Source organism: Lissotriton helveticus, chromosome 1_1 (genome assembly GCF_964261635.1).
Source record: "Lissotriton helveticus chromosome 1_1, aLisHel1.1, whole genome shotgun sequence".
NCBI classification, from domain to species: Eukaryota; Metazoa; Chordata; class Amphibia; order Caudata; family Salamandridae; genus Lissotriton; species Lissotriton helveticus.
In genome coordinates, this window is record NC_136057.1 from 1037387211 (window position 1) to 1037531389 (window position 144179).

General features: G+C 45.1%; 2 protein-coding genes across 4 annotated transcripts; one reads left to right on the top strand and one right to left on the bottom strand.

Annotated features, from left to right (window-relative positions):
• Window positions 1-6545: 6545 nt before the first annotated feature.
• LOC144820230 (ADP-ribosylation factor 4-like) lies at window positions 6546-45288 on the bottom strand. The gene is made up of 6 exons (XM_078677833.1): window positions 45055-45288; window positions 41947-42027; window positions 18341-18450; window positions 16340-16411; window positions 12880-13005; window positions 6546-10000 (listed from the first exon to the last, which is right to left on the bottom strand). Exons 1-6 carry the CDS (start codon window positions 45119-45121, stop codon window positions 9914-9916), a joined length of 543 nt encoding a protein of 180 aa, XP_078533959.1. The 5' UTR covers window positions 45122-45288; the 3' UTR covers window positions 6546-9913.
• Window positions 45289-45722: 434 nt separating this feature from the next.
• GCC1 (GRIP and coiled-coil domain containing 1) lies at window positions 45723-113969 on the top strand. 3 transcript variants are annotated; one of them, XM_078677840.1, is made up of 4 exons: window positions 45723-45871; window positions 94265-95329; window positions 106863-108963; window positions 112588-113969. In XM_078677840.1, exons 2-3 carry the CDS (start codon window positions 94304-94306, stop codon window positions 108162-108164), a joined length of 2328 nt encoding a protein of 775 aa, XP_078533966.1. In that variant the 5' UTR covers window positions 45723-45871; window positions 94265-94303; the 3' UTR covers window positions 108165-108963; window positions 112588-113969. The 3 variants fall into 3 exon arrangements, with proteins under 3 accessions (XP_078533966.1, XP_078533962.1, XP_078533964.1); XM_078677836.1 differs by lacking the exon at window positions 45723-45871 and adding an exon at window positions 45989-46118; XM_078677838.1 differs by lacking the exon at window positions 45723-45871 and adding an exon at window positions 46056-46191.
• Window positions 113970-144179: the final 30210 nt, after the last annotated feature.

Here is a 144179-nt window from a genome sequence, read left to right on the forward strand (position 1 = left end):
TTCATTCATCGTCCCTATTTATCGGAATAATTGTGCAAATTATATCCAAGCTTCCTTTGTGTATGAGGAGTCAACAACAGAAACAAGCACTGGCGTTGCCAATAGGTTTCGCATTTGGAAAGTTGGAGCTATTGGTTTTGTAGATGACATTTTATATTTATATATTGTTATTGACAATGCCAATAACAATATATAAATATAAAATGTAATTTACAAAACCAATAGCTCCAACTTTCCAAATGCGAAACCTATTGGCAACGCCAGTGCTTGTTTAAAACGAGTCACGCGCCATTGAGTCACAGTTTGTATTCATGCGGTAACATCAAATATTGCATTTATGCAGTAACATCAAACATTGTATTTATGCGGTGACATCAAACAGCTCCCCTCGCACAGGGGCGGTCACTGCCTTCGTGGCTGGGGACAAGCAGATGGTCTGCCTGTTACCTGAATGCCTGTCTTTGACGCCTCGTGTTTAGCCTGTATCTGATACACATTGCTGGCGATGACAGCTATATTCCTTTAATTACGTCTACACCCCCCTTTTACCCTAATGATTCTCCATATCGACCAGTGCCGCTTTGGCTGGTCAGTCAATATCTCTTTGCAACAAATATCTGCGCGTGCTTTTTCTCGCAAGAAGACTGGTGCACGCATGCAACAAACGAGTTTGTAATAAGACATCGGTCAGCTCTGTTAGTCCCGTCATGTGTGTTTTGGACAGAGGGACATAACTTGACTTCGCGCTGTCTTCCAGCCTGGACATTACAATACATGGGAAGGCAGGGATGGACTTTCCCTAGAAGTGGGTGCCTCCCCCGGAGTCACGTGCTCCCGTTTAGTTTTGAAAGGCTCCCTGACTCAGTACTTCTACCCAGATGTCAAGCATATGTTTTGTTTTGTGCGCGTTGGCTTTTTTTGTGATTGGTGATGGGGATGGTGGGAGGGGTTGTTGAAGGGATCTAGGAGAAAGGGAGAGACAATTGCGGTGCTGTGCACGGATGAAACATCTTTTGTTAATAACACCAGCGCCAAAATCCGTTCCTAATTCTCCGTGTTCACTGCTAAGCCCTTGCTTTTTTTTCTCTCTCCCTGTCTAGAGGTCTAGAATCCGAGCATGCCGTGTTTATGAAAAAGTGCAGCATAGGTTAAAACAGTGCCATTAAGATTTAATGGTGGAGCAGAGGAAGCGTGCTACTTAAATTAGTGCATCAGTGGGACGTTTCTTAGTGAATTAATTTAATGATTGACTCAGATTTTATAAACGGAGGTTTCTTTTTTCCCCCAAGTGATACATGTGAAGCGTCTGCTGGAGGATTTTCACATGCACAAATCTGACTTAATTAGGATCGTTTTCGCTAATTCCTTTAATGCTTCAGGGTGACTGCCCAATGACGTCAGCGTCAGTCATGCATGTGACAATAGGGTGATGTAAAATAAGCGTTCCACATGGGACACAGTCCCAGAAATATGTGAAATACGATGACATGGGGGTTCCCCGTACTGGAGCACCAGAGCTGTTTTCATTCAGACATGCATCTTCTCGCCCGCCCTGCATAACGATAAAAAATATTCCAAGAATACAAACCTGTCACGTCCACTAACGAATGACAATCAGGCTCCAAGCAAGTAATCTGCATAAACCTCTATTAAAATGAATTGCAATCAATGCGAGTTTGGGTGTGTAATACCTCTCAAAGCTCTTGAACAATGGCATTTAGATGCCAGATTTACGTTGGTGGCGACCTCGACTGCAGAAGCTGTACGTTCGAGAAGTGTGAAGACCGCAGCGAGCAATGGCGCTATCTTTATTATTGTCGGTTTGGGGGTCTCACCGTAGCGTGCTAGTAACCAGGGTTGTGTGAGTTGTTACGCCGCGCTACTACCCCTAGAGGGAGGCCAGTGGTGGGGGAGTTTTATCGGCTTCGAAACCCGCAATGTGACCACTGGCCCTTGGAGAACTGAAAGAGACATCAGACCCCGCTCGTACCAAATGCAGTCTGCAGATAATGATACAGCTGATGAAAGGTGGCAGCAGGGGCCACGGGCAGTCTAGGACACGAGATGGAACAATGAAGAGGCAGAATTTTGGGGGTAGAAAGACACTAAACCACTGGATAAGAAGAATGCGAGCGAGGGGAGAACACGAAAGACAATTAGAGAGAGAGGAAGGACAGTGGTGGGAAAATAGAGAGAGAGAAGTAGAGAGAAAGACACATTGCGACAAGGGAAGAATAAGATTGAGAAACAGATCGAGCTAGACAGTCGCACTGAGAGTAGAGAGAGAAAGAAAGAGTGAAAAAAGCGGGAGAGCAAATGGAAGAGACACAGGACAGAAAAAGCGAGGCATAGAGAGAAAGAGACGACGAGGGAGGGAGAAGCGGAGTGCGAGCGAGGGGAGGAGAAGTGTGGCAGGCAGATGCGCGGAGGGAAGCCGGATGGGGGCGGGAGAGCCTGGTGGGGGGGGGGGGCCGGGAATGCGAGCGAGGGGAGGAGAAGTGTGTGGTGGGAAAATAGAGAGAGAGAGAAGTAGAGAGAAAGACACATTGCGACAAGGGAAGAATAAGATCGAGAAACAGATCGAGCTAGACAGTCGCGCTGAGAGTAGAGAGAGAAAGAAAGAAAGAGTGAAAAAAAGCGGGCGAGCAAATGGAAGAGACAGGACAGAAAAAGCGAGGCATAGAGAGAAAGAGACGACGAGGGAGGGAGAAGCAGAGTGCGAGCGAGGGGAGGAGAAGTGTGGCAGGCAGATGCGCGGAGGGAAACCGGATGGGGGCGTGAGAGCCTGGTGGGGGGGCGGGAATGCGAGTGAGGGGAGGAGAAGTGTGGCAGGGAGATGCGCGTGCTTGTGTGGTCACGTGACCCGCTTTTGTGGTCACGTGACTCACATGCACTTTGAGAAAACCGCAGTGGTTTGACGAGTCGATCAAGCCCTTGAATTTTCGCCTATTACATTCGCAAGCGAATGATAATAGGCGAAACCTAAAAAAAGTCTCCTCAGAACTACTGGCCTAGAAACTTACTTGGCCCAAGTTTCCTCACCATAGAGGATGAGCCAAAATTACAAACAAACTCCGCTTTTATACTGGTGCAAAGCAAACATAAAAGCAGAGGCTCCAGTCACATAAGGAGCTTCAGCAGTATCCCTTCAGAGCCACAAGCTAACAGACGTAGACAGGAAAAGACAAGATCTAGTAGATAAGGCTTTATGTTGAGGAGAAGGAGGCACGTCTTTGAAGAGTTATAACATCAATGGCTGAGCTAGTTTAATTTAACCACACTGGCAGAGGGACAGGGATATTTATCTCTATATTTCCCATACCATTTTTAGATCACATAAAGTAGTAACTGTCAAGATGCTTCGACACCTGCAACTTGTCCCCGGTCACTAGTTTGCACTCCAACAAAACACATTTAGGTAAATACCTCTTCAAGAGCAGTCTCTTCCTCTTGTGACACTTCATTAGAGCATCAAGGCACCGGAACTCCTCGGCTGGCTTGGAGCATGCATCAGCTTGGAAAGTAAGCATGACTTAGTCAAGCTTTCCTATCTGTATAATTCTGGAACAACAATAGCTTCTTTCTTAGAGGTCCTCTTGGTGCTAGTTAGAGGAGAACTCCGAGTGATGCTCAGTTCCTTAACATCGTTGCACTTCTGGCAAATGTCAAAACACCGACATTTGGTGCTTACGTGCATAAACCCAATTTTGCCCATTGCACTATAGGAACAAAAACAAAAATATAACGGAAATGTATGCAAGAAGCTAGCGTAACTCAGAAGTAATAGATTTGTGGCACAAAGACGTGGTACATATGGAGATGCCAAGTAAAGTAATATGCTATTTATAACCAATCGTGTGTGGGGGAGACAATTAATGAGCGACCAAGATTCAAGTGTTAGGATACACCTCTGCCCCCTCAATAGAATAAAAAACATGGAACACTCGGCATGCATGGTTTACGCCATGCTTTTTTATTCATGTACAAGTTATAGCACAAGTATTACCACATTCAGAGTATGAGGAGATACATTACTAAAGCTAGATGCAATAACTAAACTGTTGCCCTGGTTATTTTTCCTGTCAACGGATTCTAGAACGAAATCTGACTAAAAAAATAATAAGTTAAGTGTTTTTATTATTACACCTGTTCCAAAGAATGTGCTATTTGGGCACCTTTATTTTAAACGCATGTCACATATATGACATGCAGATTCAAAGAGTGTGATATGCTATTACTGGTGTGAGGAGGGCCATGGCTCAGGAGAGGTGGAGCTCGAGTAGATCAGGTTATTTGTCCCCCTACCTCAGCCATGGTACTGAGTAACATATTACACCAATTGCATCTGCATGCATGGTTTATGCCATAATTAGCAGTCAAACTACTTATTCAACTAGATCCAGGATAGAAGGACTTAAATCCATGTACTGACGTAAATTTACACTGAACGGGCTCTTGGACATAAGCAGAATTGTAACATGCTTTCAGCTAGCCATAAAGCACTGTTTTCCCAGTTGGGCTGTACTGTATAATAAATGCGAGAATGTGCATTCATCAGTACATTTACGCCATTCTTATTTTCGCTGGTATGGCTATATAACATAAAAAAACCAACCAGGATAGATAAGCAGGTATGGCTATATCTGTGGAGAAGTGTGGCTCACTGGTTAGAGGAGGTAGACCCTGAAGCAGAGTCAGACCTGGGACCAGGGTTCAATTCCCGACGAGGCAGGGTCTTGAGCCCAAATATCCACGGACTCGATAATTCTCGTTTCGGTGCCTACTCAAATCACGGGTTCACACTCTGCAACTCTGGGCAATAGCTTGCTTAATCTCCACTACGGCCCCCCGCGGCGGGATGCCTGGCTTTCACCTTGGGGATGCCCAGTACGGGTATCTCACAGGGAAAAGCCAGGACGGGTTCCCAAGGCAAGCGCCGAGATGCCTACGGGTAATCGAGCGCTATATAAGAACGCATAATAATAATAAATTGAACGTGATCGCTATAGAAATTGGGAAGGAATTACTAGTCTTATTCCAATGGCATCTTGCACTGTACCATAGATACATTTCAACGTAACACTGCAAGTGTCGTGTCCTCCTTCCTGCAAACTGGGGCATGGCTGTTTTAACACATGTTCCCAGAAGGAACGGAAAAAAATGGTTACGACAGACTGCTCTGCTGTTTGTGCACAGTGCACATTTATTCTAACAAATTAATTCGGGTGGTAGATGGGCTTCGTCTGGTCCGTGGCAGCAACTCTGCCTTTCAGCATGAAGGACGCCAGGTCTTTAAATGGAGATGTGTTGGCACTTCTCGGTAGGGTACTATAGAATAGTGAGCGCCTGCACTTCTCGAATACCATTTCAAGCACGGACAGAAGAGTGCTGCAGTACCAGCTCCACAGGCACAGAAGGAAGCAGCACCCTTGCAGCTATAAGCAACAATGTTGCTTTTGTTGTGCACCAGCTTTATTCAGTCTAAAAACAAAAAAAAAGGCACTGCAATAGGAAAGGCGGACCACTCTCCAAAAATTATAAATCAGAACGCGCCTGGTTAAAAAGGCAATTTTTTTTTTTACCAATCAGTAGAAACTTTATAAGCTGGTCATGCAAGATTGCTTACTGAGATGGTCGGCTCTATAGCCAAGTAGGACCATGTTGATCGGGAGAATTCAGCTAGTGATAGTTTTTCACCAACATTCTGTTGTATTCTGATACTGCAGTATAGAGTGTATTCATTTAAATAAAAAAAAAATCCCAGCATACAACGGTCTTGTAAAAAAGGCAAGGTTTAACTTGAATTATCCAACTTGTGCAGACCCGGAAGTTATTGGAATTAGGAAACTAGTGTACCTTTAATTTCAACTTGTGACAACAGGGCCATGAATGTGATTTTTTTTTTTTTTAAATAGCCCTAGCTGCGCACAAATAGGACTACAGATAACCTTGGATTTCCGTGACATCAAAGGCACTTGGCCTGCGGATTCATGCCTCTGAATGGTCTCAGAACTCCTCTGACTTGCAATGTCAATGTACTATTGGGGGTATCTTTCCATATATACTGTGACGTGGCGAGATTAGTAGTTTAACAAAATGTAACTCGTGATTTACTCATTGCATAGGGGTTGGCCTAACGGCTAGGGCGCTCGACCTCGGACCTGGGGATCTGGGTTCGAGTCTCGGTAACGACGCCAAAAACCTCCTGTGATTCTGGGCAAATCACTTAATCTCCCCGTGCCTAAAATGAAAGTGTGTCCTCATGTAACGTAACTGGTGCTATGTAAAGCGCTCTGATACCTCATTCGGTTCTAGTTCGCGCTATATAAAACTCTAAAAAAAAAAAATGTAACTTCATGAAAGGGTAACATATCTTATCACCAAATAAAAAGTTGCAAAGCAAGAGTCTATCAACTCCCATTCCAAATGTACGTGCTATCTATGTTCTTGGACTAAACAAAAGTGCACAGAGTCAATCTGCTTTTTTCTGAGCGGACTTAAACCCATTAGTACACAGAAATGACAAGCAACACAGGACAAAAAGAAAAAATTGAAAGGCTTTTTTTATTTAAACATCCCAAGCAGCAGCGGTTTACGGAACAGAAGAAAAAAGGTAATCAAATGCAGCAAAGGGTTCACGACAACAGCATTTCATAACCAGCTTCCTCCATGCTGCAGCCATCCTCCACGTAAGCATGGAAGCCACTAGTATAGCAGAGTATGCCACAGGACCCCAGTGCACAGACTCAAACTCCACACAACCTCACATGCCGGTTCTAACAGAAGGACTCAGATCAGCCAAAAGCAAAATTGACCCCGAGCCACCCACCAGCCAGCACCTGCTGGGATGTTCTTAAAGTCGGTCTTATACAAAGGAATATGTCCAATAAAGCTGTGATGCAAATACTATACTCAACCAGCCCAGGGAATTTCACTTTTACAATACAATTATTTCGGCATCCAAATAGAGTGGAGTTTATTTGAACACTTAGGCAAATCACTGAACATGTGACTCAGTTTGTAAAGATATCGCAAGAGATTTGATCCTTTGACAAACACAAAGACATACAGGGCAAAAGGCTACATGACTGGATTGGAATGTGTTTAAAAACTGCATCTGCAGCAAATACCAGGGTTTCTGAAGTTCACACAGGTAGCAGCCACAGCTGCAGCGGGAATGTGCTGACCTCATCCATATCTACTACTCTCCATTTTAAAGTCTCTATAATGGCAAGAGCTCCTAATGCAAATGTACTTGTAATTAAATACCATCTTTGAGTCGAGTGCATGTAACGAGAGGGCAAGGAGTACGAAGAAACCAAACAGCATGGTACAATGTAACCCAATATCATCAAGTGAGGTGCACACTCTCAGGAAGTCAAACTAAAAATAAAAAAACCCTATCGCCCAGCCAAATATGGGGGCACAGGCTCACAGGATGATTTAACAGCTTGCACTACTTTGTAAGTCTTCCAAAGCAGTTTATCACGCATCCACAGAGTATCCAATCCCTACAACCCTTGGATCTTACAACTAGAATTTCATTATACAGTTAAAATACCATTCCAGATAAAGGAGAAAAAAAACTTGTCTCGCTCTGCAAATGGTTACTCACATTTAGAGGAAAAACGCAGAGGACACAGTTTCATTTTGCTGAAGGTTCTGCTTTATATTTTGCTTGGCCGAAAATTAGGGGATCATAAGAAAGAATCCATTTAAAAGTAAAACATTCCTACCCAACGAAAATCTTTACTCCGTCTAAGGCAACGAAAAAAATAGTAAAGCTGAACAGTGGCAAGGAGAAAATGGAGGTAGAAAAAGTCACATATCGTATTGAATGTAAATGGATTCTTGGGAGAAAAAAAAACACCAAGGGGAAAAATTGTGATCAACTGCACACAGACACCTTTTTCTTGTTTTTTTTTTTTTTAGAACTTGGCTCTACCCTAACAGGCTCGGAGGTAAGAGACAGGAGATCCAGAACTTCCATTACCACAGGGTGTTGACTATATGTCCAAGGGCTGCTGAATCTGTCAGATTTTCATCTTATATGGATAACCATAAAATCAAAGCCGTCATGCATGTTACTTTCTGCCCACTTGACACCGCTGTTTTATATTTCACAACCAATTACATTTTGAAGAAGTTATATGGCAGGCGGAGGGAAGAAATCTGTCTCTTTAATACATTTCCCAGGACATTATCCTTTGCAAGTTTAGTAATCAGTGCGTCTAATCCGGGCTGACTAGTTATCTGCATTAAAAAACTCAAATTTAATCTGTTGGGTTGAAAGCACTGCAGGCAACGATTTCCTCAGCAAATAAGCAAAACTGGTCACAACAAAGATCTAATTGGAAAAAAATGTGTTCTTGAAGGAATTAAACTTGGTCTAGCAGGACAAACTGGATGGCACAATACACAAGTTAAAACGTCCCAAGATTCTGAAAAGGGGCTTGCAGAATTCTAAACTTCAGAAGGGGCAGGATTGATTATTTTTATGGCCTAGTTGCAGATCAGAATTAGTTCAGGCTTTGTCCTCCATTTTGAAACATTTCAAATCCACAGTACTGCAAATAGTCTCGCTTCCCAAGGTTTAGCTGGTATGACCAAGCCTGGCTCAATCACCTGCCGTATCAGTCAACAATACATGGATTCCAAACATTTTGGCTGTGGGCGAGCTTTTATTACTACTGGTGGATAAAAACAAACTGAGACTAGGAACTAAGTTGGATAACATGCTTTTGTCCCAGGAGTCTTCATAAAAGGACACCAGGTCCAAAGGCAGCTGTCATTCAGAGGATAAAAGTGCCCTCCATCCGGCCTTGAAAAAGGCAATGGGACTCTTCCATGCTGCAGCTTAAGGAGTTGAGAGAGGTACTCAATCTGAGCAGGGACCATCTCGACTGTATACAAAGCCCACCTGCTTTGAGATCCTTGATGCAGAGCACAAGTGGATTAGGGTAAAAAAAAAAAAAAAGACTGGTGGAGAAATCCAACCTCAAAATGCACTCTAGAGGATAAAAGAGGTATCCCATTTCACCTAGTGTATACAGAGCAGAAATTGTTTCGGGGACAGAGGAGGTCTGTAGCTCTAGACCAATATATCTAACAACAAGGGGTTTCCCTAACCCTAACTATGACATCCCCAGCTGGTAATGAGGCCCAACAGCAACAGATCTATCCACTTGAATTTCATCATCCTCACCCAGTCAGAGCTCACTCAGCATTAACAGGTTAAAATGAGCACATGCACTGAGGGGTAGTCATCTCTCAATACATGAAAGCCCCATTCTCTTGCATTCTGGCACCATGTACTGGTTTAAACATCGGTAGTGCATAGACATTTGTACAACAACAGCACGTACAACCCAAATGGACCACTTACTCCCCCCTACCCCCTCCCAACCATACAAAGAAATAAATGTACAACACAGGAGATGCTAAAGAACCTTCTCATCATAGCCTGCTTTAAAAGCTTCTGTTCTTGTATAGGGAGGCATTTACAGGTGGCACTCTGAACGTCAAACACCCTATACATCAAGAAGCAGGCTTTATCCCAAAACGGTTTGCTTTGCAACTTCATATGCCCCGTTAATGTTACTTCTTTCAGAAATACCTTCCTAAATCACAACTAGGGGCCAGACAGTCCTTCCTGGTAATTGTATCTCCATTTGTTTTCACTTAAAAGGCATGCAAGTCCTGGTTTCTATTCCGAATCTCCTCTGAGACCTTCGAGAGGCAGCATGACACAGAAGGGCAGGCTGAGGTGAGCTGACTGGCACGTCCCAGAACTTCGAAGCTCCGCCAGATAAAAACAGGGCAATAACTTTAGACCGGGGTAAAGTGGGGATGAGGGTGGGAATAAAAACAAAAAAAAAATATGTATATCCATGGTGATGGAGAGTCCAACTATCTAGCGCTTGGATAACTCGTTGGATAGCCAGTCCAATCCTTCATATAGGCCAGTGCCCTGGGTTGCACATGTAGCCTGGACGTACCACTGCAAAGAAGAAAAAAGAAAGAAGTGAACCATAGGAGAAACAAGAGACGAGGTGATGCTTTGTGAAGCACTATGGTTTTTACAAAACAAACCAAATATACTGAATTACATGCCAGTTGGTCAAAGAGCTGTGTCTGCATTCCATCAATTGAAAACCAAAACTATTAATTAAATGCAAAAAATAGAAACACCTGCATGCAAGGTTTGTTGCTCCACGTTCAGATTTTCACACACGACACTCCAAACCAGATTCCTCCTGTCCCCTATACCCTCTGCCGTGCATTCCACACCTTAATGGGTTCCCTTTGTTATTTCGGATTTTTCAAACCGTATGTGTAAAAGGTCCAATAATCTCACCATCAACTATAGAGGCAAGCATTTATTGTAGAAACACCTATCCAATTCCCTACAGCTGTAAATTTGCAGTTCCTTAAAGGAAATGTTACATGGAAGCTAAACAAAACAAGCATTTGCAATGCAATAGGTCTCGCATATGCAAGGGTTTAAGCTATTGGCATTGTAAAGGACAATGCCTTTTATTGATCGGTTTTGTTAATTAGCACAAATAAAAGGCATTGTGATTTACAATGCCAATAGCTCAAACTCTTGTAAATACGAGATCTATTTAACTTCAAAGAAGTGACTGCAATTGTCCTGAGCTGCTTGGAAAGTGAAAGTGCGCATGGCATGCTGAACTTTACAGGAAAGCATGTCGTGCCTGCTGAAGTAGGAGAAACTCATTAAAGAAAATAGTGCTTACAGACTAAATAAGAAATACTGTGTAACAGATGTAAAAGGGTCAGTCCTCGTAGGAGGTTACAAATGAAGACAAGGAGGTACTAAGGAGGGACTAGCAAGCCTACTGACGAATCAGAAGCCAGCATTTACAAAAGAACAATGACAAGCCAATGAAAAATACGGGTGGAGTTTCAAGTCCATACTCAAATACAGTATGCCTCGAAGAGCAGCGCATGCACTGCCCGGGCTTGACCTAAAAAAAAGTATTCAAGTTTTTGTCTTTGTTTTTCAATCTGCATTCCTGGATTAATACAAACTGCACAGTTTATGCAGTCTTCACTTTCAAATGACGTTTACACAGTGAAGTACTAAGACAGACAAGTGCTGAGGACATCAAAGTGGCAAGAACAATACGGGCCATGCCCGTTTGTTGGTACTGACCCTAAACATCCCAGCCTTCCCGGCCATTTTAAGATTTTGGCTGAAGGTAGTAGGACCGGTGTAGAGGAAAGAAGGCTGAAGGTAGTAGGACCGGTGTAGAGGAAAGAAGGCTGAAGGTAGTAGGACCGGTGTAGAGGAAAGAAGGCTGAAGGTAGTAGGACCGGTGTAGAGGAAAGAAGGCTGAAGGTAGTAGGACCGGTGTAGAGGAAAGAAGGCTGAAGGTAGTAGGACCGGTGTAGAGGAAAGAAGTTTTTTTCCCCAGTTTTGGCTTGTATACCAGACATTGTAGGTTGTAGTGTGAACATCCAGTTTTGCCATGTAGGCTCACAGTCAACTTCTGGAGCAGCCAGAAATAGTGATATAGGGCATGAAGTGGAAGGGAGTGCACAGCATCAGTCCTTATTCAGCCTAAAATGTTAATCTGGCTGGTCAACTAGATTGTGAGCTCTAGGCTCGACACTCCATTTGGTGTCAGTTTCCCATACCAGATGATAGAGGGCAGTCCTGTACAAATGGTCAAATCCAACTCCTGAAATACAATAAAGGTTAAAGGAAGGAGTGGGTGAAGGGAGCAATTGTGCAAGTGTTCATGTAGGTGAGGGAGCCAGGACCCTTTTCTAGAGGCACTTGTTGCACCACAAAAATTATATAAAAAAAAAAAAAAAAAACCCATTTGCCACGTACTGACCACTCGTCACTGATCAAAATTGCCATAAGTTTGCATCCGACACACCCTACCCCAAGCTCCCCTGCTCCTTCCATCGGTAGATTTCAAGATATATGGTTGGCACTATTTGTTAATCACTCAGATGAGCTAAAACTTGATGCAATGGAGAGCTACCATGATGAGATCATGCTGGTTATGAATTAGCTCCAACCACCATTTTATTTTTAGAAATTATTCCAACATGTCCATTTCGAACTAAATGCTAGACCATGCACCAGTTCTAACACTCCACAAAACCCCATTCACACTGAAGAGCCATGTAAAATCTGGTACAGAAGGCAGCATAACATTCAGACTTGGGTCTTAGACACTAATTTAGCAGAGTGCACAAACGTTAGCATAAGGCACTGCATGAAATGTACCGTGAAAGATGATAAAAAAAGTTATTTACAAGGATTATCTCATATCTAGCCCATTAACCACAGAGGGATCCGGCTCTCTTACATGCACACGTAGAGAAGGTCAAAGAGTGGGCGTGGGGGGGGGGGGGGGGGGGGGGGGAGAAGAGTAGCATGAAAATGTTTTATATTTCACTCACACACGCCTAAAACACACGTGTACCTTTGCATTCAGAGACTTTCCTCTTAGCCCACTCAGATTAATTATATGAGCTACATGGTATCCTGAAAGTAGAACACCATAGAAGCTCTACCAGCACAGCCAAATACATCACAGCAATATATCAATTCAATATCAGTCAACAAAAGTGCCATCACTCAAGTTACACAAACTGCACTGGCTCTGCTCCTGATTTTAAAACACTAAGACTACATTTATATCGAGTAGCATTCACAGACATAATAAGCTCAGCACAACCGCATGTTACGAAGACCGTACAGTCTCAGGGCAGACAGCAGAACTATGCCTTTAAAAGGGTAAAGATAAACAGATACCAAAGAGTTCAAAGATCAAAAACTATCACGAAATTGAACAAATAGTGGAATATTAAAATGTGGAATTTATAGCTATTTACAGTTCGGCTACGGAGTGTCTGCAGTCCCAGCTTGTCCGTCAGCTCGCTTACGGCCATGGCATTGGGCAAATCTTGTTTGTTAGCAAAGACCAACAGAACAGCTTCCCTTAGTTCATCCTCTTGCAACTAAAAGAAAAAAAAAAAAAGAAAAAAAATTAGCAACACATTAATACGGGAGGCAGGGAACGGTAATCAGGAACAGTTACTGGGCCATAATGAACTGCTCTTTTTTTTTTCCTCTTAAATATTGTAGATAAACGAAGACTATTCATAACATATAATACATTCTATAAATATACACAATAAGCTAAATTTGCAAACCGCAAATGGAGGCCTTCACGGACAAATAGGATTTTAAGGGTTTTATATAGACATCTTTCGACAAATTCAGAGTGCATAGAAACTGTGGCAAGATAGAAAAATGGGAACACAGAAGGCTGTATGGGGCAGCAGTAAGAATTGTTGGTCTTAAGCATAGTACGTAGGTGTTCTTTCCACCATTCTACAATGCCCAATGGTACTACATTAGCAGTAATACAAAACAGTAGCAGAAAAAATAAGACTAGGACAAGAGACAGCGAATATGACAAACGCAAAGACTAGGATGGCTTGGTATTGTAAGCATGCATGGGGTGCAGTGCACTTCCTTTTACTATTCCTGCCACGAACCCAATAGTTGCCCAGAAAGTGGGCATAGCAAAAACAGACTGCCATGCTTTGATTTACAAGCTACTTTACCCAATGTCGTACACAAGACCTCGATAATAATTTAAGCGGTTTTAAAAAGTCTTGTAATATAGTTGCATAATGTTGCACAGTGTGTTAATTTCAACTAGAACCAAATGATTAAATGTAAAGTATTTCAGTGATCTTCTTGAACATAAAGTTTAACTAGCATTGGCAAAGATAATAGGACTTGCCTATGCAAGATCTTTTGGCCATGCCAATTTTTTTTTAGCCGTGTTGCAAATGGCTGAAAGTAAAGGGGGAAAAAAGCGTTATACTTGCACCTTTGCTGTACTAAAGCCAGCGCTGCTGTATGATCTATACTATAATGTCCCGGTACATCTATAGCCTGGGGGCCCAAGCGCACTCCTGATCATTGCATGTGCCCCCCCAGTTGAAAACGGGCAAGTATTTGTAAGTTAATCAGCGGGAAAGAAAGGAAGTAACAATACATTCTCCAAGTCTCTTCAAAAATGTATTTTATTCGCATGCAGAACTTTTACATCTCAGTAATATTACATTAGACCAAATCACTGCCAGTGTTATTTTTTAAGGACTAGGTTTCAATCATGAATTTTGAAACGTTCATGCTTCCACTCACCCAGACAATGGCAATAGTGAAAAAAGAGGAAAGTCAGTTATGTGCACCCTTTGAATGGCCTGGGTTGCTATTCTACACTGACATTTTAATCAAATCAAACGTTGGAGACGTTTTTATACAGCGCACATCCTGAAGGTATTTCAAGAGTGCATTATATGTAATAACAGAGCAAGCATTGGCAAAGTCAATAGGTTTTACCTATGCAAAATCTATGGTTTTGGTCAATATTTTTTGTACATGTTGCAAATGACTAGAAAAAAAGATGTGAAATAAAGGAAAGAGCTGCAAAATTGGGGAACTGTTTCGAGTCTCAGTGTCGGCTCAACAGCCTATGATCCTGGCCAAATCATGTAATCTCCCCAGTGCCATAAAAAAGTGTCTTTGGCCAATATAATTGGTGCTCTTATAATGAGCTGAAATACTTTATAGGCATTTTAAGTGATTTTTTTTTTATAAAAGCTGCCCATACTGTGAAAAAAAGGGAATCCGTACACTTAAGGAGGTGAGAAGAGGAAGACAGTAGGAGGCAGCCCGTGAGGGGAGAGGGGGCAAAGTCAAGAAGCACGGCGGTGACGGTGGTGGAGGCAGCGCTCGCACTGCGCCACATGGAGCACCAGGACAGAAGATGGTCGCTAGGGAGCGGGGAAGATAGCGGCTAGAGCTGGTTCTGAGTTTTAGGTAGTAATAAAATATAGCAATAATTGGTGTTCAGTGAGTTCCCTAGACATTTTGGCCCCTGTGCTACTGCACCATTCAAATCATGACGCTATTGCTTGCAAGGAAAAAAGAAGAAAACGTTTAAATCCAGTAAAACATGTATTCCAAAAAAGGCACAGTTGCAGACAGAATAATAATGACGCAGCTAAACACAAAAAAGCTTTAATAAAAAGTGACTTTAAACGTATCCAACTTTCCAAAACGAGTTGCCAAAGAAGCAATAAAAAAAAAAAGCATATGCTTTACACATCAAAGTGAAAACCAAGAATTGTTAAATTGTGTTACAATGTAGCTGGCTTCTTCCTGCGAAAATATCTTATCTTGTGCTGGACAGTGAATGGGCCATAAACAGTGTATATTGCCCAAGTTCACCATATTTTAGGCAGACACAGACAATGAAACGCAGTTTTGTACTTTGTTCCTTCAAGACAGTTTCACAAAATAAATTCACTCAAAGGAGAGGAAAATTGCAAAAAACGTGGTAAATATGAAAAAGCCTGCAAAATCTCCCAAAATGTATTTGATTCACAAGCAGAACTGCTTCATCCAAGTATTACTATTTTATCAGACTAAAGCAGTGCACGTGTTTTTGTAAGTAATAGTTTCAAATGTGATTTTAGAAATGTTCATGCTTCCACCAACCCTGACAATGCCAATCAATTCCCATACGAATGAATAGTATTTGTGTCGAATTTAATGCAGGAATGACTTAGCCATAGTGCACTCCTTATTGAGATCTAAAGAAAAAACATGTTGGAGTCCCTTTGTCCACCACCACAAAGGAAAGATACAGAAGTAAACCCATGGGATCCTTCTCAGTCATCTGGAAGAGAAAGATTGCACCAAACACGAAGTATCATGGTGTTTTTCAGCAGTTTTACAATTCCCTTAATGCATCTTACACTTTTTTTGCTTTGACTGCCTTTTGTTGCAAGGACTTGAGTATATGACGAGAGGTTGCATTTACATTTCGGTGTGTGACAGTTGTGGTTTTGCATGAATTAGAATAGGATGTAAAGCGGTAGCCGAGCACTGGCAGAAAATCCACTGCTTCAATTAGTTATGGTCCAATAGGTTTAAGTGGACGCTCTAACAGATTGAGAGAATGCTCTCCTCCCCCAAACTTTCTACTCAAGAGTGTTAGAATTCTTGCTTCCACGCTTCGTCTCGAGAAAATATCAAAAAATTGTATAGACAAAAAAAAAACACACGCAGCCACCCCCAACAGCAGGGACTTCTGAATACCCTCAAACATAAGAGAGGGGGTAAGATAGATGTTTAATCACAGACGCGGAGAATTTTACAGAAACCGATGTCTGCTCATTTCATGCATGTCAGTTATCAATGGATGTGCGCATTACTGTCTCGCAGCCAAGCAGAACTGTACCTTCCAAAGAATCAGCATGAAGTACTTACCATCTTCTGGAGCTCCTCACATGACTCTTGCACTCGCTCTCGGTCATTGCTATCCACTACGAAGATAAGACCCTGGAGACAAAGAATCATCTGATTAGAGTAAAACATGGGAGAAAAGTGCATTGCCTAAATGGAAACCCACCAGAAAGGGGGTGGGGGGGAGCACGTTATAAGGGGATCACTCCAATAGGAGACAGACACTGTTTAAAGCAAGATTTCAAAGGGAAGAATCTGGTTATATGTTACCCCATTAGAAAAGAACTGTTTGCAGGCAGCCATTGAAAAGTGGAGAGAAAATCACTGCTTGACGGTTAATCAAAGGTTGGAACAGAAAAGCACTGCTTAGATCTGTCTACATACTAAAAAGAAAAGCACTTCTGATCGGGATAATGGAGAAGGGGGGGGGGTAAAATGGGGAAAAAAGAGAAAAACTTCTTTAAAGGAGACAAACAAAAAAGAAAAACAATTGTAGCGAGAGAGCAGGTTATTTGCGGTAGTGTTGGAGTTTAAGAACACCTTATAGGTAGCCATAACCAAATATATGTCAGTACAGTTTACAGGGAGATCCAACGGAGAAAAAATGAAAAGGGTTAGCCAGATTAGAGAAGACAAAAGTGACTGTTTACATTTTTACGAGTTTCTTTAAAAGACGTTTTTTTAAGCCCTCCTCTAATGGTGAAACAAACTATTTTGTTGGAACCCATGCAAGGTTATGTAAAATATTGTGGAAGGTTATAATTAGTAACCTAAAATGTCCATGATGTGCAGGGGGAAGGGGCTTTACACTGCATAATGTGCTAAACATTGAGAGAAAGCCAAACATTTTCTAAAACGGAAACATTGCCCTCAGATGTTTAGTTTCTTTTAATATGTAAAATTTACAACACTAAGTGAGAAAGGTATGCAAGTTAGAGAGGTAAGGGGGTGGGAGTGTGCATTCCATTAACTTAACAGGCATCTTATTTTCAGAAAAGATTTCAAAATTCGGGGATGAAATTATGCCCAGCGGCACCTTATGAAAAGGATGTTTGCCAAGTGCACGTGGAAACTAGTTCTTGGTTTTTAAAGACACTTGTCAAATGGCTGTGATAGCCTATTTCTCATTCTTGTCAGTCATGGGCTCCACAAACACCCTTTATTTCACTCCACATTTTGTAGACAGTTGAGCTTGACGGACGCTTTATCACTGGGGAAGGAGAAATAGTGCTTGCAGCAAACCAGAAAAACATGTGGATTACAATAATCCGGGTAGCAGCAGGATACGCTATGTCATAAAAGAAGCCCGAAGGCAGAAAAATGCTGCTTAGAGGGAACAGTTCTACAGAGCATGAACAACCCCGGCTTTTAAGGAGGCAAATACTAGTGGAGAAAATGTTCTGCCTGCAGGCGGCCATACTCCAACAGAGCAAAGCCATCCAAGCATTGAGCCATTAACTATAGTAGAGGAGAAAAAAAAAACACCTGCTTACATGAATGTATACAGGAGAGCACAAAAGGCACTCTTTGCAGGGAGCTTTATGGCAGCAGACAAACAGAGTGCATTAAGCGTTACAGCCCCTCTGAAAAAGCACTACTTGCGTAGATCCATATGCGAAGGATAACCATCACAGTATACAAGAAACTAATTATACACCCAAAGGAGATCTATGTTTACATGGGGGTTCAATACCACCGTAGCAAAAGCACCGTTTAAAACAAGTCATTCATTAGAGAGCGAAAAAAAGCGTTCACAGACAGCCAACAGCAGCAGATACTTAAAACCACAAAAATAAATCTTTACTTTGCGTCAATAAAATGTATGGGCCCAAAACCCTCAAAAGTTGCATATAAGAGAAAATCAAGGATCACATGCGAAGCTGAGAAGAGAACCAATGGACATAACATGTAAAGATTCACAATGACAATCAGAGCCCAAAGTTCAGGAGTGCTTGTTAAGAGGGATTCTCTTAACAATCATAGTCCAAGAAGGAGAAGGAGAAAATTACCAGACGAGGACCGTACCTGTGTGTTCTGGAAGTAGTGTCTCCACAAAGGGCGGATTTTGTCTTGGCCACCCACATCCCAAACTGTGAAGCAGATGTTCTTGTATTCAACAGTCTCAACATTGAACCCTGAAATAAATAGTGTGAAAGGTAAATGCAAGTGCAAAACAAGAACCTAAGCATTATCTACAGGGATTTATGGATAAGTGCATTCCTGCATTTTTTTTGCTTTTTCCATTCTTCCGTTTAATTCTTTTTGTTGGCATATGACATATACAAATAGATAATCACTCTTAACTTGAACATACTGCATATTAGAAACGTTTATAAAACCTCTGTTATTAAGGAATTTTAAAAGCTATAGGGTGTCAATGGCATAGGAAGGTATCATCCTTCAAGTCAAAAGTAAAATTCTTTCAATTCCTCAAGTTAACAGTAGATTTACCTCAATTATGGTACGAGAAATACTTATCCATATCGTCCATCCCCTTAACCCTACACATATTTCAATAGTGTATCAATCTCAACAGTAGGCTGCCTGGCTAAACCAAATTAAAAAATCGGTTGCTCTTCCTATTGGCCCCAATCCTTTTCCAACCTTGATTGACCCAGAAAGTTTTGGCAATACACAGGCAACCAAATATTTAGTGTAATATAAAAACAAGTCTTTCTTAACCACAGTATTGACAAATACAAACAGCAAGCAAAAAATGAAGGGAAGGATATGAGCAGGGAGATGGGGAAAAAATGTTTTTTTAAGCATAGTTTAGTACTCCAACTTCATGTATGCCCCTTTTAAGACTTTCGTAGAACAAGGTGAACACCAGCTGGAATCAATTCCATCACACTCTTTGGTCGGACAGTGTACAATAGCATTTTTACAGAATGTTATACCTAAACATGGGACACCATACGATCAGCAACCCTCTACAGTGTGTGTGTTTAACTGCTGCACTTTGTCTTGATGTTGTTTGGGTGACTATCCTATACCACCAAAGGTCGAAGTGAAAGAAGGAAATGGGACAGACTAAGTGGAACACTACACAATTACCAGGCTGGCTTCAGCTTACACTGAGACATGGAGACTGCTACTTTACACATAGTAGACAATATCCTCTTGGCCACAGATGGAGAGGACTCCTGCTTCCTCATATTGCTGGAACTCCCAGCTGTCTTTGACCGTCAACCATTCAACCCTCATATGCACCCTTGAGTAGCTACCTGGATTCACCAGCAAGGCCCTTCACTGGTTCTCCTCCTACCTTTACAACAGACATCAGCTATTTCACATGGGCACATCCAGGTCACAAAAGGTCCCTACCACGTGGAGTCCCACAGGGTTCAATACTGTCTCCTGTCACATTCAGCCTTTACATAGACCCACTCGGTGCACTATTCACAGATAACAGCATCAAGATTCACCAATAAGTCAATGATGCACACAGCTCTACTTGAAATTCTCCTCTGCATCAGACACCCAATGTCTAAACCACTGCTTGCACATTTCCATACCTATATATCCAGCACCTACTTAAAGGTCAACCCAACCAAGAGAACTCATTATTTGCCAAGAACAATAAAGTACAAACTTGGCTGGTTGACATGAACCTTGACAGTTTCGTGCAGAAAAACTCACTGAATGGCAAATCACTTTGATTCCCCCTTGACACCAATCTCTCCTTTAATGAGCACATTGCCAAAAAACACAAAAAAACACAGACTACCAAGTACCAGCTCCAGCATGTTGAGCCGGGACGTATACAAGTTTAAGTCAAAGCAGATCATAAAGGACATAGTTACTAAGGGGATGATACTTAGTTTACCTCAGAGGCTTTCACACTCAGAATGGATTGCTAGTGTTAGGGAGTCGGCAAAATCAATTTTTAAACTACATGACTTGTGCAATAACCGGAACTATTTTTCTATCAAGAAACAAGCATTGTCCGAGAAATAAGGCTGGACTGCACAACCTACTATGATTATGTTTCTTAATAGATGCCACACAAAAAGCGCCACAGCCTAAATGTGGAAGCCATAATCAAAATTCCACAATTTAAAAAATATTAACTATCACATTTAAACAGAACAGCAGGGGTTTTTCCTAGCTAGGAGGTGTACAAAAGGCGTGTTAGTTTTGATTCACATCACAGGAAAATAGGATTCTAATAGGAGCAAAAAAAGGCATTCCTTGCGATTTCTGTAAAAGGAATACAGTTTAAATACAAAAGGATAACAAAAAGTTTTTTAAAAGGGCAGTCTTGGCAAAGAAGTGTATGTTATCAGTAAAATGCAGTTAAACAGACTAACTGGCTGACCATTGTTATGCTGCATTGGGTGGGACAGATACATGAATGAAAGTTAATCAGCCCAATGGATGAAGGTGGCCAACCCAAAATCCTCCTACGTATGTGAAAATGTATGCATTTTAGGAATTTTTATTACATGGAGCTGGCAAGATAGCTTAAGTGTTCTAGTGCAGAGTTAAAAATGTAATCGCATTAAACTCTCAATCCTGTAATAAATCTTTTGTGCGCTCCACGTGTTCTTCATTGCACAAAATTAATTTCACTGACAAACTGAAGTGCATGCTCTTCAAGTGACTGGCCTATAGCAGCTAATGGAATCTTTTCAGGTCATAAAACAGGGAAAGCATATAGCTGAGACCAGCACACTACAGAATAGACCAGATTGACACAAGTGAAGTCTACAGATTTCGAGTGGGCAGTCATGTGCTGTGCAGACAACCCACTACCATGTTCTAATACATGCACTGCAGACCCACAATTAAAAGATAACATTCCATACATCAAATACTAACAGCATTAGTACATAGCATGTTGAGCACACACGAGATGTCAGCTTAAGTACAGAGGAGAAACCAATAAAAGACTCAAGTCAGTAAGCAGCACACCAAGGAGATAATAGCAGCCTCAGGGAGAACAGATACTGGTCAGGGCTAAAAGGGTTCAAACCAGTGCTCAACATACCTCAGAAAAACTAAGCTAAAAATAAGAGTGATTTTATAAAGTCCTTCCCCTAGGTTTATGTTAGTTGGAAGAGAAATCCATTATGTGGAGGCAGAAGCAATGGTTTTAAGCAGGAACTGAAATTCCGTATGACACTTACTAACTTGAAAATTACCAGTGGGAGCAGGGTGTTTGGGATGCCTTTTTAGGTCTCGCCTGCTAATGCGCTTGCGCATTGCTGGCGAGAGATATAGGGGCTTAACCAGAGCTTAACCAAACGGGAGATTTCATGCAGTGCCCGTGAAAAGCGTGTGCACGCATCAAAGCCACCAGCTTCCCTCCCACAAGCTTCCACCAGCGTGCGCTCTGCCTCAGGCATTTCTCCTCCCCTAATTATTCACGGCCGGCCGGCCGTACTTTCACTTTCACGGCCGCCAGGCCGTGTCTCGCGTTTATCCTCCCCCTCCCCACAGCATGGCTTATCCATCCTCATCTCCTTCTGTTCTCCCCACCCCTCTCTCTCATCTTCCGATGTTCTTTCCTCACCTTGCAGCGTCCTACTTCCCCTCTTCCTGCGTAAACCCCTTCTCTTCTCCACATCTGTTTTATTCTCTCCCTGCTCGTCATTTCTAGCATGTTTCCGTACCCACCGCCATATGTTCACCTCCTCTCTCCCCTCTCCATCCGCCCTTCTCATCTCTTTCTGGCCTCACCTCGACCTCGCACCTTATTTTCTTTAGGACAGTCTGGATGCTTCACAGCTCCTCTGGCCTCCCTGCCCCCTCCCCTGGTTAATGCACCCCCCTTCCCCGCTGCCATCATATAAACATATCAAACTGTGCTGACCAGCACGCAATTATAAGCCATTTTCACTATTCTTCGCTCTGTTACAAGGGTTTATTGTATTTACACATTCCTTCACTGCGTTCCGCTATGCACCAGCTCAGCACATTGCCACATACCCAGTCAGGGTGCACTCACACGTTGCAGATACATGACAATAGAGCACCGGTAAACCGGTCACGCCCACGCTAATGAGCAAACACAAGATTTCAGCACTGGGTACGATATACTTTTTGTTTCTCTCAAGCACAAAAATAACAAGATGGCGCGATATGAGGCTCCTCCCAGATCAAAACAAGTTGAGTAGCTACAGCCAGGCAGTAAATGAATGCTCTATCTCCGCAGACAGCAGAATTATTCCAGGAGACTGCCCCTTCATCATCAGCCTCTCCCGGGGATCACCTCTTCAGCTGCAACAGCCACGGTGATCAGCCGCTTTGAAGCCACTGCTGCAATGGTAATGAACCCCTGGGATACCGGAAGACACTGTAGGCTTTTGTGATCATATCATGCCCTGCACCTAATCTCTCCCTGCGCCATCGCTGCTCCTATCTAAATGGATGCAGCTGTGTGTCTTGTTAACTTTGAAGACACTTTAACATAATTTAGCTTGGCGCAGAGCTCTTTCATGAGCGCCGCGCATTATCTTTTTGTTTCTGTGTGTGTACATTTACTTTCCCTTGCACCTCCCACCCCGCCGCTCATTCTCGTTTTGTCATGTGCAGCCAGCGCTCACAGCGCTTGCCCCTCGTTCCCTCCCATTCGCTCGCTGAGCTGCAGACGATGTCTTGGGGTTTTTTCACACTTCTTAATTGACATCAGCTACTCGGAGCCTCCTAAAACAGCTGAAAAGAAACTTATGCAGTGGTCTGCAGCAGTTTCCCTCCCACCGTGTGAGGGCAGTCGATATCGTGTGGCACACTGTTGCATGGTGTGAGTTCGAAGGTCTGGAGATGTAATGTATCTGTAAACAGATGTTGATATTAAATTGTACTCCTCCGATGCTCCCTGCCTGGTTACAGTCTTTTAAGCCAACAAGCTGGTTGAAACGGTTGTAACTTGACTATGCTTTTCAAATGCTATCTAGCCATCTTAGAAACGGGCTTCTTTACGCCTGGCATGGAGTAATAGCTTAATTTATGATCTAACCGTATTTGTTAATTGCACTTCTAAAGGTCCCGCATCCCCAGACATACTTTTGCCTGTCCTTAAATTCAGATGGAATTGAAGGGCCTGCCTGGACTTTCCATTCTGTTATTTCTGTGCTGCAACATAAACGGGGTATGTGCCTATCATCTTTGGCCTACAACGACTTTCTTTTTTAGCTTTTGACAGATGCTGTCATTGATATTTTCCGTTTGTAAAAGACGAAAAAACGAGACCGCTAAATCATTTCAGCAGAGAAAAAACAGATACTGTTACAACTTTAGGAACGGATTATGAATGTATTTTCTGTGCCAAGTGAAGAACATGCCCTTCCATCCCAGTGAAGCCCTTCCATCCCCCCCTCCCACCACTCCCCTCTCGCCCCTCCTCCCTCCCCTCTCTCTCCCCTCCTCTCTCCCCTATCTCCTCCTCACTCCCCTCCCTCCTATTTCAGTCTCACTCTCTCATGCCCCTTCACTGTCTTGGCCTCTCCACTCTTCCTCTATTTCCACCTCACTCTCTCCTGCCCCTTCACTGTCTTGGCCTCTCCACCCTTCCTCTATTTCCGTCTCACGCTCTCCTGTCCCTTCACTGTCTTGGCCTCTCCACTCTTCCTCTATTTCCGCCTCACTCTCTCCTGCCCCTTCACTGTCTTGGCCTCTCCACTCTTCCTCTATTTCCGCCTCACTCTCTCCCGCCCCTTCACTGTCTTGGCCTCTCTTCACTCTTCCTCTATTTCTGTCTCACTCTTTCCTGCCCCTTCACCACTCAGGAACACCACCACATCACTCAGGTGCACCACTCAGGGGCACCACCACATCACTCAGGGACACCACCACATCACCCAGGAACACCACCACATCACCCAGGAACACCACCACATCACTCAGGAACACCACCACATCACTCGGGTAGGATTCTTTCTGCTCAGGTTTCAATTCTGGAACCCTTTGAGAACCACTACATAAGGACAGGCCTCAGGTGGCAGATTTATACTGGGTAGGGGATTTACTACTCTTGGGTTAATTTCACTTCTTGTCTGGTGTGCCGGTTTTCCCGTATGCCCATGTACTATTAACTTACTTAGCCCCCCCCCCTCAGTTACAATGGTCCCTCTGCCCTGAGATGATACTGATCCCTCTATACCTACGAATGCTGAAAGTGTGGTGTCATGCACTACAGTAGGCTTATTACTGGCATTGTGGTCGGTTGCTAGGGCAGGCTGAATGACACCAACCCATCACTCGGGGACACCCCCCATCACTCGGGGACACCACCCCATCACTCGGGGACACCACTCCATCACTCGGGGACACCACCCCATCACTCAGCACCACAACAGCACTGTCCTTGCTTGCTACCAACAAGCATTGCCATAGCCAATAGGACTCGCATTAGGAAAGTGTAAGCTATTGGCTTTGTGAACAATGCTAAAAATGTATATATTTTCAAAGCGAACACATTAAAAAAATGTGTCATTACAATACCAATAGCTCACACTTTCCTAATGCGAGACCTATTGCATTGCAAATGCTGGTTTCTAAGTAGCACACTACAAAGTAGAAACAGGCCAGGTGCGTAAGAAACATGGTTCAAGATAATTCAAGCGGGGTGCTCCCTAGATCAACCAACATACACAAGATATGTGTGTTGATTTCTTCTGCAAACCTTGACCCTGGTGTCTTTTTTGCTATATTTAACTTGCAGGTAAAGTGGGCATTGACTTGCCAGCAAGAGGAATTGGCTCATAGCTCAATGATCGGTTCAATGCCTAGTCAAATGAAGGATCGTCCTTGAGACCTCCACAAATAATTAGAGGAATACAGGAGGCACGGGATGCCTAAAAGCCAGGTATCCGAAAAGAAAAGAGAAAAAACCACACAGAAACAGCCTCAGTAGCAAAGCGGCAGCAACACTTTCTTGAAGCACCACTGGAGAGCCTGTATGGTACCCAAGCACTTGCTATAAACTCAGTGCACCCTATGCTCCCCTATCCAAACCCGAGAGTTGGCGGTTCAGAAGTTCCAACAGCCCCAGTATACAGACTGTTTTGTTGGCTGGAGTCTGGTTTTCAGTCACAGAGGTATCATTCAAATTCGGGAATGGTTCTAATCTTGAAAGCAGAGCTCTGAGTTGGAACTGGTGAAGCCTTGATATCCTGAGGGTGCCTAACCACAGGCCGCGAGACAGGAGTCTCTAAGAAGGGTGCCACCTAGGGATACCACAGCGGGTGCTGATCCACTATTTCATGTGCCCCCATAAAAAAACAAGCATTTGCAATGCAATAGGTCCCGCATTTATACGAGTTTGAGCTATTGACATTACAAATGACAAAGCCTTTTGTTTTTGTAACATAAATAAAAAGGCATTGTCATTTGCAATGTCAAAAGCTCAAACTCGCATAAATGCGAGACCTATTGTATTGAAAATGCTTGTGCTCTCTTTTGCTGAGGGTCAAACTCTGCGGATGAGGAAAATATGCGCTGGGGCCCCAAAGTGCCACTGGTGCCAGAGAGGGGTCGGGGCAGAGAGCAGGGAGGAAAGGAAGCAGAAACCTAGGGCAGCATGAAGGTGAATGTGACAGGAAGTGCAGGAGGCAGAGAGCACGGGAAGGGACAGTGTACAGTGAACCTCGAGGGTATAAAGTGTAGAGCAGTGCCTAAATGGGGAAAAAATAAGTGCAGGTACTCATTAAAATGAGCTAGAGTTGTAGTGAGTGGGCGGGGCTAGGGGCGGGGCTAAGGGCAAGACATAATGATACTTAACTTCCATAATAGTTGCAGCACACACCAAAACACATGATAAATGTAATATAAACAAAGCAGGTTAACCCATTACACAAAATGAAAGAAGTGCGATGTGTTAATCCTTTTTTTGCAATAGTTGCACCTTCTTAATGCCATACTGTTAATTTATGTCGTTTGGCACAATACTATATATTTTTGAGCATGTGACTAGGAAGAAAATGTAAACACCCCCACATCAAAACGAAGCTCTTATGGCAACAAGCAAATCGTCATGACCCTCCCCAGAAGATCTCTTGTCTCTTCCATCGATCTATCCATTCATCCTTTCATCCTACCATTTACCTGCCGATGTCCACCATTTATCCTTTACATTCGGTCTATTCAGTTTTTCACCATTCCGTCTGTCCACCCTTCATATCTAAACCTATCCATTCATCATTTCACTCATCCATCTCTTTATTCACCCTTTCACTCACCCATCAATCCTTTCGCTCATCTATCACTCCTTTACATCATCCACCCTTTCATTCCATCCACACTTTCACTCAATCCCTCCTTTCACTCATCCATCATCCACCCTGTCATCCATCCTCCCTCCCTTTCACTCATCCATCCAATCTTTCACTTATCCACCCATCATCCGCCCTCTTATCCAATCATCCACCCTCTTTCATCCAGTCACTCATCCATCCATCCACTCACTCACCCACCAACCCTCCCTACTACGTTATTCATGAACCTTTGTCGCCGCAGACATGTACACACAAAGTGCCACCCATTTTCTTTAAATTACCTCCTGAGAGTGTCTTGATTCTCTCTCTCGCTTTGTTCTAACTAAAAACAGGCATACAAATGCTGGCAAACACACAAACATAAGCAGACACACAAAAGACACCGGTATGTTAAAAGCCATGGTATACTCTTCTCCATGGCTTTTTTTATTGCCACTACCAGGGGACTGCTATGATTCCTGTGTTTGCGCAAATGCAGAGGATAGTGTGAATGTGGTTGACAGCACAGGGCCTGAATGGACCCCAGAGCTGCCAATGTTTCAGATTGCTTACGTGTGACATTTTCATATTTTTATTGTAATTATGAGTGACATTTCAACGGCTATGAGTGACACTTTCCTGTGAGCAAAATTAAGCAATGAGGACGAGGGAATCATATAAATATCAGAAATGACACTCATTTGAGTATAGCTGCTAATGTTTCAGATTGCTTATGTGTGACATTTTCATAGATTCAGTGTATTTATGAGAATCAGGCAACAACTCGATGTGTAACACTAAGAATGGCTCATTGTTGCTTCCAAAATCATGGAATGAAGTCAATGGAAATAGACATATCAGAAATCACAATCATTTGAGCAACAAGTCAAACTTTGCCACAGTTGCTTTTGAAGCTATTTTATAATTTCAGCAAAAAAAAATCTGAACAGCAACTCACTGAGCTATTCACATACAATACAGTACAATACAATTTGCTTTTTTGAAGGAGGCATTTTAACCTTCTACCCTACTTAATGGTGAGAGTGAAACTGCCAGTAGAGAAAATTCTGACCTCTCTCCAGCAGGAACAATAATCACGACTTATCTCTGACTTGGCAAGTCTAACTGTGCTGAGAAAATAAAGGGTGCTGCTTAGTAGGGTCACTGTCAAGCAAAAACTTTGCACTACTAATAAATCCGCAAAACTGCAAGTTTAGACAAAACGTAGCGCATTTTCAGCACAGGTGGACAACTCTAGTGTGCCCATTTGCAAGGCCCTCTGCCATGCTGAAGCCCCCTAATCATTTCTGTAACAAACATTTTAAATGTCGATCAGCAGCAGGAAATTATGAAATGAATATCTGACTTAGCTGAATCTCTTTACAGCTGTCAGAATGCCACCGTGGGAAGCTGCTGGCCTGGCACCACGTGGATCGCTAGCCTGTCTCTTCTTCAGAGTCACACAGCGGCCCTGCTGCGGTGTCTCATCAGAGAAAGCCTTCAACGTACAGACCGGGTAATTGAGGCATTTGACGAGAAAGTAGTTATATTAGCGCCCAAGGAGCCTCTTCCATCGCATCGTCTGGACATTAATCCTCCGATCTAGACAAATAAGGGAAGTGTGAGAATCCGCCGCCCTTGCCCCTGATCAAATTTATATTTAAAGCATTACCGTGCACTGACTTTTCACTACAAGTGCGGCGCTTTGAAAATCACACGTGCACAGTAGCAGGTAAAATGAATCTCCACCCTGCTCTGTCAAGCACAGCTTGACGGTGAGCACCGCACAATATTCAAATGATCCCTGCTGAATAGCTAAGCAGGGTCTCAGATGGGGGCTACAGAAGTAGCGCCTTGGCTGCCAGACTGTTCCACTTCTGCTCATAAGTACTCTCCGCCAGTGAGCCGACCTTTTAATGAGTACCGGTACTCTCCTCGGGCAGTAGAGAAGTGCCGGTACTCAGGGTGACAAATCCAAGAAGTGCCGGTACTCCGTACCGGTGAGTACCGGCCCATTTAAAGCACTGGTGTAGAGACAGAGTGCCGCGGGGCAGAGAGTAGAGGTGGAAGAGACACCAAGGGTAGTACAGGCAAGGAGTACATGGGGAGGGCAGACAGGACAGTGAGCAGAGACAGAGAGCATGTGAGGGTCAGTGCACAATGAACCCTGAGGGTATAAAGGGTAGAGGCAGAGAGCCGTGGGGCATAGAGGAGAGGTGGATGAGACCCCAGGAGTAGAACAGGCACGGAGGACAGGAGGAGGGCAGACAGGACAGGGACAGTGAGCAGAGGCAGAGTGTATGTGATGGGACAGTGTACAGTGAACCCCGAGGGTATAAAGGGTGAAGGCCTTCATGTATATCACTACGGTGTGAGTTAGTGAACTGAGTGTTTTCACTTAGCATAACTTGCTTGAGGGACAAAAATAAGGACTTGAAATGATTGCGAGCTTCCTGCTTTAGTGCAGAGTGGACACATTATTATAATTTTTGTGTCCAAAATTGTCATGTCTTTTGATGTTTGCTGCATAAGCTGAAGTGTAAATTCCCAAATTTGCTGACGGAGGTTATCAGTGGTTGCAACTATGAGGTAAAACTTCACTGCAAGAGGACTCTGCTAAAAGCTCTGGGTTCTACACTCACAGGCTCCTTCCTACCTGTAAATACAAACTAATGCTTCGGAAAGTTTGAAAATTAAAACACAGGCTTCTGCTGGATGTTGGATACAAGGTGCTTCAGAATTTTAGCTCCTCGGAAACGCCACGGATAAGAGCCTCCCTAATTAGAGAGGGGTAGAGAGAAACCAGTTCCTGGGATACACGTCGGGACCCTTTCACTGAGGACCCCTCTGGTCTGCAGCTGAATAGTAGATGAGTCGGTAACAAAAACCATACATAAGGCTGCTAGGCAAGTAAAGGGGTCTAGACTAACTGACGAGGATCATGTTTGGACTCTAGATTTTATTCAATTTGACAATATTTCAAATTCATATGATTTGTATTTAATAAGCGCATATTTAACTGATTTTTATCAAATGTAAGTTGTTTTGTGTAACAAATCTGGCGATTTCAGGACGTTTCCCTTGCATTTACCCTTAAAGATAAACAGCTTCTTTGGCATGTATGTCGGATTGTACACCCCTCACGAGGTAGAAAATTACCGTTTGTTTGCCTTCTCTCTGCGAAGGCAGCTGTCATCGTTGGTTGCTAAGGAAACCTACCAGGTTTACCGCTAAAAAGAGGCAGTTTCACAACAACTGAACATTATTGTTTAGAATGGAAAAACAGTGTCCTAAACTTGATTCCAATGACATTATGGCTCTATATATAGTTTGGTATATACATGTATCCCACATGAAGATTGCATAAAAGCAACTGAAATGGCATCATAAACACAAATACAATACCTAGAAATAAGATGTTGTGTGATGCCTTTTCAGACTTCTTCACATTTATTTATTTATGTGAGACACGTTTCGAGAGATTTCCAGTGCTGACTGAGCAAGTACCTGACTACTAAAATAGGGGAAAATATTCAAGTTAACTCCAAAATAACCGCAATGTGAGTTAACTAAACCACATTAACGATGTATCGACGGAATATTGCTGCCACATTTGAGCGTGCACCACAGCTTTGAATTGTTAATAAGGGATCCTTTGAGCACCACAGAAGCACTCTGGTTGTGTACCCTGGGGGGGACGCACCATGTTACTTTTGTTATTACACTACAGTCATATTAAAGTGTCATATAGGAGCCTACCTTTACTCGAGCAGAAAGAAGAAATAATCTTTTCCCACAATTGACAAAATCCATGAAACATGTTGAGATTTTTAATAGTTGGCCTGGTGTCCTCTTCTCAGAGGCGCTTGAGTGAGTGCGCTGGCAAGGAGCGGGAAGTTGTGCAAAACAAGCAAAAAGACGCGCGGCCGGAGGCACACTCAGCGGTGGGGAGGGGGAGGAGCGGTAAAGCGCGAGCCGGAGAGGCGGAGCTAGGCTTGTGCGCGTAAACGCAAGCTCTAGGCCACCACAAGCAAAATTTTCTGAAGCCCACTCACTAAATGTCTCGCCAGAGTAGCGTATGAGCTGGCTCAGGTGAGACCTAAAAAGTCTTGATAAGCAGTTGATACCTTAATCCTTCTCTGCAAATACTGAACAGGGCTGCGCCATGGCACAGGATATCAGGCCCCCTGTAGCACTCTGAAACTGAAACCAAAGACTTAGCACTCACCATTATGATTGGATGGAACCCTTACACTTTAGGTGGTGGTATTGTGCTTCACAAATTGATTACTTTGACTGGAATCTCTGTAGCTCAGGCTTCAGTTCATCGAGTTGCCCAGTGTTCAGAATAGAGACTACTGAAACAGAAGGCCAGGCAAAACAACGTCTCAATGGTGCTTTCCTTCTGCCTGGCACCTTTGTTCCGTCGACCAGGACTTTGCAAGTAAACAATGTAAAACTAACAAAAGATGCATAAGAAAGAACAACAATACCCAGGGCAATTGCAGCCGCTAGATTATTCTAACAAAGAACTTTACTTGCAGACACTCCTCAAACGCTACTAGGACACCATCACGGAATTCCAAACTACGGGCCTCAAGCGGTGGTGGTGATGATAAACCATATCATCCAACACTACACAAACTCCAACTGCCAAACAGGTGAAATTCTGTGCCCCTTCTAAAATGTTATGGCTGTCAACTTGAATGGACTGGCACACTGGAAAGCCATATTAAAACCATATTCTTCAGCATAAGTGTTTGCTACAGGTCTCCCAGATCAGAAGGCAAACCCATTACAATTCACTTGGTCAATATGGTGAAATGATCTCACTGCTGAGCCCAGAACGGGCACCCATTTGGAAAAGTTAAAGTGTAGACTAAAAGCTCCTATTTGAGGTCACACAGTGATGATTTGAGTGTCTTAGTCAGTCTGCTTGCGGACGGACCTTTGTACCCATAGGTTTAGACTTTATAAATGTAGACTTGAAAAGCACTCCAGTGCTTCAATTCAACTGGAACACAGACCCACTAGATAACATTGGCCACGGGGCTTGAAGCCGTCATCCTTTACACTGTTCAAAATACATGGCCACCTTAGCATCTTAGTCATGTTCTAATATTTTAAAACGTCCGGCTGCCTTAATTAGTGCTGCAGATACACTGGTGAGGTCGAGGCGGAGGGTTAAACGAAGAGGATTGAAGGTAGAGGAAAGAACTCTAGAATGAAAGAGGAGGGGGTGTTAAAATGGAAAAGATAAGCGATAGCCTCAGGAAAAAAAATAGGAGTTTCTTCTTTAGGTATAAATGTGGGAATCCACTCAATTCAATCACTGAAGCATATAACTAAAATCGTGGACCTGTGAATGGGTCAACACAAACTTCACGGGTAAAAACAGCTCGAAGTGCCTGTGAAAGACCCCACCAACCTCTTGCGGTTACTAGTAGCACAGAACTATAGTATTGCCTTCCAGGACCCATAGTAGGGTCAAAATCATGGTTAAAAAGATATGTCCAGCCAGATGTACTAAGAGAAAGGGACAAATAGACCACCTGCAAGAGAGGTCGGGCCTGCAAAGGAGAGCAGGATAGCTTCCAGCCTGAGCCATTGGGGAACACTCAATTACAGTTTTTAATTCATTCCGCAATGGAAACTGGAAGCCTGTGCCCACTTAAAGAAATATCACCCACCAAGCGCCCGCCCCACAATCCACAGGGGGAGAATCCAGAACTATTTTCGAAAAGTCACTCAATCAATGCGCCCGTCTTGACCTTGGAAAAGGCGAAAGGTAACAACAATAAGACGCTCTTTATCCCTAATGAAGTCTGCTACAACGAGCTCAGAGCTGCTCAAGCCCGTGGGAGTCAAGCCTAGAAGAACAAACTCCTTCTCACTCCACCAAGTCTGCGACACTAGGACTGGCTACGCAAAATAATCCTATTACAACAGTAGCACAAATTCATTCAGGGCATCTCTCACAGGAATCTGTCATTCATCTAAGCCCCGCAGTCTCCGTGGAGTCACCATCCCCACAAAGGGAGCTAACTAGACATAGTACATCAGAACCTGAGTTGGGACCATTATCAGAGGAATTTTTAACTACTTAAGAAGCTCAAATATATACTCAAATGGAAGTATCAATGGCCCAAGCGCCACTGTTCACAAGAGGAACTACCTCCAATGATTTTTCACCGCACCAATCACATGAAGGGAGCAGTGGGCAAGCTAGTACTGCAAATCCAGTAATTTTATACCAGGTGGATTCCTCCATATATAAACAGGACACAATAGCCAAAGCCTTACTTTGGCAATCAAAATAAATTGAGTTACAGATGAACTTAATTCAGTCGATACAAAAAGTCTCGCGGACTTAGGAGCAGGAGAATGCCGATTGAACTCAAACTTAGCCAGATAGACGCGGGCCAATTTTGCTCATGTACTCATTTGATGCATAAATTGTCCTCAATACCAGAAATCTTGCACGCCCTACTTGACAGCATAAAAATGAAAATTGTTCCCCGAAAAAAGTTCAACCTGAGAATGTGGCAGTGGCAGCTAGCTCCCTTCCAACAGCAGAACCAGTACCCCACTAGGTGATGCCCGGCCGAAGTGGAATTATGGGCGCTAATGACAATATCAACACCACTGGAACCTTAAACTCCGTAAAAAAAAAATTAAAAAAAAAATTCTGATACAACAGGACATCTTAAACTCTCGTACCTTGGAAGAGCCTTCCCGCTCTAGAAGAGCAAAGAAAAAACTGAAAAAAACATTCCAAAAGACAACACCTTCAAAAAAGGCACCTGGGGATATTAGGTTTATGGCCCTGGCCCAGCTAAACAACAAGAAAAGTCAGCTAAATTATTTCCAATTATTTACCAGAGTTCCAAAGCAAGCAAAAATGTCAGTATAACAAAATTAACAGCAAACAACTTGGGGACCTGCGACCAGGAAAAGCAACAGCCTTTCAAACTAGGAGCAACACAGGGCACCCAGAGAATGCCAACTACTAACACAGACCGTGGCAACCCACTTGACCCGCCGATGATGACCCGCCACATGACGGACACGCTAAGGCCCTCAGGAGAAATAAAACTCAAGCAACAGTCCAGGACGGGAAAGCAGATTTCCAACGTAGAAAGCCTGTCTCCCTGACTCCACTACATGGAGCCCATCCCAGGGTTATCGTCCCATACGCTGGTTCATTGACGACGTTCAACCAATTTGAGCCTTTACAGGGAGCTCCTGAGGGTACTAAGAACGATCAAGCAAGACACGAAGAACAGGTGCAGAATAACGCGATAATGGGGAGCAAGATCTCCAGGGACTCCACAAGAACCACTTCACGTGCCCTAGTATCCAATAACGAAGGTATATTGAATCTATCCCAAGTCAGTAATTCTTCAAAGGAGAATAAGGATACATGGGAGAGATCGGCCGCAGCTACCTGAAAAATAAACGAGGGAAGGTTGTTAGAAATTGGGGTCTCTAGATGGCAAGGGTTTGCCCCTTTGTCCAAATAGGGACCCTTCTTCCTAGCCAGGAAGGAGTTACTCTCCTAATATAACCCCTGATCACCAGCTTGGCACGAGCAGTCAGGCTTGCCTTAGAGGCAGTGTGTAAAGCATTTGCACATAACCAACAGTAATACAGTGTAAGCACTACAAAAGGACACCACACCAGTTTAGAAAGAATATCCAATATTTTTATATACTTAAGACAAGACCAAAAACGATAAAAATCCACAATACAGTACCTAAAAATATTTAGTTATCAAAATAACCTTGAAAAACAGTTCCTTAATGTTGATAGCTCCGTCCAGGGCAATCACAGCGTCGTGAGCTAACAAATCCAAACAGTCCTGGCTGACCGCAGCGTCGCGAGCCAGCTAACGTGTCGGAAGACACACAAACTGAACTTTTTAGAAATGCAGGGTGTCTGCGACGTCTCGTTGAGCTACCAAATGCACAGTGTCCACAGGCGTCGGTTCCGGAGATCTGTGCAGTAGTCGTCGGGCCCTCGAAGTCACGCGCGTTGCAGGTTGAACTCCTTGTTGAAGTCAGGAGCGCTGGGGTCGCGTGCTGCGGTGCGATGTGCAGGGGTGCGGTGCCCTGCGGTGCGAGCAGCAGTGGCGGCATCAGATGGCTTCAGGGAGACCAGGGCTGCGGTGCGAAGTGAATGCGGAGCTCATTGCTGTGCTGGCAGGTCACAGTGCAAGCAGCGGCGGCGGCGTTGCTGGAGTCGATGGTATCGGCATCGGTAGGCCATGGCTACGGTGCAGGATGAGCTGTGCCCTCGAACCATGGTGCAAGCAGTGGTGTTGGGATACCAAGGCGTTGTGGTGAAGAGAGGCGGTGCTGAGTGCGGTGCCCACAGGTCGTGGTGCGAGCAGCAGCTCGGTGGCGGCATCAGCGGCATCGTCTGCGAGACCAAGGTCGTTTTGCGGCAGTGCCTTCATGACACTGACTCGGCAGCTGCGTCGTAGACTGCGTCTGGTTGCTTTTTCTTCTGCTGCAGCACAAAACACACAGTCCCCAGTGCTGAGGGCAGAAGAGCTTTAAGCCTTTGCTGTTCCTGAGACTTCTTAAACAGGAGGTAAGCTCTACCTCAAGCCTTGGAGAAACTCACAAAAGTAGATTTCAGAAAGTTCATTCAAGTCCTTTCGCTGCCCAAGACAGAAGCAGCCGCTGCAGGCCAGCACAGCAAAGAACGCAGCAAAGTGGTAGTCCCTCCTCACAGCTTCTCCAGCTCTTCATCTTGGCAGTCTTCTTGATTCAAAAGAGTTCTAAAGTTCAGGGGTCAGGGCACCAATATTTATACCACCACATCCTTTGTTCTCTGAAGGCAGAGTCTGTACCTAGTCCAAACCAGTTCTGGGTACATTCTGCCAGTGCACAACTTCTTCCTTTGTCAGTGTGGGCCAGGGTCATCAGACGCCCCACAGGAAGTGAAGCCAGCATTGTGGAAGGCAGGCACAGCCCTATTCAGGTCTAGGTGCTACTCCTCCCACCACTCCCAATGTAGATAGGTGTATTCAGTCTAGTTCTGACTCACCCTGCCTCCTGGAGCCACCCCAGCCCCTGTCACTCACAAACCAGACATGCAATACACAACCTAGCAGAGGCAGGCTGGATGGTTAGGCAAGAAAATACCTACTTTCTAAAAGTTGTATTTTCAAACACAGAATATTAAAGCCAACTTCACTAAAAGATGTATTTTATCATTCGGAGTTCAGGCATACTAAATTCTTTGTTCTACTGTGTTCCCTGGGTCAGTTAGGGTTATAAGATGTTATAATCAAACTGCCCATTCTGGCTATGGGAACAGGTAATAGTGAAAAACGAAATTGGCTGTAATTCACTATCAGGACATGCCACACACACCAGGGCATGTCCTACCTTTCACATACAATGCTCCCTGCCCACGGGGGTACCATGGGTCTACTTTAGGAGTGACTAACATGTAGAAAAGAGAAGGTTTAGGGACTGGGTAGTGGGTGTACTTGCCAAGTCGACAAGGCAGTCCCAGACTGCACAGGCTCTGTAATGGCAGGCCAGAGTTACACTTTACGGGATGTTTGTGTGGGTGGCACAATCCAGTGCTGCAGCCCACCAACAGCATTTAATGTATATGCCCTAGCACGTGCAGTGCCCTTTACTAGGGACTGACACACAAATCAAATAGGCCAATCATGGAAACACCAATCCATAAAAGATTTTACTACAGGAGCCCTTGCACTTTACCACTGTTCAGCAGTGACAAAAGTGCGCAGAAACACCACGCCAGTCAAAACTGGGAGGTCAAAAAGAAAAAAACTCAGGGGAAAGATGCCAAGTCTAACAAGGGTCAATTACAGTGCCCAGGGCGGTCGCGCCCAGTAACATTAATCATACAGGTCCATCAGAAAGAAAAAGTCAGCACTCCCAACCTAGCAACTAGGAGAACTAATATATCACAGCACCAAAGAAGCTGGGAGAAAGGGAGGGAAGACAAGTCCATGGCAGGCCTAGCATTTTCCCCCACTACACTTCCAAAGGGTCTGTGGGTATCCTGAACAGAGTAACCATTTAAAATTATTCAAACACATACCAACACTGAATAGTTTTACCACTGCAGAACTTCTGTAAAATGTGACCACATCCCGGGCTCAAGGGTACTCAAATCCACTATTACCAACTGGGACTCAATAACAACCCGAGATGTCATCCTCAAAGAGGCTTACAACTTTGAGGACTGGGGCATTGAGTTATGGCCCATATGCCCCGGGAAATATCCACACATTCCAACTGAAGCACACGGAACTCCCCCTGCAGGGAGTCACCTATGAATGGCTAGTGGGGTCCACAATGGAATCTAATCCCCTAATGGTCCAATGCAGCTCTACGCACCAGATCATCAGGTGGCCATCGGCAGCACAGATCCAGGAGAGGTCATCCCAGCAGCGAAGGTAGAGGGCCAGCAATTTGGATCTAGTTACCTAACACAATGGAATATTTTTCCTTCATACCACCCTTGCACCCTCAGATAAGTAATCCAGCACCAAAAGATCAACTTTCAATTATTAGTTGGAATGTGGCAGGGCTGACCTCAACGTTACGATCAAAACAGGGGCGCGACTTCTTAAACACTAGCAACATCCTATGTCTTTAGGAGACATGGTCACTGAATCCTATGACAATATATGGATTCTACGAAATCCGTCAAACTGCCACACAAACAAGCCTTTTCAGGCAGCCCTCGGGGCCTCGCTATTTTTTAAAGCAAGGAGATATAGTGTCGACTTCCATACCCATGCAAAACTACAGGGACATACAAGCTCTATCAATAGAAGGCCTAAAATGTGGCCAGAAGACCTTCTCCATGCTCCTCATCAATTGTAATAGGACTCCTTGCAAATCTTCTAAAGCACGTGCCATGGGGTCCCAGAGTATAAAAGAAATCATTAAATCATATTAACAGAGGACTTCAACACCAAATACATGGGTCATCATAACAATGCTGCGCTTAAGTCCAACAAACAAGTCCAATTTAACAAACTACTATCCACATTTGGGCTTACATTGGCAGACGAGACACAGTCGAATGCGGGGATTGGGACCAACCAGGGGATCAAATCATATTAACTTGGGATAAGAAGATTAGAACTCTGGTTGCATTTCTCAAGGGACACAGAGGTCCTCGAAAGCGAATTCAACAACATCCTAGCCAGCACAACAATCCTAAACAGCAACGGAGCATTAACCTCGCGCGGAAATACTTGAAAAGAACCAGTCTGCTCAAATCCAACTTAACTTCCAGAAGCAGCCGCAGCAAAGGAGGCACTGCAAAAAAAAATAATCTTAACCTTAAAATGTGCATACCAATAGGAGGAATGGAAAAAAGATATTTGAAATGCTCAAGCAGGGATCCTAGCCAGTTTTAGGCAGTATGTGAATCGGCTAAAGTCTCCTGGGCCACCAAGGGCTAAACGCAATTTCAATAACAGTATGGGAGAACCATGTGAGGTGTCAGTTCCCCGCTAGGCTAAAAGCACATCAAGCTCCAATTTAATCTACAGAAATAGTAAAATTAATTAAATCTATGAAGGCTAGTGGAGCGCCTGGCGCAAACTGGCTCCCTGCTGGGACCTTTCAATCTGCCCCAGATAGCTGAGCTGGAGTTCTAATCCAGTTATTTAACATTGCATACATCCTGGGTAAAACTCCTGAATCCTAGAGAGGTTCAATATTATGCCCGATCCAATAAAAGGTAACCTCCTGAACCCAAATAATTACTGTTTAATTGCCTTGTTAGACTTGGAGGCAAAAGCATACGCCCGAATTATACTGGAATACTTGAAAGAAGAAAACGAGCTGCTACCTTTTTTTCCAAAGAGGCTTTCGAGGAGGAGCAGTTACCACTGACCAAATAGGCCTATCAGCCCTTAGCCACCAAGCCACTCAGGCGAACCAACCTCCACTTCTTTGCTGCTTTGTTGACTGAACAGCAGCTTATGACAAAGTGGATAGACAAACTCTTTGGAGGCGCTTGGGGCATTCCATCCTCGCTCCTAACGGCTATAATATCCCTTTACTCCTACACCTGGGTATCCGTGAAAACAGGCCCCCTATATCGGTCCGCTAAAATCTGCACAACCGGAGGTTTGCAGCAAGGTTGTGTCCTTGCCCCTTTACTCTTTAATCTGTTCACAGCGGACGTGGGCAAAGCTCTCTCCAACAGCCGCCTGGTCCCTCCTTGACTAGGCCACAGCTCTTTACATGTTCTTCAATATGCGGATGACATGGTCATTATGGACCACACCAAAGTAGGACTGTAACGTGCACTGACCATCCTACATATGTACTGTATCTCAAAACATTTAATAATCAATTCAGGAAAAAAAACAAGATTCTTGAACCTGAAAGACAAAAACAAAAAATACAAAAAGCAAATAACTTGCCACACGTGCTACGACTCATCTAAGCCCCAAAATACAAATACTTGGGGATCTGGTTTACAGAAAGAACTTAACCCTCTGCTCACAAAAAAAAAAAATCAAGAAATCGACAGCTATTACTTACGGACTAATCAAAATAAACAAGCTAAAAAGTCCATCAGCAGAGGGCATAAGAAAAGTCACGCAAGCTTCCCTCTTACCAGCACTTTCATATGGTCATCGTGCTTTCCCAGGCACTTGCTCGGAAATCCTGAAGCAAGCACATTGCCTGTGCTACAAAAAGATTTTTCAACATCCAAAACATCTTTTCGGGGCGAGACTCAGACTAGAGCTTGGATTGACCAAACAATCTCTTGATACGGACCTTTAGAAAATATTACATTCGAATTCTGAAATCCCCAGAGAAATATCTAAAGAGTTGCCTTAAAGATATGTTCGAAAAAGCTGGTTCCCTGTGGCACACTCAGGTTGCGAAAGCCCTTGCCACCACAGTAATAAACAAAACAGCCCTTGTCGTTTATCTCATATGCCACCTGGAAAAAGTACATTAACAAGCAAGTGCAATTAATTTCATTCCGGCAAGACCAAGAAACAATAAAAACACCTCCTTTCCTGGCCCCGCTCAATGCATCATATCTGGCATCCAAACCCCAGCCTTACCTCTTTGCAGCTCTCAACGGCAAAACTAGAAGTGAGATCCTATACATGCGACTGCTGGCCTTGCCGATAGCGGAATTTAGCCCAGATTGGGAGAATAAAAAAACAGGGGGGGGGCATGCAGTCTATGTGCTTACAAACGAGAATCATGGTTGCACCGTCTGTGTTGTTGCCCAGCTATAGCTAACGAAATAAGAAACCTTCTTTGGGAACTATACCTGAGCGAAAAAGCAAGCATCTGCCTAGAGGCTTCGGCAATATGTTTTACTCAAAAGGAACTCTACATCCTTGCTCGCTGCGGTCGATTTATACAAACAATCAGGGAGGCTCTCAATCTTCGCTCTGTGCCAAGACGTAGTCCTCGAATAAATCAAAAGGTGATCCTGGATTACTTTAAAGGGAAGCCAGCATGAACCCTAGACAAGACCAGATCAAAGGAACACTTTTACTTACCTTCTCAATGACACAACAGTAGTCTGAGCACTCAGCATTATGACAGACCTCCGTCCCTGCCCTGGATGAAGAAACTAAGTCTGGAGTCTGCCCAAAAACACCACCTATCAAAAGGTTCCTTCACATTTGGACAAAATCGCAACGCATAGGCACTTTACCTGGGACTTTGTTCCAAGGATGGATCTCGAGAAATTCAAAGGGTATGGGAGGAAAGTAAAACAAGGAACTTCTAGAGGCAGTTGGGGGATAGGGGCCGGTCGCAGAGCACAAGACAACAGTAAACACGAAAATAAGCACTGAGTCAAACGAAGGCACTTAACATTTGCACTTTATTAGAACTTTTAATCCTTACGTTTGGGCATGTTCAGGACTATGGCTTGCCTTTTTATAATGTTTTACATTTTTACTCCCTTTATTAGCATATTGCAATGGTTTTAATTAACTTATACAAATCAATTTAAAAAATGTGTCTTGCAGGGATGTTCTTTATTTTGCACTTTCAAAGCTAGCAATACAAGAACACAATTTCTCCTAAAACATACAGACAACACACCCTACTTCTCGAGGAAGAAGCAGGGTGTGTTGTCCTTTGAAGCCAAACTCCAGATCAGTCTGCAACAAGGACCACATGTTCGTGAGAATTACTGTTATCAAGGTTTGTCTAAAAAGGTATCTGAAAACAAAAATGATCATCAAGGAGTGGCAATAAGACTGGTTCGTTTATTTGTGATAATGACCATAGTACTTAATGTATATCAGTGCCTGTGCCTCCCCTCACATTGATGTACCTATTTTTTATCCCATTATTGCCACATATGATTTAACCTGTTCCTACTGAAGGTACAGAAGGCTAGGACTTCTCTGAAAAGAACTTACTATGCCAGAACGTGTCTATCGGTCACCTACAGACGTTTTGGGTGGTGGCGGCTGCATTTTTTTTTCCGTTTTCTAGTGATCCGTTTTTGCAAAAAAGTACTTACTTGACATAGCATTTTATAAACACCCGATAGGATTACAAAATATAACAAACAGGCTCACTATTACATATACACCACACTGAATGCACACAGTAACTACTGTGGTAACACAGCATTACACCATTGTTGTCGCTGCTCGCTCACGAAACCAGCAATTTGGCTGCATTATACGAAAAGAGGCTAGATTACATATCCAGGTCAGAGGAGTACGTTTGGAGAGAGCACCAAAAATCTCTAGGCCGTAGGAAGAAGGTAAACTTAAATCTCAGCCTGTTCACGGCCAAGTACAGGAACCAGTCCCTATATTGAAGGGGCTTGCCTCTCCCCTATGACCACATCATGCGTCTCCTCACACATTACTTATATGAATGGAGCAAACTCTTCCACAAACTCCTAATAAAACTCCACTAGAGTACACTGCTGTCCAAGGCCTTGCCATTACTCAATCAAATTTTGTATATTCTCCAAAGCAATGGGGGGAGGGGGCATAAGCGATATCGCCCCTACCCATTCCAGTGTAGCTCTAAGCACATATGGACATTTGTGCATCTGAATTCCTCCCTGTAGTAAACAAGTTGGTATAATATTGTGTGAATTCAGTTAAGATATCTGGTGGGTAAGTGCGTTGAACCACCACCTGCAGTGTCTAGCTTAATGATATCCGATGCAACTCACTGCAGCTGAACTAGGCAGGCAAGCCCATGCTCTCCCCCTATGCTCGAGCGGATGTACATTTACTCAGCACTTTAATTTCCTTATTGGCTTCCTTACATTTTGCCAATTTGGAATACATGCGTTACCTAGTGTGTTTCAAGAGTTTATGTATAATTCCAATTCACATTTTGGACTCTTGAATGCCACAACATAAGTGCAAATAAATGGAGACGTAAAGAGGCTTCCACCACTTACCGATCGTTGGAATGGTTGTGACAATCTCACCCAATTTTAGTTTATACAGGATTGTGGTTTTGCCGGCCGCGTCCAATCCAACTGAAAGAAAAAAGTGGCAGTTAGTAAAATAGAAAATACCTAGGACCAGAGCCACTGCGAGTGGGATGGAACCATGCGAACACGATATGGACTAGAAAGAAATGGCATGGCATCCTGTGAAGAGATGACAACATGAAGATTAACGATAACGAGTGATAAAGGAAGCCCTGTCAGAAAATTCATAATGTACCAACTAGACTTTAAATTTTCAAACACCCTGGAGGACCGTGGCCTGGTCTAGAGGAAGAAAGAATAAACAGCAGCTTTGTGGTTCTTACAGTAAAAATTAAATTAAAGGGATGTTAAAGTTTCCTGCTGCTACTATGAGGTCATTTTGGTGGAAACCTTCCAACGTGCTAGACACCTCGGACCAAAAAGCTGGGTCATCCGTGTTGGGGCTGTATGCAACGTAGATTAGCTCTTCCCCCTCTTCTCAGATATGTGACCAGGAGCTTGCCGTCATCATTGTGAGACAATCGATATGTTGGCTCTTTTTGATATTAGGGTAACTACCCCCCCCCCCCCGTTTCTTTTTAACGGCCGGCGAGCAAGCCATTTGTGAGATCCAGTTACCTCTATTGAGTTTGGCATCATCCCCAGACAGCTTGGTTTCCTTTAGAAGGATTTTGTCCCCATTAGTTTTGGCTAGGTATCCTAGGATTTTACGGCGCTTGATTGGGTGGTTAAGACCTTTAACATTTAGGGACACTATGTTGAGGTCAGTTGCCAGGGCGAGTGTGTTATTGCCGGCCATCAGATGGGGTGTTGTGTGGTAGATACACGTTTCTATTCCTATAGGCGCCGGGGGTTGTCACCCGGACCATGGAGGAGATAGGTGGCTGGCCACCCCCCTCCCTAAGTATACATAAAAGGGATACATTTCCCATGTGCCTTGAGTACAGTCTAAGCAGATTGTTAGGGTGCATTTGTGTGCCATTTCTCACTTGTCATTCATACAGTAAGAAGTATTCGCCACCGTTTGTAGAAGAGAGGTGAGAAAGGAAAAAGATATTAGAAAACAGAGGAAACTAATACTGAGAATCCCCCAGATGGGTGCCCCATCCCTACAGGCAACAATCTGCAACCTCTCATTACCCACCCTCTCCTCCCCGCAAACCTCATATGTAGGAGGTGCGACGACAGGATTCACCATCCCATCTCACGGAGAACAGCTGTTGCGCTAAACTGTCATGGATCTCCCTATGAGTACTTTTGGCGTAGTTACATGTGAGACACTGAGGGTGACGTAGGCCCTCTGCCTGTAAGGTGAAATCTATTACAGCTCAATTATATTGTCCACAGCAGAGTCACATTGTGAAAAATTAAAAAGATACAAGTGTTAGATCATTAGGCCATACTGGATCATCCACCTCCGAGGGGCTGACAACATAGCATTACAAAACTCCCCATGGAAACCATCAGCCAGAACACTATGGAACTCTCTAGACACGCTCCTAGACTCTTATGATCCACCATGAAAAAAAGAGCTCACGAAGGAATCATATTACTGCAGCTCCATCTGTATAACTGTATTCAAGAGATATGTTTCACAGATACACTCACCAGTCTGTGATGTTATGTAAAGTTGCCAATATTGAACTTCCTAGTACAATCAATGCGATGCTACAGCTCGCCTAACTGTAGCTCCTCCCTCTCTTCTCTTTTTCTTTCCTTTCTCCTTTCCTTTGCCTGTTCTTCAGCTGCCAATGATTGCTGAGGTAGGCCTGGGTGTCCATTAAGGCGCTCCAATCTCACAGTATGCATGCACATGTAAAACTTTGCCTTGGATACCCTTGTAGTACACCCTACTATACGCCTTCTGTATAACTTGTGAAAACCAATAAAGTATTTGCAAAAGAAAAAAAAATAATTTAAAAAGACAAGAGAAAACAACTTGAACTTGTGTGCTACTGGCGAGGTAATATTATTGATGTATGGATTATTAACAGATGCTAATAATCGGGATAATACATAATTGACCCATGAATATTTAAAAAAACACTACTATAGGGATGTTTTTACAAAAAAAAGTTTCACACAGCAGGATGTAATGAACCAAGAACAAATTAGACAATGCAAGCATGATGGGTCTTGGGTATATGCTTCATCATGCCTAGTATACAAGAGAGCTTCACCTCCGTTGCCAGCACTAGGAACGAGTATACAATGGTCCACCGTGAGACTGTCAAGCCAAGCCCTTAATGTGCACGTCTGGCGAAACTACTGAGTTGAAAATGGGACCCCACAACTGTCAACACTGGTACTCTTTCAAACAAATTCTATGGCCACTGTCCGAAAGGGACCAGGCGTTACACGATATTAAGAAAAGATTGGTGTAGGAGGAGTGAGGTGGGGTGAAGGCCGGCTCCCTTCCGTGCACCTGGGATGCTACTGAAGAGTACAAGAAGCGGGGATGATACAAAAAGGCCACATGAACCTGGGTGTGGGTAGCTGTTCCTATGCCCTCAATTAGGCCTCGCTAGCGAGTAGAGAAGGAAAGGGTTTTCTCTCTCCGTCGGCAGCTTGTATGTGGTCTCCTCGTAACAGAAAGGTGGTGGCGATTAAATAAATTTGCTTGGACTCAGAGTTTCCCATGCTCCCACATTATGGAGCTTGGATGCTCTCATTCTGTCCCGAAATTTGGTAGTAGTCCTTCGATTGATTATCAAGCACTGATCTGCTGTTTTGTGGTTTCAGTTGCCTGCTAAGTCGAGGTGCGATCAACTTACTGGGTGGCCAGGGGACCTAAAACGTGACATTTCACAGGGAAGGGCATGGGGGTTTATACGTTCACTATGTTATGTCCTTGGGTTGTTTCTGCGCTCCTGGTTACGGGTGGGGGAGGTTGGCTTTTCAGAGGTTTGTACCTCTGGGAGGAGCAATGCAATTAAAAGAATAAAAAAAACATCGTTATATTAGGAACTGACTGCTCATAAGTACTAAACGGCGATTGACAATCGGTTGGAACGGGTGGTTGTGAGTGGGATGTCTCCTAAACTGGCTGAGTGGCTCTCAAGTAACCCTCACCCATGAGGATCCGCATCTGCTTCTTGCCGAAGAGCCGGGAGAAGAGCGAAGAAATGGTGAGACCCATGTCGGCACTAGAAGCTGGCGCAGTTCTGCCGGTGTCGTCTCGGTACCCCGGTTTTTTTGGGCACTTGTTCCTGCTGCACCCGCCGCTGCCACGTCCAGGCCAACGCGGAAGAAATGACGTCACCCGGAAACAGGCCGGACGATCGTCAAGCCCCACCCCTGCGCCCTGGAATGGATGCGTACGTACTCCGTCATCAAAAAGACCGGAGGGCAGGCGACAAGGAAGACGGTTAACATGATTTGTTATTCCATTTGAACAGCTCACAATCTGTTAGAGGGAATGCCAGTGTTTCTTGAAAAACTACTTCTGTTGCATGACGGCGTGTGCTAAATAATAAACTAGTAGCCTATCAGCTATGACATAGCTCACACAAATAAAAATGCGCGTATTTTTTATCTTAAAAATTGATTTTTTCAAGAAAAAAAGTTCAAAGCAGTGAATGTCCTGAATTATTCTACGTGCCTCCACTTTTTTTATGAGTTCGTTAATGTAATACGACACCATTCCAAGATGGCTGCAGCTAGCTGCATGTTCAGGATGACCGCAGCAAAGAGCAGCCGTGAACTGACATTGTCCGTTTCGACAGAGTGGTGGCCATTTTATTGGGCCGGCCCCGTGTACGTTGTGTATTCATGGGGATTTCCCTCCGTCTTCCAGTTGTGTCTTTCGATGTTCTGCACTCTCCCGCGTCAGCGGGGGAGGGCATGAGGTTTCTGAGAGACTGGAGAGTTGATGATTTTGTTACTATTGGTAAGGTTCCTGCGCCCCGCCCGGCACGAGTGCTTGCACAAAGCAAGAAACTACATTTCCCTGTTGGGTGTGTAAACTGAGCGGAAACACTCGATTAACACATATGATGAGCATGGCCACCAACCAATCAGAGAGTTGCTCCAAGAGCGAAACCGATTGATGTGGCATATGGGCGGGCTCGGTCTATTCGCACAGTATTGAGGGTCCGTGTTCGAGGTTTCGATCGGTGACAACGACTCCAGTTTGTGTGAGTGGGGTTTGATAGCAGGGTGGCTGTTAACGGCGGAGGTATGGGAGTCTGTTTATGAAGAAAATAGATGGTATGGTATCGTATACTATTTCAACAAAGCTCGACAACTTATCTGTTCTCTTTACTGGTATTTTGATTGGATATGGCTCCTTTGTAAAATCTCAGACTAATCTTCAAGTACTGTCTTGGTTGCGAATTTCTAGTTTTGCACAATAATTCGTAGTTCTGAGTCTTCGATGCTGAGTTACTCACAAAGCCCCCAAATGGTTTTTGATCCTATTGAGCAATGCACAGATGTTAAATAATAAAAATAATAGTGTCGTAAGGAAGTTGAGATAAGCGGTGACAGTGTGAGGTGTGTTTAAAAAAAAAAAAATTCTGAGACTGAGGTTGGGCTTGTGAAGATGGGGGCACACCTCATTAAGACATTACTCCAGTTATACATCTCGGTATTCAGCTGCTTCTTCAGACGTTGCCTTGGGTGCCCCACGTAAATAACGTGTTTTTAATTTTTTTCCAGGGACTGTCCAATGTCACTGTTCCAAGGCATTTAATAAGTTGCTGAAAAAGACCACGTGGCAGACTTCTAAATGTCTATTCAGGATGGGCTTTACATTTTGCGAAGTAATGATCAATGTGACTGGCCCCAAATGTTTTGAAATGTTAAATGTTTCCATCACAGAGCCACTGGAACTTTACACTATATTAGTTACTAGGGACCCCATTCTAGTTCAAACATTCATTGTAAGTATTTTGTTTTAATTAGCATTCGGACAGTAACCAGTGCTTGAAATGGAAAAATTGAAGTGCAGGTACTCTGCACAGAGGCGCAACTAGAGCCAAATTTCGGGGGGGGGGGGGGGGGGAGGCTGAACCTTTAATCAGTAGGCAGAGTGGAGCTGCAGGGGCTCCAACAAGGGGTGAAACCACAGCAAGGCCTAATTAACATTCAAATGGTCTTTTAAAGACCTGTGAAACGTTCGGGTGCGTCTCTGTGTGTGCCCGGGATCTGTCTCATCCCGGGCTGCCACACACGACTGGGGGGGGGGGGGGGCTGAAGCCCGGTGAGTCCAATGGGTGTTGCGCCCCCGACTCTGCACCAGAGTACCTGCTTGTTTCTGAAAAGTGCTGGTACTCTCCATTAGAAATATTCTGTTTCTCTTGAGAAGCGCCGGTACTGTCCTGCTCAAAATAACAAGCATTGGCATAACCAATAGGTCTCGCCTTTTGGACATTATAAGTGTTTAGTTATGCAGCACAACATCCTTGGTGTAACAACATCAACTGTTGTATGACTAAACACTTATAAGGTCCCAAAGGTGAGACCTATTGGCTATACCAATGCTTGTTTCTATTATAACCAGTTGATTTGCACAAGTGGCACTGCATCGAGCTTGCTCCCGCCTCTATCACTTGCCACAGTGCTGCTAGTGGCTTTGGTTTTGTGAAAACAGCGGTAGCAATCTCTCTGCAATTACAAAGAGATACAATGCAGGTAAACCCAATGTTTTTTTTGTGCGGTTGTACAAATAAACATGATCTAAATTGCAGTATTTCAGGGGCTCTGTTTGTCACAGTGTAAAAATTGGCACTGGACATTTTGCTATGTTCTAATGCAAAAGGCTTCCTCTGCATAAATCACTTTCTAATTATCCTGTGTTATTAAATTAAGATTATCTATTTGCCCGGCAATTTATTAATCACGCCCAATTTGGTGCATTCTGCCTGGTGGCGGAGATTGCTTCTCAGCGGGGGCTCGCCTCGCGCCGTGCCGCAGCTGCCCATGAATCAACGGCCAGGCCTTTGTCTGCTTTCTGCTGCAGGAGGCGAGCGCTGCGGCCATCAGATGACCCGCTTTATCAGGATTAAATTAAACACTGCATTGCAATTTCTTGAGTCAGCGATAAAGCACCTCTTCCCTCGCGACATGCACGAAAAGCAGATAAAAAGTTAGTTCCCGACCTCACACTTTTGATCTCATGGTACCACTGAGTAATGGGTTTGCTCTTTTGCGGTGGGATTTCGCAAGCCCTTTTAAAAAGAACAAAATGAGCAGGCAGAGATCTAAAAGGTGGTTCAGAAGGGTGGAAAATGCCCTGTGAACGAGGCTGCCTCTTTTAGCCCGCCTTGTTCTTCTTGCAGAGCACACAGAATATTAATTAGAACCTACTAATGCTTTCAAAGTCACGTGCTTTGTGCAATCGTTCGCTGCATTGACTGCGGGTGTTAGCAGCTTGCCACGGTTGACTGTTAAGTGTGGGGATTGTTTGTATCAGCTCTTCTGTTCTTTGCATTCAGGAGGCGGGCTGCCTCTAATCCTTCTACAGAAACAGCCTGCTTGCCTGCGCCTGGCATCAAACGACTGCCTTTGACCCAGCTGGATCTTTAATTTGCAGATAAAAAGCATTTAAAGTCATCGATCTGGGCCCACTCGGAGCTCCTGAGTTTTCACACTCCTTTAAACTCAGTTATGCCGTCAGCTTTTGCAGAATGAAAATTGAGCTTAGTTGGCAAGTTGTTATGGGCATACTTTGGAACTGGGGTCGGCTCAAATTCGACATCTCATGGTTCTGGACAAACCACATGATCTCCTGTTGCTCCAAAATGAATGTGACCTTGTGTAATGTAATTGGTGCACATGTAAGAAGCCCCAATACCTTCAGGTCGAGTTCGCGCTGTATAACAAGTAACGCCGGGCGGCCCTAAAAGTAACGCCGGGCGGCCCTAAAAGTAACGCCGGGCGGCCCTAAAAGTAACGCCGGGCGGCCCTAAAAGTAACGCCGCGCGGCCCCAAAAGTCATAAAATTAAGGAAAAAAAGCATTGGCCGCAAAATGAAATAATAATTTAAAAAAAACACGAGTGGTGACGCGAGTTGTGCAAACGCGCCTGGCGGGAAAAAGTTCTGTGCATGTCGCGCATGCTTGTGCGCGTTCTAGCAAGGTAGCGCTTTTTGAAGCAGCTTCTAAATGTCTTGCAAGAGCAGCGCATGCGCTGACTCTAGCGAGACCTAAAAAAAGTGGCTTTACTCAGTACCGGCCTATTTATAGCACTGAGAGGAACTCTACTTGATGCAGATATAGCACATTTTGGGGATGTTGCACAAGGTGGATCTAAGGTCTTTTGATGTTCAGATGCATACAGCTCTGCCTGTGTACCTTCCATGAGCAGAGTAGCTCTTGAATGGCATAACATTTGTTCTGTAATTTGCTTGCAGGCGACTAATCTAGCAGGCCAAAGTTGGAAGACTTTGTTTGTATGTTTCACGGCACCTCTAGTATGGCACTGAAAATTGACCACCAAGCACGCATTTTTAGCACTAAATTCTCAGGGTGATGGGGTAAGAGGCGGTTCAAGGCTTCTCGGGAACTAGTGTGGGGGCTTGGCACTCAACAACCCCATAAACGTGCAAGTCAAGTATCTTTATTCAATCTTAGCAAACATATCCTAAAAGATACAAAATGTCATGACAATTTTCAAAACCATGATCAAACCATACATCTAGGAGAGTGCATATTTAAAAAATGTTTTAAAAGAGAGCAGTATTTTATGCTTTCAGTACATTATATAAACAGGGACCCAAGTCAGAATTGCATTTAATAAAGGGTCCCTATCAATAAACATGGAAACTCCCGCCAGCCAAAAACACCTTTATGAATAAAAAGTTTTTTTCTTTGTGAAAAAATGATTAAAAGAAGAAACTTGTTTCAGATTGATATAAAATAGATTCAAAAGTTAGCAAGCATTGGCATAGCCAACAGGTCTCGCCTTTGGGACCTTATAAGTATTCGGTTATGCAGCAGGTCCCAAAGGCGAGACCTATTGGCTATGCCAATGCTTGTTTGTAATAGTAGTGCACTATTTCTATTTTAGTATTAGTGGTGTACTGTAAGAATTTTCTCAGTTTCTATAGCACTGGGCTCGCTTTCTAAAGACGTGGATATTGGTACCTGGCTAGAGAAGCAAGACAATTGGCCAGGAATCTCAGGAAAAACTAAATGCCAACAACAAATACTTGTGACGCATCCACAGCCACTGCCCGAGTTAAAAGCCATGCACTTTATCTGTCAGCACTAGTCTCTCAAAAATCCGAAGCATAATTTAGACCAGTGTTCAAATTAAATTTTTCTTTTAACAAATCGCCTGGCCATTCCAATTATTTGCAGTAGGATTTCTTGCATTTTTGAGCGCTTGAGAAAGAAAACAACAAATCGAAGCTTCTTGTCACGTGGAACGTAATTCACAACTGCTTGCCAGGACCTCCTGCTGCACAGGGCGCAGGGGTTGACTGCGAGGCTCCGGTTCGCGCTGTTCGTGTGCAGTGGACACTGGCATTTGCTTGCCTTTACTTCTTCTTTGGGGGTTCCATCGAGTAGGCAGGGTGGGGAATAGTCTGAGCGGTGCCAAGGTCAGCCTGCTAGGGCTGACCGTTTCTGTCTCCACACAGAGAAGAGAATCAATACTTACTGCGGCAGTGCCCTCTGTGTAACACAACAAGCGTGCAGCGTCTGACATGTTTCTAGGCGATTCATGGCAGCGCATCTGGGAGCTGCTGTTGCTGCTGCTGTGGTGGTTTACCTCGCCGCTCCTGCCCCCTCGCTAGGTTGGATACTTCTCTCGGGTACCGTGGCGCGTGCTCTACCCCACAGCCAGGTGCCACTCAATAAATCACACCTCAGAGCGCAGGCCACACATACTGATCCGGGAGCATCCGAGGGACAAAGTGCGGGCGAGATGCAATAATTAGAACCAAAAATGAAAACATTTGCAGAGGGCCGCTCAGACCCCACCAGGCTCCACGGCGTGCAGCGAAAGACAACGCGCACTTCATTACCGAGGGCTGCTTTTTAGGTCTCGCGTGGCGTAGGCTGCGCACATTCGCTCGCAAGATTTAATGACTCTGAGTAGCGAGGGTTAACCCCGCTCCTCTTCTCCATTGGCTGACCTTCTAAACGGCGGCCAGCCATTGGAGAAGAGGTCTCAGTGACGTCATTCTCTTCTTCTAAGCCCTGTCTTTTTCGGATTGAGGGGCGTTTTTTTCCAGTTTGTTCTACTTTTTAAGCCCGTCCCTTTCAGACTGGGGGGCGTGTTTTTGCTTGTTGTTCACATCCTAGAAAACGCGCCCCCAATCTGAAAAGGACGGGGCTTATACACAAATGGTGAGCGCTTGTTTTTTTACATTTCCTGTTGTGTTTTACTTTGCTTCCGGCCCCCTCCCGGTGTTCGCATTTCCTTTGCTCCAAGCCCCCCTCCTGTTGTCAAAGCGACCACGGCCGCTCTTTCCATTCATGCGCTCTGCGGGTCACCATTTGCCAGCATGCGGCTGCTAGCGCTTTCATCCCTATCACTCCCCCCCCCCCTTCTCCAACTTCCCCTCACCTCCCAAACAGCATCGAGCCGCGAAGACTTGAAAGGAATACGCTCCCCGCCATGGTCCTCCACCCGCTCCCATTACGCCGGTGTGAGGGCTGCGCGCGGCCCTCCCCCCCCCCCCCCCTGCCTGTGCTGCGCACACTGCTTTTCTCGCTCCGGAGAGAGAGAGAGAAAAACCAAAAAAAACCCCCACACACTGCCTGCCTGCCGCCGCCTGGAGGATGCACCAGAGCAGAAGCTACAGCAGCGGTGAGTGCCGCGCGGGGCTAGAGGGCGGTGGTATGAGGAGAGGTACAACACCCCCATGGGGAAAAGAAAACACGGAAAAACAGCACATTTGCTCCTAGTATCAAAATCGACCTCCCCGTACTTTTTAACGTTTGACTTTAACGGTGTTATCAGGGAGGGTCTGCTCGTGTGATTTTGAACCTTAGATTTTCCATTCTTTGATCATTGAGTACTAGGTCGCAAACTTGCACCAACAACGCGACTCGCTTGCTAGAGGGCCTTGCATTATTACAGTTACTTATTCAAGAAAGTTAATGGTATGAGGAGAGGTACAACACCCCCATGGGGAAAAGAAAACACAGAAAAACAGCACATTTGCTCCTAGTATCAAAATCGACCTCCCCGTACATTTTAACGTTTTACTTTAACGGTGTTATCAGCGAGGGTCTGCTCGTGTGATTTTGAACCTTAGATTTTCCATTCTTTGATCATTGAGTACTAGGTCGCAAACTTGCACCAACAACGCGACTCGCTTGCTAGAGGGCCTTGCATTATTACAGTTACTTATTCAAGAAAGTTAATGTGCAACAAAACCCACTCCCATAGGTGTAAACCATGTCGCTTCATCACACTTGGAACTCGTGTTTTTACTCAAAGCTGATCCATAGCAGATTTTCAAGATATCTACTGACTCCACGCTCCTATCTGAGAACTTTGTGTGTATGTGTGTGTGGCTCTGTGTGTGTGTGTGTGTGGCTCTGTGTGTGTGTGGCTCTGTGTGTGTGTGGCTCTGTGTGTGTGTGGCTCTGTGTGTGTGGCTCTCTGTGTGGTGTGGTGCAAATGCAATAGGTATCGTATTTGCGAGAGATTAAGCTATTGGTATTGTAAATGACTGCCATTTATTTATCTGTTTTCAAAACCAACACATAAATAAAAAGTTTGTCATTTACAATGCCAATAGCTCTAACTTTTCCGAAGGCGAGACCGTTCCATTGTAAATGCTTGTTATCCTTCTGTTTCCCAATCTTTGCTGTTTTTCTCATACAGTTGATAACACACGAGCGGATAACTGATAAGTGACTCCTGGATCAGCGACAGACCACGGGAGGAGAGACGAGCGTCTGTGGCATTAGTGGCGGTTGCTAGGGAACGGTGAAGGGAGGGGTGTTCGAAAAAAAGAAAAGACGACTTGCATGCTTGTCGCTTAACGCCATGTCACCTCTGTCACTGTTGAGGAACTCAAAATTGGCTTATTACGAGTTATTGATTAAAACTTCACCCTTGCTTAATCACTGCCTTGCTGTGTCTAAATTGAGGGCGCTTGCAGGCAGTTTGAGAGTAACGCAAGACAGGGAGCGTGCGGCGTGGCATCGAATTGAAAGGTAACCGTCACAGCCACATAGCGTTTCCCTTGCGGGAGCTAGCAGAGGCACCATCTGTTTGCAAGATAATTACAAACCGATGTCGCCAGAACTTGTTCCCGCAAGGGAAATGCTGAACGTGCACGCGTTGCAATAGAAAGCAATGCAAAACGTGCACGTTTTTGGCCAAAAAGGTGATCGATTCCAAGAGGTCCCCTCCTATGCAGTGCGTGTGCGCTGCATAGGCAAGACCTAATAAAAAAGGAGGAAGACCAACTAGAGATAATGTGCAAAATAGAAAGTCGATATCGGTTGTCTTCCCTAGAACATCGTGAATGTTCTCTCACATAATATACTTTTTAGGAAACCGTCAACTGCATAGCATGTATTATAATCTTCTAACTGCTGAAGGAAAATCAGGGCCACTCTGCATTTGCTAAACTTATTTCTCCTTAACAGGGGAAGTAAATATCTCCTCGTGAGTAGTAGATAGAATTTGCCGAAGAATACAAAGTGCAAAAGAGTGTGGGGGGACTGCTCATCACATGGGCAGATATAGCTGTCGGAAGGGGAGTATTGCTCTTGCTGGAAACATAGTGACTACCTGATAGACCCTAATCTAAACCGTGTCAGTTATGTTCGTTCCCATGTGTTCTGTAGAAGAAAAAAATAGGGAGTAACCCCCGCAGACATCTGGAGGAGGCAATATTCTCTGACAGTTGGCTTCATTACTTTCATTCCCTTCCTTTGGGCTTGTCTGTGCTTAAGGAAACACTCCTTGACCCAACCCACATCCTTCTTGATGACGATCTCTGGTTTTTCATATAGATGGGGACAACCTAAAGCAAGTGTGGCTTCTCTTATGTATTTTAGCCATGGAATTTTTAACCCAAGGTTGCAAGAGAGGCAGTCATGAATAATTGTCTGGTAAAGTTCAGCCTCCTTGTTAAACCATATTGAACACCAGAGTACAAGCGGAGCAAGGTTTATTAAATCTTTCACATATTCCAGGCCTAGTTCTAAATGTGTTGCAAAGTGTGATATGGACGGAGGAATCACCGACAGGCATCTGCAAAATTTATTTTCCTCTGCTTGAATGGTACTTGCATCTATGCATCCTCATGTTGTATGTAAGTGTGGGGAGGCGCTTTCTCTTGTATATTTCTAGGATGGGTGGAGCACGTTTTTTGCCTATAGACACAGCAAATGAGAAAGTAACTCCTGCTGCACGCAAAAATCACTGTAACCTGATCCTGACACGGCTACTAATTATAGGCCTCGTCAAACACCAATCCAAAATATGGGAACTAAGTCACTGTTCGAAATCAGGTCACTACTTGGCAGAGGTATGCACCCTGTACAAGTAAGGACCACAATCCTAGTCAAGGTAAGTCATAACACAATCCCTAACTATCCTGTGCTCACTCCGTGGTAGCTTGGCACAGAGCAGGCGGGAATAACTTAGAAGACAATGTGTAATGTATTTGTGCAATAACTAATAGCACAGTAAATACACTACTAAAAGACTCCACAACTGTTTAGAAAAATAGAGAATATTTATCTGAGTAAAACAAGACCAAAACGATCAAACTTCATCAAATAGAAGTCGAGTTATTACATTTTGTATGAAATAATGCAATGAAGCGCTATGAAAGCAGGTAACACCAAGGTTATTTGAGGTCGCGAGGGACTGGTACAAATCTAAAGTTCAGGCTGACCGCAATTGAGTGTGGGCCAGCTACAGGGATCCACCTGGGCCTGCTGAAGACAGTACCTTGGATCCTGGGGCACAGTCTGTGCGGGTAGGCTTTGCGTAGTTCGACGTTGGTTCCAAAAGCTTTCAGCTGTGCAGTGAGGCTTCGCGTTGCTTCACTTTGGATTTGGCAGAAACTCAGCTGCCAAACTAATTTCTGAAACTCGGAACTTGGAGGGGCCGCACCAAGGGTACGACTCACAGAAGGGAGCGTCCAGCAATAGCAGAACTGCAGGAAGACTTTTGTGTCTCTAAAACTTAAGAAACCGGAGGCAAGCTAACAAACCTGTTGTGATCATTTTGGAGGGAAGGCAGAGTCCAGCATTCCTTCTAGAGTCAGAGAGCAGCACAGCAACAAGCAGGAAATCGGTCCTTCCAGAAAAACAGCCCAGTTGAGTCATTTGAGCAGCACCGCAGTTCTTCTGACAGAGATTCGCTGTAGGTCCAGAAGTGTCTGATTTGGGAGGGTCAGAGACCCAGTACATATACCCAAATGTGTCTATGATGAAGGGGAAACTTCAAGGAATAGCTTTGAAGTGCATAAGCACCCCTTTCAAGCCAGTCCTGTCTGACAGGCTATCTGAGGATCACCAGCCAGTTGTGTGCGGTCAGGTCATCACTCCTTGATGTCCCTGTGTGAGCCCCCTTTAAGACAGTCGGCTTGAGTTCTTGTACCTTTTTCCTCAGTTTTGCTGCCGGGTTGAACTGAGGAGTAAGGGGGGTGTGAGGGAAGCAGACACAACTGTATTATATGAGCCCACCCCTTCCACCAGTCTTTCTCCAGCAAAACTATTGTCTCAATTTCTGTCCCCCTCGAGGTGAGTTATCATACTAAGTGCAGTCATCGGGGGTAGCACTATTGGCTTTGGCAGAGGAGGAGCGTGTGGGTAACGTAGGTGACGTGGATAAAGCAGAATCCTCAACCGTAAGAGGAAGCCTCCGCTCTGATAACATGATCTCATTAGAAATATCAACGGCCTGTATCAAGAAACTATTGTTGTGCGTGGTTGGTCTTGAGGATCCACAGCAGCTGCAGGAGTAACCTTCCATTTCCTCATAAGCCCACAAGAGAAATGAGAAGAGAATGCAGCACACAGTACCTTGGCAGGTGATCAAGTCAAGACAACAGCTACCCTAAGTCAGGAACCAAGAGAGTGGGCCCGGCCCAGTTTCCTCGGGGCTTAGATGGGCCCGGCTTGGCTCGGTCTTTGCCCAAGCATGCATCTGGGGATGTCCCACGCTATGGGAGCAAAAGGCCGATTTTTAAAGCAAGCACCCCACGCACACACAGGCTGTAGGTGTTCCCCTGTCTCAGGGGTTCTGGGGCCTGTAGTCCACAGCCCCCTGACCCATGTCCATTTCCTTCACTAAATGAGGAAAATACCAACTGTCCTATCCAGTGTTTATCTTTAATGAAAAGAGAAGTACCTTTGTTAGCCACTGTCCAATATTAAAACCAAAAGGATATCAACAGGGTCCCTGGTTCTAATGAGATTTTACAGGAAAAATCACTAACTTAATTAGCAAGGCAAAAATCACAGGTGCGGGCTTACAGTAAAACTGCAAGGATATGGCAGTGCTTATGACTCCTAGGTCAGTCTCCACAACACTTGAGATCAGTTCACTTAGCAATTACGCCCCCCATCTCAGTTCTAGGTCTCTGTGTCAGCTTTTGGCCGGATCAGTTCAGGTGTATCTGCTTCCATGGAAGTTGGACGCAGGGCAGGTCAATGTCATGGCCTTATGCAATACAGGCTTGCCTTGCTTCGATTTCGATGATGCTGGGAAAGCACCAGATGCTTCGGATGGTCTGTGGGTAATGCTACAAGCTCTAGAGCAACTAACAAGCGCAGTGCAAAATCTTGCTCCAAAACAGTGAAGAGCCCAATCTTGAGTTCTTTTTGAGGTTATCTGTTCTGGATAGTCAAAAGTTACACAAACAGTGTCTGTATCAATTGCCTATCCTCAAGCACAGCTCAGGGAGAACCTGGATTGCGGTCAACTTCACCTTTGTAGGTGCAGCACATTAGTCCACAGCAGGGTGCACAGAGACCCACCCACAGGCATACATACCCTCCTGCCTTTTGACAGCACAGCACACAAGAGAGGATTACCGGGATGCAGGGAGAAACACTGTAAGATAGCTCTCAGGGGAAAAACAGAGCAAGCCGGGGCCCATCCCGCCGTGCCTCTGTAAACTGGGCCAAGCCAACCCTTTTCGCACTTGACTTCAGGGTTGGAAGGCTGAGCAGTCGCAGCTTTTTAAGGGAGGTAATGTGAGGGTGCTTGAACCCAGAGCTCAACAATGAATTAACAGACTCAATAAAGTGAATATCCAACTCTCTGTTTCTCTTTGCAAAAAAGAAAGAAAGTACTTTAATCTCATAGTTTCATTCGGTACTTCACACTAGAATAATCAAAGCAAGTTAGATCAACAGATTTCCAGACCTCAGGCATTTATACAAAGGTGACCTTTGCGTCTTCATTCTAAACTGTTTTACTTGCATTTCTCATGAGCAAAAGACGTTTCTTCTATTGTGACTTACTGGATTTGTATTGATTGTTGAGTCACTCTTTGTATAAATGCCTGAGGTCTGTAAATCTGTTGATTTCCAATCTGTGGCCCACTTATTCTATGTTTTATCATTTCGAATTGTTCTGTTACTTAATAAGTGATTGGCTTCTCATCTGGAGAATTTAAACGTAGTTCTCATTGTAGGTTGATGTGTCTCTGCCTATTACCTCATAAATGGACTAATGTTTTTGTTAGATATGTACACCCTAGGCCCCTCTGACTTTCAGGGTCTCCTTGTTTTTTTTTATAAATAACTCCCTCAAATGAAAGCATGCATAATGCACCTCTCCGAGTCCCAGGATAAGTCCCGGAAATTTCTTTAGTCAGTGAAACGCCTAGACCTCTGTGCACACGCTAGACTAGACCAAAAATATAGCCAGAATGCTAGATGCATGCAGTCAGTCACTCAGGGTCCTTGGACATGCCCTTTTGCCATGTAGGAGGCAGTCTTGTCCTAGCACTCAAGTCGACTCCTTGCAATGTCCCCCTTTTCAGGATGACCACAGGCAGCCGTCACGCTATCTTGCATATCTTCGGTGCAGTAAGCCGATTATCATTAGGGAGCTGCATGTAGACCTTTTCCAGAACTCCCGTTGGTTCCTCCAAAATCCCAGTTGCCTGTCCACAGTCCTGGGCAGTAACCTCATCCTTGTCACCACTGCTACGCTTCTTCTCTATATCTACCTTCTGCAAAGGTGCCCTCCACACTCCTGTTTCTGCAGGCCAGGCTTGGTGCCAAGGTAGATCGAGAAGTTGGCCTGACATATGCTGTCCACTAGTTCTAGTGGGCACCTTGCACCAGTCCAAATAACCCTTATTGATGATAGGTTTAAGACAACCTTTATTGAAAGCTATCCTAGTGGTAGCTATGGAGAGCAGCCTTCAGGCTAAGACTTGAAGGAGTGTAAAGCAGCTTGTTAGACCAGATTAGAACCTCTTGAATGTCTAAATGAAAGGAGAACCACACAAGGTATATGTATATATATATGTATATATATATATATATATGTATATGTATGTATATGTGTGTGTATATATATATATATATATATATATATATATATATATATATATATATATATTTATATGTATTTATAACTAAATACTCTAGTAATCTCTTATAAGAGTACAGAGCAAAGTACACATTTTAAATGCAATATAACTTCAGTAAATAGCACAATATACACTGGGCCCGGGGGGGACCAAACCATATATTATGAAAGTGGTATAAGAACCACGACTTGACTAGACACAAGGCCTAGAGCCTGTAGAATCGCTGGGACCCCAAGGAGCCATCCAAGGTAGTGACACAGGGGACCCACGGGGGACGCGTGCAGTGTGAGAACACAGGCCGCGAGCGCGTTAGCTTCTATGGGGAAAGTCGCGGTTGGCATTTTAAAGTTAAAGGACACTTAGGAGAGGACTTTGAGCAAACCCCTTTAGACGTAAGGGGTTCTAGGGCCAACACCCATGGGAGCACCGGAGTACTCGAGTTACCTCACCCAGGGAAGCTAGGTGCATAGGTCCTTTTCTTTTCTAGGTCCAAACCTTTGGAATTCTCTCCCTCTTAACATCCATACAGAGACCAGCTATGTCCGATTTCGCAGAGCTATCAAGACCTGGCTGTTCAATCAATAACTCTCCAGTACGTAGGAATCCTTTCTGGTCCATTTGCTCACTGTCTTCTTTTAGCGCCGGGATACCCATTGGGTAGCTGTCGCGCTCTATAAGCTCAATAAATAAATAAATAGGTGTCAAATGGTGTCGGGAATCGTCGTTGATTTCAATGGCGATCTGCTGCAAAGTGCTGCTGCTGTGGAGAAGAAAAGTGTCCGGTGTGATCAAAGCCTGGATCGAAGATGTGAAGAACCTGCAAGCAGAGGGGACAGAGTCTGGGTCACTTACCAGTGACCAGGCACTCGGTAGACAAATGCCCACTGATGTTGGGTGTTTCAGGTGCGAAGAGGGGAAGCTTGACTCTGCAGCCATGAGGACCAGGAGGCGTCGATGACGAACAGGAGCTGGATTCGAGCTGTCCCACGAAGGATGTTGAGTGCTGCGACGTCGGTGCTCAGATTGAACACAACAAGCCTTGGCAACAGCAATCCACACAGAAAGAGAAAAGATGCTGCGGTGTGGACCAGCAAGGTCCAGGGGACTCCCCAAGCGATGGAGGGTCAGGGCATGCCTGGAGCAACCAGGGAAGCCCAGGGAAAGTTAAAGTTGCCTTCTCAGGGACCCACCAGTCAACTGACCAGGGATCGCGAAGGTACCTCGAGAGAAAACACAAAGGGCAGAATATCTATCGTGGAAATGTTGTTTGGGGTCTGGGCTACAAGTAACCCATTGCACAGCCTCAGGGATCGATGAGATCACTGCTCCATTACTGAAGGTAGGCCGGTCTCCATCCTTCCTCACCTATATGTCTAGTTAATCTCAAAGGCTTCAGGAACTCCATCAATACACTTCCTTTGTATTCAAAATATTTTATCGAATTTTATAGTAAAGCAACGACAATACAAAATTTAGCATCAAGCTTTTCACACATAGAAATAGCTATAACAAGAGTAACAATATAATACCAGTACCTATATAAAAACATTTATAATATAAAAACATTTATAATATGCCACAATATATAAAAATAAACTAATAAGGGGAGGGAAAAATATATATTATACTTAGGACTCCCGTATATTTTTTTTAACATTTCCGTCTGTATCCATATTTTTTTCCCCCATCTTATTGATATTTATCCATATTTATTTTGTGTTTCAAGAATAACTGTAGCTGTAACATGGTATAATTCTGTGTTTATATAACTCTTCGACGTGCACTTAAACATGGATGCCTGTCACGTTTTAGCACAATTAAGCAACCACGTAGAACAAAAGACTACACTCACAGGTACATATTCGCATCATACTACAAATATATGTTAACATCTGCCTGTATTCAAGGAAAGCTCATCCTGTATTTTAACCCTCCATGCTGTCTGCCTGCTCAGCTGTTGCTTAGAATTCACGAAAAACAGCATGGAGAGCTTCCCACAAGAAGCACCATTTTCAGTATTTTTCCGCTTTTAAAAATAAATACAGACCGGAAACACATTGTGTTCTGTCTATCTGTAAAAATCAGTAAAAACAGAAAACCGGAACCCTTAATTATCATCAATGTAAAATATTATCACAGAGCTACTTGTAATAACCATAAAATCATTATAAATATAGGAGTAAATAATATATAAATAATATTGAATTAGAACTATAAAGCTGTATAATTAGCTATTGGTTTCCAAAATGAATAATAAATGGAATTGTTATGAATTACACCAGATAAAGATAGATTAGCACCTCTACTAGTAAAAAATATCCATGACCACCATGTATGAAATTATAATAATGAAGTATCTTTCCACCTTGCAGTAATAGATTTTTAATGCTGCTGATCATAACCAATCTAAAATTCAGTTTTGTTAGTATTTAACGTATAACCTGAAATCTGAGAGTATAAAGGGATTATATCAAATAAATGGGGAAGGAAAGATTCAGGATTACTAATGAACAAAAGTACATGATCTGCATAAGCTAATGTTTCTTATAATATCACTAATATTAATAACATTAATCTCTATACAATTTCTAACAACCGTGTCTAGTTCCCATTAAAAGAAATGATTATTATTAGAAATACGACCATCAATAAAAGGTTGAGCAGAAGGCATAGAATAAAGAACTGATATGATGCGGACAAATGATTCACCAAAATTAAACCCAAATAAAGTATGAAATAAATATTGCCAATGAACTGTATTAAAAGCTTTTTTAATACTACAGAAGGTATGGGTAAGAAAGGTCCTTGTTCAATAACATACTAACACTCTAGTATTGTTTACAGAATATCTATGTTTCATGAAACTTGATTGATGAGAATCAAGCAAATAGTTCAACCTGGTTGCAAGAATTTTAGCATAGAGTTTACACTCCTGATTTATTAAGGAAATAAGGTGATAAGTCGAAACAATAATAGGGTCTTTGTTAGGTTTTGGAAGAACTACAATCAATGCCTCAGTAAAAGATCCAGAAGTTGTTTCTGAGGTGCTAAAATAGGTACTAAGCTTAAACCAGTGATGTATGAGGTGAAAAGCAAATTCCTTATAAAATTCAGCTGGGATTCCATCAAGTCCATGAGATTTATGAAGTTTAAGGGATTTGATAGCCAATTCAATCTCCTCTAAAGTGATTGGTGAATCGAAGTCCTCTTTGGCTGATTGTGATATTTTTTGTAAACCACATTTGCGCAAAAAAACTCTCATCCAATGCAGGACCCACAGAAGGAGGTTTATTATTTAAGGTTGAATAGGAATTTGAAAATTGATTTACTATATTCTTTTGGAATAAGACCTTCTTTCCATGGAAACCATGAATTACAGTAATTTGAGTTATAAGCAGATAATTTGCCAAGAATCTGCCTGTTGTATTAGTATTAAAAGAGAATTTGCCTTTATAATTTAACAGTTGTATACCAGCTCTTCTACTTAATATGGAATTAAATTTGTGACAAAGTTTTTGTAATTGAATTTTATATTTGAGATTGTTGGAAGATATAAATAGTTACTCAAATTTTGCAAACTGTCCATAGCTTTTAATTTTGAGTTGAAAGATTTATTTTCATGAGCCATAAGAGAAATGGTTACACCTTTAATATGTGCCTGAAATGCATCCAGGCGAGTTACCATAGACCTAGAACCTTCTGGATCAAAAGTAAAAAAAATACTGAGAGCAGTATGAGTATTCATACGCCAGCGTGGGTCTACCCACAATCTCTCCTCCCCCTCTTCTACCTCCCCTGCTAACCCAGGAAAGCAGCCTAGAACCCCCATCCTGGATCATGTAGGTCCTGTAGGGGGTTGGTTGTCTCATTTTCTACAGGGTTGGAAATCGGTCACGTCAGACCTTCTGGGTTTTAAACCTTGTAGAGAATGGGTACGCCCTTCCCTTTCGGGAATTACCTCCACCTTACCCTGCTTGCCAAGGTTTTTGTTCAGAGGAACATTTACTTCTTCTACAGAAGGAAGTCCTTGTTCTGTTACAGAAAGGTGCGATAGAGGTGGTCCCAGATCAGGAGGGGTCAGGGTTGCTACTCCTGGTATTTCCTGATCCCCAAGAAGGATGGCAGGTTACGTCCGATCCTGGACCTCAGGATCTTGAATTTTTACCTCAAACAGGAGAAATTCAAGATGCTGACCCTTGATTAGGTTATTTTGGTGCTGCAGCAAGAGGACTGGATGGTGTTGATTGATTTACAGGATGCGTATTTTCCCATTCCCATCCTGAAGTCGCACAGGAAGTATCTCTGTTTTACGGTGGGGTCGCAGCACTACCAGTTTGAGGTCCTGCCATTTGGTCTTACTATTGCACCTTGAGTCTTCACAAAGGTGATAGCAGTGGTGGCAGCTCATCTCAGAGATCAGGGATCCCCGTGTTCCCTTATCTGGACGACAGGCTGCTCAAAGCAGAGTCACCAGAGATGGTGCTTCATCATCTGCATGTAACAACTCGACTGTTGTTCAACTTGGGCTTTTCAATAAATGTGCCCAAATCTCACCTGGTGCCCTCTCAGTGCAACCTGTTCATATGGGCGGTTCTGGATACTACTGTGTGTCGAGCTTTTCCTCCTCCTCAAAGAATTCTCGACATTCCGGTCCTGAAGGTCCTTCGTCTGCTCGGTCTGTTCGATTCCTACATACTGTTGGTTAGTCATGCACGCTGGCACATGAGGGTACTCCAGTAGTGCCTCCGCAGGCAATGGTATCAGCACAACGGCGATCTCAGGGAGTCAGTCAGAAACTCCAGAGAAGCTGCAACGGAGCTGGCTTGGTGGAGTCTGCAGGGCAACCTGACTCGAGGGAAGCCCTTTCAGTCTCCTCCTCCAGTGGCCACAGTGATCACGAATGCCTCCACTCTGGGTTGGGGTGCTCATCTGAAGGATCTATAGGTCAACGGTCTTAGGTCTCCAGAGGAAAGGTTGCTTCGCATCAACCTCTGGAATTGTGGGCTATACGTTTTGCACTAAAGGCTTTCCTGCCTTCTGAGTTTCAACAAGCAGGGAGGTTTAGGGTTGTATCGTGTTGTTGAGGGCTCTGCGACTCTGGTCCTGGGCACAGAACCATCAGATTTGTGTGTTTGCAAATCATCTGGCCGGTGTGCTAAATGTTCTGGCCGGTGTGTTAAATGTTCGTGTGGACAGTCTCAGTCGCATTACTCCAGAGGTGGTCCATCACATCTTTCAGATGTGGGGGAGCTCCTCGGTTGGACCCGTTTGCCACTCATGAGAAAGCGCACTGCCCGTTGTTCTGCAGTCTTCAGTATGCGGTGCATGGAGCGGTGGGGGACGCGTTTCAATTGAATTGGGACTTACAAGTCCTTTACGTGTTTCCTCCCATACCCTTGATTCCTCTGGTTCTGAGGAAGATTCGCCAAGACCGGACCCAAGTCATATTGATCGCCCCGGATTGGCCAAGAAGGGTGTGGTACACAGATCTACTTCACCCCTCATCGCACCTGCCGCTCCGTCTCCATCTCAGGGCAGACCTCCTCTCGCAGTTGCAGGGGCAGGTTCTACACCTCCACCTCCAGAGCCTGCACCTTCATGCCTGGAGATTCAACGGGGCAACCTGAGTTCCTTCTCTCTCCCGCCAGATGTAGTGGATGTTATCTTATCGTCCAGGCGACACTCCACTAAGTCTATTTACTCTTATGGATGGTCTAGATTTGTTAAATGGTGTGGAGAGAGATCCATTGATCCTTTAAAGCCTCACTTTTCAGATGTTCCTCAGTTTTCACTTTTCTTGGCTCAGCAGGGTTGTGCTGTGGCCACTGTTAAGAGATATTTGTCGGTTTTATCGGCCTTTCTTTATTTGCCGGATCAGCCGTCTTTATTTAAATCTCCCATTGTTTTGAGGTTTTTTAAGGGCCTTACTAATAGGTTTCACCTACACCTTTTTTTATGCCTCAATGGGATTTGAATCTTGTTTTAACTTTCTTGATGGGTTCCCCATTTGGACCCTTACATAGTTGTCCTTTGAGGCTTTTGTCTTTTAAAACGGTCTTTCTTGTGGCTATTACCTCAGCAAGGAGGGTGAGTGAGCTTCAGGCTCTCCATTCAAAACCCCTGTTTTTAACCATGCATGCTGAAAAGATGGCCCTTAGGACCAGGGCTGCTTTTCTGCCTAAGGTGGTTACTCCCTTCCATCTAGGGCAGTCCATTATTCTTCCCATGTTCTATCCTCCCCCTCACCCTTCCAAGGAGGAGGAGAGACTTCACCGCCTGGATAATAAAAGAGCGGTGAGCTTTTATTTGGACAGAACTAAGGACTTGCGAGTGGACGATCAGCCCTTTGTGGGCTACGTTGGACACATGAAGGGCAAGGCTGTGCACAAGCGCACTCTATCCAGGTGGCTCATCTTGTGCATCAAGATCCGCTACTCCCTGGCTGTTAAGGAGCCTCCTGAAGGTATTAGGGCTCATTCTACAGGAGCCAAGTCGTCAACTTCTGCTTTGGCCAGAGGTGTACCTTTAGTGGACATTTGTAAGGCAGCGACTTGGGCCTCCCTCCAAACTTTTGCAAAGCATTATTGCTTGGACTCCGAAATAAGGAGGGAGGGCCACTTCACGCGCTCTGTCCTACAGGACTTTTTGGTATAGAAGGGTGGACAGCATCCTCTGGAAGTGGGAATGCTGTGGGAATCTATTCATAAGGTGAGGGATTCTCAGGCAGAAGTATCCATTAGGAGAACAAGTTACTTAACTTCGGTAACGCCTAGTGGATACAGTATCTGCCTGTGGATTCCTCACTGACCCACCCTCCTCCCCGATGTCTACCCTTGTATACCATAAAGGTGGTTTTGTTAACATGTTGTTTAATATTTGATGCTTCATTTTGCATTGTGTGATTTATAGGAAATGCTTTTGCTCTTTGGCTTTCCTTTTGATTTTACACTATGTGTAGTTGTTGAATATTGTGTACTGTATATACTTTGAATCTGTTGCCAGTCCACCCTTTCGCCTCGGAGGCACAGAAAAAATGGGTGGAACTGACATCACGGTGACGAGGCTCTCTTATGGCTCTGGTGACGTCATGCGGAGTCGCGAGTGGAGCCGTGGCATTGTGACGTCCTTGTCGGCGTGAGAGCTGGGGAAACAAATCTGCGGAATACTGGCGCAGGGGATATTCATAAGGTGAGGAATCCACAGGCAGATACTTTATCCGCCAGAAAAAGCATTACCGAAGGTAAGTAACTTGTTCATCAGTCCCATTTGTTTCCATGGAAAAGGGAGATTGTTGTTCTAAGAAACCTCAAATCAAGAAGAGATGAAAGCCGTTGGCTCCACCCCATCAGAGTGGGACACCTGGTGGCCTCCCATCCTCGGAAACCTCCCCATCCCGACAGACCATGCACGAATCCTCAGCATCATGCTGGACTCGTCACTAACCGTGAACCGCCAGATCAACACCGTAATCCTCGGCCTGCTTCAACATCCTCTGCATACTCTGGAAAACGTTCAGATGGATCCCCTCCCAATCCAGAAATACTGTCACACATGCCCTCATCGCTAGCAAATTGGACTACGGCAACAAAAAACTGTGTCACAAGCGCCAGACCGCCCAGAATGCCGCAACCAGTCTGATCTTGGAGATCTCCTGCCGCAACCACGTCACCAAACACCTCTGTGACCTCCTCTGCCTCCCCATCGAAAGAAGAATAACCTTCAAGCTCCTCACGCATGCATACAAGACCCTCCAAAACATCGAACCAGCATACCTAAACAATCGCCTCTCCTTCCACGCACCCAAGAGAAACCTCCATTCAGCCGAGCTCTCTATGGCCACCATTACACGCATCTACAAGACCAGAACGGATGGAAAGTCCTTCTCCTATCTCACTGCCAAGACCTGGAATAACCTTCCTCTCCACCAAAGCCCTACACTGCTCCAGTTCAGGACAGACTTCACAACCTGGCTTTTCAGATGACCACAGCACCCTACAGTACTCCCCCCCCCCCCTCCCCCCCAATCCCCCCAGCACATTGAGACCCTCACAGATTCACAGATGAGTCTCTGCACTAGACAAACCCCATATTGATTGATTGGTCGATTTTTTTTTTGATTTTGTTTTGCTGCTATAGGTGTGAGGCTGTCCATTTTCGATTTATTATCTTGAATTTTTATTGCATTATCAGAAACTAGAAATACTAGCCATGTCTTTGCGGATATTTTTAATTTGTGACACAATAGAATCTGTATTTAAACGCACAGCATGTAATTACAATGTATATAATGAAGGTTCATTAGAATCAACAGTTTTAGATTTTACGGGTGGGGGAGAAATACTTTGTTTACACTTGTTATTCCCAGTAAGAAAATGCTTTCCTTCCATTTTGCTTAACTAATTATATTTAAATATATTTGAATCAAGTCCAACTAGAATTAGAAATAAAGAAGCATAAATAGTTGATAATCCCCAAATAAGTTGAATGTGCAGCAGCTAAAACGAGCTGTAGGAGTGGGTTAGGCCTCAGCAGCACTCTTTCCTTAAGTAAACTCCTCCTTCCTGATGGGAACTATGGCAGAGCTGGTGCAGAGGATCCGGGGATAAGTAACCGAGGCGAAGGAGGCAAAAAAAACGCTCAGAATGCCTCAAATAACATACCAAAGTCAAGCGCTGAAGTCACCAAGTTGATTTATGGGCAAAAAGTAAGCAATCAGTCATAAAAATAGCTTATTGTTTAAATGTGCTAATCTGAGTGTCAGCGAGAGGCGGCCATCTTGATTCAGGCACTTGCACAACTGCAATAAACTTTACTAGTCTGGGGGTAGGAGAGGGCTGTGATTAAATCTCCAACTTGATCCATGCTTAATTATGAGCAGTCCAATATGGCTCCCTTGGCTCTCATGCCCCCATCTGCTATACAGATCCATGTTACCAGTAGTCGCATGCCAAGCACACAGGATGTCAACGTGAAGATCTGGTAATCGCATTTCAGCTGAACTTGACAAAAGCAAGTCTTGTTACTAGGATAACAAGCATTCGCAATGCGATAGGTCTTGCATTTACGTGAGTTTTAGCATTTGGTATTGTAAATGAAAATGCATTTTATTTATGTTTTAAAAACCAAAACCTAAATAAAAGACATTGTCATTTACAATGCCAATAGCTGAAACTCGTGTAAATGCGAAACTTGCATTGTAAATGGTAGGCATCATGGACAACGGCAGGGAGGGCGGGTGGGGGGGAAGGCACGGACAACAGGCGGGTGGGTTAAAGAAGGCACGGACAATGGGAAAGTAACTGGGGATTGACCATCAAACACACAAGACTGGTGAGGGCAACTGTCTTGTTCTTACAACGTTCCCAAGAACTCCATCTACTACTAAACATTGGAAAAACTGCTGAAGCATAAATACAGCTTATCAGCTTTGTCCCCACAGTAAGAACCGATACCTGTCTGTCATTTCCATTGTGTGACTGTAAGGGAAAGGTGTGTGGGAAGCGGGCACGCATGCACACCTGGAGTGGCATCACAACTACTCCATAATCGCAGTGTCAATAAGTCTACAAGCCACAGACTTAACACCATCTGCCAACAAACAATCCCCCCACACCCTCCTAGTGCCAATAAGCAGCAACCTAAGCCCATACACCTGCCCTCTTCCTTCAGCCATGCCTCCCCTTCAGCTTCCAACCATTCTCTTTCAGCCTGCAGAAATATTAACTAAAACCTCCAGCTCTCCCCGTCCCCAACGCCCCTGTTTGATTTTACCTCCAACTCCCTCCTCGCAGCGAGATCACTGTCATTTTCTGCCTCGCGTACTCCTACTGTCTGATCCAGCAGCGCATCCACCGTAGAAGCCGCATTCCGGAAACACGTACTCACAACACTGCGACCATATTGAAACAGGAAGGATCCCCTTTAGTACAAGCATTTGTAATGCAATACGTCTCACATTTTAGTGAGTTAAAGCGATTAGCATGGTAAATTATGTGTTTTATGTATGTTTTAAAACCAAAACATAAATAAAAGTCATGGTCATTTACAATGCCAATAGTTCAAACTCGCGTAAATGCGAGACTTGCATTGCAAATGTTAGGCATCACGGACAACGGTAGGGAGGGTGTTCGGGCGGGAGGGGGGAAAGAAGGCACAGACCATGGGAGGGAGGGGGTGATAAAGAAGGCACGAAAATGGGAGGGGGGGCAGGGGGGTAAAGAAAGAACGACAACGCGGGGGGAAAGAAGGCACGGAGGGGGGGGGTAAAGAAGGCAGGACAATGGGAGGGAGAGCGGTGTTGTAAAGAAGGCACCAAAGCACGTTGTGACTGCAGAAAGGGAAACCCGACAAAGAAAATAGTGCTTAAAGACAAAATAACCGGTATCGTGTAACAACCGAAATAAAAGGGCAAGTCGCTGTGGGAGGTGACCAATGAGGAGGAGGCGGTACTAAGGAGGTACTAGCAAGCCTCTTTAGGAATCAAGCCAGCATTTAGGACGGACAAGACAAAAACCAATGGCAAATATGGGCGGAGAGTGGGCGAGGCTTCTATTCCCTACTCCACTATAACAAGTCTCGCAGAGCATCGCATGCGTGCTGGCTCTAGGCTCGACCTAAAAAGGTCTTGCTCTCACTGTTGATGTAAAACAGTACCCTGCCATCACTACCACCTTTCTAGAAGCTGGTACATGGAGAATAGTCGTATGCAGTGGGTGGGGCTTGCTTGGTGCATCCCTCCAGAACAGAGAACCATGCTCTGGTCTCCGTTCCATCACTTATGCCCTTTGCTCTCTCTAAGGTGCACGCTTGGGTGGCCATACAGCCTCTTTCTTAACTCTGCACAGAGAACAGCTGGGAGCTTACACACTCACACTCTGGACAGCTACATCTATGTATAACTTGAAACTCCTTTGGAAACAAAGCTGCTTTCTATGGCGCCTTGAGTGCACTGTAATACATGGAGTGGGCCTCATTGTGAGAATTATTTATGGTAAATAAGATGAGGGAAAACATTTGTTTACATGGTTTAGAAAAGAATTTGTGAGCTTTAGCGCAGAAGTTTAATATTTTGTCATGCTAATAGGGAACATGTGACGTGGAGAGAAGATGCTATAAATCAGTCGGGGGGGTGCCCCTAAAGTCTTTGGTGTCACTTGTTAGTTTTGTAAGGGTTATGGCAGGTCTGCTCCTGCATCACTGGAAAGGCCTGTTTAAAATGTTTTACGCGCAACAACAGCCTGTCAACTTGGTATTTATAGCACTTCATTCTGGACTTCTGCCTTTTCTAATCACTGTAAATAACAGGTAGTACTGTTATGACAAACAATTGTCTGCATCTAAAGTATGGAAGGCTGAGACTCGCATGCTGAGATTTAACCTCATGGCCTACAGATCTGTGCATGTCTCGGTAGCAACCACTTAACACAGTTAGCAATCCTTCTTCCTTTAACTCTTGGAGGAAGCTTGACGCACAGAATCCTATTATATGCTGCACACTGGTGTCCTATAATACACTCGTGAGACTTAACAGCTAAATACTTAGAAGTGCATTTGCGTGTTCAGCTGAGCACTTGGAAATGTGTGCTTGAGCTGAGATTACAAACCTTATATGAGACAAGGTCACAGTAAGAGTTCCACTCTTCCATTGGCAACAACAGAACTACTCAATATTTCACTCTTCTGCATCTGTTATGGGGCCTAACATAGCAGACACTTTCTGGCTAAGTAAGCACTTTAATGAAAGCAGAATCAGTGTTGCAAAATGTTCAAAAAGTTACTCCAGGAAGCCACAAATTGCAGGAAATACAGTTAGAAATGGGCAAGTCATGAAGGGTGGAGTCGGGTGAACTAACACGTAGTCCACCTATGGTCTGCTGCTACATATGCATCATTTTAAAAACTCTCCCGCCCTCCTCCCCAAATGCAATTAAAATAATAACCTTTTAATATAGCTCTTTGTTTCACCATGATGAAGTTCCCTAAATGGTTTAAATAAATTACTCTGTTTCATTGTACTCCATTTACTGAAGCTGGAAGGACAGAAAACTGGATCTGCCATACTTTATTAAAACTTGCAAACTGTGCTCAGCGCAAACGTTGGGTGCAAACATTTAATACTTTGAGTTATCAGGCATAACAAAGCTTATTTAATTTGTTACAAACTGACCATATTTTAAGATGTCTTCAAATGTGAAGACACCTGCTGAAGAAATCTGTGCATTTGTCAAGTTTCATGGTATAATACTGAAAATAATGATCAGGCTGTAATCTGCTAATCACAGGATTACATTGTCATAAAGTATTTCAGAGCGTTATTGTACCGGGCGTATAACACTGCAAATAACGTGCAATCCATTGGTTTCTTTGGTAGTGAGATAGCTTAGTTTTTGTATGTGTTCATTGCTGAAATCTTTATGTAACCTGCACGTCACATGTACCAGCCCTGGTAAAATTAGTTGGTAGATTATGTGTCTGCTGCAAACAGCTGCATGTAACTTGTTAAGTGATAGGCTTGAATTTTTAATTTTACTATGGCTGATAAAATGGGCATTGTTGATATGTGTAGTAATTAACACCAATAATAATGGCCAAAACAATTCACTTTGTATTTTATTATTGTAATTACACATTCACTTATAGATCTGCCAAACTTACATACATAAAAAACGTAAAGTAAATCTGTTCATGTTACATTTATAGAGAATCCTTTTCTTCCCTGATGGACTACTGAGTCTGGAGACTAGGTTTAGCTGGACACAAGTATAACAAAAATATGTCGAAGGAGGCATTTAGATTCAAGGCTCTGGTGATGGAATTAAAAGCCTTCCTATACCCCCATGTATTGCACCCAGTGCAGGCACCAATATGTAACGCTCTGTCGGGACACTGCAACTAGACACATTTGGAAGGATTTGCGGAAACTCGGTCAGAGGAGCTCGTGTTTGCCACTTCATGGGCTATTAATACTGATGATAAGCAACCTCTTTTATACTGCTGCTTCTAGTCAGTATAATCATTGGAATCTAGTTAAAGCCACTGTATATATGTAGTGTGATACGTCTTTCAGACTCTTCTATTTTGAGAGACATGTACATTAAAGTTTCTTTCAGGGAATTATTTGTGAAAGACATTAGTCTGACAGTCCAAGAGAGCTTTACTTGGGTCAGGCATATAGAAAAAAAGAGAAAAGAACTCAAGAACAGGCATCTGCAATGCAATAGGTCTCGCATTTACGCTAGTTTGAGCTATTGGCATTGTAAATGACAATGCCTTTTTTTATGTTTTGGTTGTTAAAACCTAAATAAAAGGCTTTGCCATTTACAATGCCAATACCTTAAACTGTCGCAAATGCGAGAGCTATTGCATTCCAAATGCTTGTTTAAAAGTGTGTGTGGGGGGATTAAAAACGGAAGGTAGGAGAAGAAACACAGACTGGGAGGGTGTGGGGAAGCAAAAATGATGGTGCAGTGGGGAAATGGGCACGGAGGGCATAGGGAAGCAAATGATAGAGCAATGTGGCGGGCAGGGGGAGAATAGCAAATGAGACAGAGCAAAGTTATTCTGGAGAGTGCACACCCTTTATAGGTAATCTGAACAGAGGAGCAAAGCACAGGGAGCTGCACTTTGGAGCTGGAGAACTGCTCAGTAAAGCGCTCCAATACCTTCTGGTCAGGTTTGTGCTTATGGTTGCTGAGAGCGCATTACTACTCCCCGCTTTGCTATCAGCAATCCCATATCAACCAGTCGCCTTACATCTTTCCGCAGCTGCCTAGAGAAATCATGTTGGGCCAATAAGGGGTCTGGCGTCACAGGCTCTGCGATAATGGTGCTAATGTTTTTTTAAATTAATATCCAAAAGTGAGCTATAGGTGGGCACAGCCAGGCCAGATGTAGACAACCTGCTGACCATATCTGTGTAATCGTGATGTTGTATAATATGCTCTGTTTAAATTGAATGAGTCGGTGCCTTCCATTCCGGGAAATCTGTTTAGCTTTGCAGCAGTAGCTCCATGTTTCATCATCATGGGTGACCCCCAAATCAGTCTGCCACTCTAACCTGTCTTTAATGTAATAATTATTTCCTTGTACCGTGCTATAGATGTGGGAGACCATTTTACATGGGGATTTTATGCAGAACATTAGAGAAAATGGGCCACTTCCGGTGGTTCCAGCAATCTTCACCTAACCTATCGCAGGGAATGTGTCTGACCCTATAGAAATGGAATATCGTGAGTGGGGAGACATCCTGTTTTTCCAAGAGTAACCCCTCCCATCCATGACCTCTGCCATCTACAAACCGGTCTCCTATTTTGGATATACCCAATAGCGCCAGGGCATGTTCCACTTCTGGTTCGCTTAATATCGGCAGCCATACACACCACTCTATTGGTGTGAGTGGAGAATACAGAATAGATGCAGATTGTTGTTTTAGTAGATTATTCCAAGGGAGGGTGGTGGAATTTATAGAATCTAAAGTTGCAGCACGCCTATTAGGAGTACCGAACAGGGACGTAGATAGATGAGAGGGTGCAACCGCAACCCTCTCTATATTTAGATGAGGAGGTGGGGTTTGTTGATGAATCCAATGGAAGGCATGCAAGCATTGGGCCAGATGGTAATAAAGCTCCAGATGCGGAGCACCAAACCCGCCCATGTGATATGGAAGAGGAAGGACATCCCATTTAACCTGAAGCTGTTTGCCAGCCCAAGCCAACCTGACCAATAGAGACTTGATGAATTTGAAGAAGTGGGAGGGAAGGACCATAGGTATATTTAAAAACAGGAATCTAGGTAAAATTACAATTTTTATCAGGGATACACGCCCGATAAGGGACAAAGGGAGCCGCACACATCTACTAATTTCGTCTCCTAATTTAGTTATTGCCCTACCATAATTCTCGAAAAATATCGTCTCAGAGGTCGTATGCACCTGAATGCATAAATAGCGCACTGGATCCGTAGACCAGGATAAAGGGAACTCCAATTCTATTTGTTCCATAGCTTGGGTGAGGGGAAAAATAGTGAATTTAGACCAATTTATTTTGAGCCCAGAAAATTTGCCATGCCGTACCACCTCTCAACACTGGGGAGAGGTTAGTTTCCAGATCCCTGATGTATAGAAGAGTATCGTCTGCGTAAGTGGAAATTATCAAATTATAACCGCGAAACCAGATCCCTCTATGGCTGTGATACTCTCTGAGGGCGCATGCCAAAGGCTCAGCTATGATAGCATAGAGTAACGATGATAGTGAACACCCCTGGGGAGTGCCCCTATAAATGGTATTGGGGTCGGTTACCAGATTGCTAACACGGATTCTGGCAGATATATTATACAAAACTGCCACCAGTTGCCCGAAAAGGTCACCAATACCCATCCGCCTCAACACCAGCATCATGAAATTCCATTCAACAGAATCGAATTCCTTTTTGGCGTCGAAAAAAATTGCAGCAGCCTTAGTCTCTGGTTTAATGTGCTGGATAGTACCGAATACGGTGCGCAGATTGTGTGTAGGAGTGCGCCCAGGCACAAATCCCAGCTGTTCAGAGCCGACCAGTGTCGGTATGAGAGGGCCAGCCGATTCGGCAGGACTTTCGCGAATAGTTTGTTGTCCACATTTAACAAAGAAAGTTTCCTATAAGAAGAGCATTCATGTGGGGGGTGCCCGGTTTCAAGAGCTTAACAAGCATGGCCTCTCGCATGGTAGGAGGCATAATCCTGCTTTCTCCCATCTCTTCAAAAAGGGTAATAGATGGGGAACTAGAAGCTCTTTGTACTCCTTGTAGAAAGCCACTGTTAAACCGTCTTGCCCCGGAGCACTGCATGCTCGCATGGATTTTAATGATTCTAGAACTTCCCCAGACTCAAGAGGTCTCGTGAGAAATTATCTATGTTCGTCGGTTAGCTATGGTAGTTTAATATGTTCTACATAATCCAGGACAGCAACGTCTGCGTCCGTCGACCTGAATCGCTATAGATCAGAATAGTAATTCCTAAAGCAATTGGCTATAGAGCCAGGATCTCGTATCGTCTCGCTAGATGTTCCATGGAGTTCTGTGACACCTGTTAAGTCTTGTTTGCCTCTCATTATAACTGCTAAGGTTGCACCCGGACGCTCTCCCTCTCCATATGTTTTTGCAGTTGCATACTTCCCTAAGAATTTGACCTCTCTATCGGCTTCCTCATGATATTCCTCTAATTTTTCTTTGAGCTCGTTCATTACCTGCTCATTCCAACCCTCTAAGGCCTCACACTCTAGTTTCCTTTACAAAGTTACTAATCACACCCTTATTGATCGAAGAACCCCGGAATGTTTGGCGATTTGCTATCCCTCTGATATATAGCTTGAAGGTTTCCCTGATTGTAGCAAACTAGAGTACCGACCCTATGTTAGTGTAAAAAAAAGACTCAATAGCTTCAGACCGCTCAGCCATGAACACGTTATCTAGAAGTGCATAAGGAGGAAATCTCCAAGTAAATGGAGCAGGCCTTTTCTACGGGCTCTCTAGATCGAACTGTATCTGTGAATGGTCAAAGTATGAATGTCGGGGCACCTCGCAAGCCTGAATTGTAGGATTCAAGAAGCGTGAAATGAACCAGTAATCGATTCTGGTATATAGGTCGTGTGGGGCAGAGTAGTGTGTGAAGCCCTCCCTCCCCTCCAGACCACAAACGCCAAACATCCACCATGCCTAATTCAACTATTGCATCCTCTATTACTCCAGCACCTAATGAATGCCGCTGAATGGGACACCCGGACCGGTCATGCTCTGGGTTAAGGACACAGTTAAAATCACCTCCCCATAGCAATGGGTATGGGGGTTGACGTCGAGAACAGTCAAGAAGCTCACGATAAAACTGTGGGTGATCAAAATTGGGGCCATATACATTAACAATAATAAACTCCATACCCTTCCCCTTGCATTTAGTGATAGTGTATCTACCTTCCATGCCGGTCTCCAAGGCTTCGAGTGGGAGACCAGTTCTAGGGTTGACCCAAGTGAGTACTCCACGTGCATGCATGGAAAAGCCAGCAGCACGGAATATTCCATGCAATCTACTGAAAAAGTATCGGGCTAACTATAGGTAGATGGGTCTCTTGTAGGAGGGCTATGTCTATATTATGTCTGTTAAGATAAGCATTAACTTTCCGAAAGTTGTTCAGGCCTCTGACATTGCAGGTTAACAATCGCAGCCTATAGCCAAGATGTTATAAGAGCGGGTAATTCCCCAACAACACCTTCCCGATGTCCTCCCATGTAAAAACCCCAGTTCTTATTCATGACTCGAGACACCCCCGCAAGGATATAAGTCTCATTACACACACTCTGACCATAACAAAACGAAAAGAAAGAATCTCCCAAACCATCCCCCACTGCCCACACCATGCAATCAACCAACTTTGCACAGTCGACAGACCTCAACCCCCCTTTTTTCCTCCTAGCAAATGAAAATCAAGAAGGCATTGAGTGAGTAAAACACAGAGGCGGATGTTACCAAAGGACCGTAACTGTGCCATAAGGGCATATATAGTACATCCGTGCAGAGCCATTATAACACTATGTTTACCTTGAGGGCTGCAGGACCCTTGTAGCCCATGTATTAGCAAAAATAACTCTTTATTTTAAAATGTTTAACTTTTTCACACAAGGCGGCCCTCTCCACAATAATGTCAGAGTAGTATTAACAGTACTTGCGAGCAGTAGAACACACCTTCCGTCTGGGGTAGCCATCGTAGGTCAGTCTGAATACCATATGTAGCTATTCCCAATGGCTATAACTCAACCTGGGCAAGAGACACTCCTTTGACACAAAATTGTGGGACTAGACGATACCGTACGGAGCCCACCTCAGTCCTGCTCATCCAGACCACCGCCAGGTGCTTCGTCGTGAGACTTCACCTCTTTATTCCGCTCTTCCGCTTTGGTGTAGTCTTTTAAAGCTTTCTGTAGGGATTCCGGATCCAAGAAAATGCTTGACTTGCCGTTCATGACAACTCTGAGCCGGGCAGGATTGAGCACGGTGTAGTCCATGTTTTGTTCGCGGAGTCACCACTTCAATAGGGTGAACAGACATCTGGCTTCCTGAACTTTCATGGTAAAGTCCGGGTACAGAGATATCGTAGAGCCCTCATGTTTGACTACTCTTTTTTTCCCTAGCTTGTTTTAGGGCCGCATCCCTATACCTGTAGTTCAACAGTTTAGCTATCACAGGGTGCAGAGGGGCACCCGGGGGAGGTTTAGGGCCAAGCGAGCGGTGGACACGTTCCACTATGAACATATCTGAGAAGATTTCATGCCCTAGGAGCGCAATGAGGTGATTCTCTATGAAGGTTTCCATATTGCCCATCGCAGTAGATTCTGGCAGGCTTGTAATACGCATGTTGCTCCTCCTAGATCTAGCCTCTAAGTCCTCAGTCTTGTCTTCCAATGCAGTGAGAGCTTTCGCATGGTGTTTTTGGGCAGCGTCGGTCTACGATTGCGCCTCCTCCACTTCCGACACCTGCCTTTCGGTTATGTCCATTCGCTCCGCATATTTCGCAAGGCGTTCTGACATTCTTTTCATGCGATACGCTAGTGTGTCTATTTTCCCATCTATTGTCCACTTGCCCCATTTGGTGTCAGCCCGTTAGATCACAGATTATGGCAATGTTCTCATTATGGGCTAGTTCTGACATTATTTATTTTTAAATTGAGGGTTTATATAGCATGGATCTTTTCATTGTCAACATCAGAGCGCTTTACACAATTGCAAACTATAACAGACCTCTTTAACTGTGAACAGTATCAATGAGATGATATAAATATGGAACAGTATCATTTTACTGTCCAAACTTCTTGAGAGTTTTTGTTACTGTAGAGACTATGTTCAAGGAGAGGTGTTATTTTGTATAACCTTTGGTAATTGCTGTTCTGGTTGAACGTAAAGTACGCTAGTTACTTGTTCCTGACAGTTGAGTAGACTGTTTAATTGTAATTCTTTCATCACGGTCTTGAAGGCAGTCTATGAGGGTGCTTGGTGAATGCTTTTTAGGTCTCGCCTAGTGTTAGCAGCGCATGCGCTGATCGCTCTGCAATATCTATTGTCATCAAGTTAATTTCGGAAGTGGTGTGGATGCTCCGCCCATTCTTTTAATTGGCACGTGTCCCACTTTATGCTAAACGCTCACTATTGATTTGGAGTGAGGCTTGTTTGTTACCGCCCTGTCTCCTTTTGGGACAGCCCATCCGGACTGGATTGTGTGCTTAACGGCTGTCGTGATGGTATTTCTTATCTAAAGGAGGCGTGTAGTGACGGATCATGTTTCCAAAGTCTGTTTTTTTTCCTAAATGTGATTGTCTGCCAGTGACAACATTACAAAACAGCACAGCACACAGTCTACACCGAAATAAAACGTTTACGCTGCGGTATTTTTCCTCACCCCAAATCTAATGTTTAGTCTATACAGATTTCTGTGCTGATATACAAACACAATCTCCCCCCTCTGCCTCCAGAGCACACGTGTGCACCATCTCCCCCCTCTGCCATCCGCCGAGGCTCTCTTCAACCAGTCACTGCTCAACACCAGAGTCCAGCCTTCATTTGTTGTTTATTGAGGTCTCAAGTAGGCCTGGGCGGCAAATTCCGTTCCGCTCGTAGAATTTGGGTAATTTTGCGTTCTCACCCTAAATCTAATGATTAGTCTATACAGATTTCTGTGCTGATATACATACACCATCTCCCCCCTCTGCCTCCAGAGCACACGTGTGCACCATCTCCCCCCTCTGCCAGCCGCCGAGGCTCTCTTCAACCAGTCACCGCTCAACACCAGAGTCCAGCCTTCCTTTGTTGTTTATTAAGGTCTCAAGTAGGCCAGGGCGGCAAATTCTGTTCCGCTCGTAGAATTTGGGTAATTTTGCGTTCCTTGGAGAAAGCAAAATTGTTCAGAATTCTGCGTTCCGCGACTTCGCGAAATTGTTTGCTTGTTCGCGTTATCAAAATGCGTGTTCGCGAGATATTTACCCCGAGCATGCAAACAGCGGTTGCAAACAGTAAAAAAGCATCGCGGACAAGCAATTCCGCGTGTTCGCGGAATTTCTGCGTGTTCGCAGAGATTTTTTACCATTTCGCGGAGATTTGCATAACGCGATTACGCAAATTCCGCCCACCCCTTCACGCCCAATGCGCTCCTTTCGCTTAGCCTTGCTGTAGTGATGTGCTAACGGTAAAAAGGTGTGAGATCACCATCACTGCAGATATAGGTGTGAGATCACCATCACTGCACATATTGATGTGAGATCACCATCACTGCAGATATTGCTGTGAGATCACCATCACTGCAGATATAGGTGTGAGATCACTATCACTGCACATATAGGTGTGAGATCACTATCACTGCACATAAAGGTGTGAGAGCACGATCACTGCAGATATAGGTGTGAGATCACCATTACTTCAGATATAGGTGTGAGATCACCATTACTTCAGATGTAGGTGTGAGATCACCATTACTTCAGATGTAGGTGTGAGATCACCATTACTTCAGATGTAGATGTGAGATCACCATTACTTCAGATATAGGTGTGAGATCACTATTACTGCACATATAGGTGTGAGATTACTATCACTGCACATAAAGGTGTTAGATCACTATCACTAAAGATATAGGTGCGAGATCAGCATCACTAAATGTAGGTGCGAAATCACTATCTCTACAGCTATAGGTGTAAGATCACCATTACCTCAGATATAGGTGTGAGATCACTATTACTGCAGATATAGGTGTGAGATCACATCACTGCAGATATGTGTGAGATCAACATTACTTCAGATATTGGTGTCAGATCACTATCACAGCAAATAGGTGTGAGATTATCATTACTGTAGATATTGGTGTGAGATCACTATCGCTGCAGATATTACTTCAGATATAGGTGTGAGATCACTACCACTGCACATATAGGTGTGTGATCACCATTACTTCAGATATTGGTGTCGGATCACTATCACTGCAGATATAGGTGTGAGATCACTATCACTGCAGATATTGGTGTGATATCACTATCACTGCAAATATAGGTGTGAGATCACCATTACTGCATATATAGGTGTGAGATCAATATCACTGCAGATATAGGTGTAAGATCACTATCACTGCAGATATAGGTGAGATCACCATCACTGCAGATATGTGTGAGATCACTATCACTGCAGATATAGGTGTGAGATCACTATCACTGCAGATATAGGTGTGCGATCACTGTTACTGCAGATATAGGTGTGAGATCAACATCACTGCAGATATTGTTGTGAGATCACCATCACTGCAGATATTGTTGTGAGATCACCATCACTGCAGATGTTGGGAGATCACATCACTGCAGATATAGGTGTGAGATCACCGTCACTGCAGATATAGGTGTGAGATCACCGTCACAGCAGATATAGGTGTGAGATCACCGTCACTGCAGATATAGGTGTGAGGTCACCATCACTGCAGATATAGGTGTGAGATCACCATCACTGCAGATATAGGTGTGATCACTATCACTGCAGATATAGGTGTAAGATCACTATCACTGCAGATATAGGTGAGATCACCATCACTGCAGATATGTGTGAGATCACTATCACTGCAGATATAGGTGTGCGATCACTGTTACTGCAGATATAGGTGTGAGATCAACATCACTGCAGATATTGTTGTGAGATCACCATCACTGCAGATATTGTTGTGAGATCACCATCACTGCAGATGTTGGGAGATCACATCACTGCAGATTTAGGTGTGAGATCACCGTCACTGCAGATATAGGTGTGAGATCACCGTCACAGCAGATATAGGTGTGAGATCACCATCACTGCAGATATAGGTGTGAGGTCACCATCACTGCAGATATAGGTGTGAGATCACCATCACTGCAGATATAGGTGTGATCACTATCACTGCAGATATAGGTGTAAGATCACTATCACTGCAGATATAGGTGAGATCACCATCACTGCAGATATGTGTGAGATCACTATCACTGCAGATATAGGTGTGAGATCACCATCACTGCAGATATAGGTGAGATCACTATCACTGCAGATATAGGTGAGATCACTATCACTGCAGATATAGGTGTGAGATCACTATCACTGCAGATATAGGTGTGCGATCACTGTTACTGCAGATATAGGTGTGAGATCAACATCACTGCAGATATTGTTGTGAGATCACCATCACTGCAGATATTGGTGTGATATCACTATCACTGCAAATATAGGTGTGAGATCACCATTACTGCATATATAGGTGTGAGATCAATATCACTGCAGATATTGTTGTGAGATCACCATCACTGCAGATGTTGGGAGATCACATCACTGCAGATTTAGGTGTGAGATCACCGTCACTGCAGATATAGGTGTGAGATCACCGTCACAGCAGATATAGGTGTGAGATCACCGTCACTGCAGATATAGGTGTGAGATCACCGTCACTGCAGATATAGGTGTGAGATCACCGTCACTGCAGATATAGGTGTGAGATCACCATTACTTCAGATATAGGTGTGAGATCACCATTACTTCAGATATAGGTGTGAGATCACTACCACTGCAGATATAGGTGTGCGATCACCGTCACTGTAAATATAGGTGTGAGATCACCATTACTTCAGATATAGGTGTGAGATCACTATCACTGCAGATATAGGTGTGAGATCACCATTACTTCAGATATAGGTGTGAGATCACTACCACTGCACCTATAGGTGTGAGATCACTACCACTGCAGATATAGGTGTGCGATCACCGTCACTGTAAATATAGGTGTGAGATCACCATTACTTCAGATATAGGTGTGAGATCACTATCACTGCAGATATAGGTGTGAGATCACCATTATGCAGCTATTGGCGTGAGATCACTATCACTGCAGATTGGTGTGATATCACTGTCACTGCAGATATTGGTGTGAGATCACTATCAATGCAGACATTACTTCAGATATAGATGTGAGATCACTATCACTGCACATGTAGGTGTGAGATCACCATCACTGCAGATATAGGTGTGATCACTATCACTGCAGATATAGGTGTAAGATCACTATCACTGCAGATATAGGTTGGATCACCATCACTGCAGATGTGTGAGATCACCATCACTGCAGATATGTGTGTGAGATCACCATCACTGCAGATATAGGTGAGATTACCATCACTGCAGATATAGGTGTGAGATCACCATCACTGCAGATATAGGTGTGAGATCACCATCACTGCAGATATAGGTGTGAGATCACCATCACTGCAGATATAGGTGTGAGATCACCATCACTGCAGATATAGGTGTGAGGTCACCATCACTGCAGATATAGGTGTGAGATCACCATCACTGCAGATATAGGTGTGATCACTATCACTGCAGATATAGGTGTGATCACTATCACTGCAGATATAGGTGTAAGATCACTATCACTGCAGATATAGGTGAGATCACCATCACTGCAGATATGTGTGAGATCACTATCACTGCAGATATAGGTGTGAGATCACCATCACTGCAGATATAGGTGAGATCACTATCACTGCAGATATAGGTGTGAGATCACTATCACTGCAGATATAGGTGTGCGATCACTGTTACTGCAGATATAGGTGTGAGATCAACATCACTGCAGATATAGGTGTGAGGTCACCATCACTGCAGATATAGGTGTGAGGTCACCATCACTGCAGATATAGGTGTGAGATCACCATCACTGCAGATATAGGTGTGATCACTATCACTGCAGATATAGGTGTAAGATCACTATCACTGCACCTATAGGTGTGAGATCACAATTACTTCACATATAGGTGTGAGATCACAATTACTTCACATATTGGTGTGAGATCACCATTACTTCAGATGTAGGTGTGAGATCACCGTCACTGCAGATATAGGTGTGCGATCACCGTCACTGTAAATATAGGTGTGAGATCACCATTACTTCAGATATAGGTGTGAGATCACTATCACTGCAGATATAGGTGTGAGATCACCATTATGCAGCTATTGGCGTGAGATCACTATCACTGCAGATTGGTGTGATATCACTGTCACTGCAGATATTGGTGTGAGATCACTATCAATGCAGACATTACTTCAGATATAGATGTGAGATCACTATCACTGCACATGTAGGTGTGAGATCACCATCACTGCAGATATAGGTGTGATCACTATCACTGCAGATATAGGTGTAAGATCACTATCACTGCAGATATAGGTTAGATCACCATCACTGCAGATGTGTGAGATCACCATCACTGCAGATATGTGTGTGAGATCACCATCACTGCAGATATAGGTGTGAGATCACCATCACTGCAGATATAGGTGTGAGATCACCATCACTGCAGATATAGGTGTGAGATCACCATCACTGCAGATATAGGTGTGAGATCACCATCACTGCAGATATAGGTGTGAGATCACCATCACTGCAGATATGTGTGAGATCACCATCACTGCAAATATAGGTGAGATCACTATCACTGCAGATATAGGTGTGAGATCACTATCACTGCAGATATATGTGTGAGATCACCATTACTTCAGATATTGGTGTCTGATCACTATCATTGCAAATTTAGGTGTGAGATCACCATCACTGCAGATATAGGTGTGAGATCACCATCACTGCAGATATTGGTGTGAGATCACCATCACTGCAGATATTGATGTGAGATCCCCATCACTGCAGATATAGGTGTGAGATCACCATCACTTCATATATAGATGTGAGATCACTATCACATCAAATTTAGGTGTGAGATCACCATCACTGCAGATATTGGTGTGCGATCACTATCACTGCAGATATAGGTGTGAGATCAGCATCACTTCAGATATAGGTGTGAGATCACCATCACTGCAGATATAGGTGTGAGATCACCATCACTGCAGATATTGGTGTGAGATCACCATCACTGCAGATATTGGTGTGAGATCACCATCACTGCAGATATTGATGTGAGATCCCCATCACTGCAGATATTGGTGTGAGATCACTATCACTGCAGATATAGGTGTGAGATCACCATCACTTCATATAGTTGTGTGAGATCACTATAGCTGCAGATATAGGTGTGAGATCTCTATCACTGTAGATATTGGTGTGAGATCATGATCACTGCATATATATCTGTGAGATCACTATCACTGCAGATATTGCTTCAGAAATAAGTGTGAGAGCACTATCACTGCAGATATAGGTGTGAGATCACCATCACTGCAGATATTGGTGTGAGATCACTTTCACAGCAGATATGAGTGTGAGATCACCATTACTTCAGATATAGGTGTGAGATCACTATCACTGCAAATATAGGTGTGAGATCACCATTACTTCAGATATAGGTGTGAGATCACCATCACTGCAGATATTGGTGTGAGATCACTTTCACAGCAGATATGAGTGTGAGATCACCATTACTTCAGATATAGGTGTGAGATCACTATCACTGCAGATGTGTGAGATTACTGTCACTGCTGATATAGGTGTGAGATCACTATCACTGCAGATATATATAGAATATGTTTTCGGTATACAAGAGTTTAAGCTATGGCATTGTAAATGACAATGCGTTTTTTATTCATATTTTAAAAACGAAAACAAAAATACAAGGCGTTGTCATTTACAATGTCAATAGCTCAAATTGGTGTAAATGCGAGACCTATTGCATTGCAAATGCTTGTTCAGATATTTGATGCAGAACCAGAAAGGGATTGGAAGAGGTTGTTTTGTTTATTGAATTGTGATGAATTGCTATCATTGGTTATCGAATTTCTGTTTTTACCCACACTGTCACATCCTCAACAGATACAATGCCAGATTGATGGTCGTTCCTCAACAGTATTTCCTCTAATTGTGTAGGTAGCTTTGAATATCTTATAATAGCATCACATGGCATTTAGAATGGGAAGAAAATAGTGGCACCGCTGTGACCTGAGATCTGCAATTGGTCCTTTTGAATTGGAATGTTTAGGAAAAATATATGTATAATAAATAGAACATATTTTAATGTCTATGCTAGCTATTTCAGTTATTTTTCGGTTTTGCATGCATTTCTTCTGAAAATCTATAGGCAGCTGTTGTAGTGATTTAAGTGGCAGTGAGATGTGATCGGTCTTTTCTCATGTTTGAAATACATATTGCTTTTGTTTTTAAAGGCTGATTTATGTGTGTAAGACTAGTTTTAGGCAGGCATGTGAGTGATGCAGCTGCTTAGTTCAGTCTAGATAGAGGCTGGTATTTACTACTATCTGCCAGTCTTGAAGACAAACCAATTACTTTAAGTTGTGTATGGTAGTACTTTATGTTGCATATGGTAGGTAATAGCCAATGCACATTTCCTGCTAAGTGGTTTATGTACCCCAAAGCGAGTTTGTCAACCAGTACAAAATATAAATGTTTAACTTAGATTTTGATTCTCAGGTTTGTTCCAGAGTTGCTTTAAGTCTCTAATCACATCAATTAATGTCTGATTAGTAATATGTTTCCTAAGTCACCAGATCATGCCATGCCATGTTCTATATATTTTCCTGTTGACCACAATAATGGATCCTACTACATCATGAAAATGATGGACAAAATGTTGCAGCGTTGACCTTTTTAGGTCGAGCCTAGCGCAGCGCGCATGCGCTGCTCCAGGAGAGTACCTTTAGAAATTGGTCTGCACTTTTCAAGCACTCGTGCTTGTGGTGGCATCCCCCTTGCGGGAGCCAGCAGCAGCGCGCAGGGGCCATCTGTTTTTGTAATTAACGTGGCCGCGCGCGCTATACTCCCGCTCCCCTGTCTGTGCGCCTTTCATCGCTAATTTGCACACGTCCTTGCACGTCCTGCATATCACGCTGCATCCCCCCCAACCACCCACCCACCCTTTTTTATTTGATAAAACTAAGCATTTCTACCAAAGATAGGCGGACCTGCGAGGAGTTTTGTTTGATGTCTAATTCTTTTTAGCTTGTGTCATTAAATTTACCTGTATTTAAGCCCTTGTGAAGTAAAGAAAAGGGCGAGGGGGGTTGAGTGGGGGGGGGGGGGGTGTCAGGGGGATGGTGTCTTGAGTAGGGCATTTTATGTTAATCCGGATAGTTTATCAGAAAAGCATTCTTAGAGGGTGCCCTCAGCAGTGTTTGGGTCTGCTGTTTACTCAAGGGTGCCAGAGACATCTGTGTGCGCTTCCAGGACTCTGGAATCCTGCCCCAGTGGCCTTCAGCCACTCCCAATATGGCGTTTTGTCACAGTGGGTTTGGGAGAGTTCATGGTGTCTGAGACTCCAGGTCTCTTCGGTATCCACAGTTGAACTGTGTGTCTGGTGCTTTCACATCTGCCAATGTCTCAGCCTGTCTTTACCACCCAAATTCATAAAATATACAACCTTCCCCTAATTCTTACTTTTTTTAAATAATATTCTTAGTAAACCTCCCCTTTTCTTTTTGGGGTAGGTTTGAGGTAGTATGAGGGGTATATAACAGACTTACTCCTACTCTACCACTTCTTTTTAACTCACTCTTTGCTCCTATATACCCTCATTTCTATTTTTACGTTTACTTACTCCTACTCTTTATTTTTTTTTTTTTTTAAATGATTTTATTGAATTTCAAAACCAAACTCTCAACCCAGTGGACATAAGTACATAGTTTCTCATATGTAAAAAAACGTAAAAAGCAAAATATAAGGTCCAGACCCCTAGCCCTATAAACTACAGGCACACGTAAGACATTTGCGTTTAAGTAGGTGTGACCAAGCTCATACCGTGCTTATTGGATTTAAGATCACAGTTATTAAACTTGCAAGGAAGGAGGGGGAAACAGGGGAAGGGAAGATGAAGGAGAGCAAAGTAGATGGGCATCAGGGGGTGTCAAAGCTCTCATCACTGCAATACAGTCATGAGAAATTGGGTCTGTCATAAAAGTCAATTTGAAAAGTTCCTTTCCAATCCCTACCCTCTTCTGTTCACCTTTCTGTCTGATTCCCAATTGGTAATCCCCCAGGAGCCGCAAGCACCCCTCCTGTAAACCTCCTCTATTGTAGGTATCCATGCATCCCAAGCCTTTACTAATTCCGGAGGCTTTTGTCCTCCCTAAGCCTCCTTGTGCAATAAAGAGCTTTCCGCCTCTGCCCACTGGACTACTTACTCCTACTCTTCTACTATTTCCTACATACTACTACTTATTCCTACTTGCACTCTTACTTTCACTTCTGCTTTATTCTTTTTATTACTACTTAGTCCTTCTTACTCCTACCTACTCTGGCCTACACCCATTTACTGGTATCACTGTTACTTCTGCTTAGTCCTACTAATAATGACTCCTAGTCTTAGCCTTAATTACTCCTATACATATGTCTACTTCTACACATTCTTAGTCCTACCTTCACTCTTACTTACTTCCACTTCTACGTACAGCTACTCCGAGCCCTACCTGCTCCTCGTCGTACTCCTTCTTACTCCTATATACTTTTGCTTACTCCTACTATGTTGTTCCTCATTTTCCTAATACTGTTTACTTCTGCCTGTTATCTTCTGCTACCTACTCCTGCTTAATCGTATTCTACTCTTGCTCGCACATATGCCTAATCTTACTTGCATCTATTTTCCTTGCTCCTCATCGTACACCTGATCCTGTTTATACTTCTCCTTGGTCCTCCTGGAGATCTTACTTCCACTCCTTCCTACTCCTACTCTTACTGTGACCTAATCCTAATCTTACTTCTTCTAAATCCTGTGTAATTTTATATGCTCTGACTCTTGCTCCTACTTATTGCTACTTTTATCCCTACCTAATCAGACTGTAACCCTAAACTAATTTCTACCCTTGCTCCTAGTATCCCTACTTTTTATCCTAAATATACTCCTACATATGCCTTCTGTTAGCTTCACCTACTCATTCAAGACTAGGGGTGGGTGTAATTTGTGTAGTCGCGCTACGCAAAGCTCCGCAAAACGGTAAAAAATCTCTGCGAGCACGCTAAAGTTCAGCGAACACACGAATAGCTTATTCCGCCCGTTCCCGATCCTTTTTTCCAGTTCGCGAACGCTGTTTGCGTGCTCGGGGAGAAATATCTTGCAAACCCGCATTTTGAAAGCGCGAACAAGCAAAAAATTCCACAAAGCCGCGGATCGCAGAATTTTTGCCAATTCCGCGTTCTCCGCAGAACGCAAAATTACCCAAATTCCGTGAGCGGAACGAAATTTACTGCCCAGGCCTGTTCAAGACCTATGCGACTCCCTAGCCACCTTCTTTGACCGCAAGATTGCAAGCATCCGCAACAGCTTCAACACCCAGACCGTCCCTACAGCCACCGACACTGCAGACTCACCGCCCCCCAGCCTCAGCAAACACCTGCTCTCCTCGACCTGCTTCATCAACGACAACACCATCAAGACCATGAACACCATTCACTCCGGCTCGCCATCAGACCCCTGCCCTCACCACATCTTCAACAAAGCAAAACGCATCATCGCACCCCAACTCCAGAAGATTGTAAACCGCTCCTTCGAGACTGCCACCTTCCCGGAAAGCTCTAAGCACGCTGAGATCAACGCCCTACTCAAGCAACTCACAGCGACCCAGCCCCTTCTTCCCTTCCCGGCGAAAGTAATCGAAAAGATCGTCAACCTGCTTCCTCAAGGAGAAAAACATCCTGGACCCATTTCAATCTGTATTCCACAGCAATCACAGCACAGAAACCACCCTCATCGCTGCCACAGACGACAACAGACCCTACTGGACAACAGCGAAACCGCAGCTCTCATTCTCCTGGATCTCTCAGCCCCCTTCAACACCGTCTGCCACCACATCCTTCGCACAAGTCTACACGATGCAGGAATACGCAACAAAGCTCTGGACTGGACCACCTCACTGACAGAGCCCAGAGGCTCCGCCTCCTCCCCTCCCCCCTTCCATTTCGAAGCCACCAAGATCTGCGGCGTGCCCCAAGGATCACCCCTGAGCCCTACCCTCTTCAACGTTTACATGGCACCGCTCGCCAACATAGTCTCCTAGGCCGACGACACTCAACTGATCCTTTCACTCACCAAAAACCCGCCACAGCAAAAACCAACCTCCGCGAAGGAATGAAGGCCGTCGCCGGCTGGATGCAGATCAGCCTTAAACTTAACTCGGACAAGAAAGAGGTCCTCATCCTCGGATTCACTCCCTCCGCCTGGGACGGCTCTTGGTGACAAGCCACCCTGGGAGCCGCACCCACACCCACCGACCACGCACGCAACCTGGGGTTCATCCTGGACTCATCGCTGTCTATGACCCAGCAGGTCAACGCCGTCTCCTCCTCCTGCTTCAGCACCTTCCGCATGCTCCGCAAGATCCACAGATGGATCCCCACCAGAATCAGAAGGACTGTCACACAGGCCCTCGTCAGCAGCAGACTGGACTACGGCAACGCCCTCTAAGATAAACCTTGAGCCATAGATGTGATTGTTCATTGAACCTTTCCTGTTGCAAGTTGTGCAAAATACGGCTGCTCGTCTGATTCTTGGTTTACCCAGACGATCCCCCTCTTTGCCATGCCTAAAAAGCCTACACTGGCTCCCTGTTAAAAAAAGAGCCTTTTTTAAAACCATGTGTTTGGTTCATAAACACATGTATGGCCTAGGACCAAAATATTTGAATCAAAAACTGACATGGTACCAGCCTGGTCGACAACTGAGATCAAGTCACAACTCACGCCTCAGAGTTCTAACTGCTAGAAATGGCGGACGCGCCTTTTCCTTTATGGCGCCATCCCTATGGAACAAACTCCCCCTAGACATACGCACAACTACTGAACTCATGAGTTTTCGCAAAAAATTGAAAACATGGCTCTTTAGTTAAAATCCCATTCAGACTCATCTTTTCCTTCCAGGACTGCCCGCATGCGCCATGAGACTCCCTTGGGATGTGATATGTTGCGCAATACAAATATCCAGACTAGACTGTTACTGCGGCAAAACCCACCTCGAGTGGAGGTGCAATCCAACAAATGTAATTGCAGTTGGGTGCTCAAAAAGTAAAGACTGCCTTCTGATTAAGATGGTGGTTCTGCCCAAATTCCTGCATCTTTTTGTTAATCTACTGCTGCCCCTACTCTCCAGATTCCTTCAACGATTAAGATCACTATTAATAACACTTGCAGAGGCCAGAAAACAGCCCTGGATAGTGCGGGAAATCTTTACCCTATCTCTACGCCAAGGTGGATTAAATGCTCCAGCCATGACACTATGTGCAGTATGCACTCGGGCTCAATATGTCCACTACAGGATATATCCCATTGAATCTTAACTGCATGTGGCGGTGGAGGCAGATTTGAGACACCCCACACCCCTGTCCACAGCGCTATACTATCCATATAGATATTTACACAAAACAGCCACTATGGCTGTCTGTGTGAAATGGGCATGAGACACCCTGAGACGCCGGGCTCGACTCCCTTATCTTTATGCTCACTCCATTCCAATAAATAACCCACTAATACCAGCACTGTTAGACTCATATACTAAAGCCATGACACACCAGAGACCGCTGCGCACATTCGCAGATTTGTACCCAGAGGGACGATCCCCCTCCTCCCCCCTTCCTGGACACTGGGCGCCACCCAGCAGTTAGTGACAAATATCCTCCTATACCAACAGCTAAGAGCCCCTTGCAAAGCGATAAATAATACTTTCCCAGACCCTCGCCTACCTTAGATGCCTTAGAACACATACTAACTAATGCAGCACGTCATAAATTGATTACACAGCTGTACACCACTATGCAGAACAGGGCACCGGTGTGCGCCCCAGGAGCTTACGCCCGTGGACAGTAGACTCTACTCCTAAACGGAGGAATAGTGGTGTACTGCTGTGGGCAGACTGAGGGCCTCTCTCCCAACTATAGACTGCATCTTATACATTTCAAGTTCCTACATACAATGTATCGTACACCTAAACCATTGCATCGTATTGGATTGAGGGAGGAGTCGCAATGCGTATGCTGCTCGATGCCCCAGGCCTCCTTTATGTAACAAGTAACAATGTCTAAATGGGTAATATTAGAAAGATCGTTAATAAAACATGCACATTTGTTGCAAAAAGGAAAGAAAGGGAGACTGGAAGGGTTGTTTGAATAATGCAGGAGTAGTCTGTATTTAGAGCCAATGTAGACCAAAAGAACAGTATCGGCACTATTTACTTTTAAATATGAGCGTGACCCGAAGGCACTTGTGCACATCTGTGCTCATGAAAATGTGAACGGTGCAAGTGACACCGCGAAAGGCGGTGCAGAAAAACAATAGTGACAATATTTAGAAGAGATGTTGGTTTACAAATGGTAAATTACAGACACAATGTAGGTGAACCATGGAGATGCGCCAAAGATTGCACTGGGCAGTCGACGTTTCGACCTGTTGTTAGTTCAGGTCATCTTCAGGACCAGGTTACAGTATTTTCGTGCTGACCAGGATGAGGGATCCTTCCAATAAGGGAGAGGCAAGTTCAAGGGTGAGGAGGCACCATAATTCTGGACTAATGCAGGAGATCAGAGAGAGTGATCCCCAGGGAGGGGGAGAGAATGGTGAGCACCAGCATGAACTACCGGCATCGAGAGGAGATCGTTCGGTAATGGTGGCCTGTAAGGTAGATGGCCGGTGTGTTCAAGTGAATGTCCGGGTGATAACCAGGAAATAGTGAGCCGTCAGCTGGAGCTACGGCACGAGGGCCGTCCTGGCGTAGTTCCAGCTGATGGCTCACTTTTTCCTGGGTATTCCCGCACACACTCGGACTTACGCCGAAGAGATACTCTCTCCCATCCCGGATCCCCTTGGACTGAGACCCCCGACAGATTCATTTCCTAGCACCTGGACGTTCTCTTCAACACCCCAGCACTCTACCCTACAGGCCATTGTCACAATTGCGAGCCGAGACTGAAAGAAAATGCCATATCCTTTTCAGAGCACTAAAAATAGTACTGCATTAATTTACATTTTGACAGCATGTGTTTTCTCCAAAATTGAAGTGCCATCACTGTCACTCATGAGTGACTACCCACTTCTTCTCATGGCCACTGAGATGATAACCTACCTTCCATGGCTACCTTTTGGGTCTGGGCCCCAGTGCCACCAAATTGCAAACATCCCACTTCACTCTCAACTGTTGACCAGACTGCAGCTATGGTGCCCCAACAACCATATTGGTGGCCAGGAGCAAAGCAGCTAAAGGACTCAATTTAAAAGAAATGGTTGCTTCTTCTTAGTCCCAAATTAAGTCGAATGAGACACCTTTGGCCTCATCAGCTGAGCTCCTTCGGGGGTTTCCCAACTAAGCCAATCCAGGTGTACCATCATCAAAGGTCAGTGTCCATGTTTTGGTATTGAAATTTCAAAGGGAGATTGGGCATTACACTAAGACTTTGCAATAAAACACTGCTGAATTAGACCACGAGACGCACAAGTTGAAACCAGGATGGAGCCGTTAGAAACAATTGCCGTGGAAGGTATTCATGAGACAGGTTAACTACAAAAATCATAGAGTGGAAGAACTTGAAAAACAACACTAGCAAATCCTGGACAGGCTGGATTATGTAGAAAACAGGTCAAGGAAAAATAATCTATTTATCAAGAGTGTAGCCGCAGCAATTCAGTCCCCGGTATTTCAGAACTATAATTAGGTCTTTTTCCTCATGCTGCTACTGCGCCCAAAAAGCACTACAGTACACCTGGACCATACAGACAATGTATTTACAACCTATAAAATACAGAATAACTTTAAACCCCAGATGTTCTGACACAAATGTATTTTTCCATGGTCAAGTAGGCGATTCTGAGAGCGGCACAGAAAGCTAAACCCGTTTTGTACAAAGAGGCTCTGATCCTGCTATTCCGGAATATATAATTTAAGGCACAACCTTTAGCAAAAGAAAATCCCTCAAAAATGTTATTGATTTTCTTTAACCTATGCATATCCATTATAAGCGTGGATTCCCTTTCCAACAATTTTTTCAGTCAAATAGCAGACAGCAATCTTTGTCCTCTAGAGCTGAAGTGGCTAAACTACTAGGCCTCTAACTGTACCATGCGAGAGATGATGGTCCATCTGAGGAGATACGTCCAGAATTGCAATCGCAGCTCCCGAGGAGGTCCAGGAAGAGCGCCATAAATAAATGTCGATGAGAGGATACCTTGGATAGTGAACTTGACACAGAGACTACTTAAATGTTGCGCGAAGAGGAAGCCCCAAATTAAACTGCTAATCCTAAGATCGTCTCATGGAATATGAGCAAAAGGAGTACATTGAAGGTGAACTCTGACGAGTGATGCTCCATTCCCAACACATATAGTATAGTCCATAAAAAACAATCTCTGGACATTTATTTGGAATAATGATACACCGGGCCAATGCAAAACTCTGCAATATGACCTTTGAAGGAAGGCTGTGAGTTCCAGAGGTCAATAGATATATCACAGTTGCACAGCTTGTGCCCGCTCTAGCCCGGTCCTCCTCACAATTGAGACAAACCATGGTATAGACTGAAACAAGAGGTGTGTAGCCTGGCCTTAAGGGGCTTTTTATGAACCACCATTCCAATGCACACACCTCGGAGCCTCCAAACCTTCAATCTGTGCTCCTTAAAGTGAAAATCCTTATAAAGTAATGTAAAGATGGTACCTCACACCAGAAGATTTTTTTTTATTTTTATATATAGAGTTTCATACAGCGCGAACTAGACCCGAGACATTGGGTGTCAGAGTGTTTTACATGAGCTCCAGTTTCGTTACAGAAGAACAAATTCATTTTTTTGTTAAGATTGAGGGCAATGCTCGGCAGTTCTGATACCTGTTGAAAGGGGTGTGAAGAGAGGGGTTCTAATTTTCTTATTTGGTGGCTGTGGAAAGACAAAGGAGATTCTGGAGTGGAACTTTGTCTCTCATTAAGGAGATTACTAAATTCACTGTTTCGACAAGGATGGCATCTTTGCATATTCTCGATGACTAGTAAGTTAGGCTCTCATCTACTACTAGCAGCCAAACTATCTACAAGGCAAAAGTAGATGGTCCCGATCTCCCACCACAGCCTTATGTTGGGCTAAAGTTTAACATCCCCATGGCTAGGAGAAATTAATGACCACTGTTAAAGACGAATGAGCTTGATTTGAGAGAGTATATACTGTTGATAAATAGATTTACCAACAATTTACTATCACCGCTGAATTCTCTCTTTTCCAAATGATGTTCTATTAATAAGACCTGCAATAAAATTTTGGATCGCAACCAGATAAATGTGTGTGTTGCTATAGAAGCACATCTTTCTAAACTTTGGGCAGTAAGGAAAGAGAAGTATGTATTTTCCTGGTGATAATTCTGTAAATTAAGCTGCGTAAAAAGAGGTTAGAAAAGATACGAAAGGTAAAGATATCAATTCTTGGAAAACGTATGTGGATGCATTGCTGTGTGCCATAGGCTCTAGACTGCCAACCACGAGTGCAGAATACTGGGTTAAAGAAGTCCGAGTTTTGCATGAGGTGATGGTGGGTGAACAGTCTGAAAAAGAAAATGTAGAATAAATATGGTCATTGTGATGAATTCGGTTAGGGGAATGGGCATACATCTCTGATGACCGAGAGTATCTAGCCAGTGAGAGAAGTTAAGACTGAGTTTATTGATCACAGTGAGCTCTGCTGGTGTTCAATAGCTGGATAGTAAAATGTTGTATTCAGACTAATTGTTATATGTTTATTCCGTGACAAAGCATCACTACAACTGAAAGAGCTGTCCTAGTTCAGTGAGTAACACTTCCCTCACTTCATTTTAGGTACCATGAGAAGTGCACACTAGCCCTTGACGGTGGGCCATGGAGAAATTTGGCATGAATTTTGGAGGTGGAAAGAAGGAACTGTTGGAGACTATCGAAAACCAGAAGAAACAGCTGATTCAGTACCAGGTTCGTTTAAAAGATGTTGTGCGGGCCTACAAGAGTCTTCTAAAGGAGAAAGAAGCATTGGAGGCCAGCTTGAAGGTGTTGTCTGTGACCCATCAGGCTGAAGCAAGTTTGGACAGTGCGGGCAGTGGTGGTGCCACCTCCCTGGGAGATGCTGGCGATGATGGATGCTCCTTGCACAGTGAGGACAGTGTTGGAACAGCTGCAAGTGTGGACACCACTGCTAGCCTCTCTAGCATCAAGGGGGAGCTGGCAGAGGAGGATCATCTATGTGGATCCCCCCTACCAAAACCAGAAGAAGCAAGTGGCTCAGAGAGTGGAATCAGCATAGCAAGCGGGGAAGGTGGGCCTACTGCTGTCAGTGAATTGGACAAGAAAGTCCTTCAACTGAAAACTCAGTTGGTAACTTTGACAAATGCCTTATCCACAGTGACTCAGGAAAAGTCCCGCATGGAAGCTTCCTACCAGGCTGACAAGAGGAAAACCAAGCAGGAGATGGATGACGTAAACAAACAGGCCTCCGAAAACCAAAGGTGGTTTGAGGAAGAGCTGAAGAGTGTCCAAGACCAGCTTGCGGAGACCAAAGCTCGACTCATCACACAGCAGCATGACCGGGCCCAGGAGCAGAACGACCATGCTGTCATGCTCCGAGAGCTTCAGAAGCTTTTGCAGCAAGAGAGAGCACAGCGGCAAGATGTGGAGCTAAAGCTCGAGGACATGAGGGGGTGCCTGGCTGGGAGGGTGAACCTAGCAGAGCGGGTCGGAGAGTATGAGCTGCAGGTGGCTCACCTAAACCGTGAGCTACAACAGCGAACAAAGGAACTGCACACCATCCAGGATGAGCGAGACAAACCTGATCCACAGCTACACGAAATGGAAAAGGAAATGGCCAACATAAAGACTCACCTGCAGTCCCAGCTGCAGCAGGAGATGCTGAAGGTAATATGCTCCTCGGTGGTTTGGAGTTATTCACAGATCAAGTTGTTGGGAGCTTCCTCTTTTAAGCTTGATAAATGTTTTTTTGTGTGTGTGTTGGTGTTCGAGGCATGTGGGCTGCTGAATTCATATCTGCATAGATTGCCGCCTAGTGTTGGGTCCGGATGATTGCACATTGTTGTCCTGGAAGAGTATTCGAAGTATCACGAGATAGGTTGCTCCTCCCTCTGACTACAGTGCGCATTGGCATCCTCTCCATCCTCAGATTGTTTTTTCTCTGCCATTGGGTTCGGATGTACTTCCTACTCTCCAAGTTCGGAATCAAGAAAAACTCTTCAAAAGGCCTTCGGATCAATCGGTATTGTTCAGCGCTCGGTGCCGATACACTTTTAGAACTTTGTTGCACTCCAGTCGTCGAATCGGGCCGTGTGGCCTTCTCGACACCACGTGGACCGTCCGTCGATGGAACGAAGTCCATTCAAGTTCTGCCCTCAGTGCAACTCGAAGTTCCCGCACACAGACAAGCATCCAGTGTGCAATAAATGCCTATCTCCAGATCACAATGAAGATAGCTGCCTAGCCTGTGCCCAGTTCCGATCCAAAAAGTCTATTCGGAATAGACGGGCGGCGAGGCAAGAAATGCAACGGTCGGCACCAGAACCCGATAACATCTTCGATGGCGAAGAAGATCTAGCCAGCGCCGAAGACTCGGATCAAGACGAAAGACAATACTCGGAGCCCGACTCCGAATATTACCCCGAAGAGGGAGAATTAATCGTCGATCTCGAGGAATACAATCAGACATCGTAGCAGTTGAAGATGACTCCGATGACAACGAGGGGCGAACCGTGAGTACACCGCCCCATATAGACACTAGACCTCTATCAGAGACTCAGGTCGAGGCATCGCCAGCAGGCCTTAGCCAAGATCAACATCCTCGTTCTACAGCCCTGCCATACCGTCCGGCTAAGAACATATCAAAAGAGCCCTCTGAGACACGTCACACAACATCGGTTCCATCGAAACCGAAACTAATCGACAATACAGTCTTCGGACCGAATTACGTCGAACCGAAGGTCACAAAGCCGAAAGGCGTCGAACCGAAGGCCACGGTAACACTACAACCTTCGAAAACAAAGACCATTCGAGTCGACATCGAAAAGCAAAACAGTCGAGTCGAGCTCAAAGTCAAAGGCCGTCGAGTCAACCTCGAAGCCAAAACACGTCGAATCGACACAAAAGCACGTCGAATCGACCCCCAAAAAGCACGTCGAATCGAGCAAATCAGCCTCAGGTATCGGCAAGGGGAACAAACCGGTCAACGACAGAACAAGGCCCACGCCCAAAACTACCGTCGACCCGAAAGCGAAACCGAAGGTGGACGAAAGGAAATCGGTCGAGCCGAAGCCCATCGAATCGAAGAAGGGCATCGAGCCAAAACAGCAGGCTCCAAAACAACATAAAGACACTGTCGAACCGACAAAACCACTCGGTCCGAAACAGGTTGTGAAGCCAGCCAAGGACGTTCAACCTACAAAACCCGTTGAAAAACAGCCTAAATCGATCCTACCACCTAAAACGGTCGAAGCCACAAAGAGCGTCGACCCGAAAAAACAAAAACCAAAGGTTACAGCACCCAAACCAAGGACTGTGGAAGAGGAATGTATTCACCCAGATTCCTCCACATAAAACCAGTCAAAAATCTACATTGACCCAAAAACTGGTAAAGTAACTGTTTATACCAAAAAGAAAAGACTTCTACCAACTGAAGACCTTCCCAAAATCCCACTAAAGAAAAAGAGAGACTGTGCTACCTCTCCTATATTCTTTGAACCTATCACTCCGGCTATGCCTACTACTCCTTTTGCCACAACCTCACCTGCACGCTCTGACTACAACCCTGATGAAGATCAGGACGCAGATGTAGGTTTTGGTTATCCACAAAACCCACTTTCAGAGCCAGACACACAGCCATGGGGTGGAGGAGGGGAACCAGACACTAAAGGGACTCTGCCCATTACAGACCCTGCAGTATACCCTACTAAGCCATCACCCACAGAGGATACAGTAGCATTTAATTCACTACTAGATAGAGCCGCAACCTACCACAATGTAGAGATGCACTCTGATGCTATTGAGGAAGACTTCCTCTTTGATACCCTGACGACATCTGAGAGACACGTAAAGACACTCCCAATGCTAAAAGGGGTATTAAAACATGCAAGTGACATTTTTAAGGACACTGCTAGAGCACAGATCATAAACCCTAGAATTGAGAAAAAATACAGGGCTGCACCTATAGATCCTACATACATCAAATGGCAGCTACTCCTAGATTCCTTATGGTATTCAACGCACGTAAGCGTGCAAACTCGCAGACTACTGGAGAGGCCGCTCCTCCAGACAAGGAGTCTAAAATCTTTGAGGCATCAGGCAAGAGAGTGGCGGGTCAGGCAGCAAACTCCTGGAGAATAGCCAATACACAGGCCTTGCTAGCCAGATATGATAGGGCGCACTACGACAGTTTGGAAGAAATTCTACAACACTTACCTGATCCCTACAAACAGCAGGCAGATGAACTTATACAAGAGGGAAAGCTCATCACCAATGCTTCCATTAAATGTGCCCTAGATGCGGCAGACACAGCTGCCAGATCCATCAATACAAGCGTGCTGCTAAGGCGCCACGCATGGCTTCGTATATCAGGCTTTAAGAATGAAGTCCAGTCTACAATTCTTAATCAGCCAATCAACCCAGACTTTTTATTTGGTCCAGCAGTTGATTCAATTCTGGACAAAATGAAGAAGGATGCAGAAACTGCAAAGTCTATGGGAGCTCTTCAGTCCCAACAACACCGGGGCTCCTTTCGTCGCTCCAATTATAGAGGAGGAGCACGAGGAACATCACCGCAATCCTCCAACTACAAAAGTAACACACCATCCACATATAACAAGAACACCAGTAGGGGTGGTTATAGAGGAAACAATACCAAGGGAAGAGGTCGTGGAGGCAATGCAAATAGATCCTCCACTAACACAAAGCAGTGACTTCTTGCCACTACCCCCAGACCACATAACACCAGTCGGGGGAAGAATACAACAATTTCTGCCAGTCTGGTTAAATATCACCACAGACAAGTGGGTCAGGCAAATTATCCAACATGGCTTTTGCCTATAGCTCACCTCAACTCCACCCAACATACCACCCGTGCACCGTCCTATGTCACAGGAACATATAACGCTACTTCAGCAAGAGGTCATCAGTATGCTGCAAAAGAGGGCCATAGAACCAGTCCCACTGCAACATCAGGGAACAGGAGTATACTCCCTATACTTCCTAATTCCAAAGAAGGACAGGTCTCTCAGACCAATATTGGACCTCCGGCCCCTCAACCTGTACATTCTGTCAGAGCATTTTCACATGCTCACTCTCCAGCAAGTCTTACCATTGCTTCGCAAGGGAGACTTCCTAGCAACCTTAGACCTCAAGGATGCATACTTTCATATACCAATACACCCTGCTCACAGAAAGTATTTGAGGTTCACCATTCAAGGACAACACTACCAGTTCAAAGTCCTACCATTTGGGGTAACAACAGCTCCAAGAGTGTTCACCAAATGTCTAGCTACAGTGGCAGCACATCTCAGAAGGCAACACATCCATGTGTACCCTTATCTGGACGACTGGCTAATACACGCGACAACAGCCCAGCAATGTGCCGACCGCATGTCAAAGACCATACACCTACTGCACAGTTTAGGATTCTCACTAAACTACCCAAAGTCACATCTACAGCCCTCCCACGTCCAACAGTACCTGGGAGCGACAATAGATACACTGGCAGCAAAAGCATATCCCAACACAGCACGTGTCCAGGGAATGCAGATGCTCATACAAAAGTTCAGACCCCAACACTCACTACCAGCCCGAGTGTTTATGCAGCTAATAGGCATGATGGCCTCATGCATATTCATAGTCCCTCACGCAAGACTACATATGCGTCCGCTACAGGAATGCCTAGCAAGGCAGTGGAACCAGGCTCACGGGCAATTAAAAGACCTAGTGTTGGTGACCAGTCGGGCATACAACTCTCTGCATTGGTGGAATCCACAAAACCTTTGCAAGGGACGACTGTTCCAAGAGCCTGTCCCACAAATAGTGTTGACAGCGGACGCATCCCTAGTAGGATGGGGAGCCCATGTCCTACACTGCACAGTACAGGGACTCTGGACTGTACAGCAAAAGAAAATGCATATCAACCTTCTAGAGTTGATGGCCATCTTTTTAGCCCTAAAAGCTTTCACAACACACGTACGCAACAAAGCTGTGTTGATCCGGATGGACAACATGACAGGTATGTATTACATTCAAAGACAGGGAGGAACACACTCACCACAGCTGTCGCACCTAGCTCAAGCAATGTGGAAATGGGCCATTCTGAGGAACATTTTTCTCATGGCAGAACACCTCCCAGGCAAGGACAACCAAGTAGCCGACCTGCTAAGCAGGCACAGCCAACAGATGCACGAATGGGAAATTCACCCCAAAGTGCTCCAACCATTCTTCCGGAAGTGGGGACACCCGGAAATAGATCTGTTTGCCACAAGCGAAAACGCAAAATGCCAGTACTTTGCCGCCAGGTTCCCACATCCGCAGTCGCAAGGCAATGCGATATGGATGAACTGGTGAGGCAAATTTGCGTGCGCTTTTCCCCCAGCTCCACTAATACCGCTGGTGGCACGCAAAATGCGCCAACATTCTCTGACGCTAATCCTAGTTGCTCCCACGTGGGCGAGGCAACCATGGTACACAACGTTCCTAGAACTGTCAGTGGTGCCTCATCAAAAACTGCGACTCACACCCAGTCTTCAAACTCAGAACCATGGAGAAATCCAACACCCAGATCCGCAACAGCTGAACCTAGCGATCTGGCTCCTGAAATCCTAGAGTTTGGATACCTCAACTTGCCTCCAGATTGCATGAATATTATCAAAGAGGCAAGGAAACCCACTTCCAGAGCATGCTATGCGGCAAAGTGGAAACGTTTCGTCATTTACTGTAATAACAATGACATTAACCCGCTTGATGCTTCCACTCAAAACATCATTTGCTACCTATTGCACCTACAACGGTGCAATTTAGCCTTTTCATCCATCAGAATACACCTAGCTGCGTTAGCAGCATATCTGCAAAACAGGCAACACTTTTCACTATTTAGGGTGCCAGCAATTAAAGCGTTAATGGAAGGACTTAAACGCGTAATTCCTCCAAGACACCCTCCTTCACCAGTCTGGAATCTAAACGTTATCTTAACCAGACTAATGGGACCACCTTTTGAACCACTGCACTCATGCGAACTACAATTTCTTACTTGGAAAGTGGCTTTCCTTATTGCCATTACTTTGCTTCGAAGAGTTAGTGAGCTGCAAGCCCTAACTATTCAAGAGCCATTCATTCAAGTACATGCAAATAGAGTAGTTCTTAGAACAAACCCTAAATTCATGCCAAAAGTGGTATCCCATTTCCATATAAATCAAACTATAGAACTGCCAGTGTTCTTTCAGAACCCACAGATAGTAGCCGAGAGGGCCTTACATACCCTAGATGTCAAAAGAGCTCTGCTATATTACATAGACAGGACTAAAACATTTCGGAAAACAAAACAATTGTTTGTTGCCTTCTCACCACAACACAAGGGTAACCCTATTTCAAAATCAGGTATAGCCAGATGGATAGTTAAGTGCATCCAAATGTTATTTAAAAGCAACACGCACCTTAACAGTCCCCCCTAGAGCGCATTCCACACGCAAGCTAGGGGCATCCATGGCTTTCCTGGGAAATATTCCTTTACACAAAATTTGTAGAGCAGCCACATGGTCAACCACACATACATTTACAAAACACTATTGTGTAGATGTACATTCCAAACAGCAAGTTGCTGTAGGACAGGCTGTTCTCAAAACTCTTTTCCAGACTGCTGCAGCTGACACAGGTAGCCACCGCTAAGGGAGATACTGCTATACATTCTATGCACAGATATGAATTCAGCAGCCCACATGCCTCGAACGGAATATGCTACTTACCAGTATGCATCTGTTCTTGTCATGTAGGGCTGCTGACATTCATATCGCCCTCCCACCTCCCCGGTGCCTGTCACAGCTGCAGCATTCATTCATTGCATGGACATCTCTTATTGTTCTATACTCCATCTCTGCCACAATGGCGAAAAACAATCTGAGGATGGAGAGGATGCCCATGTGCACTGTAGTCCGAGGGAGGAGCCACCTATCTCGTGATACTTCGAAGACTCTTCCAGGACAACAATGTGCAATCATCCGGACCCAACACTAGGCGGCGATCTATGCACAGATATGAATGTCAGCAGCCCTACATGCCAAGAACAGATGCATACTGGTAAGTAGCATATTCCTTTTTGCCTTCAAGTCCTGTACTTGAACTACCACACTGCCTTTCCCAAAATAATTCCAGCCCTTTTCAACCCATCTACTTATTTAGTATTTAAAATAGTGATATGTTTTTCTCCAAACCGAATAGGTTCAGTGACTTGACACATACTCTTCAGATTTGTGGTGAATCACTGTATTCAGAATCCATTTCCCTCCAGGAAATCCTTAATAGAAGTCTGGCTCCTAAAGGCTGTGAAGCGCTATTTGGGGGGCACATCCTTGAGTTCTTCCTTCAATATCTATTTTAGTGGTGGTGATTCTCGTTCACAGCAGGATATGTAGACATTGGGATGGGCATTTTCCCCATTCATTATTTTATGTAAATGTTAATGTGGTTATCATTTGAATCCGGCACGAAAAAAATGGAATTCAGTGGTAAGTGTATTAAGTGGATAGCACCTTTTAAAAAGATAAGATAGTAATAAGGACTGATTCTCCTTAATTGGCCAAAGATGTCCCAGTCAACATTTAGAAGTAACTGTCTGTCTTTGTTTAAATGGTATTTCCCTTGTGTGCGCATAAACTCCTTTCAGAAATTGAACATAAATTGCACCTGCATCCTTTTTCCCAAGGCAAGTTGGGAAACATGGGATATTTACGCGTCCATGGACAAATGTTTACTATCCACATTTTAGCATGAAAGTGTCTATAGGGAGGAAAGGGCAAAAGTACTTGCGGTAAGATTTTTTTTTTTGCGCCTGACTTTTAACATCCAGGTTTTAATTGCACTGTTAATGTTCAAGTGAGAGGGATGGAAATATTTTCTTCTGCTTTTGCGAAATCGACATTCTTAACATTTTCCTCTGTCTTTAGCCAGCACCTCGACAAGTAGCTAAATCGTATTTCAAGGTTAAAGACGAATCGGTTACCATCTAAGCATTTAGAAAACTCACATTAACGCTGGGTTTATGCAGGGACGAGTTTCCCCAGAGTTTTAGCTGTGACGAGCAGACCAGAGATGGTCTAAAAATGTAAAGGTTCTCGCGGGTCAGCGAGGGCTTTTAAGAGCTGGCTTCACAAATGCTTGTTTTAACAATGCCCAGACCTAATGTGCTGGTATGTCAATAGGTGACTGAAATGTAGTGTATCTGTATGAAATGTAAAGCCTTTTGTCGGATTGGATTTAAGTATGCTTAAAAGAGCTTGATGTAAGTGGCTCAAAAACCTGCTAATTAAGGAGCAGTATGCGATGGTGAATAAGCGGCAGAAATTTAATTACGAATAAAGGCTACTTTATCATACAGAACGTTGCGACAGATGCTCAATTAAACTGGGTGAACCAGAGATGGCATTATTAATTAAATGAGAAAAATGCAGTTCCTTATATTTTTTCAATCAAGCTTCCCACTATTCATTACGTGTATTGAAGAAGATAAAGTAGGGAATACCTGTTCCTACTCTCACGCAGTGTCTTATTGTATACACCTGTTTGTTCCTAAATACATCCATCCATTAAACACTTTATCAGCAACTCTTTAATCATACCATGTGCTATAACCAAGAACATGTCCCATTCTTGAAAGCAGGGTGTCTTGTAACCTTGTGGCGATAGACTGTGATGGGAATTGCATAGAATGAGCCAGATAATGATCAATTTAGTGAATCTGTAGGTAGCCTTTTATCTGTACCGTTGAACTTGTCTCAGTTTTGTCAATCCCCGAGTCCAGCATTTCACTAGTTAATAACGAAAACAGACTAGGTGCAAAATGCGACTTCTTTTGCCCCTCTTTTTACTCGTTCTGCACATGCATGTTTCTGTTTATCTGCCGTTGAGTGTCTTATGGACAGTCACTTTTCTCTTGACTTTATCCAGAACAAAACACTTTCTTTCCTGAATCGACCTTTTCTCTGTTAACGTTCGTTTTACCTCCTAGATCTTGTCTCTACTACTTCTGCACCCAGCTAATTTTCGAAATCCTTTTTTCAGGGCCAAATTTCATGTTTCACTGATGTTTCGACTGCAGCTTTGCAACATTAAATGACAATTATCTTCATACTAGTTTTGGCTACCTGTCTTCTCCAAAACTAACTGTACAGTTAATTTTCGGCCTCCACGAGTTTTAAAAAGGAGCTTACTGGTTTCAAAACTTTCATTGCTGGGTAAAAAATACATTTCAAAATACCACACATGTGTTTACAGGAAGTGCCATGTTCTAACTTTCATTATCTTTCCGTTTGTGTGTTGCAGTCCTAAAACGCAGTGTATTCTTTTTTAACATTTATAATTGCTTTTTATACTATATGGAAACAAAAACAAAAAATATTTTAATCGGCTAAGACAATTGATCTGCACGTATACAATTTTTTCATCTTAATTTGTGACTTATGAAGAATGTGCTTCAAAGCAGCATCGCAGGTAGGTGAATTATATGTCAGAGTGATCACTCTTTATGTGGAAAACGATTTACTTTAAATGATTCTACAGTCCGCATGAATACACTATGTATGTTACATTCTCATAAAAACATAACTCTTTCAAAAAGTTGACAGCATCTTGTTCACATAAAGAACACAGCGATGTTCATTATCCCGTGCATAGGCTGGCGCCGGCATATAAACAGTGAATAAAAGGAAAACAGTTAGAGGGCTCTCTGTTCTTAAGAAGGAGAAGCGGGGAATGGACAGTGGATATAAAAGTACCAGGATTAGAAATTGCCACGAAGTATAATGGAGTCCGACGAGATTTTCACAGAAGGGGCGGAAACCTAGAGATGCAGAGCTGTGGCCAAACAACTCTCTGAGCCTTGAGGTAAGGATTGCAAGAGGAAGGAAGAACAAGATGGTGAAATTGCATGAAAGGGGAAACAGAATGAAGTGTGAAAAGTTTTAAGGGGCTGAGAGGTGGAGAGAAAGTAAGAACGAGTGAGGTCAGGGGGGGATGAATAAGTGGTTGTCTTTGGAGGTCTCAGATGGAGGGAACAGGCACCAGGGAGTAATAGGATGAGGGTAACTACTACTCCATGTTTTTAACTTAACATAGTGCACTAGCACACATAAAACGATAGTATATATTCTTCTCTGACAGTTCTCTCATATATATCTATATATGTATGTGTGGTGTGTGTATATGTGTATATATATATATATATATATATATTATTTCTTTGTGACACATTGTATCCTTTGGGATCCAGATTTGTGCCCTGGCAGGCTGTTGTTTTCTTGTGATCCTTCATCCTCAAGTGTGTATATATAATATATATATATATATATATATATATATATATATATATATATATATATCCATTTTGTTTTGTTTATGGCGTGTTTTAGTTCAGCCTGAAAACTGTTACAATTCTACAACCACTCATCCCTCCAGAAGGTCCACTCATAAAGACAAGTGACTTTACAGATGTTTCTCATCCAGATAACATCCAGAACACCCCTTGCTTCATTCCAGTGCAAGCATGGTGTAAAAGAGCATTGAGTGTGTGTTTAGGCTGTGTTCACGATCTAATACCTCTTCTGGGTATTCAGTACTGATTGGTTCGTAGGTCAGCGCTCTTTGTTAGACAGATTGCTATTTGTGCTTTTGGTGCTCCTAGCAGCTCACATCTCCATTCATGGTCCACATACATAATATGATTAAATCAAAAAGAGACTAGCTCAAGTTACTTTTAGGGGAGGGGGAAGACTCTGATATGTTTTGTCACGGAGTGTGAACACCCAGCAGGTGTGTTCAAAAAGCCCTCACCCACCAACCTGGTTGGTGGCATGCTTCATCATCGGGCCCACCTAGTGGCACCTAGCGTGCCCCGGGTGTGCTTCAACGCCTGACTACAGCGGAGCTGGTATTTTACTGAGTGTGCGGTGAAGATAGTTAAGGAAGTGATGTTAAAACGGCTGAACGGTGGTCCCAGTACCCGAAGGTAAAATTAGACTTTAATACCTGGGCCTCCGTCAGCGGTTAAAAATAAGGCAAGGGGATGTAAGAGGCGAGTTACGACCTCTCACATCCAATGGGTCAACATGTTTCAGCCAGTGCCTTATGACTAGACTGGCTTTCTTCAGGACCTAAAATAAGTGAGTGCAAATTACCTAGTGGGGGTGTAGGGGAGACTATGTGTCTACACGCCCTAAAGTGTATCTACGTGTGAGAGGGGGATTCCCTTCTCAAGACCACGCAAGTTATTTGCTCAGTCTGACCTCAAGGTTGGGAGGTGGCAAAAGGCTTGACCAGTACTTCTGGGTTGAGCCTGCTCTGGACCTGTAGTGCCTCCTTCGCATACCGGTATGCGAAGGAGGCACTACAGGTCCAGAGCAGGCTCAACCCAGAAGTACTGGTCAAGCCTTTTGCCACCTCCCAACCTTGAGGTCAGACTGAGCAAATAACTTGCGTGGTCTTGAGAAGGGAATCCCCCTCTCACACGTAGATACACTTTAGGGCGTGTAGACACATAGTCTCCCCTACACCCCCACTAGGTAATTTGCACTCACTTATTTTAGGTCCTGAAGAAAGCCAGTCTAGTCATAAGGCACTGGCTGAAACATGTTGACCCATTGGATGTGAGAGGTCGTAACTCGCCTCTTACATCCCCTTGCCTTATTTTTAACCGCTGACGGAGGCCCAGGTATTAAAGTCTAATTTTACCTTCGGGTACTGGGACCACCGTTCAGCCGTTTTAACATCACTTCCTTAACTATCTTCACCGCACACTCAGTAAAATACCAGCTCCGCTGTAGTCAGGCGTTGAAGCACACCCGGGGCACGCTAGGTGCCACTAGGTGGGCCCGATGATGAAGCATGCCACCAACCAGGTTGGTGGGTGAGGGCTTTTTGAACACACCTGCTGGGTGTTCACACTCCGTGACAAAACATATCAGAGTCTTCCCCCTCCCCTAAAAGTAACTTGAGCTAGTCTCTTTTTGATTTAATCATATATTAACCGGGGACATGGACTAGCTATCTGGTCCTACCTCTCTCTCTTGATTACGCCGCATCCACATACATAATAAACATAATGATTTTCTGATTGTGTCCCTAAATCCTTGTGATTTCGTGATTGGTTGCCATTTTTAGGGTATGTTTAAGTTGTGTGTTTTACCTGTTTTTTGTCATGTCATTTCAGACCGCTCAGGTGGAAGAGCAGCTTCGCCTTTATTCCCAGATGGAGGAGGAGCGGGTGGCCAGCTTGGAGTCTCAAGTCTCTGAAGTCTCTGAACTCCTTGGCACCTATGAGAAAGCAAAGCAGAAGGACCAGGCTACAATTCAAAAACTAAGGGACCGCATTGTGCAGCTGGACATGGAGAACAAAACACTGGCCATCGCTGCGTCCAGCAGGTCTTTGGCGGATATGAACATGGAGGAGCCAAGCTTGGATATCAATGTTTTGAAGGACAAAATGGAAAGGCTGAAAAGGTTACTGCAGTTGGCAGCCAAAAAGAGCCCACAGACCCTAGACATAGAAAAGCTCTGTGAAATAGAGCTAGCAAAAACCGATGCAACTGATGGAGAGAAAGCCACTGCTCTGTACTACCAACAAGAGCTGAAGCAGCTTAAGGAGGAGTTTGAGAGGTATAAAATGAGGGCACAGGTGGTGCTCAAAAACAAAAACACCAAGGATAGCAACCTTGCCAAGGAGCTGGAGGAGGCTCAAGAGCAGGCTGCAGAGCTCAAGGAAAAGTACATTGCCCTGCGGCTGACTTGTGATGAGCTGGAGAGGCAGCATGCAGGAGAAATAGAAGCCAAGAAGCAGGAGATGGTCCACTTGGCACTCCTCCACAAACAGGAACTGGAGAAATGCCTGCAGGATTATCGAGAGAAGACGGCCATGCTGGATGAAGAGATGCACAAACAAAGAGACCGAGTAATGGCCCTTCTGTCGGAAAAGGATCAGGAGTTGGAGCAGTTGAGATCCACTGCTATGTCCTACGCCTTTCCAGGGAGCAAGATGTTAACATCATCCAACGGCGAGAACATCCCTGACAACACCACAGACTTTTCTTCCCAGGATGGCCTTCCCCAGGCACTGCACTTACACAGTGCCAATGAACCAACATTCCTCCTCTATGTTGAGCAGCTTTCCCGAAAAGAAGTGGAAATAGGAGCTCTGCGCAAACAAAAGCACAGACTTGAGGTGGAGGTGCACCAACTTCAGGATAAGCTGCTTGTGGAGGGAGAGCAGCACAAGGATCAGGTCTCTGCCCTGCAGGCCCTCCTTCAGAAGGACCTGCGGGACAAAGGGCGAGAGGGAGCCAACTTGGAGTATCTCAAGAACATTGTGTACCGCTTCCTGACTTTGCCTGACCTGCTCGGGCGCCAGCAGACACTCTCCGCCATATTGACTATCTTGCATTTCAGTCCAGAGGAGAAGCGGATTGTGTTGAAACATCAGAGTATTGGCAGCTGGTGGCCATCGGGGAAAAGATGAAGTTAGCCTGTGGCTCCCAGTGGCCTGGGGATGCCAATAACGCCTAGCCCCTCACTGCCAGTGGAAGACAAACCCTTAATGCAGGATACCACACATAATGTCTAGCATTTGTAAATACGTAGATTTTTTGTAAATGATTGCTCTTTTGTATGAAAGTGATGAGGCACAGTGTGCTTTGATATCCACAGATAGGGACCAGGAGTTAATTGCTTGCTCCCAAAGAAATCGGGGTCGTTTACAATATTGGATATTCGCAAACCCTCCGTATTTTAAAACAGTGGTGATTTGTTGATAATATCTGCTCATTGCTCCTTGCCTCTTCAATTTAATCGGTTTAAGTTTCAGCCTAAGGTCACGTGGCAGTGTTTGACAAGCCAAAGCAGATTTACAGCTTTTTCCCCAGCTGCAGTCATATTTGTTTCGATGTGAAATGATTGAAGCTTAAGGTAATGGAAGAAAACTCCCTCGCCAATATTCCCTCCCATGGAAGGGAGATTGTAGCTATGACTTTTGGTTTTGGGTTCTTTGTCCTCAATTTTTGAGTTAATCATTTAGTTTGCTTTAATTTAATACCGGGCAAGATTTGGGAGTTTCAGTGTTTCCTATAACCAGAACTTTTAACCCATTTTTTCTGAAACCGTTCTTTATAGTTCCATCTAAGAAACTGGGGAAAGCTACATCAAGTTTTGGTCAACTCTGCAGAGGCAGCTCATTGGATTGAAGTGTTAATAAAAGGCATTTTTATCCATACACTAGTAATTCTTCAAAGTACATGCTGTGTGTCTCTCACATATATAAAGTCAAGTCAAGTCAAGTTTAAATTTGTATAGCGCACTACTCACCCAGAGGGTCTCAAGGCGCTTGAGGGAGGGGGGGAGCTTTACTTATCAAATATCCAAGTTTTAGTTGTTTTTTGAAGGAGAGGTGGTTCTGTGTGAGGCGGAGGTGGGTGGGGAGAGAATTCCAGGTCTTGGCCGCTAAGTAGGAGAAAGATCTTCCTCCCATGGTGGATCTTTGGATGTGTGGAATTGCGGCGAGGGCTTGATTGGACGATCGAAGTTGGCGGGTGGGGGTGTAGAAGGACAGGCGCGTGTTGAGGTATTCGGGTCCTAGGTCGTAGAGGGCTTTGTGTGTTTGGGTGAGGAGTCGAACGTTATTCTCTTGTTGACGGGGAGCCAGTGGAGGTCTTTTAGGTGACCGGAGATGTGAGCTTGGCGGGGGTGTCAAGGATGAGTCTGGCTGAGGCGTTTTGGATGCGTTGGAGTTTTTTCTGTAGTTTGGCTGTGGTTCCGGCGTAAAGGGTGTTTCCGTAGTCTAGTCGGCTTGTGACCAGTGCATGGGTGACCGTCTTTCTTGTTTAGGTGGGGATCCAACGGAAGATTTTGTTGAGCATACGTAGGATGTTGAAGCATGATGATGAGACGGCGTTGACTTGTCTGGTCATCGAGAGGGAGTAGTCCAGGATGAAGCCCAGGTTACGTGCGTGGTCCGTTGGTGTTGGTGCGTTTCCCAGGGCCGGAGGCCACCATGAGTCGTCCCAGGGGGAGGGGGATGATCCTAAGATGAGGACTTCCGTTTTGTCCGAGTTTAGTTTTAAACGGCTGTTCTTCATCCACTTGGCTACTTCTTTCATCCCTTCGTGTAGGTTGGTTTTGGCGGTGTTTGGGTCTTTGGTGAGGGAAAGGATCAGTTGAGTGTTGTCTGCGTAGGAGATAATGTTGAGGTTGTGTTGGCGCGCAATGGATGCGAGGGGACTCATGTAAACGTTGAAGAGGGTGGGACTGAGTGAAGATCCTTGGGGTACGCCGCAGATGACATCGGTGGCCTCTGATCTAAAAGGGGGAAGGCGGACTCTCTGGGTTCTTCCGGTGAGGAACGAGATTATCCAGTCCAATGCTTTTCCTTGTATTCCGACGTTGCTGAGGCGTTGTATAAGGGTGTTATGACAGACTGTGTCGAAGGCTGCGGAGAGGTCGAGTAGGATGAGGGCAGCAGTTTCTCCGTTGTCCAGTAGAGTTCGAATGTCGTCTGTTGCTGCGATGAGGGCGGTTTCGGTGCTGTTTGGCTCGGAAGCCCGATTGTGAAGGGTCGAGGGATTTGTTGGATTCGAGGAAGGCGGCGAGTTGACTGTTGACGGCTTTCTCAATGACTTTGGCAGGGAATGGGAGGAGCGAAATGGGGCGGTAGTTCTTAAGTTCAGTGGGGTCTGCTGTAGGTTTCTTCAAGAGGGCGCTGAGTTCGGCATGTTTCCAGTTTTCCGGGAAGGTGGCGGAGTTGAGGGAGCAGTTGATGACGTCTCGGAGATGGGGTGCGATAATGGAGTCTGCTTTGTTGAAAATGTGGTGGGGACATGGGTCGGTTGGTGATCCTGAGTGAATGGTGTTCATAAGGCGGATGGTGTCTTCAGTGGTGATTGGGTTCCAGGCGCAAAGGTTGTTGGAGGGGGGTTTAAGTTCGGTGGTAGGTGGGGTGGGCTGGTCTCCAAAGCTGTTATGTATGTCAGCGATTTTGTTGTGGAAGAACGAGGCTAGAGAGTCACAGAGGTCTTGGGATGGAGTGATGTCGTTGGTGCTGGCGGTGGGGTTGGTAAACTCTTTGACGATGTTGAATAGTTCCTTGCTGTTGTGGGCGTTGTTGTCGAGTCGATCCTTGAATGCTGATTTCTTGGAGGATCGGATCAATTGGTGGTGTTTGCGGGTGGCGTTCTTGAAGGTGATCAGGTTGTCAGTGGTTGGGTTTTTCGCCAGGCTTTCTCGAGGGTGCGACAGATCTTCTTGGATTTCTTAAGGTCGTCATTAAACCAGGGGGCTTTTTTGATGCCTTGCTTGATTTGATGGTTTCTCAAGGGTGCTAATTCGTCAGCGATGTGGGTGATCCATTGTGTGAGGTTGGTGGCTGCTTGGTTTGGGTCCGATGATTTTGCAGGGGGGTTTTGTTGAAGCGATGTGGAGAGCTGGTCTGTGGTAATTTTATTCCAGTTTCTCCGGGGAATTGGTTGTGGGTGGTTGTGGGTCGTGGTCTTTTTGTATTTGAAGTGAACGCAGCTGTGGTCTGTCCAATGGAGAGCTGTGGTGTGATTAAAGGAGATGTGCTTTCTGGAGGTGAAGATTGGGTCGGGCGTGTGCCCGGCAAAGTGGGTGGGGGTGTCGATAAGTTGTTTGAGTCCGAGATTGGCGAGGTTGTCCAAGAGGGTGGTGGTGTTGCTGTCGTTGTTCTTTTCCAGGTGGAAGTTGAGGTCTCCCAGTAGAATGTAGTCCTCGGAGGGGAGGACGTGAGGGGTGATGAAGTCAGTGATGTCTTCGCTGAATTGTGTGCGGGGTCCGGGTGGTCTATAGATGAGGGTGCCTCTGAGTGTGGTCTTAGGGTCGGTGTGAATCTGGAAGTGAAGGTGTTCGGCGGTTGTGAGGTTGTCATCGGAACTGGTCGTGATGCGGATGGTGTTCTTATGAACGATGGCGATTCCTCCTCCTGTTTGGTTGATGCGGTCCTTTCGGATGATCTTGTAGCCGTCCAGGATGGCAATGGCGATGTCGGGCGCTGATGAGGCGTTCATCCAGGTTTCTGTAAGAAAGGCGACGTCCGGCGATGTGGTGTCGAGTAGGTTCCAAAGTTCAATGGCGTGTCTGTGGACCGAGCGGGTGTTGAGTAGGATGCACTTCAGGTGGTTAGTGTCGGAGCGCTGTTTGGAGTCTGTGGATTTGGTGTGGGTCCTGATGCAATCGAACTTGCAGGAGTGGCAGGTGAAGGGTCCTGGGGCGGCTTGGTAGCAGTCTGGTAGACGGCCGAAGTTGAGTGTTGAGAGGGTGGCGGTGTCGTACGTAATGCGGGTGGAGAGGAATTTGCGGGGGCCAGGGGGTTTGGCGCTGGGCGCGGTCCAGGCGCGGACGGGCGTAGACTGGCTTACCTTTGGCGCACCTTCGGCGCGCATGGGGCGCGGCCGCTGCGCGTGAAAGCTGCGCGCGAGTGCATCTGACATAAGTGGATAGTGGAGAGGGGCGGAGCGAGGGAGGAGCAGCTGGGAGGCGGGAGCGGGGTGGAGAGGACGGGCTCCGAGGCACAACAACAAGATGGCAGCAAAAGCAAAACCGAAACAGGTTGGGGCACAAAGTTGGATTACGCTGTGGGCAGTGGCACCGGCACAATCAGGCACTAACAATTGTTTTCAAATCTGTGATGCGAGCGCTACGATAACAACTGCACAAATGAGCAATACAAATTATGGTCTAAACTGCACAAACGAGCAATGCACAGATGATCAATACAAATTAGGACTGCACAAACGAGCAATGTATAAATGAGGATTAAAGCGCTATTGAATTAAAGCAGGCAGCAGTTCTTTAAAGCGCAAAGCAATGTGAGCGCAGCCCAACGATACCAGTGGAGACCAGGGAGCGTGGGGAGCGACCGCTTCTGATAGCGTCAGGACGGTCACCGATGTACAGTGTATTATAACTCCACTTTGCCCTCTTTTATTTACATTTGAACTTTTCAGCCTTTTTATTTTGGTGTTTCATATTTCTCAGCAACATTTGCGGGAACGTATTATTATGTGCATATACACATGAAGACCTTCATGCAGTAGAAAGAATTTACTCATGTGACAGAATAGACACCGTATAGAAATAAAGAACAATCCTGTATTTTTTTGGCAATTGTTTAACGCCTTGCATGCAACACGAATTTTCGCACTTTGCGGGCGATTTGACTAGTGGCCGGGATTCGGACGGCCCCGGCGGTCCTCAGCACACGCCCACCGTGACGCATGGCGGCCGGGGGCTGTCCCGAGCATGCCAGGGGTTAATGAAATGTACGTCACCAGTGCATTGACCACTCAAAAAAGGTACAGTAAAGCCAGCAAAAGTGCACGCTCACACACCCATTCCTCGCCAATGCCCCTTATCCCCACAAGCACAAGCAATGCAGGGCTCTTGCTGGAGACCGTTCTCGCCAGGATACGTTAGATATGTAGGACTCCTGGAATAGCACTACAACATTCTCACAGAATGGGTACATACATGTGCAGAAGTTCTGCCTCCTTTTCACTTGCCTATGCACCCAGCATCTAAAAAAGCATAAGTTGAGGACACTTATTCTCCAACATTGCAGCAGAGACTTGGAACAGCCTCCGCATGTACCTCTGGACCATCACATCACTTCCGGAATTCCGAATGGCTCTCAAGACCTGGCTGTTAGAATAAGCCTCTGGAGCCTGCAAGCACCTGGATATCCTATCGGGTGACTAGCCACGCTTTATAAATCCTGATTGATTGAGAAGTCATGCAAACTTCTCTCAAACACAAACTGAGTGCAGCCTGGGCAGGAGCAGTGCAACCTTCTCTTACATGCAGGCCTAGGTGCCTAATAATTAGAGCTGCAGTCTTTCTTCTTACAAAAAGAAAAGTTTGGGAAGTTGCAATGTTGATCTGTCTCACACAGTACATGGACATTGTGAGCAGCAAGAGTGCAAGGTATCCCGCATTCACACACATAGGAGGTGCTGCAAACTAGCAACACTGCAAGCTTCCCTCAAGCACTGGTTTCTCTAACCAGTAGCTCGTGGGCTACTGGTAGCTCTCCAGCTACCTATAAGTAGCTCACCAGTGTGTAGCCTCAGTGTACGAAATTATAAACTTTTTTTTGCTTGGTTGAATTAATGTGTGTATATCAAAATTGAAAAGCATGTGTTTGAGATAACAATGTGTGTATTTTCAAAACTCATAAGGTGATGTTTGAAGAAAAATGGTCGAATTTCCAAAATATATTTAAAGCTGCTATTTGAGTAATAAAACATGCAGCATTGGGGTGGCTTATTGCTCCTATTATTTCCTAGGTGCTGCTGGCATTGAAGCTTTGGCTGCTATGTATTACCTATGTAGAGGCATTCTATGTCGATAAAGCCCTTTTTTTATTTTTATTTTTTTATAAATATTACTGCCTGTGGTCCACTAATGTAACCTTCTCTGATGTAGTCTGTTTTGCAGCACAAACAGTATCATTAGCCGAAGCACATAGCCCTACTCCAAAGCCAGCCAAATGTCATAAAATGTTCATAACATTTCCAGTATGTATTGAGCAGTGTTTTACTGCAAAAAGGAAATGAAAATTGCTTGAGGATTTCCCATTGACCGTGGCGTCTACCCCTTGCCCTCCTTTATCAGCATTAGATTGGGACCATGTGCAGTAAAATCAGCAGCAGCCTGCTTGGGAAGTCTAGCAGCTGTGTCAAGTAAAGGACAAGCACTAGTGCCAATATGTTGAGGGGTATGCCGTGAGAACCTACAATATTATAGTCTGGTTGTTTGAACCTTCTGAATGTGCACCTTGTTTTCTGACTGATTCTGATCCGAAACTGACTGAGAACAAAATGCTGGCACATTCTTTCTGAAGAGGTATTAATGCTCTTCTCTGGTTGCCAAAAAGCATAAGAAGTGCAGAAGAAGGGTTCCAATACTTTATGAGCAGTATTTGACTGCAAAAATAAATTGATCATTCAGTAGTGCTACAGCTCACCCTCTCGTCAGCACCCAACATTATTAGTATGGGAATATTGACCACTACAAGAATTGTGACTACTCAGATCTACCGCTGCCTTCGTTTTCTCTCTCTCTCTCTCTCTCTCATGCATGTTACAACAGAAAAGGATGAAACCTGTTCGTACTGTTTCCTAAATCATGATTAAATGCTTCATATGTGTTTATTTAAGATTAATTATTACATATAGTGCACTGTAGTGTGCATTTTACTACAGAGTGCTGATACAGACTTGATTATTTTATTGAGCGTACGTCTACTGTTTGATACTGTTTAGCAAAAGAAGATTTAAGACTTGTGTTAAGCACATATATGAACACATGGTGCTACAATTACCCAGTTGCGCTCAATGCCTGAATTACAGATCCTTCAGCTGTACGATAAGCTCTCATCCCATTACGAAGCACCAAGAGGCTGTATATTAAGATGATGAAGAAGACGGATTTATAAAGTGCACAGCTGCTCCTGGGAGGACATTATGAGCTGAAACGTGCTGCTATGGCCGTCCCTGGCACAGCGTATTCAGCCTGAAACTCTTGAAATCATTCACTACCTTCCGAAAAAAATAAAGGCACATTTTTTTCGAACAATACTTGCTATATTGTATCACAAAGAACTGATTTCTCCCTCATGCTTGCCTCCAATGTTCTTAACATTTATCAATGTTTTCTTGCCCCCATCTCAATGTAAAGCTGTTACTTTCGAATGCTTCATTAAAAAGCATCCTAATGCCATTGAGGTCGAGATGTGCTGTGGAAATATCAAAGTTAACAATTTATATATTTTATACCCAAATCCCCCTTCCTCCAGTTGACATTGCACATGGTTTTAGTTCCTTATGTGTTTTCGATAGACATATGAAGTCCGATAAGCACACATCCTCATCCATACCATACGATGCATTGCAGTTGATGATTGCAGCCTTCAGATGCACATTGTTAAATACCCTCAAGCTCTCTGTTCTGTAAGGTAGTTGTATGTTGTGTGAGAAAATGTTACTAGGCATTGCAGTAGCTCTCTCAGCATCAAAAGTTTGTCGGCCTGGAACCACATCCAGTGTTATTACCCAGTGTTACAAAAAGTACACATTCTTAATGCCAACAGTAACTTGTGGACTAATCCGGGCTTTGAATTTCACACAACACAAGTCAGTCTTATATTTTTTCTCTTGTTTGTAGCATATCCAGGGGTGGCTCCTCCACTTGGGCGGAGGAGAGTCGCCCCACTGCTTTCTCGCAGTGCGAATAGCAAAAACATAAAATGGTATTATGAATACCATTTTATGTTTCTGCTTCTCGCACTGGGAGAAAGCAGAATGGTTTGGTTGGGGGCGGGCGGATGGCCGAACCTGCTGCAGGGCAAGGGAGGAGTGGCTTGCCCACTAATGTGGGCACGGACTATTTAGTCGGCCCCAGGGCGACCAAACCAGTCATACGCACTCTCCTGTTTTCTCCATGTAGGCTGCATGCAGCCTGCTTCGAGAAAATGGCCTCCCCATAGACAGACGTCTGTGTGGTTGGCGTCCCATCCAATCACAACTCTGTCATTGCAGCATTGTGATTGGCTATGGGGAGGAGCTGGAGGCTGCTTGCTTCCTGGGAATCGGAGCAGAGATAGGAGACGCCACGCAGGACCAGGGCAAAGGTAAGTTAAAAATTATTTTATTTTTAAAAGAACCCCCCCTCCTCCCCATTCCCCCCCACCACCACCCACGAGTCATGCCGGCCACGACTGAGCATATCCGTACACAAATTTTAAACTTGCAGTGTGTGACACCTAAAAGATGGCACATAATAAGTAATGATTGCTGTTTTCTATCATGTTGATTGGTAACATCTCAAGTCAGCCCTCTGTATTAAATTGTGACGCCCATAATCGGGCCAAACACCTATAAACGGTACTTCCAGGTTACCAAGAGGTCATTTCCATTATCCTTAGTCCATTACATCCTCCTTACAGTCCATGATGTGATCCCCACCTCCGACATTGGAAAGAACAGGAAGTCGAAAAGATGGCTCCAACCACCCCTTACTATATAAAGCTAGTATGCCCAACTGCATTTACCAATACCAAGCCTCTGAAGGCCAATACAACCAGACAGGGTGGGCAGGTTGTAATAACTGGGATGAAGAAGTAACTAAGGATAATGGAAATTACTGGGCATTATCCCTACATATTTTTTTCAGTCATTAACTATAAAGTATACCAAAGCTGTAACTCACCTTCATGTATAAAGACATGAATAAATAATATATCCACAGAGGTAACTCTGCAAACACAAATCATCCGGTTGTGTAAGGCTTTTAAAACCAGGGGGATATTCTAAGTAGATAGCACTGGTTTCACCATAGGTTTAGAAATTGGAAAACTTCTCAGAATTCTAACTACTGAGTCTTCATTCTGAAGTAATTTAATGTCAGCAGTTCTGAATGCCCTACTGGCTGCCCATTGTACACTGAAATTGCCCAGTTGCCAAGTTCTTATCAAAGACATCTTAAAGGAACTACAAGATTGCAGAAGTATCGCAACCCACAGCTGAAACACAGTTTAAATTACCCCAGACTTCAAACTTAGTCCACTGTTTTATCTATGATTTTAGTGCAGAGGGACGACAAGACTTCTGGGTAGCTTGTGTTTAGGAATCCTGCTACTCAATGCCTATCTTCTCAATTTCCAAACTGAGAGAGAGCATTTGTGACAGTAAGACACATCAATAATAGGAGCAAAAGGGGGATCAGAAAGTCAGACCGCCTCCCACTCCGTCAGTTACAAACACAACTAGGTCTGACCTCCAAGAGCAGTCAGTCACAAGCTTTAGAGACTTCTGGGAGTTACTATAACCTTTAGAGAACACCTTCTGTTAGAAATGGGATTTTTGGCAGGCGTCGGTGCAGGAGTCATCGGGGACCTCGAAGTCACATTCATTGCAGGTTGATCTCTGTTGAAGTCAGGAGTGCTGGCGTCGGCAGGCGTTGTGTGGGGCGGCGTGCGTTGCCCTCAGGTCGCGGTGCGAGCAGCGGCTCGGTGGCGGCGTCAGATGTTATCGTTGGTAAGACCAGGGTCGTGGTGCGAGATGATGGCGATGCTCGTCACGGTGCTGGCAGGTCATGGTGCAAGCAGCAGCATCGTCGTTGCTGAAGCGCTGTCGTCGGCTGACGAACTAGATTCGATGGCACAGGCATCAGTAGGCCAAGGCTGTGGTGCGGGATGAGGGCAGTGCGTAGTGTAACTTTATGAGCGGTGCAAGCAGCGGTGTCGATTTTGGCGTGGAGCTACATCATCGGGGATACCAAGGCGGCGTCGTGAAGCAAGGCGGTGTGGAGTGCTTTGCCCACAGGTTGCGGTGCGAGCCACAGCTCGGTGGTGGCATTAGATGGCGTCGTCGGTGAGACCAGGGTCGCGGTGCTGTCAGGACACTGAGTCGGCAGCGGCGTCATAGACGTCGTCGAGTTGCTTTTCCTCTGTTGCAGCACAAAACACACGGTCTCCAGTACTGCGGGCAGAAGAGCTTGAAGTCTTTGTTGTTCCTGAGACGTGAACAGGGCGCAAGCTCTACCTCAAGCCCTTGGAGAAACTCAAAAAGCAGATTGCAGAAAGTTCAGTCCAGTCCTTTCACTTCCCAAGACAGAAGCAGCCACTGCAGGCCAACACAGCAAAGTAGTAGGTCCTCCTCACAGCTTCTCCAGCTCTTCTTCTTGGCAGTCTTCTTGATCCAAAAGAGTACTAAGGTTCAGGGGTCTGGGCCCCAATATTTATATCCCAAAATCCTTTGATTCTTAGGCAGAGAGTGTCTGTGCCCAGCCAGAACCAGTTCTGCCTTATCTGGTGTGATTTCCTGGCAGGAGGAGGAGATGGCATTGTCAGTGGCAGACCAGGCCCTTTGAGATGCAAGGAAATCTCCTCCGCCTTCCCCCATCACAGCCCAGGTCTATTCAGCCCTTTCCTGACCTACCTAGTCTATCTGGAGCCACTCCTGCTCCCCAGCCTTCTGTCATCCAAAACCCAGACAGGCAATCCACATTCCAGCAGAGGCACACAGGATGACTGAGCAAAAAAATACCTTCTTTCTAAAAGTGGTATTTTCAAACACAGAATGTAAAAATCACCTTCACTAAAAGATGCATTTTTAGATTCTGCGTTCAGGCATACTAAACTTTATTTTCCTACCTAATTCCCCGGGCCAGTTTTGTCTATAAGATGTTATAAACAAACTTACCAGCTGCACCGACGCCCACTAACCACGCACGCAACCTCGGAGTCATCCTGGACTCCGCATTGTCCATGTCCCAGCAAGTGAACGCCGTCTCCTCCTGCTTCAACACCCTCCGCATGATTCGCAAGATCTACAGATGGATCCTGACAGGTACTAGAAGGACAGTCATCCAGGCCCTCGTCACCAACAGACTGGACTACTGCAATGCTCTCTACGCAGGAACATCAGCCAAACTCCAGAAACGACTACAACACATACATAACTCCTCTGCATGCCTCATCCTCGACATCCCTTGCCAGAGCCACATCACAGCCCACCTGAAAAACCTACACTGGCTCCCAGTCAACAAGAGGATCACCTTCAAGCTCCTCACCCACACTCACAAAGCTCTCGACAACACTGGACCAACAGACCTCAACAAACGACTCACCTTCTACAACCCGAACCGCCAGCTTCCCTCTGCCGACCTCACCACCGTCCCCCGCATCCGTCGAGCGACCACTGGTGGCAGATCATTCTCCCACCTCGCCGCAAAAACCTGGAAAACCCTCCCCGTCCGCCTACGACAGACCCAGGACCTGCTTGCCTTCAGGAGACTCCTCAAGACTTGGCTGTTCGAGCAATAGCAGCACCCCCTTCCTCCCCTCCCCCCAGCGCCTTGAGTTGTGCGCTCTACAAATGTATTGATTGATTGTCCTATGGGGAACAGTTAGCCTTGCAATAGTGAAAAATGAAATTGGCTGTAATTCACTATCAGGACATGACAAACACACCAGGGCATGTCCTACCTTTCACATACACTGCACCCTGCCCACAAGGGTACCTTGGGCCTACCTTAGGGGTGCCTGACTTGTAAGAAAAGGGAAGGTTACTGACTGGCAAGTGTGTGCACTCACCAAGTCGGCATGGCAGTTACCAAATGCGCGCAGACTCTGCAATGGCAGGTCTGAGTTACCTTTTTAAGGCTACTCACGTGGGTGGCCCAATCAGTGCTGCAGTCCCACTAGTAGCATTTGATTTACAGGCCTTGGCATAGGGACTAACAAGTAAATCAAATATCCAATCATGGAAACACCAATCCATAACACATGCACTTTAGCACTGATTAGCAGTGGTAAAATGCCCAGAGTCCTAAAAGCAACACAAACTGGTCAGAAAAAAATAGGAGGAAGAAGTAAAAAGTTGTCCTGCACAATTCACCCATCAGATCAGGGGGGCTATCATGCAACTGGTACCTCAGTCCAGGGTCTGTACCCTGAGGCTGAACAAGGGACTGGGGTGGGCTCTCTCACACCCGGTCCTTCTCCCTGGGGCTCTGTACTCTCCAACTTGGAGCGACACCCCCAGAAAACAAACTGGTAGGGGCACCGTTAGCAGCCGCCCTTTCCCCCAGGTCAGGGGGGACAGTACCCTCAGGCTGACCAGAGGTCTCAGGTGAGGCACTCCTTTCCTTACCTCTCCTGGGTTTCCACACTCTCCTCCCGGGAGAAGCACCCTCAGAACCAAAAACTGTCAGGACACTAGAACCAGACCTCCTACACCATTATTCCACCAGTTCAGGGCCTTGACCCTGCAACTGATCCACGACTTTAGGATCTAAACCATCGGGTTGAACCGGGGTCAGAGGTGAGGACTCCCTCCCTCGGCACCCCTTCCAGAGTTCTGCATCCTCCCACCTGGAGTGGTACCCCTAGAAGATAAACCGGTCAGTACTCTGCTTACAGTCATCCTTCCCTCCAGGTCGGGCAGGACCTGAACCTGGCCTCCCAACTCAGGGACTAAACCCTGTGGCTGAGCACCCGCCTGGCGCACCAGGAGTTCTTTGGGAGAATGCATGCCCCCCCCTGAGGGTAACACATGACTCGTGTGTTGTATGACAGTCTGCCTGGCGCACATCTCCCAGCCCCTGTCCATCTGACAGTGCGCGAAGATCCCCGAGGACAGAAGTGGTGTTACCAGGGTCACTCGGAGGCTCAGCCCTTCTGCCTGGCCCCTGACCCACTGGTTCTCCCACTGGGGAACACATCCCCCTCTCACCCCTCCATCTGTACTTCTGCACCCTCCACTTAGGAGCTGCACCGCCAAACACAAGAACAGCTGGAGCTTTGTTTACAGACACTCCACGTTCTCCTGACACTATGGGATCCCCCTCAACGGACGGCCTCCCAGTACAGCCTAGGCTCCCCGCCTGGTGTTCTTTTCTGGAACCACCCAGGCTCTGGGACCGGGTTTTGGGCACTTTGGGCCGCAGCCCATTCCCAGGCTGCTGTTTTGGCCTCCTTAAAACACTCAGGAGTTTTCTACCTCTCCTTCCTAGGTCTGCCAAAGAGACTGTTATTCGGGCATTAGTCCTGTCTCGCTTGGGTTATGCTAATGCCCTGTATATTGGCATCCCTGGCTACTCTATGAATAGACTTTAGGTGAACCAGAACGCGGCCCCAGGCTCCTTTTGGGAATCGCTAGCAGGAGTAGTGTACGTGTTCATCTCTGTGCCCTGCACTGGTTGCCCGTGGTGGAGAGGGTCAAATTTAAATCACTGGTAATTGCTCACCGTGCACTTTATGATCATGGGCCCATCTATCTACAGAAACTGTTCTCTTTTCATGTCCTGCCCAGACTATTGCGTTCTTCTGCCCTCTTGTTGAAGAGGGTGCCTCGCTTCTCCCACTTCAAATTGGGTGGTTGCTCTCATACTGTTAAGGCCTCTCAGGCTTGGAATGCGCTTCCATTCTTTTTGCGTAACACTCAAGACCCGTTTGTATTTAAGAAACTGTTAAAAACTCACCTGTTCCCGTAATTGCTGGCTACTGTGTTAGAAACTCCTCTTGGCTCCGCGCTGGGACACTCTTTGGAGTAGCTATTGCGCGCTATAAAAGGATTTAACAAAACACTCTTTCTCCGCGGAGACAGGACGTGAGTCCCTATACCCTTCACACGACACCAGGACCTCTCTGGGCTACCACAAACCTTTCCCACCACCCTAGTTTGGGAACTACCTAAGTCACTTCCTTCCGGGTCACCCCCAGATGCTTCTCCAGACCCTCTGGAATCCACCAAAAGGTCTGCCTCCAGTGCAAGCTCCCTGGGGTCAGAGAACTCACACTCCACTGGGTGTTGGCATAGCTCTGGAAAACAGGGACTTAAAATATGCTCTCCAACAACTGAATCACACAGCCCCCCACAGGTGTTAATCAAACTACCCTTCACCCAACCATCCAGTGCCTCATAAAAGTACACCACATCATTCTCACAAGACTGGTGAGACAGTGACTGTTGCTGTCTCTTAACCCAACTCTTCTGGCTGATTTCCATACTCACTTGCTAGGGTTTCTATCATGGGGGAACCCCTCTCCCTGCACCTCCCACTACCAGGAATATGACCCCCATGTGCCAGTTTCCAAATCCACCTCGGGGACCCTGTGCATCACAGGAGTAACCTCACAATCCTGCCCCCCTAGTGTATGTCAACCCCCTCCTTGAAGCAGGGCCCCAAATCTGTGTGCGTTTGCCTCCCCCTCAGTACTGGACACTACCTTTTTGCTGCCACCATCTGGGCTGGGCCTAGCCCTACTAGCTTCCCAGTCCAGCTCTCTCATTTTAATGTCATACTCTAACATCTTCTTCCTTTCCTCTATGGCTATTCTCTTGTCTTCCCTCACACTTTCTATCCTGAGTTTCTCCAGTTCAAACTTCACTGCTTCCCACCTGTCCTCCAGCTCCTCTGGGGACAGGCCCCTGCTGCCTGGCCACTGCTGCCTGGCCTGGAGGGTTCCCCCCCTCCCAAAAGCACATGCACCCTAGGAATAGGCTCCCCAGCCTCTCCACTGAGAATACCAGACTGCTCGCTGGCATGTCTTGCTGCTACCCTGGCCCTCAGTGCCTTTTGTAGCTCCTCCTTCCTAGTGAGGCCACTGACTTGGACTTTTAGGTTTTTGCAAATCGCTTTCAATTCTTTCACATTGTAGGATTCCAACCTAGCCTCCTCAAAGGCAACTTCCAGGGATGCAACAGATGATGCTCTTGATTCAGGCAAGTTCAAACTGGAAAGATCAAAAATAGGCCAAAAGGAAAAAGAACCAGTATGTGGTATGTAATGGTCTGTGATATGGTAGTAGTGCACACCAATCACTGTAAGTCAAGTGCAAACACAAGTCCTATCCTCACCGCTGACAACCAATGTTAGAAATGGGATTTTTGGCAGGTTAGGGCATGTGCCAAAGCCTGGCAAAAACCACCACTCTAGTCAGGATAAGGGAGTTACACTCCTAAAATAACCACTGTCACCCCCTTGGTAGCTTGGCACGAGCAGTCAAGCTTATCTTAGAAGCAGTGTGTAAAGCATTTGCACATAACCAACAGTAATGCAGTGTAAGCACTACAAATGGACACCACACCAGTTGAGAAAAATATCCAATATTTTTATATACTTAAGACAAGACCAAAAACGATAAAAATCCACAATACAGTACTTCAAAATCTTCACTTATCAAAATATGCTTTAAAAATAGTTCCTTGATGTCGACAGCTCCGTCCGGGGCTATCATGGTGTCATGAGCAAACCAATCCAAACAGTTCTGGCTGACCGCCGCGTCGCAGGCCAGCTACGGTGTCGGGAAGACCTGCAAACAGTACCTTTTAGAAAGGTAGGGCAACTGTGACCCCTCGCTGAGCCGCGACGTAGACATCGTCAAGTTGCTTTTCCTCTGTTGCAGCACAAAACACATAGGCCCCAGTGCTGCGGGCAGAAGAGCTTGAAGTCTTTGTTGTTCCTGAGACTTCGTGAACAGGGGGCAAGCTCTACCTCAAGCCCTTGGAGAAACTCAAAAAGCAGATTGCAGAAAGTTCATTCCAGTCCTTTCACTGCCAAAGACAGAAGCAGCCACTGCAGGCCAATACAGCAAAACACACAGCAAAGTCGTAGGTCCTCCTCACAGCTTCTCCAGCTCTTCTTCTTGGATGTCTTCTTGATCCTAAAGAGTTCTAAAGTGCACCGGTCTGGGCCCCAATATTTATATCGCAAAATCCTTTGATCTCCTAGGCAGAGAGTGTCTGTGCCCAGCCAGAAACAGTTCTGCCTTAGCTGGTGTGATTTCCTGGCAGGAGGTGGAGATGGCATTGTCAGAGGCAGACCAGGCCCTTTGAGGTGCAAGGAAATCTCCTCCCCCTTCCCCCAACGCAGCCCAGGTCTATTCAACATTTTCCTGACCTACCTAGACTATCTGGAGCCACTCCTGCTCCTCAGCCTTCTATCATCCAAAACCCAGACAGGAGATCCACATTCCAGCCGAGGCACACAGAATGACTGAGCAAGAAAATACCTTCTTTCTAAAGGTGGTATTTTCGAACACAGAATGTAAAAATCCCCTTCACTAAAAGATGCATCTTTAGATTCTGAGTTCAGGCATACTAAACTTTATTTTCCTACCTAATTCCCCGGGGCAGTTTTGTCTATAAGATGTTATAAACAAACTTCCTGTTCTGTCCTATGGGGAACAGGTAGCCTTGCATTAGTGAAAAACAGCTAGAAAGCACCTCACATGCGCAAACCCACAGGGTTGCTGGATGGTACTCGCCAGTATGCCCACGTTATCATCATTGGTTGCTTTCTTAGCCGTCAATACACATCCATGTCGTAGTTTTTACGGCGTTACTCAATTCTAGATCTGTAGACAAAAACTGGGTACACTGTAGGTGTTTCCAGGAGAACTCAAACCTTTAGAGATCCATCAAAATTGTCTCAGTCCAACGCCTTTATAAAATATAGCCCCTCTCTGATCCATCTACATTAACACAGCACATGACCCACACACATTTAACACACATAAAAAATGTGGGGGAAGCAAGATGGCACCTCACGGGCGCACCACCAATGGGACCCCTGGGACCCCTGGTTGGTACTCACCAGGACGGCCCTGTTCTCATCATTGGTGCCATCAAGCCTTAACGAAAACGTGCCTAAACCCAGGGTGGGGAGACAGTGAATGGTGCAATGGACACAACGTATATGTGACAAAAACTTACAACATTGGACATATGACATACAACATATAAGATATTGTGCAAAATAGAACCAAAAACATTTTATTCGTGTTCTAATCTTCGTTGCAACAGTATAAACTCAAATATAAAAAAGAAGAGGAATGTGAATACTAACCATCGATTCACATCCTACTTACAGCCGACATGTTTCATTGCCTTGGTTTTTATCAGGCAATTTCCTCAGGGCAAAACCTTTAAATGCCACCGCACAAGCCACTGGCCGTGATGTGCCTTTAATTGGCTGTGATTTTCATACCAACCACGAGGAATATAAAAACAAAGGTGCAGCTCCCATGGGTGAGCCTGCTCCAATCTCCCTTTCGATTTCTTACAGTGGAGAATATGTGCCCGGCGTCTTCTCAACACTCAAACTTAGCTTTCTTAGCCGTAACAGAGAAAAAGAGGTGTTTGTTAGAATTCCACAGAGGTGGAAGGTCAAACAACATGAAAAGTGTGTGACAGACAACACTGAGACTCCGTAATTCACTCAGTATTCATTCGTTAGACAGAGGAAGACACTCCTACAGTGGAAGCCGAGGAGGAGAAAGACGAATCTTCCAGCACGGTTCCACCACCCTTTCCCCTAACCAAGAAAACAAGGCCCAGCATGGCCAAAATATTATTTCCACAATCGCCTCTCTTGATTTTTCAGGAGTAAGCATGGAATAAGCGGAATTGGCAGAAGGCATACAGAAGCTGGTGATGAGGCCATGGTATAGAGAGAGCATCCACTGCCAACAACCATTGTGCAAGAAGAGAATTTGGTCACAGGGGAGGCAATCAAATCCAGAAGAGGAATCTCAAAATGTATGCAAATCTTGGCAGACATTACCGACTTCAGAGCCAGACCTTGAGAGAAGACTGGGCTTGTCATGAGCATGGAAGGGATTAAAGCATTCCCCCGGGCTCCTGTCCCTGGGGCCTGCAGTAATGCTGAAGTTACACAGCACTGCTAAGCAATTGCTGATTCACCCTATGTTTAATTCATTGCTAATACTTTAGGTGATACCACGGGGTGCAGTATTTACAAACGCGTTTTAGTGCGCTGCACCTCTTGACAACAGACGCTGTGTTTTCCCCTCGTTCCCAGGTGCCAAAATCTAAGTAGTGCAATTTTTTCCTAAACAAACGCCACCTGTGAACATGATTCGAGGGAAATAAACCAGCGGTGTTTGAATAATGGCAGTATCCTGGCTTGGTGTAAACTCCTTCCCGAGTCACAGTGAAGCCGGAGTATCTTGGTACCCTTCTTTACACTGCATTCTCTGTAAACATATGTATCCGTGTGCACGTTTTCACCAGGGGAGCCCCTGACGAGGTGCTCTCACAGTGCACGATAAGTGAAAGCACTGTACAGCAGTAGTGAACAGGCTCCGCTTCCCTTGTGTCGTGTTTCCACTGACTGTGGTAGTGTCCCTTACCTAATGAATGAGTGCTAAAATATTAATTGTGCACAAATGCATCCCGGACGTTCCTATGGCAAAGGACCAGAATTAACAGGCAAGGCAACAGGCTGTTATGCAGGCACATAAGTGTTTCATTATTATTAGCCAACAGTGTGAAGTCCAACATTATCAAGTACAAAAATGGTATTTTACCACATGCGGTGCACATATTCGCCTTAATATAAATAAAAGGGCTACATGAGAAAAAATATTTTAAGATACATCTTTATCAAATGTGCAACTCCCAATGTAATGTCCCAGTCCGGCCATATACACTTGCACACACATACCCACTTACATCCCAGTCCGGCAATATACGCTTACATAGATATACACACACTGACGCATGCGCACACCCATATAGGCCTGTACACGCACATGCTATACCCCTACACTCCGTTACATAGAGACACAAATATGTACACACGCTCAAACACACATGCAACATATGCAAACATGTACACAAAAGCACCCACATATCACACCCGTATGATCACACAAACAGTATAAACACATGCACACAAACATATACACAGGGTATTAAAACCTCCGTGGGAATGCATTCTGCCCATTACTTACAGTTGGCTTCATGTTTTGTAAATCAGAGTTGTTTGCTTTCTGTTTGCTGCCTTTATTTATTTTAGGCTGTCCAGCATCTAGCATCTCTTTGTCCCACCCATGGTGCATAGCCTGTTTATAATGTGCTGCATAACTAACCACTTATAATGTCCCAGAGGCGAGACCTATTGGCTATGCCAATGCTTGTTCTTATCTGGTGGGATTTTGAGCAGCCAATCTAGAGTGGAGGTTCCTTTGTTAAATATATTTGGTGATTTTATTCCTGATGGGAAGCGGTCCTGTTCCATGTTTTGCTTTGTGGATGATACAAAGTAGCATGAATGTGGCTCTCCTGGCAACCGGTAACCAACGTAGGGCCCTCAAGGCAGGGGGGAAGTGGGCTTGTGGCTTTACATGTAGGAGTAGTCTGGTAGCAGAGTTCTAAATCCGTTGTAGTTTTTTCATATTTGATAAGATTGATTTGTGGTAGAGGCGTAATCCCGTTTAGACATTACAAGAGAATGTATGACATTACATTGTGTACATTCACTACGCATTACTTTAGAAAGCGGTTGTTACAATGACTGCGTTGTTCCCATGCGTGCCATTACATCGCAAGTCGTTTCAACGACTTGCTGTAGGGGGCGCGCTGGACTTAGGAATAGTATTAATTACTAATCCTACTCCAGTTTGCGCAACAGCAGGGAAGGTGTTGGATTTAAAATCCAACACATTCCCCGGTGTTGCACGCCCCCTTGCACGCCCCCAACAGCAAGTCGTTGGTACAACTTGCGATGTAATGGCACGCGTGGTAACGCGGTCGTTGTAAAGTTACAGCGTTGTAAATGCTGTTTCCCAGTACAAGAGCGATATTGACTTTGACCTTGTGTAGGAATCCCAGGTGATGTTAGATGCGTCGCAGAGTTTTCATAGTAATGAAGCTTGATCTACGTAGCCAAAAATGAGAGCTACATACACTTTCCAGATACAGTTTAAACCATGAAGCAGATAAAGCAGCCTTTTAACACACTTTGCTTAGCCTCTGAGGGTGTACTTTGCCTTTTTAACTTTAGATAATAAATAAGAGTGCAGAGGATACAGGAAAACTCGGAGATTAAAGGGAAATCGTTTGGGGGAGAGTCACACCATATTAGCTTATATGCGGATGATATTTTAGCAGCTCTGGAGGAACCAAGGAGATCACTTCCCGCATTTTTAAAAGAACTAGAGGTCTTTGGCCAGATTTCAGGATTTCGGGTTAATGGTGGCAAATCACTGATCCTCAATCCTGAGCGAAAGGGAACAGATCCCGGGGATTCGGGTGTTGGAGTCTATTCCATACCTAGAGCTCGAACTGGCTGCTACGATTAATCAAACAATCAGATTAAACTATGACAGGCTGACGTGGCAGATTAAAAAGGAGTTGAGTAGTTGGGGGCGACACCAACTATCGCTTCTAGGGTGGGTGGCAGCGATCAAAATTACTATTTTACCAAAAGCATTGTACTTATTTTAGACTTTGCCGGCAACCCCGCCAGAGGGTGTCCTCACCTCAGTGCAGCAGGAAATCATTTGTTTTGTGTGGGCCGGGGCTCAGCCACGCAAGAGATGAGAATTAGGCTGTATGAGGCCGGAGAACGGGGGTTTGGGGATCCCGAACCTTCTGGATTATTTCAAAGTGGCCCAATTGTGGTATCTTGTGGAATGGAGTAGGCCCGAGTCCGAAAAGAGGTCTATTCCAAGATCGAGCATTAGCGGGGCTCCCTCTATGGAAGGTCCCCTTCCTGAAGAAGTCGAACAGACCCAAAAGTTTACTGAGGTCACTAATTATAAAATCTGTGATGAAAATATGGGTGGAGGGTGGCTACTACAAGAAGGCTCACGACGTTCCTATCACCTATGACGCCTCCGTTTGGGAATAGAGAGTTCCCTCCAGGACTAGAGGATAAGGCATTTCAGACGTGGCCTGACACACCATGCAGATCAGTAGGGCACCTGTTTGATTTAACAGGCATAATTCCATTTCCACAGATACAGAAAGATAACGGGGTCCCGGAAACGGAAAGGCTACGATACATGTAGCTACGCCATAGGGTGCTTCAACCTGATATACTGCCGCAGGCTAGCTGCAAACTGACGCAGTTTGAGAAAAGGTTAAAAACAAAACAGAACGACAAGGGGTTGATACTGGAATTGTATGCTATGCTTAGGCAGTTAGCTCCAACGCAACCCACACCCAGCCAGAAAAGATGGGCAAGAGAACTTGGCAGAGAGCTATCTCAGAAGGAATGGGCAGGGATTTATTATAAAGCGAAGCATACAGCACGTAATGTGGCCAGTATTGAAACCGCTATTAAAATAGGTATGTACTGGTACTTTACGCCTGTCCGCCTTAATAGAGGCAACCCAGATAGGAGCCCTACCTGCTGGAGAGGTTGTGGGGAGGAGGGAATCCTGGTGCATTTACTGTGGGAATGTCAGACTTCTACAACTTACTGGTCCAGAATCTTAGATGATATAGACCAACAGTTTGACACACAGATACTGAGACTGCCAGTATCTGTGGTACTGGGCTTACCCAACCCAATAACATACCCACTCAAAAGCTGTAAGGGATGATAGATGGGTTTAGCACTGGGGGCAGCTCTTCAAAATATTCTGACACATTGGGGGACATCAACATCACCCATCTACGTAGGCTGGCTACATAGGATATGGTACATCCTAGGAATGGAACGTATCAACGCCTCCTTGACTGGTTCTGAAAATGCATTTCCAAAGGTGTGGAAACCATTTAAAACGCTGTTGTCTACAGAATTTAACGAATTCACTTGCCCAAGGTATCTACGAGTGTTGCGCCTAACGGAGCCAGAGTTAGAGATCCAAATCCCTCGGAACAACTAAAATGAGTTACATCCGAGCTCTCTATGAACATAGTAGGAGAAGTAATAAGATTACCATTAGAGGAGGTAGGGGGGTGTTATGTTGGTTTGCAATTTGATGGTTTGTCTTCAACAGTTGGGTCTTGTAATACAATGAAGGATATGCACATTGTGACAAAACCAATTGCATGAAAATTGTATGAAGAATGTAATGCGAAGAATAGATTTTCAAACATTTACGCTGTGTGTAAAGCAACTAAGAGTATACTGAAAAAACATGATGTATTTCTTTCACCACTAATAATAATAATGAAAAGATTTAAAAATAGATAATAAATAAGGGGGGGGGGGCATGGCATAGGGGCTTTCCCCTGCAGGCCTAAGCACAGTACAGGGGAAACTAGAACACATATTCAAACCGTCCCGGTTGGAAAAAGCATCAGTTTTCACAACGCAGTTTAAACCATAAAGCAGATTAAGTAGTCTTTTAAACACACTCGTAAGGTTTAGCCACTGAGGGTGTAGTTTGCCTTTTTTTTTTATAACATATTTTATTAGCATACGTTCAGCGACAGTGATCTTAAGCATGTTTACATCGTTAGTTTGTGAACGTATACATACGTTTTGGATATGAATGACGCTCATAAACAAAACATTTAAATAAAACAAATTCAATGCCTTCACATGCATATTTTGTGTATATATATATATATATGACAGCTCCGAATTCCTAGTAATACCCAGCCGGGTTCAGGAAACAGCACTCTCGAGACCAGCAGTGTGTTAGCAGGGGGGTTTATTTAGAATAGACACGTTTCGGGAGAACACTCCCTTCGTCGGTATTCACATCAGAGAGGCAGTATGCAGCGCCATTATCTATGCTTGTCAAAACTATTAAAACAAACAAAGGACTATACCACAAGCGCGTCATTAAGCGCCATCTTTGAATGTGCAATATACATGAGCTGAATGAAATTGCTAGCGAATCAATTACACCTAAAAAAAAAGCCGTGTATCGGCACAGTTGTTATCTTAAAAATGAACCACATTTTATACATATTCGGAGACAATTTATATCCGAGCCTTGTGGCTAAGACAACAGTTCGTTGTTGAACACAACTCAAACCCCAGACTCAGGTCACATGGTAGATGTGAGAACATCGGGCAAATCTTGCCGTGGATCGGCAATAGCAGCCCCTTAGGACTGCCATAATAAAGGTGTAACAAAAAGCAAAGCAATTCTTCAAAGCAAATGTCGCTAAAGGTAGCATCTTCCATCATAAACCCAGAGTCTCTAGAATATAATACATCTCAAAACATCATATTATACTTGTTCCACTCACATGATACTGTAATCCATCTTATCAACCCAAGTGAGAGGCCAATTCTTCCCCCATATTCAGACCTTTAGGCGCCCTCGTCTCCAGATCTATGATATATCGAGACTCAAGTCTCCTTAGTGCGAGCAATCTATTGCCCCCTCTCGGATTTTCATTAACCTATGAGGTCCCTGGCTGCAAAGGTGGGAGGAAAATTAATAAATGTATGTCTTGCCACACTGATCATGCAGTCTATTGCCTAGTATGCCCATGCATGTTAAGGTACGTTGGAAGTACCATCAATCCTGTTAAATTGAGGATATTGGAACATATGCGGGCCATTGCAAACAAGGACTTTTCGTACCCAGTGGCCCGTCATTTTTCCATCAGACATAATAGTGACAGGAATCTTTTAAGGTATTTTTGCCTGGACCAAGTAGGAGAAAATCCGAGAGGGGGCAATTGATTGCTCGCACTAAGGAGACTTGAGTCTCGATATATCATAGATCTGGAGACGAGGGCGCCTAAAGGTCTGAATATGGGGGAAGAATTGGCCTCTCACTTGGGTTGATAAGATGGATTACAGTATCATGTGAGTGGAACAAGTATAATATGATGTTTTGAGATGTATTATATTCTAGAGACTCTGGGTTTATGATGGAAGATGCTACCTTTAGCGACATTTGCTTTGAAGAATTGCTTTGCTTTTTGTTACACCTTTATTATGGCAGTCCTAAGGGGCTGCTATTGCCGATCCACGGCAAGATTTGCCCGACGTTCTCACGTCTACCATGGGACCTGAGTCTGGGGTTTGAGTTGTGTTCAACAACGAACTGTTGTCTTAGCCACAAGGCTCGGATATAAATTGTCTCTGAATATGTATAAAATGTGGTTCATTTTTAAGATAACAACTGTGCCGATACACGGCTTTATTTTAGGTGTAATTGATTCGCTAGCAATTTCATTCAGCTCATGTATATTGCACATTCAAAGATGGCGCTTAATGACGCGCTTGTGGTATAGTCCTTTGTTTGTTTTAATAGTTTTGACAAGCATAGATAATGGCGCTGCATACTGCCTCTCTGATGTGAATACCGACGAAGGGAGTGTTCTCCCGAAACGCGTCTATTCTAAATAAACCCCCCTGCTAACACACTGCTGTGCTCGAGAGTGCTGTTTCCTGAACCCGGCTGGGTATTACTAGGAATTCGGAGCTGTCATATTATCGCGGACACCATCGCGGTTAAAGCACCCGCTTACAGAGTGACTCGTTTTCATGGTGTAAACTAGAGCGTTCATAACAGTTCAACGAGTGCATCACCGCCACCGGAAAACGCGAATGGAGGATTTAAGCTGACCATCTCCGCGTTGGATCCAACTCCGGATCGACTCACAAAGGGACTGCGTAAGCCGGCTAACTTCTAAAGCGGTAAGCCTGCTTTTCTAATTCCGCAACCCTGAGTTGTTTTCGAACTTTGTTCTAACAAGGCGGTTAAGCGAGAGCCGGCAGTGAAAAACTAGCGGGGTTGTTAGTTGGATCCTGGGACCAGGTACCAACCCGAACTGGAATACTAAAACATGTTTAACATGTCGGAGCGAAGAGATGCGGCCGGTGGCATCTTCAGGAATAAGAACCCAGATATCTCTAAACCGTCACCGACAACAAATGTGACAACTCCCAATGCTTTGACATCCCAATTTTATAAATTGGAGAAACTTTATGAACGCGAACTCCGCAAGTGGTGGGAGGGAACTTCACTGCAGGGCTACATCGAGGTACAGAGGGTACCTAGAGGATTGAGAATCTTCACTGTCCCTGCGTATGAGAACCCAGACCCCCTCTTGTTAGAAACTTGGGCTACCCACATAGCCAATTCATGCAAGGGCATGTTGGAAATTTTAATCCAATTTGCATGGAGTGACAGCAATAAAGTTGTGAAAGAAATTGAAGAACTGGAAGGCTTAATCTCACAGAATACTGATAAAGAGGAACAAGATCTTCTTAGGGCTAATATGAAGAAAAGACTCCAGAAATATGAAACAAAAATTAAACTAAGAAAACAAGAAAAGTTTGACCGCGATGAACGGGACTACGCGATGGGAAGGGTCCTTACGTTTTCGAAAAAGTATGATCAGCAACGTAAGGAGGTCGCAAGGAAAAGCCAAATGCCAAAAACAACTGTGGAAATCAGAGTGGAAACGTCGGATTCCGATGTTACTGCCAGTGAATTATCTGGAGATGAAACAACAGGCTTGGCGACTGCCCCCGAATCATCGGCCAACAGGACCCGTTTTCAACGGGAGTTCAAGGTCATCCAAGAGAGCTGGCTAAGAGGCGGCAAGAACAAACCCCCAGAAGAGGGAGGCAAACCCGACGTGGGGGTTGGGAAGGGAAGAGGCAGAGGCAACAGCCAAACCAAAACAACCACGAGGGTAACCAGAAGTCAGAGGAGAGGAAGATGGTAAGGGCCTCCGAGCAACTTACCATTGTGAATTTGTCCCAAAGGCAATTAACTCCAGCAGAAGAGTCCGTTTTAAAGCTAGGACTCACATTTTGTCCGAATAAAAATATGGAATATACGCAGACACGGATTGATCTGTATAAATTTATTCGGAAGGTCAAGCTACACAAGTTTCATAAAACTAAACCCACGGTCAAAGAAGTCAAGCAACTGAGACAGAGTAAAAAGGATACGGACCTCTTAACCGTCAATGATCTAACAGCCTTTGAAGTCCTACACAATTTGAGGCGAGAGGGTGACATGGAAACCGACACAGTGGTCAATACATTCACTCAAAGATTGGCAAATGTTAACAGCGATCAGGTTGCACCCAAGAGTGATTTCAAGTTGGCTTCCAAATTTGTCCCCCAGATTGCTGTGGATCCTATTGATATCTTCTCTGATGCGGTCATCAGGGATCTGATGGCCATGAGAACAACACAGAGTCATCAGAAGATACAATTTAACACCACCAAGGAACAAAAACTAGCCATTAAAACGTTAATGGAGGACAAGACTATTGTGTGTAAACCCTCCGACAAGGGAGGTAACATCGTCATCATGTCAAGGCCCAAATATGTAGCAGAAGCTATGCGTCAACTACAGGACTTTTCTTGTTATGCTCTAATAAAGAAACAAGAATATCTAGCAAGCATTAATGACCTTCATGTCTTGCTTAAGAAATGGCATGATAAACAGATGTTAGACCTGGAGGAATACCTTTTTCTAAAGACCACCAACCCTATTTGACCTTGTTTCTATCATCTACCCAAGGTTCATAAGGACATTAACGACCCTCCAGGGAGACCTATAATCTCCTCCATGGGAGGACTGACAGAGAATCTCTCCAAATTTCTAGACCACCATCTGTTTAGTTTTGTACTGTCTTTAAGATCATATATCAGAGACACTACGGACTTTATTGAGAAGGTGGAACTTTTGGATTGGCAACCATCTTATGTACTAATTACCCTGGATATCACAAGTTTATATACTTGCATAGATCACGAACAGGGCCTCCACGCAGTGGAATACTTCCTGAACAAAAGAGAACTCAAATATGCAATGCATAATAAGATGTTGCTGGAATTAATTGCATTCTGCTTGCATAATAATATCTTTCTCTTTCAGGACACTATGTATCGCCAACTGTCTGGTACGGCCATGGGCTCCTGCTTCGCTCCCAGCTATGCGAATATATTCGTAGGCTGGTGGGAGGAGCAGGTAGCCTGGGCCCCCAGGCTTTCCACCTGGAACAACAAAGTGGTGGCTTGGAGTAGATACATAGACGATCTTTTCCTAGTGTGGGACGGATCAATTGAGGAAGCTAATCAGTACATTCAAATACTCAATGACAATGAGCATAACTTGAGATTCACTGGTGAAATCAACAGGGAAAAGGTCAATTATCTAGACCTGGAAGTGAGTGTCAGTGATGGACGCATCTGTACACGACTGTACCGCAAACCTACTGCTGGAAACAGCGTCTTACACGCGTCCAGCAGCCACCCCCGTAAACTTATTAATAATATTCCTTATGGGGAATTTTTGCGGCTCAAGCGCAATTGTAGTCAGAGTGAGCATTTTGAAAAAGCAGCCAACGAATGTGTGGAGAGATTCGTAATGAGAGGATATAATCCCCATCTTCTCCAAGAGACCCTAAATAAGGTCAGGAAAGTACCCCGTGCCAGTCTTTTTGTTAAGAAATCAGGCCCCACTACAGAAGGAAGATTCCGCATGATAACACCTTATGCTGCGGAGTCCTTCAAATTACGATCAATCTTGTCTAAACATTGGCACATTTTAAAATCAGACCAAATTGTTGGGCCTGACATTCCCAGCGCACCGTTAATAACATACAGGAAGGCGAGATCACTACGTGACCAAATAGTTCATAGCTATTTACAACCCATTGATAAACAACTAGGCACTTTGAAAGACGCAAAAGGCTTTTTCCCTTGTGGAAAATGTAAAGCCTGTTCAGCAAGCAAAAGGACATTAACCTATGAGGTCCCTGGCTGCAAAGGTGGGAGGAAAATTAATAAATGTATGTCTTGCCACACTGATCATGCAGTCTATTGCCTAGTATGCCCATGCATGTTAAGGTACGTTGGAAGTACCATCAATCCTGTTAAATTGAGGATATTGGAACATATGCGGGCCATTGCAAACAAGGACTTTTCGTACCCAGTGGCCTGTCATTTTTCCATCAGACATAATAGTGACAGGAATCTTTTAAGGTATTTTTGCCTGGACCAAGTAGGAGAAAATCCGAGAGGGGGCAATAGATTGCTCGCACTAAGGAGACTTGAGTCTCGATATATCATAGATCTGGAGACGAGGGCGCCTAAAGGTCTGAATATGGGGGAAGAATTGGCCTCTCACTTGGGTTGATAAGATGGATTACAGTATCATGTGAGTGGAACAAGTATAATATGATGTTTTGAGATGTATTATATTATAGAGACTCTGGGTTTATGATGGAAGATGCTACCTTTAGCGACATTTGCTTTGAAGAATTGCTTTGCTTTTTGTTACACCTTTATTATGGCAGTCCTAAGGGGCTGCTATTGCCGATCCACGGCAAGATTTGCCCGACGTTCTCATGTCTACCATGTGACCTGAGTCTGGGGTTTGAGTTGTGTTCAACAACTAACTGTTGTCTTAGCCACAAGGCTCGGATATAAATTGTCTCCGAATATGTATAAAATGTGGTTCATTTTTAAGATAACAACTGTGCCGATACACGGCTTTATTTTAGGTGTAATTGATTCGCTAGCAATTTCATTCAGCTCATGTATATTGCACATTCAAAGATGGCGCTTAATGACGCGCTTGTGGTATAGTCCTTTGTTTGTTTTAAAAGTTTTGACAAGCATAGATAATGGCGCTGCATACTGCCTCTCTGATGTGAATACCGACGAAGGGAGTGTTCTCCCGAAACGCGTCTATTCTAAATAAACCCCCCTGCTAACACACTGCTGTGCTAGAGAGGTCTGTTTCCTGAACCCGGCTGGGTATTACTAGGAATTCGGAGCTGTCATATTATCGCGGACACCATCGCGGTTAAAGCACCCGCTTACAGAGTGACTCGTTTTCATGGTGTAAACTAGAGCGTTCATATATATATATATATATGTCATAATTATATTCATCCTTCTTTCAAGGTATATGTCTGTCCTGTGTACTAATACAATCTAATTTCAGAGTCAGTTGTATCTGTCGCTGTCTCAAGCAGCGGTAGGACCAATCCTCTATAATCCACCCATCTCTGCCATATTTTTGGATGTTTCTGTGGACATTCACGAGCCTTGAAGACCAGAATCTCCAGACCCATACAATAGTCCATTCCATTTCGCCAGGCCCTAATAGAGGGGGCTTATCTAGTTTCCATGCCCTTGCAATGTCTCGTTTGGCAATGGTGAGGCCCAACCAGAGAAGGTGTCGCGTATACTGAGTACCACCAATGGTGTCATGTGTAATAATATCAGTTTGGGGAACCTGGGCAATTTCCATCCTAGGACCTCAGCTAGACATGCCAGCACCACGTCCAAAACCTATCCAGTGCTATACATTCCCATACTGTGTGTATGAAAGACCCTTCCTCCCTCCGACAGCGTAGACTTGTAGGGGATGCTATTAGGTCTCCGAGCCACAGCCTAGTACGTGTGTAATAGGCCCAGTGTAAGTACTTGAATTGGATGAGTCTCAGTTGAGAAGATATAGCAGCCCCTCTGGGGGACTGAAGGGCTTCAGTCCAATCATCGGCGTCTAGGGGCCCTATATCTGTTTGCCAGGCATCTTTGAGTTTCTCGAGGGTGGTGGCGCTGTGAATGATGAGAGATTGGTATATTTTGGAGATCTTGTGTTCCCCCAGATCCCCCATGAGGAGTTTGGCCTCCAATGGAGTCATTTCTGGGATTGATACGATTTTGTCTGTGTGTGGAGTAATAGCGTGTTGTAACTGCAAATATTTGTACAACTGAGAGTTGTGGAGAGAAAATTTGTCCCTAAGGGTCTGAAACTATTTGAGGACCGTAGCCTGGAAGACAACACCGATGGTCGATATACCAATATAGTCCCATTCGCAAAACCCCTGGAGCCTCGATAAGCGGGACAGGAGCTGGTTATGCCAAATCAATCAAACCAATCAATCAATCATTTGTAAGGCGCACTACATACCCGCGAGGGTCTCAAGGTGCTGGGGGGCACTATTGATCGAACAGCCAGGTCTTGAGTATCCTCCTGAAGGTCAGCAGGTCTTGGGTCTGTCGTAGGCTCAGTGGGAGGGTGTTCCATGTCTTGGCGGCAAGGTGGGAGAAGGATCTCCCACCGGTGGTTGTTCTTCGGATGCGTGGGACGGTGGCGATTGAGAGGTCGACGGAGCGTAGCTGGCTGTTGGGAATGTAGAAGGAGAGCCGTCTGTTGAGGTAGGCTGGGCCGGTCTTGTGGAGTGCCTTGTGTGCGTTGGTGAGGAGCTTGAAGGATATCCTCTTGTTGACGGGTAGCCAGTGCAGGTTTCTCAGGTGGGGGGGTGATGTGACCGTGGAGTGGTACATTGAGTATAAGTCGTGCCGAGGCGTTTTGGATGCGTTGTAGTCGTTTGATGAGGTTGGTCGGGGCTACCGCATAGAGGGCGTTCCATAGTCGAGTCTGCTGCTGACGAGGGCCTGGGTGACTGTCTTTCTTGTATCTGTCGGGATCCATCTGTAGATCTTGCGGAGAGTGTTGAAGCAGGAGGAGGAGACGGCGTTGACTTGCTTGGTCATTGAGAGCGTTGAGTCGAGGATGATTTCTAGGTTGCGTGCGGGGTCGGTGGGTGTCGGGGCTGCCCCCAGTGCCGTCGGCCACCAGGAGTCGTCCCAGGCTGAAGGGTTGGAGCCGAGGATGAGGACCTCTGTCTTGTCCGAGTTCAGCTTCAGATGGTTGGTCTTCATCCAGTCGGCTACGGCCTTCATTCCTTCATGGAGGTTGGCTTTGGCAGTGATGGGGTCCTTGGTGAGGGAGAAGATCAGCTGAGTGTTGTCGGCATAGGAGATTATGTTGAGGTTGTGCTGTCGGGCTACGTGTGCGAGCGGGGCCATGTAAATGTTGAAAAGCGTCGGGCTGAGGGAGGATCCCTGGGGTATGCCGCAGATGATCTCAGAAGCTTTGGAACGGAATGGGGGAGGCGGACGCTCTGGGTTCTGCCGGAGAGAAAGGAGGTGGTCCAATCCAGAGCGTTGTCTCGGATCCCTGCGGCGTGGAGGCGTGCGCGTATTGTGCGGTGGCAGACGGTGTCGAAGGTGACAGAGAGGTCTAGAAGGATGAGTGCTGCGTTCTCGCCGTTGCCCAGCAGGCTCCTGATGTCGTCAGTTGCAGGGGATGAGGGCAGTCTCGGGGCTGTGGTTGCTGCGGAACCCTGACTGGGAAGGGTCCAAGATTCTGTTTTCTTCGAGGTATCGGGTTAGCTGTCTGTTGACGGTTTTCTTGATGACCTCGGCCGGGAAGGGGAGCAGAGAGATGGGCCCGAAGTTCTGAAGGTTTCTTGGGTCTGCCTTAGGTTTTTTGAGTAGGGCGTTGATCTCGGTGTGTTTCCAGATCTCTGGCAAGGTTGCGGTCTCGAGGGAGAGATTGATGACGTTGCGCAGGTGGGGTGCGATGGAGCTGCTTGTTCTGTTGAAGACGTGGTGCGGGAATGGGTGTAACGGAGAGCCGCAGTGGATTGTAAGCATGGTCTTGATGGTGTCATCGATGCTCACACTGGCCCATGCTAGCAGGGGGTCGTGGTCGATGGTGTGCAGAGGGTCTGTTGTGTTGCTTTCAGTTGGGGCTGTCTGGGTGTTGAAGCTGTCGTGGATGCCTACTATCTTGCGGTGGAAGAAGGTGGCGAGGGACTCGCATAGGGCTTGCGACAGCGGGATGTCATTGGTGTTGGAGCTGGGGTTGGAGAGTTCCTTCACGATGTTGAAGAGCTCCTTGCTATAGTGTGCGTTGATGTCGGGCAGTCTTTGAAGGAGGTCATCTTGGCCGCCCTGATGAGGTGGTGGTGGTTGCGGATGGTGTCCTTGTGTGCTGCGTGGCTGTCCGGAGTTTGTTCACGGTGCCGTTTCTTCTCTAGTTTCCGGCAGGCTTGCTGGTGTCTCTGTGGGGGGGTGTCTTCAGCGTGGTGAGGGTGTTAGCGCAATCCCCGATCCAGCGTCTGAGGCTGTGGGCAGCGTCGTCGGTGTTGGAGAGTTCGGTGGGTGGGCTGAGAGTGAGGTTTGCGTGTAGTCGGTCTTCGGTGATTTTGCTCCAGCAGCGGCGGGGGATCTGTTGGGTGCGGTGGAGTGTGGTGGGTTTCTGGCAGGCGAAGTGGATGCAGCGGTGGTCGGTCCAGAGGGGTTCGGTGGTGTGGCTGACGGAGACGTGCAGGCTGGAGGAAAAGACGTGGTCGAGCGTGTGGCCGGCAGAATGGGTGCGCGTTGTGATGAGTTGCTTCAGTCCGAGGTTTGGCGAGGTTGGCGATCACGGTTGTGGAGTTGATGTCATTGTTGTTCTCAAGGTGAAAGTTCAGGTCTCCGAGGAGGATGTAGTCGGTGGAGGTCAGGGTGTGCCTGCTGATCAAGTCGGCGATGGAGTCGCTGAACTGGGGGTGGGGTCGGTAGACGAGGGTGCCTCTGAGGGTGGAGTTAGGGTCTGTGTGGATCTGTAAATGCATGTGTTTGGCGGTGCTGAGCGCATCGTCGGTGCAAGTCCAGACCCTGATGCTGTTCTCGTGGATGATGGCGATTCCTCCTCCGACTCAGTTGGTGCGATCTCTGCGGGTGATTTTGTAGCCGTCTGGGATGACTATGGCGATATCGGGTGCGGAGGAGTCGTTAAACCAAGTCTCTGTCAGGAAGGCGACGTCCGGGGATGTTGTGTCGAGCAGGTCCCAGAGCTCGATGGCATGCTTGCGTGCGGAGCGGGTGTTCAGTAGTATGCATCAATACTCGTTGGGGTCTTTCTTGGCGGGTGGTTCGTCGGCTCTGAGGCTGGTGTAGCTGCTGTTCGGGCAGGTGAAGGGGCCTTGTGTGCGTTTCGGGGAGGACTTGAAGCAGGTGTGGCTCCGTCCGGAGTTCAGAGCGTGCAGAGTGCTGGCGTCATAGTGGCGGCGGTCGTGGGGGAAGGTGCGGGGGCCAGGGGTTCTGGCACTGGACGCGGTCCAGGCGCAGACGGGCTTGGCTTAGGCGCGCACGGCTGCGCAGCGGCCGGCATATATGGGGAGGAAGGAGGGAGGAGCAGCTGGGAGGCGGGAGGCGGGGGCAGAGAATGGGCAGTGGGCAGTCAGGGGGCGGGGCTGCAGGGGTCGCAGCGGCGAGGGCGGTGAGGGACAACGAGGGTAACAGAAGGAAAAAGGGGCACAGAAACAAGGGAAAAACGGATGGAACAGAGGGCAGAGGGGCACAAAAAACGAGTGGAACAGAGGGCAGAGGGGCATAAAAAACGAGTGGAACAGAAGGCAAAAGGGACACAAACATGAGGAAAAAACAAGTGGCACAGAGGGCAGAAGGGCACAAAAACGAGTGGAACAGAGGGCAGAAGGACACAAAAAACGAGTGGAACAGAAGGCAGAAGAGCACAAAAAACAAGTGGCACAGTTGGCAGAAGGGCACAAAAAAACAAGTGGAACAGAGGGCAGAAGGGCACAAAAAACGAGTGGAACAGAAGGCAGAAGGGCACAAAAAACGAGGGGAAAACGAGTAGAACAGTGGGCAGAAGGGCACAAAAAGCTAGTGGAACAGAAGGCAAAAGAGGCACAAGAATGAGGGAAAAACAAGTGACACAGAAGGCAGACGGGCACAAAAAATGAGTGGAACAGAAGGTAAAAGGGGCACAAAAACGAGGGAAAAACGAGTGGCACAGAAGGCAAAAAGGGCACAGAAATACCTGAAAAACGAGTGGCACAGAGGCAAAATACAGAATACAGAAATACAGGGGCAGCTAAGAACAGAAGGCAGAACGGGCAGAGAGGCACGGGGCAGCGAGGGGAACAGAAGGGAAAACCGGGCAGGCACACCGGGGCAGCGAGTGGTACAGAAGGAAAGACCGGGCAGAGAGAGCAAGCGACAGCGTGGGGAACAGAGCGAAGAAAAAGGGGCACGGACCACGTACAGGCAGCAGGGGAAGACAGACAACAGCAGTCACAGACACAACAATGAAAATACAGGCACTACAACAAAAGCAATAAGGCGGAGGATGAACAAATCTACCTACGGCCTACCACTGGCCACCAGGGATGAGGCGCAGGTGGTAGCCTGTGTGTGGTGGAGGGCCTCGAACTTCCTCAGCAGCGGCAGTTGGGGCAGAGAGACACAGGCGGTGCTGTGTGGAGGGGGAGCGAACTACCTTGTAGGGTCAATGGTCGCTTCACGAGTAATATAGCCCCCACCACCCCATTCGTCACAGGGATTGCCGCCAAGTAAGAATAACTACCCTGGTGGCAGGTAGCAACACACGATGACTAGAATTGCTATATAAATGGGATGTAAGAGTCATTCAGAATCCAGCGTTATATCGCTTACATTGGGTCATCGCTAGAGCCATAGCGCCAATCATTAATCACCTGCAAATGTGACGCGATGTGATCGGCTTGTTTATCTGCAGCCGCAATGCTCCCACAGTACATGGACTGAAAGTGATATTAACTTTGACCTTGTGTAGAAATCCCAGGTGATGTTAGATGCGTCGCAGAGTTATCATAGTAATGAACCTTGATCTTCGTAGCCAAAAATGAGTGCTACATACACTTTCCAGATACAGTTTAAACCATAAAGCAAATAAAGCAGCCTTTTAACACACTTTGCTTAGTCTCTGAGGGTGTACTTTGCCTTTTCAACTTTAGATAATAAAGAAGAGCGCAGAGGATACAGGAAAACTCAGAGATTAAAGGGAAATCGTTTGGGGGAGAGTCACACCATATTAGCTTATATGCGATGATATTTTAGCAGCTCTGGAGGAACCAAGGATATCACTTCCCGCATTTTTAAAAGAACTAGAGGTCTTTGGCCAGATTTCAGGATTTCGGGTTAATGCTGGCAAATCACTGATCCTCAATCCTGAGCGAAAGGGAACAGATCCCGGGGATTCGGGTGGTGGAGTCTATTCCATACCTAGGGCTCGAACTGGCTGCTATGATGAATCAAACAATCAGATTAAACTATGACAGGCTGACGTGACAGATTAAAAAGGAGTTGAGTAGTTGGGGGCGACACCAACTATCGCTTCTAGGGTGGGTGGCAGCGATCAAAATTACTATTTTACCAAAAGCATTGTACTTATTTTAGACTTTGCCGGCAACCCCACCAGAGGGTGTCCTCACCTCAGTGCAGCAGGAAATCATTTGTTTTTTGTGGGCCGGGGCTCAGCCACGCAAGAGACGAGAATTAGGCTGTATGAGGCCGGAGAACGGGGGTTTGGGGATCCCGAACCTTCTGGATTATTTCAAAGTGGCCCAATTATGGTATCTTGTGGAATGGAGTAGGCCCGAGTCCGAAAAGAGGTCTATTCCAAGATCGAGCATTAGCGGGGCTCCCTCTATGGAAGGTCCCCTTCCTGAAGAAGTCGAACAGACCCAAAAGTTTACTGAGGTCACTAATTATAAAATCTGTGATGAAAATATGGGTGGAGGGTGGCTACTACAAGAAGGCTCACGACGTTCCTATCACCTATGACGCCTCCGTTTGGGAATAGAGAGTTCCCTCCAGGACTAGAGGATAAGGCATTTCAGACGTGGCCTGACACACCATGCAGATCAGTAGGGCACCTGTTTGATTTAACAGGCATAATTCCATTTCCACAGATACAGAAAGATAACGGGGTCCCGGAAACGGAAAGGCTACGATACATGTAGCTACGCCATAGGGTGCTTCAACCTGATATACTGCCGCAGGCTAGCTGCAAACTGACGCAGTTTGAGAAAAGGTTAAAAACAAAACAGAACGACAAGGGGTTGATACTGGAATTGTATGCTATGCTTAGGCAGTTAGCTCCAACGCAACCCACACCCAGCCAGAAAAGATGGGCAAGAGAACTTGGCAGAGAGCTATCTCAGAAGGAATGGGCAGGGATTTATTATAAAGCGAAGCATACAGCACGTAATGTGGCCAGTATTGAAACCGCTATTAAAATAGGTATGTACTGGTACTTTACGCCTGTCCGCCTTAATAGAGGCAACCCAGATAGGAGCCCTACCTGCTGGAGAGGTTGTGGGGAGGAGGGAATCCTGGTGCATTTACTGTGGGAATGTCAGACTTCTACAACTTACTGGTCCAGAATCTTAGATGATATAGACCAACAGTTTGACACACAGATACTGAGACTGCCAGTATCTGTGGTACTGGGCTTACCCAACCCAATAACATACCCACTCAAAAGCTGTAAGGGATGATAGATGGGTTTAGCACTGGGGGCAGCTCTTCAAAATATTCTGACACATTGGGGGACATCAACACCACCCATCTACGTAGGCTGGCTACATAGGATATGGTACATCCTAGGAATGGAACGTATCATCGCCTCCTTGAC

What these genes read in the sequence shown, in the direction of transcription:
- LOC144820230 (XM_078677833.1), bottom strand. Translation starts at nt 45,121, where the DNA reads ATGGGTCTCACCATTTCTTCGCTCTTCTCCCGGCTCTTCGGCAAGAAG. An exon ending in ACTACTTCCAGAACACACAG is followed by an intron (nt 16,412 to 18,340) that starts GTACGGTCCTCG and finishes CTTTGTCTCCAG; the next exon opens with GGTCTTATCTTCGTAGTGGA. An exon ending in GTGAGGAGCTCCAGAAGATG is followed by an intron (nt 13,006 to 16,339) that starts GTAAGTACTTCA and finishes TTTTTCTTTTAG; the next exon opens with TTGCAAGAGGATGAACTAAG.
- GCC1 (XM_078677840.1), top strand. Translation starts at nt 94,304, where the DNA reads ATGGAGAAATTTGGCATGAATTTTGGAGGTGGAAAGAAGGAACTGTTG. An exon ending in TGCAGCAGGAGATGCTGAAG is followed by an intron (nt 95,330 to 106,862) that starts GTAATATGCTCC and finishes ATGTCATTTCAG; the next exon opens with ACCGCTCAGGTGGAAGAGCA.